Source organism: Cnephaeus nilssonii (genome assembly GCF_951640355.1).
Source record: "Cnephaeus nilssonii genome assembly, chromosome: 13".
Lineage (NCBI taxonomy): Eukaryota > Metazoa > Chordata > Mammalia > Chiroptera > Vespertilionidae > Cnephaeus > Cnephaeus nilssonii.
This window is the reverse complement of record NC_137084.1, coordinates 18653673-18797851: the sequence shown is the minus strand read 5'-3', so window position 1 is coordinate 18797851 and position 144179 is coordinate 18653673. Positions and strand designations below refer to the sequence as shown.

Sequence of the window (144179 nt, the reverse complement as noted above, 5' to 3'; positions counted from 1 at the left end):
ATGCAGATTTTGATTGTGTGGAACTAGAGTGGGGCTTCAGAGTCTGCATTTGTGATAAGCTCCTGGATGATGCTGTTGCTGTTGATTCATGGACCACACATTGAATAGAGTGTTTAGATGACTGTTCCACAGTGTCCCACACCATGACTTTTTATGGGTCAATTAAAATAGTCTGCTCCCTCCTTCTTATTTATATTTTATGAGCAATATTAATTTATCAGTAATAGTGATCAGGAACTTATTAATATTAGGCCTATGCATTTAGTATAATATCCTGAATTATGTTCATGTGGAACATAAGAAAATATAATTTCATTACTCTGAATTGGGACAATGTACTTAACTTAATACGATGACAGGACTCAGATGTACAAATGTTTTACTGATGAATTGCTTAACTCCTTAACTTCATTTGTTTTGCAATATTCTGTGTGATCACTGTCTGAGGGTGTTCCCTAAATTGATTTGTTGTGTCTCCAAAATAAATTATTCACTCTTGGAATTTTCTAAATTTTGAAATTTTTCTTACCCTTTTGAGCTTAAATTTGTGATTTTATAATTGAAATCCCTCAGGACAGCATTTGTCATCTGGGGCTACTCAGAGAACAAAGTGAAACTGCCATTGTTCATAATAGCCCTTGTCAGAATAGCTATTTCAGTATTTGAAGACAAGAAGGCAGTTTCCTTTTTTATCTCCAGCCTAAATTTAGCTCATATTTCCACATAAGAGGACAACATCACCCGAGATGGTCACGGTTTTTGTTTGGGTTTGTTATTATAGCTTCTTTCTCCATGTTTCTTTGCTGAGAATCAGACTGATATATATGTTGTTTTCATAACTGTAATATGATACTGCCCTGGGATGTGTAGTTGAATGTGCAGTTGAAGAAAATATGATTGAAATTATGGTGATAATTTTCTTTCTCTGGTATTTGTTTATTCAATTACCTAATTCCCTCCATGTACTCTGATAAGCATAGGGAATATAAATATTAATAAAGCAGATTTTCTTTGCTCAGGTAGCTCTATGTTGGGAAATAATGTAATATATTTGATAAGTGCTACTTAAAGGGATGTTATGGTGATACAGAATCATGATGAGGGAGAAACTAATAGTGACCTGAGGTTTTAGAAAAATTTAGTAAAAGAGAGAAAAAAGGAGCATAGAATTAGGTTTTCAAAACTAATTATTGAAAATTTTATGAGCACTTATTATGTTACAGGTGTTTGGTAAGCTTCATTTAGTCCACTCTTTCAAGTAGCCCTGTGAGCTAAGTAGTTTTCATTTATTTTAAACATACACTAATGAGACAAAGCCATTTACGCAGAAAGACGCAGAGCCAATGTTTGATTCTAAGTTCACTTGGTTCCAGCTTGTGCTGATTCTTGTCTCCTGTGCTCCACATACAGTGGCATTTGAGCTGAAATTCTTTCTTATCTTCATAGCTTTTCTTGCTCTCTATATGTTTACACCTTGAATGGTGTCCCCCAAATATTCATGTCCACCCAGATCCTCGCAATATGACCTTATTTGGAAATATACCTTTTGCAGCTCTAGTTGAGATGAGGCCATATTGAATTAGGGTGAAATTACACATCGCAGATACTTAAGAATCCTATGAAGATACATTAGGATTTAAATGAATTTCCACCATATTTTTAAAAGAGTAATTGGAAAAAGTAGTTAAAATTTATAATGTTCTTCTGTCTTACATTAGTTAACAAAAAAAGATGCTTTTCATGGTGACATAGAACAATGTTTTAAGTCAACCACAAACTGCATCTCCATTTAGATTTTCTTCATACATTGTTCTTACAATGTCCTTAATCTTCCATGAAAAAGTAGATATGAGTTAACCTACTTAATCTACAGAACTCCAGATTTTAAGGCAGCAACAATCACCCCTATAATTTTACATATACACTAGGAATAAAAACATAATAACGTCAACAGATATGAGAGTTGAATCACATTAATATTTTCTTTTCAAAATATCTCAAATACTATCAATATAAAATAGAATACACTGTAAGTAATTATACACATCCAAACCTCAATCCTCTTGACATTTTGAAGCACACTAAAAAGTAATTATCTGGCCACGACTGAGTAGCTCAGTTGCTTAGAATATTGTCCTGACATGCCAAGGTTGTGAGCTCAATCCCAGGTCAAGGCACATACAAGAATCAACCAATGAATGCATCAATTAGTGGATCTACAAAATGATGCTTCTCTCTCTCCAAAATCAACAAACAAAAAAGGTAATTTTCTGTTTTTAAACTTTGGATTCTTCTCTATAATAAGTATTCTGATTTTTAGTAATACCTGAAAACTATTATTGACTAAATTTCCAGTATGAATTCTACGATACTTTAAAATTTATTTTCAGTTACATTGCAATTTTTTTTTACATCTTTAAAGTCACTTTCAAGCATAAATTCTTTGGCTTTAGTGAAATGTATATTTTGAACAAAAGTCTTTCCTTCTATATTACGAATATAGTATTTCTTCCCAGTATGCATTCCCTAACATTGAGTGGGGCTGCAGGTTCATATATATGGTTTCTAACACTCTTCAGTTTCAAGGTTTTTCCTACTCTGAATTCTCATGTGTTGTTTAAGCTGTGAAAGCTGAATAAAGGCTTTGCCACATTAGTTACATTTGCATTGTTTCTCTCTGAATTCTCTGATATTCTGAATTCTCTGATATTGAGCAAGTTTCATGTACTGGGTAAGGCTTTACCACATTTTTTATCTTTGTTAAGCTTTGATCCAGTATGAATTATCAGATGTTGAGTCAGATATGAATGCAGAATAAAGACTTTGCCACATATGATACATCTGTAAAGATTCTCTTCAATATAAACTCTCTGATGCTGAATGAAGCTTATACAATAGTTAAAAGTTTTGGCACATTCTTTATATGTTTACTGTTTTTCTCCAGCATAAATTCTCAGATATTGAGTAAGCTTTGAGCATAGGTTAAAGGCTTTGCCACATACCCTAATTTTGAAAAACTTCACTCCAGTATGACTTCTCAGATGTTTGGTAAGCCTTGAACACCAATTATAGGCTTTACTACATTCCTCACATCTGTAAGGCTAGTCATCAGTATGAATGTTCAGATGTTGAGCAAGATATCAATGCTGCTTAAAGGCTTTGTCACATTGTCTACATTTGTAAGACTTCTGTCCACCATGAGTTCCCTGATGGTGAGTAAGCTTTGAGTGCTCATTTAAGGCTTTGCCACATTATACTTGTAAGGTTTCTCTCAAGTATGAATAGTCTGTAGAGTAAGACATGAATGTTATTTAAAGGCCTGGACACAGTCTTTACATTTGTAAGTTTTCTCTCCAGTATGCATTATCTGATGTAGTAGTAAAACCTGAAGGCCAATTAAATGTTTTTCCACATTTTTTACATTTATAAGGGTTTTTTTTAGTAAGATTTTCTTACTTCTATTTAGATTAAATATTAGATTGCAAATTCTCCCACACAGATTACACTTGTAAGCTTCCTTCCCAATATGAATATTATTTTGTTCAGTATGACTTGATGATTGATGAAAATATTTTTATCATATTTACTTCATTTGTTTGTCTACTCCAAAATATGAATAATTTGATGTATGTTGTACTTTGACTTTTTGGTCTAAGAATTTTCCACATTATAATAGTTCTCTGGGAGCTGAGTTCTCTGGTGTTTATTAGGATTTAGCTGTTGGTTAAAGTTTTCCCAATGTTCATTGCATTGATAACTTCTGTCTCAATTATATGCACTCAGTATTATTTTATGGAATGAATTTTCTATTCCTGGCTTTTGCAACACGACCTGGTTGTCCTCAGAGGACATAGCTGGGTGGATGGATATGTTCTTTTTTTCTCTTCATATCCCAGGGCTCCTTCATTGGCTCCAAAAAGGTGACCACAACTGGCGTAAAGACAGCAAGACCCAGGAGACCAGGTTCCTGTAGATCCTCAAAATCACACCCATGTACAATTTTCACTGAGCTGGGTCCAGGCATTCCTACTCCTCCTAAAAGAAATCCATAGCCACATCCATGATGGTCAACAGTCCCTGAGAAGCAGCCATGTCATCCTGTTCCTGGCCCTGCTCCTGTTTCTGGTTGTTTTTTCAGTTGATGAGTTATTGAGGAGTTATTTCTGCATCATGAGAATGTGTCTTCAAAGGCATCAACACAACCCATTCATCTGCTTCCATCACACTCATAGGCAGAAGGACTTGGAAATGCTGAAAGGGCCACCCTCTCCTGTCCTTTGTTACAGGATTGTTGGGAACAATGAGCTTCCACATGGAGACCAAGCTGTGAGTTTTTTCTCTCCTGTCTTCATGCACTCTCTCCTCTCATAGATGATCATAAACTCTACAGGGATTTCAACGCCCACAGTGACCCTCAGGCTCCATGTTCTAGGAATGTGGACTGATACACTCAGGTTTAAACCAGAAAGAATGACACCAGGAAGGCCAGCATGATCATTGAGATTCCATAGCCACTTCTGGGTCTGCAAGAAACTCCATATTTTTACTTCAGATTTTTCTTCTCTATTAAGGTCTGTATCCCTCTGTGTATGTTGCATATAATGACAAATAGCAGATCAAGAATTTTATTAGCATGTTGTTAGGATGGAGAAGTAACTGATAATAGGATTGAAGTAGAAGGATTTTTCTATTTCAGTTATGTGAGTTACCAGATCAAGCTGAATGCATGAAGGATTTATGGGTTTTATTCATTTTCACAGTTTTTTTGAAATGTGGCTTCTGAGCTAATCAACATTCTTTCACTCAACTGAAAGGAAATGGAAACAAATGTCCATGCTTAAAATAATGACATTAAAGAGTTAGAAGGCAACAGTTCATCCATATACGTTAAATAGGTAAAATCCATACACATTAATATAAATGGCCCAGACTGCACAGATAACTAGCACAATAGCCATACCTAGAACCCAGAAGTTAGACTAGTTCTATGAATGCTTGTTGTACTTCTCATGAGTTTTGAAAACATTATTTATAGCGTATTATGATTTGATAAATGTGAGTAGCAAATGCAAAGGTGGTATATATACATCTCCATAACATTTAACATGTTTGAACTATTTGGTATCAGAAGAAAAGTACAATTCAACTGTAAAATTAAATATTTACACTATCTAAAGAACATAGATATTGACAGCTAATGGATTCAAAGGCTATATAGCTTTTTAAATTATTGATCTATAAAAAAGATTTTGTTTTGCTCTCATTGAAGATTGCCACCCAACAATGGATAAGAATCAAACAGCAGTGACTGAATTTTATTTTGTGGGCTTGACAGACCATTTCCCAGACAAGATGATATTCTTCTTGATATTTCTCTTTGTGTATCTTGTCACACTGGGGGGGAACTTGGGGATGGTTGCCCTTATCTGGACAGATTCCCGACTCCACACACCCATGTACTTTTTCCTCAGCCACTTGTCCCTTGTGGATATTGGCTCATCTTCTTCCATTGCTCCAAAGTTGTTGTGGGACATCTTTCTGAAGAGAAAAGTCATCTCCTTCATGGGTTGTGCTGTACAGATGTGGTTTATTGGTCAATTTGCAGTTACTGAGTGTTTCCTTTTGGCCGCCATGGCATATGATCGGTACATAGCCATCTGCAACCCTTTGTTGTACCCAGTCATCATGTCCCAGCAGGTCTGTGTGCAGTTGGTGGCAGCTCCTTATGCCATGGGCATTTTAAATGCCATTGTTCAAGAGACCTTCACTTTTTGCTTACCTTTCTGTGGTCCAAATGTGGTCAACCACTTTTTCTGTGACATTCTCCCTGTTCTCTCTCTGGCTTGTGCGGACACCCAGAACAATAGGTTGGTTCTTTTCATCATGGCTGGAGCTATTGTGTTGTTCAGTGGCATGATCATCACCATCTCATATGTGTGCATCCTGGTGGCCATCCTGAAGATCCAGACTGCTGATGGGAGGCAGAAAGCTTTCTCCACTTGTTCTTCTCACCTGGCAGCCATCTGCATCCTGTATGGGACTCTTTTCTATATCTATGTTCTTCCTGAGTCAGGTTCCTCCCTAGATATCAATAAAGTGATTTCTCTATTTTATACTGTGGTCATCCCCATGCTAAACCCTCTCATCTACAGTCTGAGGAACAAGGAGGTAAAAAGTGCATTCAGGAGCAAGTTTGAAAGAAAAATGCAGTAATAGGATTTAGTAATGGGTGGTAATTAGAGAGTTAGAAAATTCCTCAGTAATTATTGTTTCAAACATTTCTTTGCTTCCTTTCTTTCCCCTTTCTTCTTATAGTTCCATTTTGCACCTGTTATACCATTGGCAGCTGTCCCACAGTCCTTATGTGGTAGGTAGTCAGATAGGCATGAGAAGAGCAGGACAATAGGCCAAATATGGAATGTCACCAGGGCAGAAAGTCCTGAACACCTAGCAATGTGTATCCAGCAATGGGAAGAAATGGGAGAGCAGGTACTAGAGATAAGTATTGTTAATCAGGACTTCACCCCTAAGGTACCATTTCATCCCAGGTCACTAGGGTTTGATCCTCCATCTGACCTTTATCTGGTGGCATGCAGCTAGCTAGTAGTAGAACCTGTACTCTGTCCTCCATTAGAGAAGAACAAGAGGTCTGGATAAAAGCCCTATCTGACTTTCATTCAAGGACAGGAGAAGACCAGACAGGCCCCAATAGGTCAGTTCCAAGAAGAAAGCAGTGAACCACATCCAAGGATTTGAAACAAGCCCTAGCCCACACAATGGGGCAATATTTTGAGGCACCACTCAAAACTTTCTTTGAGTGTACTTTTGCTTTGTTGCTGAATAAACTTTTTCTTGCAAGTTTGAGTCTTGGCTCTAAATTTTTTCTTAGTCAGAACTCAAGTACCATGGTCTACTTTTGCCTTTTATAATTAGTCTAGAGGCCCGGTGCATGGGATTCGTGCACTGGGGGGGGCGTGGCCTGAAGGGATTGGTTGGCTGTGGGAGCGCCACTCATCCCGGTCAGCCGGGTGGCACTCTGCCTGTAGGAGCACACTGACCACCAGGGGGCAGCTCCTGTGTTGAGTGTCTGCCCCCTAGTGGTCAGTGTGCATCATAGCGTCTGGCCAACTGGTCGTTCTGGTCATTCAACCATTCGGTTGCTGGGCTTTTATTATATAGGATATTCTGATCTTTTTGTTTCCACTCTTTGTTCTCTATATTTTTCATTTATTGAAGTTTCTATTGATATATCCTTAAGCACACTGATTGTATTCCTCAGTCATGTCCAGTCTACTAATAAGCCAATCGAAGGCATTTTCTGTTTTTATTTATAATTTTGATCTTAAGGATTTTAATTATAGTTGATTAAAATTCATGGACTGGGAACTAGAAATCAAAGAGAACCAAGATGGCGGCATAGGTAAATGCCTGTACTTTCTGCCTCCCACAACCACATCAAAATTACAACTAAAATATAGAAAACCATCATCCAGAACCACTGCAAAGCTGGCTGAGTGGAAGTACTACAACGAGAGAAGTATAAAAGAAAGCACACTGAGACTGGTAGGAGGTGCAGAGGTGCAGAATGGGCTGGTCCAGCACCCTGGTATGCCGCTTTTTTATTCTGGAGGGAGATTGCCTCTGTGGAGGCCACTTGGAGAAGCAAGGAGTCCCAGGCCCACACCAGAACCCCAGCCCAGGGTTCCAGAGCTAGGGAAAGAAGTCCCTATGGGCAGCAAGAACTGTGGATTGTAAAAACCAGTGTGGATTGGGGCTGAGTGACATAGGCTGCTGGATACCCAGCTGTTCTTCTTAAAAGGCAGGCACCACAAACTGAATTTATAAGCTCCCACTTCCTCTGAGCTCTAGTGCTGGGTGAGGCTCTGGGGAACCCAGACACATATGGAGAGAAACTGGACTGTCTGGCATCAGGGCAGGAACTCATGGCGGTTTTCTTCCAGACAGCGGTGCTCGCAGTGGTCATTGTTCCCATGCTGGGACCTCTCTGGTGCAGGGCTGACCGGCAGCCATTTCTGTTGGCTCCATCCTGGTGATTCCATGAGACCCCGCCCCACCCAATTTACAACCCTACCAGTGGCTTTTCCATATAAATGGTCTGTCCTTTCTCAGGCTAAAACTCTGTCAAACAAGCTGCAGCTGGGTCAAGGAGCCCTAAACCTATCAATAAAAGGCCCAAGGCCAGGCACCAGCACCAGCCTACCTTGCTTTACAGCTGGGCCTCATCTGGGCACTTTCAAACCCTATACAAAGAGGAGGAATCTGCAGATCTTTCTGTAGCTCCTGCTGGATAGCCTCAGGCAGTGGCTGACTTTGTACCTCCCTGGAGACCCAAAAGCCAGGGTACCATACAAGATTACAACTTTTCACATCCATAAGTGACACACTGAAGGGGCAGACTCAGTGAGCATCAAAGCCCCACTGTAGCAAGTCCTGCTCCATAAGGGTATCTCCTGCACAGCAGCTCTCCCCCTGTAGTCACAACTGGTCCTCACAGCCAATTGACCTGGAGGTTAATTCCTCACAGTGACACCAACAGCAATCAAGGATCAACTTTAACAAAACTGTGCACACAGCCCACAAAGGGGTGTACCAAGAGTGTCCACCTCAGGTGAATGGGGAGGCTGAGCCACTGGGCCCTAAAGGACACCTACTACACAAGGCCACTCTATCAACTTCAGGAGACTTAGCAGTTACCTAATACATAGAAACAAACACAGGAAGCAGCCAAAATGTGGAGACAAAGAAAAATGTCACAAATGAAAGAAATGGAAGAAAGCAAAATACTGGATATAGAGTTCAAAACCACAGTTATAAGGATACTCAAGAATCTTCTAGAAACCTCTGAGGAACTTAGTGAGACTTTCAAGGATCTTAGTGAGAATGCCAAAAATAAATAAATAAATAAAAAATAAATGGAAAAGGACTAGTCAGAAATTAAGCATATACTGACTGAAATAAAGAATAATATACAGGGATTCAACAGTAGACTAGAGGATCCCGAGAATTAAATCAATGATTTGAAATATAAGGAAGCAAAAAAAACACTCAACCAGAAGAATTCAAAAACATGAAGATAGTGTAAGGAGCCTCTGGGACAACTTCAAGCATACCAACATCCAAATTATGGGGGTGCCAGAAGAAGAGAGAGAGCAAGATACTGAAAACCTATTTGAAGAAATAATGACAGAAAACTTTCCCTACCTGGTGAAAGAAATAGACTTACAAGTCCAGGAAGTACAGAGAACCCCAAACAAGATGAATCCAAAGAGGACCACCAAGACACATCATAATTAAAATGCCAAGGGCTAAAGAGAGAATCTTAAAAGTACCAAGAGAAAAACAGTTAGTTACCTACAAGGGAGTGCCCATACAACTGTCAGCTGATTTCTCAATAGAAATTATGTAGGCCAGAAGGGAATGGCAAGAAATATTCAAAGTGATGAATAGCAACAACCTGCAACCAAGATTTCTCTATCCAGCAAAGATATCATTTAGAATGGAAGGTCAGATTAAGAGCTTCACAGACAAGAAAAAGCTAAAGTAGTTCATCATCACCAAACCAGTATTATATGAAATGCTGAAGGGTATTTTTTTAAGAAGAGGAAGAAGAAGAAAAAGGTAACGGTAAAAAATATGAACAACAAAATGACAACAAATACATATCTATTAACAAGTGAATCTACAAATCAAATGAATAAAAAATCTGATGAACAGAATAAACTGGTGAATGGAATATAATTAGGGGCATGGAAATGGAACAAACTGACGATTCTCAGAGGGAAGAGGGTGTGGGGGAGTGCAGGAATAGATTAGACAAAGATCTTATATGCATGTATGCATTACCTTTAGACACAGACAATAGGGTAGCAAGGGCCTGGAGTGAGGTGGGAACCGGGTGAAGGGACGCTATGGGGGGAAAAAGATGGAATCTGTAATAATCTCAACAACAAAGATTAATTTTAAGATATTCCTGGCCTGATAACTTTACATCCCTGCCACGTCTGGTTCTGATACTTGCTGAGTCTCTTCAAATTGCATCTTTTGCATGTTTGAATGCTTTGTAATTTCTTATTGGTAGGCCTACATGATGTACTGAGTGAAAGGAACCGATGCCAATGAGCCTTGAGTGCTGTGGTGACCAGGCAGAGGGGGAGGGGAGTGTTTTGTAGACCATGGTTAGATCTCAGTCTTTCAGTGAAGTGCTGCTTCTGCTTTGTGAACTTCACAAATGTTTCTTTTTTTTCTTTTCTTTTCTTTTTTCCCCCCTCCCCATAAATTGGGACAGGATGCCTAGAGTGGGCAGAAGTTAGGTGTCTCCCTTCTCCCATGTGGATGGTTGGAGGGGTCTGAAATTGGTCATTTCCCTGCCCTTGGGTCAATTAGGCTCTGATAATACAACCCAGTGTAGGCTCTGGTTAACTAGTTTCTCCTGAGGATGAGCAAAGTTACATAGAGAGTGCTGTGGTGTATTTAAAAATGGTCCTTTTTGTTCTCCTCCTGCTGGAAGCATAAGGGGATTTCTTAAAACGAGCTCTTCTTAAAATCTCATAAAACCTGTCCTGTAACACTTAGAATCATGGGTGTGGTGAAATTTTCCAGGTAAAGCCCTGTTCTTGGGCATAAAGTAACATGAGTGATTTAAAAGTTAAGAATATAGTATATTTTACTGATAAACAGAAATGCTAGTATGGGATTTTTTAACCTCTAAACAAATGTTATTGTGTAGAAGTGAACCTAGAAGTGGACTTTGGTAGTCCTTAACCCAATTGAGGACTTTCCCCAGTTGTAAATAAACCTAAAACCAGTTATTCCCAAGTTTATGTGCAGTTTTTATTTCAACTTTCAGATACAGTATTTGAATTGTGAGTTTCTGTCTCTTAGCACTAAGTGTTTCTTGTTCAAAGGCACTTGACTCCATTTTTTCAAAGATGGCCCCTAGATATGAATACTGTTTCTTCAGGTCCCTCCTTTGAGAAAAAAATTCCATTGTGAAGTACTATTGGCTCAGACTCCATACTATTTATTTTGCTTTAATTTATTCTATGTGGATGTAGACTCTTGAGGTTCAGATTCTTCTGGGATTAGATGCCAATTGATTCAATCTTGCAAGAGAAATATGCACTTTATATTGTGCAATATATGAGAGTCAGAAAAGGCAAGGAATTATTTAATACATGTTAGTAAATGCCAAGTTAATTAGGATAGAGATAATCCATCTTCATGTATGAAAGTAAGAGTAAAGTAAGAATTCATGATGCTTCAAGAACATCACATTGGAGATACTCAGTTCTTCCAATCTGAGACCATAAATTCACAAAATTTGAAGTAATTAAAAGAGGAAATTAGGGATTTTTATGAAAGAGGTAAGTCTGCTCAATTTTGGTTAAGCCAAAATAAAAAAAATTATATAGTTATTATTATATGGCCAATTTAGTGTTTTAAGTTTTCCAAATAGAATATCTTGGTTCAAATATTCTTATGCATTTGTCACCCTAAACAGAAAATTTTCATGATTCTTAAACCTAAATAGCAGGTATTTAGGTATTTTTGAGTGAACCAATGTTTATTTAATATCTCCATTTTAATCAGAATTCGGTGATGTAGGATGACCAGTATTCCATTGCTGGCAGGTTTTGGACATATATGTTTTCAAAACTAATTATTTGTGAATTCTATTTCATTATATTTTCTGTAATTACATGAGCCCATTCATAAATAAATAAAACTATTACCTGAAATAGAGTAGAATTCTGTTGAAAACTTAGATTTGTATAAGAAATAACATTAAGTAATATTCACTTATATGACTAAAGCAAACACAATCCATAGGGATCTTACATAAATAATTTATTGGGGAGGTAAATATGTGACCACTTTTGCCAACTATAGTTGTGCCATAATGACAATTCAATTTTATATTTAATGTTACTAGATATCATAGGACAAATATTATTCTTGTTTACACAGGTGATTCACTGGGAAGTTCATATGTATAGAAATGTGTGTGACTCTGATAGTGCTTAGAAGCTTTAGTGTATATGTGTATAATCTGGGGATTTTGTGAAAATGCAGATTAAAAAATATTTATTTAAGAGAGGAAGGGAGAGGGGGCGAGAAATAGAAACTTCAATGATGAGAGAGAACCATTGGTCGGCTGCTTCCTGCATGCCCCACACTGGGGACTGAGCCCACAACCTGGGCATATGCTCTGACCAGGAATCAAACCAGTGACCTCTTGGTTCATAGGTGGCTCAACCACTGAACCACACCAGCTGGGCTGAAAATACAGATTTTGATTGAGTTGAATTGGAATGGGGCTTCAGAGTTTACATTTGTGATCTGCTCCTGGGAGATGCTGTTGCTGTTGGTTCATAGACCACACACTGAATAGAATGTTCAGATGACTTTAACACAGTGTCCTGCATGTGACTTTTTGTAGGTCAATTGTTGGACAGCATCACCTGAGATTATCACTATTTTTGTTTGTGTTATTATACCTGCTCCCTTCACTTTTCTTTGCTGAGAATCAAACTGATATGTAGGTTGTTTTCATAATTGTAACATGATACTGTCGTGGGATAATGTGCAGTTGAAGAAACATACAGTTGAAAATATAGTCATAATTTTCTTTTGCTAGCATTAGTTTGTTCAGTTATCTAACACCCCTCCCTCCATGAACTTTGATAAGCACAGGGGATACAAATATTAATAAAGCAGATGTTCTTTGCTCAAGTTGTTCTATGTTGTGAAATAATGTAATATTTTTTATAAGTGCTGTTTTAAAGGGATGGTATGGTGCTATGGAATTATGATGAAGGAGAAACTAATATTGACCCAAGGTTCTAGAAAAGCATAGTAAAAGAGAGAAAAAAGGAAGTAGGGAATTAAGTTTTCTGAGCATTTACTATGTAACAGCTATTTGGCTATTGTATTTAGTCTACTTTTAAATTGCTCTGTGAGCTAAGTATTCTTCATTCATTTTAAACATATGCTAGAAAGACAAAGCTATACAGTATATGCAGAAAGATGCAGTGTTTGATTCTAGGTTCACTTGGCTCCAGCTTGTACTGATTCTTGTCTACTGTGCTCCACATACAGTGGCTTTTGAGCTATGATTCTTTCTTGTCTTCATAGCAGTTCTTGCTCTCTGTGATATGTTTACACATTCTAGTAGTGGGTAGAAAAGTGTCCCCCAAATATTAACATTCACCCAGATCTTCAGAATATGACTTTACTAGAGGCCCAGTGCATGATTGAATCATGCACGTGTAGGGTCCCCTACACGATTTCGCTTTTCGCGGTGGAGCTGGGTGCCTGCACCCAGCTCCCCCACTTTTGATGGTCCACGGCCGCTGAGGGGGGCTACCCTGCTGTTGAGAGGTGCAGGGGGTGGGACTCCCGCCCCCTGTGCCTCTCAACGGCAGCTGAGGGGGGCTGCCTTGGACACCTGGCTACCCTGCCGTTGAGAGGCGCAGCTGGGTGTCCGCAGCAGGCCCCCTCAGCGGCCGCGGATCTGGCCGTTGAGAGGCACAGGGGGCCGGAGTCCCGCCCCCTGCACCTCTCAACAGCAGGGTAGCCCCCCTCAGTGGCAGCAGATCCGTGCCTCTCAATGGCCGGATAGGCCACCCCGAGTCCCGCCCCCCAGCCTCCTGCCGCCCAATCGTGGGCATAGCGGAGTGATGGTAATTTACATGTTACTCTATTATTAGATAGGATTTGGAAATAGACTTTTTTCAGTTGTAATTAGTTTGAGTTGAGGTCTTATTGAAATAGAGTGAGCCCCAAATCCAATAACTGTGACCTTATAAAAAGAGGAGAGGACATAGAGATACACAGAGAGGAAGGCAATGGGAAGACAGGGTCAGACAATGGAGTTGATCTGTCATAAACGATGGATCACCACGAAGCACCAGACCATGGAGGAGACAAGGAAAAATTCTCCCTTGGAGCCTTCGGAAGGAGTGAGGCCCCGCTGACAGCTTTATTTCACACTTCTGGTCTCCAGAACTGTGAGAGATACATTTCTGTTGTTTTAAGCCACCACGTTTGTGGTTACTTGGTGTGGCAGCCTTAGAGTACTAATAGACAAGTATTCATTATGTATTTTATGTGTTTGTTTATAGTCTTGTGTCTGACTTGAATGTAAGCTCCACTTATTTCACAAATTGTCTTTTGCACAGATGTAGGGCTTTGCCCAGGGTCCAGAGGGTAATCACAAATGTTTGCTGAATACACTTCAAACCTATATAATTTTATTACCAATGTCACCTCACTAAATTTAATTAAAATAAAAAGGAAATAAGTGAACAAATATATGAATTCAGATTTTTATTATTTTTTATTTTATAATTTCATTCTGCTTTATTAATGAAAACAATATTAAGTTCACACATAGACTAATTAAAGCATGATGAAACCAACTGTGTGACCATTTGTCAAATTACACATTACAAATATTTAAGAAGAGTAACTGTTCTGACCTAATGATATGATAGCTGTGCTTTCTTTGGTTTTCAGAATGGGGTTAATTATTTTATAAATATATATATATATATATATATATATATATATATATATATATATATATATATATAGTTTTATGCACTTAGAGATGAGTTGTCCATACTTTCTCAGATATCCCTGATTATTTTTTTATTTAAATCTCATAAACTCATGGTCATCACTTCTATCTATTGCTTCTTTGAAGATACATTAGGATTTTAATGAATTGACACCATATTTTCCTTAAAGAGTAATTGGAAAAAGTAGCTAAAATTTATAATGTTCCTCTATCTTACATTAATGAAAAAATGCCCTTCATAGTAACATATAACAACATTCTAAGTTAACCACAAACAGCATCTCCATTTAGATTTTCTTAGTACATTGTGTAATACAATACCCTTAATCTCCCATGGGAAAATAGATATGAGTGAAACCCACCTTTTATATAGAAGCTCACAGACTTTAATACAGCAACAATCTCCCCCATAATTCCACATATACATCAGGAATAGAAACATAGTGGCATCAATTGATATGTGTTGAGTCACATTAATATTTTCTCTTCAAAATACCTCAAATAATGTCAGTATAAAATAGAATACACTGTAAATAATTATACACATCCAAACATCAATCCTCTTGATATTTTGAAGCACACTAAAAAGCAATTATCTGGCTGTGACTGAATAGGTCAGTTGCTTAGAGCATTGTCCTGACATGCCAAGGTTGCAGGCTCAATCCCAGGTCAAGGCACATACAAGAATCAACCAATGAATGCATAAATAAGTGTGGAACAACAAATCAGTATTTCCCTCCTTTCCCTCTCCTCTCTCTCCAAAATAAAAAACAAAGTAATTATATCAAAATTTTAACTTTGAATTATTCTCTATAATTAGTATTCTGATTTAGAGTAATACCTGAAAAGTATTATTGACTGACTTTCTACTGTGAATTTTCTGATGATTTAAAATTCATTTTCAATTGGATACTTTCCTAAATTTTTTTACATCTTTAAAGTCACTTTCAAGCATAAATTCTTTGGGCTTTTGTGAAGTGTATATTTTGAACAAAAATCTTTCCTCCTAAGTAGTATTCCTTCCCAGTGTACATTCCCTGATATTGAGTGATGCTGCAGGTATGCCCATGTGGTTTTCCATATTCTTTAGTTTCAGTTTCACGGTTTCTCATACTATTAATTCTCATACTATAAATTTTCACAGTGTTGATAAAGCTGTGAAAACTGAATAAAGGCTTTGCCACATTCTTTATATTTGTGTTGTTTTTGTCCAGTATGAATTCTCTGATATAGAGCAAGGTTTGTGTACTGAATAAGGCTTTACCACATTCTTTGAGATTGTTAGGCTTTGATTCAATATGAATGATCAAATGTTGAGTAAGATATGAATGAAAATGAAAGACTTTGCCACATATGGTACATCTGTAAGCCTTTTCTTCAATATAAATCCCACATGGATTATACTTTTAAAGATTTATTCCAAGTATGAATATTCTTTTGTTCAGTACGATTTGAAGATTGGTTAGAAGATTTGTCATATTTGCTTCATTTGTTTGTCTTCTACACAATATGAATAATTTGATGTATATTCTGATTTGACTTTTGGTCAAAGAGTGTTCCTCATTCATAATTATTGTCTGAAAACTGAGTTCTCTGATGTTTATTAGAATTTGGCTCTTGGTTTAAAATTTTCCAATGTTCATTGCATTGATAATTCTGTCTCCATTATATGCACTCAGTATTATTTTATGGAATGAATATTCTATTCCTGGCTTTTGCAACAAGACCTAGTTAACTTCAGAAGACATAGCTGGGTGGATAGATATGATCTTTTCCCCTTCACATCCTTCATTGGCTCCAAAAAGATGACCACAACTGGCTTAGAGACAGCAAGATCCAGGGAGACCAGATTCCTGTAGTTCTTCAAAATCATATCCATGTACAATTTTCACTAAGCTGGGTATAGGTATTTAAGTCCTCCTGAAATAAATTTCTGGACATGTTCCTGAAGGTCAGTGTTCCCCAAGAAGCAGCCGTGTCATCCTGTTCCTGGTCTTGCTCCTGTTTCCAGTTGTTTTCTCAGGTGGTGTGATATTGAGGAGTTATTTCTGCATCATGAGAATGTGTCTTCAAAGACATCAGTGCAACCCATTCATCTGCTTCCATCACACTCACAGGCAGAAGGAGCTGGAAATGCTAAAAGAGCCACCCTCTCCTGTCCTTTGTTACAGGAGACTCAGGAACAGTGAGCTCCCGTGAGTTTTTTCTCTCCTGTCTTCATGTGCTCGCCTCCCATAGATGTCCACAAACTCTGCAGTAGGAGGGGCAGGTGCTGGGATTTCAATGCCCTTGGTGACCCTCAGGCTTCATGTGTGTAGGAATATGGACTGAGACACTCAGGATTAAACTAGAAAGAACAAAATCAGGATGACCTTTGATACTCTGCAGCTGCTTCTGGGTCTGCAAGAAACTTCAGATTTTTAATACATTCTTTTCTTCTCTATTAAGGTCTGTTTCCCTCTATGTGTGTTGCATACAATGACAAATAGCAGATCAAGAGTTTTTATTAGCAAGAAGTAATTGATAAAAGGAGTGAAGTAGAAGGACTTTTCCATTTCAGTTATGAGAGTTACTAGGTAAAGTTGAATGCAAGCAAGCTTTGTGCATTTTATTCATTTTTAGAGTTTTTCTGAGGTGTGAATTCAGAACTAATCAGTATCCTTCCACTCAACTGAAAGGAAATGGAAACTAATGCCAATGTTTAAAACCATGACATTAAAGAGATGGAAGGCAATAGTAGATCATCCATATAAATTAAATAAACAAGTAAAATCCATAGACATTAAGTATACATTGCTCAGGTTGCACAGATAACTAGCAAAATAGCCATACATAGAACCTAGGCATTTGACCAATTCCATGAATGCTTGTTGTACTTCGCATAATTTTTTAAAAGTTATTTATAGCATATTATGACTTGATAAAAGTGAGTAGCAAATGCAAGGGTATTATATACATATCTCCATAACTCTTTACATGTTTGAACTATTTGGTATAAGAAAAAAAGTACAACTAAGCTGTAAAATTAAATATTTACTAAAGAACATAGATATTAATGGCAACTAATAGATTCAAAGCCTTTGTTAATTATTGATCTATAAAAAAGGGTTTTTTTTTGCTCTCATTCCAGATTACCACCCAACAATGGATGATAAGAATCAAACAGCAGTGACTGAATTTCATTTTGTGGGCTTAACAGATAATTTTCCACAGAAGATGATTCTCTTCTTGATCTTCCTGCTTGTGTATCTTGTCACAGTGGGAGCGAACTTGGGGATGGTTGCCCTTATCTGGACAGATTCCCGACTCCACACACCCATGTACTTTTTTCTCAGCCACTTGTCCCTTGTGGATGTCTGCTGCTCTTCTTCTGTTGCCCCAAAGATGTTGTGTGATACCTTTCCGGAGAGAAAAGTCATCTCCTTCATGGGCTGTGCTGTACAAATGTGGTTTTTTGGTCAGTTTGTAGTGACTGAGTGTTTCCTTCTGGCTGCCATGGCATATGATCGGTACATAGCCATCTGTAACCCTCTGTTGTACCCGGTCATCATGTCCCAGCGGGTTTGTGTGCAGCTGGTGGTAGGGCCTTATGCCATGGGCATTCTAAATGCCGTTACTCAAGAGACTTTTACTTTTTGCTTACCTTTCTGTGGTCCAAATGTGGTCAACCACTTTTTCTGTGACATTCTCCCTGTACTCTCTCTGGCTTGTGCGGACACCCAGAATAATAGGTTGGTTCTTTTCATCATGGCTGGAGCTATTGTGTTGTGCAGTGGCATGATCATCACCATCTCATATGTGTGCATCCTCGTGGCCATCCTGAAGATCCAGACTGCTGATGGGAGGCAGAAAGCTTTCTCCACTTGTTCTTCTCACCTGACAGCCATCTGCATCCTGTATGGAGCTCTTTTCTTTAGCTACGTTCTTCCTCAGTCAGGTTCCTCCCTAGATATCAATAAAGTGATTTCTCTATTTTATACTATGGTCATCCCCATGCTGAACCCCCTCATCTACAGTGTGAGGAACAAGGAGGTGAAAAGTGCATTCAGGAGCAAGTTTGAAAGAAAAATAGAATAATGTGATTCAGCAATGGGTGGTAAATTAGAGAACTGGAAAATTCCTGCCCATTACCAGGTTACTTGTATACTAAAGTACTATTTATATTGCTTTCACATCAGTCTTCTCCTTTGTGAAATGATGCAGAATAAAAAAGAAAATGTAATTTATGCCAGAAGAAAATTCAGGAGAACTTTTATATATTCTTATATGTGGGAAGATATTTTATTCCACACCAGAAAAGTAAATGTTATAAGGGAAAGATCAACAGAGTTCATTAAGAAATGTTTCATAGACCTTATTAAATGTTGAACAATAGAAAGTAAGAGAGCAGTTGTAACACAAGTGACTCACAATGAGTTAATGTCTCAATAGGAAAGTGTTGGAATCCTATATAATAAAAGGCTAATATGTAAATTGACCTAATGGAGGAACAACCAGTTGCTATGATGTGCACTGACCACCAGAGGGCATACACTCAATGCAGGAGCTTCCACCTGGTGGTCAGTGCGTTCCCACAGGTGGAGCACCGCTCAGCCAGAAGCTGGGCTCGTGGCAGGTGAGCTCAGCAGCAGTGGCGGGAGCCTCTCTCACCTCCACATCAGTCGGACTTCCCCTGAAGGCTCTCAGACTGTGAGAGGGCACAGGCTGGGCTGAGGCCCCTCCCCGCAAGTGCACAAATTTTGTGCACTGGGACTCTAGTATATATATGAAACACAATAGTAAAATGAAATACAGCTGAGAAATAAACCAAGAAATGAATGGTTATTTGATAGAATTGGAAATGCAAATGATTTTAAATTAAATACATACTGTATATATATATGTATATATATATATAATTATATGTTAAATTATAAATATATATATAATTTTATATATATATAACTCAACTTCACAATTGCTTAAGTAAATGAATTCAAAATGACAAGGCAACGCTATCCTCTCCCTCTCCCCATCTGTTAGATTGGCAAACATGAATATGATTATATTCAAGGCTTAGTAAGGTTACCATTTGGATATAAACTACAATTTTATCCATATCTAGTGTAACTAGGTATAACTAGCTACATTTCCATAACACAATTTGTAATTTGATGATTTATATTAAAATGCACATTATCTTTGACTTATCTGCCTTAAATTTGGCAATCTATACCATGAAAATATTAATACCAGCATATTTTGTAGAGGAAATAAAAAGAAACAACATGAATCTGCATTATTAGGAGAAACATGTATTCTTTCATGTAATGTTGTGCGGCTAATTATAAAAAGAGTGTTAGATGTTTATGCTTTGTTTTGGAGGGAACTCTTTGGAGATAATAATAGAATTCTGCTTTACTTTTTCCAAGATTAGAAAGGCGACTGAGTCCAGAAGTTGGAGAATCTGGTTCTTTTTTATTAATCCACTTATTGGGCTCATATGAGATTTCAAATGAGTTAATGCTCTCATAGCACCTTGAAAAATAAACATGTCCAGTGGTAAGATTAATGTCCTGTGGCAACATTTATATGAATAGATATCATCTGCTTTCTGAAATACTTTGAAAGAGTCATTTTTGTTTACAGAAATAAATAAAAACTTCTTTGTATGATATTAAAATATTTATGAACTTTGAGCCCAAATTATTTTTTCCCCTTTTATATTTGAAATTTGCATGCAGCCAATGTGGATTATTTTGTCTCTCAAAGAATCTGTCCATATTTAGAGCTCTCCATTGTTTCATAGACACCCTTATTTTTCTAGTCCACCTTATTTTTAACTTTATCTTAATTTCCATTTGAGATTCATCTTGTCCCAGACCCTATTTCCAAACCCCCTGGTTATAATGATCCAACCTTCCCAGTAGCTCATGAGCCAATCAGAGGGTCTTAAGTACTTTTGTGTCCCCAGAGTCACCTTCTGACTGTACTCTCTCTGGAGCAGGACTTTATTTTATTTTATTTTTTTAAATATATTTTTAATGATTACAGAGAAGAAGGGAGAGGGAGAGAGAGATGGAAACATCAATGATGAGAGGGAATCATTGATTGGCTGCTTCCTGGGGATCAAGCCCACAACCAGGGCATGTACCCTGACTGGGAATTAAACCAGTGATCTTGATTCTGGGGTTGATGTTCAACTGCTGAGCCACACCTGGCTGGGCTGCAGGGCTCTGTTTTAGATTCTCAAATCTACACATTGCTCATTACGCAGCAGCTAAAGGCTCAACACTGGAATTTCAAAGTGTGTGTGTGTGGGGGGGGGTGGTGGTAGTCTCAAAGGAGGATACAGTTTTGTTTTGTGCAATTACACTTGACTCAAAGTCCCCAAATTATTTCCTCATTAAATACTTTAAGATCTTCTCTCTAAGACTGATCTCCTGAGCTTCCAGCTCCTTGAGGGACTTAGCTCCAATTCACATACAGTCCTTTAGAAAAACTCTGTTGTGTGTTCAGAATGGAGTCAATGAACACTTTTTTAAAGTGCTGTTGGAAGGCCAAGGTTTCAAGATGGTATTATTGTATTGTTTATCTTCCTAGACACCTGAAGAAACTGAGAAGAATGACAAGTGTACATTTGCATGGTAATTCATTTTCATATCATAAAATGTTAATTTTGTCATTCACTTTGACATAAGCAGGCAAAGTCCAGGGCATGTTTCTTCAGACAGGTGAGTTAAATGATTTTCTAAATTCTTCAGGAGGCTAGATATGAAAAATAAATTTAGAAGCCCAAGAAAACATAATTTCTGAGCCTACCAAGAAGGAAATGTTGGTATAAATAGAATATTTAGTCTGTGTCATTTGCTTTAAATGACTTAACTTGAACGTATATTTTGGTTGAATTTTGCCTTTGGCATAAACATACTGAAATGTGTTGCAAGATTTATGGGCTCATTGAATGTTATTGTTAAAAAACTTTGACTTCTCTGGGTCTTAATTTTTTTACCTAGATTGGGTATTATAAGTCGGAAATAAACCTATCAAACAGCTGACTTGAATTCTCTGCTGCTCATGCCCAGAGTCACATGCATACCTAGAATCATGATTTTTTTTATATTAGACTCTTTGGATTGGGTAAGATTAGGAAAAATAAAGCAGTATACATTTTGACAGTCAGAAATGATTGGTTTCACACGATAGTTTGAGTTGATTGAGACCATGGATGGATATACTCTAGTTTCATCCTCATAATTTTTTTCATAACCTAAATTTATTGTGACACTCAAAATGCTTTGTTTCCATCTTCCATGAGTCATCATGAATAAAATATAAAGGACCTGAAATGAGTTTCTATGTTTAGAAAATTTTGAAGTCTTGAAACATTTCACTATTAAAGTATAGTTTCTGACAAATCTTACACTTCACCCCATTGAAGCTGTTTCTTTCTAAGCTCCATCGCCTGAGACCACAGGAGGTCAGCAAATTTTTACTTAATTAATTTTTTTGTTAACCAAAGTCCTTTCAAGCTTTCTTAGAAGGGAATTTTGTTAGACTTCTGTCAATAGTTCTGCTGCTGAACATCCTGCTAATATTTTGTGTGATTATGCCATTGGAATAGTTATGGTTATTTCAAGGTCCGAAATGTATGCCTCCCTTCCTCAATTTTCCTTTTTTTGTACTATTGTCAGTTTCTCTTTTCTCACATCTCATCTATTCTTTCTCACAATTTTTTTTATTTTTAATAAATAAAAATTTCTGGGTCCCTTGTACTCTTCATCTAGTTTCCCCCAATTGTTACATCTTCCCAACAATTGTACAACATGAAAAATAAGAAATTGACATCAATATGATGTATGTGTATAGCTCTATATAATTTTATTATATGTGTAGAGTTGTATTATCACCACCACATTCAGGATACAATTTCATCTCCACAGAGATCTCCCTTGTGCTACCCTGTTATAGTCACACCACTACCCCCTTTCCCACCATTCCTAATCCCAGGCAACAAATAACCTGTTTTCCATCTCTACAATTTATATATATAATGGAAAGCATCACAGGGGGATACTGTTGAGAATTTTTATCATTTTCCAAAGCCAACTTCTCTTGTGTTCCATTTTTAGACACCAGAAGTTATGTTTTTACAACACAACTGATCATTTTTCTAGAATCTAAACGAGTTAATGAGGAAGTTATATTCCTAACACCTTTTATCTAGAGTGAGAGTATTAGTCTGAATTAATCAAATTCACACAATACTTTTTTTCTATGAAATGTTTTTAAGATAACTTTGGTTCAAAGTCAGGAATTTTTAGAACTATAACCTCATACATTTAGAGGATTTACCTTAGATAATCTCCAAAGATCACTTCTAGGTCTAAAATTTTATAATTCTCCTCCAAAATCCTGCTTTGATCAAGAAGAAAACTGAGGAGCCCAGTAAAATTCAGTGACTTAGTATCATACAAATAATTGGGAGGTATGACAACCACTAGGGTAGAACATGAATATTATTTGTCAATCTAACCTATGAAATGTAGAAAAATAGAAGTTAAATTCAGATTAAAAAATGAGAAGTCCTCAATTACCAAATGACTGTAAAAATTTTTTTTCTATTTCTTATTCCAGATTAAGTCAAAGAAATGGAAGATGGAAATCAAACTTGGGTGATCGAGTTTTTTTTCATGGGCTTAACAAATCATTTCCAGCACCAGGTTGTACTCTTTGTGATATTTCTCTTGGTTTATCTTGTCACTTTTCTGGGGAACTTGGGGATGATCACCCTCATTTGGATAGATTCCCGACTCCACACCCCTATGTACTTTTTTCTCAGCCACTTGTCCTTTGTGGATGTGTGCTCCTCTTCTATCATCAGTCCCAAGATGTTGACTGACATCTTTGCGGAGACAAAAGTAATCTCTTTCTTTGGTTGTGCTGCCCAGTTATGGTTTTTTTGTCAGTTTGTAGTGACTGAGTGTTTCCTCCTGGCTTCCATGGGATATGATCGATATGTGGCTATTTGTAAACCCTTGTTGTATACACTCATTATGTCCCAGCAGGTCTGTGTGCAGCTGGTGGTAGGGCCATATACCATGGGTCTTATAAGTGCCATGACCCATACCACATTTGCCTTTCGCCTACCTTATTGTGGTCCAAACACCATCAATCACTTCTTCTGTGATCTCCTCCCGATTCTTTCTCTGGCATGTGCAGACACCCAGGTCAATAAATTTTTGCTTTTCATCTTGGCTGGAGCCCTAGGAGTACTCAGTGGCATGATCATCTTGGTCTCCTACATTTACATTATCATCGCTATCCTGAAGATCCGCTCTGCTGATGGGAGGTTCAAAGCCTTCTCTACCTGCTCTTCTCACCTGACAGCCGTCTCCATTCTTTATGGGACACTCTTCTTTATCTATGTATGTCCGAGTTCTGGCTTCTCCCTGGACATCAATAAAGTAGTGTCTGTGTTTTATACAGCTATGATTCCCATGTTAAATCCACTTATCTACAGCCTGAGAAACAAGGAAGTCAAGGATTCATTCAGAAAGATGTTTGAAAGGAAGAAATTTCTGATGAGCAGATAAACTAGAATACCATTTGTACTACAGATTGACAACTAATCTACATGCAATAAGGAAAAACATGGTCTGGGTGTTGGGAGTCCTACTTTTGTGTTGAGAATCACTCTGTATTATTCTGTGCAATTGACAAGTCATCTAATGTCTTTAGGTTATATATATGTTTTCAGTTTGATTTTCTCATTCAGCAGGAATGAATAGGGAGCTTTAAAATGAGGATTATTGAACTCCAAAATTTTAAAACTATTCTCAAGTTTTGTGAGTAGGAAAGGAGACGTTCTTTGTTAAATCCCACATGCTGTAGTCATAACCAGTGACTTAATAATACTTCCGTTTTGCTTTATAAGTTGTTGAGATCCATCAATTGTCTGTAAACTTGACCCTGACTTTTAAAAGTAAACTTAAAAAGTGTATTATGCTAAAAGGTAAAGACTTCCACTACATGGTATATAAGCTCTGGGGATGTAATGTACAGCATGGTGACTATATTTAACAATACTGTATTGCATATTCATAAGTTGCTAAGAGATTAGATCTTAACATTTCTCATCACAAGAAAAAATTGTAACTATGTGAGGTAACGGGTGTTAACTACACATGTTTTGGTAATCATTTCACAATCCATACATATATAAAATCATTATGTTGTGTGGGAACCCCTTTCACGTTCCGCGTGGTTCAGGGTTCTGGTTCAGGATTCTGGTTCTGGAGAAGGCTGCACACAAATGAAAAAAGACTAGAAAAGTATTAATTTGGGAATATTGGGGGCCAGGCGGGAGCCCACCTCTAGTGGGAGGACTACACACCGCTCTGGCCTTGCTATCCCTTTTATTGAGACTATGGGATACACCCATAGCCCTTAGGCTAAGGTGACCAGATTGTCCCGCTTTTGGCGGGACAAATTGTTAAAAATAGGGACTGTCCCGCCAAAAGCAGGACGATCTGGTCACCTTACCTTAGGCAGGAAACTCTAATAACAGAAATTTACATAAGACAAACAGAGGTGGAGGCTGCTTCAGCTAACAATGTCTCAACTAAACAGTGAGTGATTAGCTCTGACCTTTCAGAGCAATTAAGGATGTTGACCAGCATTCCTGGTTTCCTGTCCACATCTTTCTATTAGTGAGACAATGATCGTTTCCGGCAATGTTGTATGCTGTGGATTAACACAATGCTACATGTCAATTATATATCAATAATAATGAAAAATAGTGAATTATTCAGGAAGTGTGTAATGATTGCATTCTCTAATACTGCCTCTGTGTTTGGAGTAGACATTTTACAAAGACCTTTTATATCCCCTACTAGGTTCATGCACCCATGGGGTCCCTAGGTGTGGCCTGCAGGGATCTGGGGAGGAGCTGTTCCACTCATCCTGGCCCACTCATCCTGGTCAGCTGAGTGGTGCTCCTGCTGTGGGAGCACACTGACCACCAGGGGGCATCTCCTGTGTTGAGTGTTTCCCCCCCTGGTGGTCAGTGCGTGTCATAGTGACCGGTCGTTTGGTTGACCAGTCTAGGCTTTTATATATACTATTGGCCTGGTGCACAAAATTTGTGCATGGGGGGGTGTCCCTCAGCCCAGCCTGCACCCTCTCCAATCTGGGACCCCTTGGGGGATGTCCGACTGCCCGTAGGGATCAGGCCTAAACCGGCAATCAGACATCCCTCTCACAATCCAGGACCACTGGCTCCTAACCGCTCACCTGCCTGCCTACCTAATCGCTCCTAACCACTCTGCCTGCTGGCCTGCTAGCCCCCAACTGCCCTCCCCCCGACTTTCTCACCCCTAACTGCCCCCCTGCAGGCCTGCTCACCCCCAATGGCACCACCCTGTCAGCCTGCTCGCCCCCAACTGCCCCCACTGCCATCCTGCTTGCCCCCAATTGCCCCCGCCCCCTGCTGGCCTGATCACCCCCAACTGCCCTTTCCTCCTGGCCTGATCACTTCTAACCACCTCTGCGTTGGCCCTGCCACCATGGCTTTGTCCAAAAGGATGTCTGGAAGGTCTCCTGGTCTAATTAGCATATTACCTTTTTATCAGTATAGATAGATACTCTCTGCTCATAGTAATAACTAATTGGCATTTTGCCACTGTAATTACATACATAGTGTATGTTAAGTGAAGAATGGATTATAAATCTTTAATAAAAAGCTAGTTATTACTATTATTATTTATTAATTTTTGTGTCATAGGCAGGGCACTAATTCCTTTTTCATGGAAGATGAGCTGGACAGCCACAAAGAGTCAATGGGTTGTCCAGGACCTCATAATTTATCTCACAGTTTAACTTTTCCAGGCACAATATTCTTTCAACCATAACTCTGTGCTTCCCCCCCCCCCCCCCCCCTTGAATATAGCAACAAATCTAGGAAATGAGGATATGGGCCATATTTCTTTACAATTGTAAAACTCTCTGAGATCTACACTCTACCTTCTCTTTGAAGTTCTTCCTTAAAAGACATTTCCTATTATTTCACTGACTTTGAAGTTTGTAAATAATCTCTAATGCTCTAAACTTTTTTTGGTCTGTTTTGTTTATTTCACCATGCCTTTTGCCAGTTTTGGTGTCTGTGTTGGGTAATGACTTGGGTTCAAGATGCTAATCATTAATTTTTAAAGATAATACTGTTTCTTCAACTTTGTGTTAATAAAGATTTCTTCAAAATGGCCTTATATTCCCAATTCTTAAAAATTTAGTTTTGCCCTGGCCAGTGCAGCTCAGTTGGTTTGAGAATTGTTCTACGTACCAAATAGTTGCAAGTTTGATTCCTGTCCAGGGCACATAGCCAAGTGGTGGGTTTGATCCCCAGTCAGAGTGTGTAGGGGAAGCCACTGATCGATGTTTCTCTCTAGCATAGGTGTTTCTTTGTCTGTCTCTCTCTCCCTCTCCTTTCTTCTTTCTCTAAAAAAAAAAATAAAAAAAAATATAAATAAATAAATAAATAAATAAATAAATAAAATAAATCAATAAAAACATTTCCTCAGGTGAGGATTAAAACAATATTCTTGCTCTATAAAAAATTAGTTTTAAATATTTAATGTTATTTTAGAACATGAGGGCCAAAGTACGTTTTACAATATGTGCTTTCAGTACCTGTGACATACACACCTTCACATTCTTCATGAAACATATTTTTCTCCTCATTTTACTCTTTAGTCATCATCTGTTAATATGGTCTCAGCAAATATAGAATGTGTTCAAATAAAAGCTAGGCAGTAATCCTAGTGAAAAAAACACTGTAATAGTTCTTTCTTAAAAATGATTTTAAACTTTGCCACTAGATGGCAGCATCAGCTTCTCAATCACAATGAACGTTTACTTTAATAATTGAAAGCATTATAAAGAGTAGGCTTGAAAAAATAGCTTTCAAAGTCTAATTATTAATTTTTGAGGGCTGTGAAATCATACACAAGTTTTGTGTGTTTGGGCCACACATTTACATATATTCATTCCACAAGAAAGGACTGGATCTTTCATCAGGATTTTTAAAGTGCATGGCACATAAAAATTTAAAGTTTCTGATATAATCTGACATTCTTACCTTTCAAATTGTAAAACTAATGTATAAAAGGTGAGGAATGATTTTCCCATGATATGTAACAGAATTTATTAATGCACACCTGTTCTAGAAACACATAATTCAGAGATCTTTACTCTATCCAATACTTATAAGTTCTTCTATTATCATAATAATAAATAAAAGACTTTCATAATGATAATAAATAAAAAGGCTTTGTAACATTAGCTGTAAATATTTTTCCTAGTCTTGTTTGCTACTTTAAAAATAAATAAAATTATGTAATTAAAATTATTATTATTTCTATATTTTTCATTTTAAAAAATGTATCTTTATTATTGAAAGTATTATAGGTGTCCCCCTTTTCCCCCACATTGACCCCCTCCACCCCACTCCCGTGCTCTCCTCCCAGGCCTTCAGGGTACTATTGTCTGTGTCCATGGGTTATGCATTTATGCATATAAATTCTTTGGTTAATCTCTTCCCTCTTCCTCTCCCACCTTCCCTCTGAGATTCATCAGTCTGTTTCATGCTTCTATGTATCTATTTTGTTCATCAGTTTATTTTGTTCATTAGATTCCAGATATAAGTGAGATCATGTGATACTGTCTTTCTCTGATGCCTGGGTTCCTCCCCTGCATCAGCACCTGACTCTATGTATAAAGGTGACTAATATGGACTACTGCAGAATCCAGAGAGCTGAGTGCCCTCCCCTCCCCATCCAAGAGGGATTACATAATTAAATTGAATGCACATTTTGAACAGCTATATTCACTAAACCACACGCTCATTTCTTTCCTTACTTCCTTCTGGGATAAGTCAGAGCAATCAAAACAGGGCCTCAGAGGGAGGGTAGGGGAGGGTGTGGGTAAAGGGGAGAGATCAACCAAAGGACTTGTGTGCAAGCATATGAGCCTATCCAGCGGTTAAGGACAACAGGGGGGTGGGGGCATGTGTGGGGAGGGGTGTGGGGTGGGAATGGGGGGATGAGAACAAATATGTGATACCTTAATCAATAAAGAAATTAAAAAAAAAACAGAGGGATTATCAAAGCTATAAAATATTTTTCACAGCAACAAAACCTCAAATGTTTAGATTTAAAACTTTCACTGTGTTTTAGACAAAAATAGATAAAAATAAGTCCCCAGACCCAAGAGGAAATATTTCATTTGTAAGGTTAATAAAATAATCATTTTTGCATTTTAATTTCTTTATTGATTAAGGTGTTACATATTTGTCCTCATCCCCCATTACCTTCCCCAACCCCCGCCCCCTCACTCACCCCCCTGTTGTCTATGTCCATTGATCTCTCCTCCTTACCCCCACCCTCCCCTACCTTCCCTCTGAGGTTTGACAGTCTGATCGATGCTTCCCTGTCTCTGGGTATGTTTTTGTTCATCAGTTTATGTTGTTCATTATATTCCACAAATGAGTGAGATCATGTGATATTTATCTTTCTCTGACCGACTTATTTCATTTAGCATAATGTTCTCCAGTTCCATCTATGTTGTTGCAAATGGTAGAAATTCCTTCTTTTTTACCAAATAAAATAATTTTAAGTATGAAGGTAATCATAACTCGCTACTCAAAAAAATGGGAAAAATCAAACAACTCCCAGTCCTCTTAACAATATTAATAATAAAGAATAAATAACTAAAGTACAGCATCTAAAGAGTTTTAAGGGGTGAAATAAATGACTACAGTTAATAATATTGTATTACATATTTTAAAGTGGCTGAGTAAATCTTAAAAGTCCTTATCACAAGAAAAAATATTTTGTAATTATGCATAAGGATAGATGTTAATTAGACTTATTGTGGTAATCATTTTGCAATATATACAAATATGGAATTATTATGTTGTACACCTGAAACTAATATAATGTTATATGTCCATTATACCTCAGTAAAAAGTTCTTTCATATTGAATCAACAGAAAGTTATAGAAACTTAAGCTTTTATAGAAAAAATTGCTTTAAATTATTACAGCACATATCTTTGTGAATAAATGTTTCCAAACTTTCAGGTAGAAACCCCAAATAGGATTTTTTTTAATGAGCCTCTATACTGTTCTCCATAGTGGTTGTACCAATTTACATTCACGCCAGGAGTGAATGAGAGGTTTCTCCACAACCTTTCTTACACTTGTTATTACTTGTTTAGTTGATAATAGCCATTCTGACATGTGGTATCTCATCAAAGTTTTGATGAGCATTTCTTTAATAGCTAGTGAAGTTGAGCATCTTATATATCTGTTGGCCATTTGGGTGTCTTCTTAAAAAAAATGTCTATTCACATCCTCTGTCCCCCTCCTTTGTTTTTGTTAATCTTCATCCAAGGATATTTTTTCCACTGATTTTTAGAGAGAATGAAAGGGAGGGAGGTGGAGAGTGAGAGTGAGAGAAATGTGGATGTGAGAGAGACACATTGATTGGTTGCCCTTGCACACACCCTGACTAGAGCCACGGATGGAACCTGCAGTCCAGGAATATGTCACTGATGGGGAATTTAATGGGCTGATGCTTTAACTACTGGGAAACACAGGACCAGACACCCTGCCCATTTTTCATTGGACTGTTTGTTTCTTTGGTGTTAAGTTGTATGAGTTCTTTATATATATTTGTCAGAACTATTGTTTGCAAATAATCTTCTCCAATTCAGTTTGTTCTCCAATTTTGTATTGTTGGTGGTTTCTATTGCTGTGCAGAAGCTTTTTGATTTGATATATTCCCTTCATTTATTTTTGCCTTTATTTTCCTTACCTTTGGGGTCAAATTCATAAAATCCTCTCTAAGACCAAGGTCCATAAATTTAGTACCTATATTTTCTTCTATGTAATTTATTGTTTCAGGTATTATATTTAATTCTTTGATCCATTTTGAGTTAACTTTTGTATTTGGAAACTAATAGTAGTCTAGCTTCATTCTTTTGCATGTGGCTTTCCAGTTTTCTCAGTTCCACTTATTGAAGAAGCTTTCTTTTCTCCATTGTTTTTGTCTCCTTTGTTAAAAATTATTTGTCCATATACATACATGTGGGCTTATTTTTTTTGGCTCTCAGTGGCTAAAACATGGAAACAACCAAAGTGTCCTTTGATAGATGATTGGATAAAGAAGATGTGGTACATATATACAATGGAATACTACTCAGCCATAAGAAAAGATGAAATATTGTCATTTGTGACAACATGGATGGGTCTTGAGAATCTCATGCTAAGCAAAATAAGTCAGACAGAAAAAGTTAAGAACCATATGATTTAACTCATATGTGGGATATAAAACTGAAAGCAACAAATGAACAAATAAGAAAAACAAAAAATCACAGATGTAGACAACAGTCTGGTGGTTATCAGAGGGAAGGGGATGGGGAGTAGTAGTAAAAGGTAAAGGGGGTTAAATATATGGTGATGGAAGGCAATTTGACTTTGGGTGGTGGGCACACCATCTAATATACAGAGGATGTATCATAGAATTCTACACTTGAAATCTATATAATCTTATTAACCAATGCCACCCCAATTAATTTAATAAAAGAGATTACAGCAGCATGTTAAGAAATTAAAAAGTAAACAAAACAAACCAACAAAACCTCTAGAGCAGTGATTGGGCAACCTTTTGAGCTTGGTGTGTCAAACTTCGCCAAAAAACTGAGCATAACTCGGATAGTGTGTCACTTTGAGAAAAAAAAAACACATTATTTCGCAAATGTTTCATCCTCAGGAGCAGCAAATGTTTCATCCTCGGCATGCGGCCACCTCAGCGGCCGCGTGTCATCAGAAATGGCTACGCGTGTTAGTGCTGACACGTGTGTCATAGGTTCGCCATCACTGCTCTAGAGTAAGGAATTGTATTTCATGCTGAAAGACTTGTGTGTGTTTTTTTCTTTCTTACCCAGGCTAGAACCAAAATTCAAATGTCCATATTGACTCTGTTTTGACTTGGAGGTGAAGCATATTTCTTGGAAATAAAAAATGTATTTTCTTTTGCCATAGGCTAACAGTTCAGATGTAATTGCTAAAGTCTAAAGACAAATTAATACATTACCACAAGTTTTTCTTTTCTAGTTCTAGCTTGCAATAGTTAAACTCTTTACATATTTTGGACAAAATCCTGAAAAATTATTTCTTTGGCAACATGCAGTAGGTGGTACATATGAAGAAAGTCCATTTTCTTCATTCTTAGCACTTGTTTCCAAGACATTAATGCAGAAGAGAGAGGGGTATTACCCTCTCTGTACTTAAATTTGCAAAGGATTCCATAGTTTCCTTGCTTAGCCCACCCATAACTCGAGGTAGTAGAAAGTCTATATCCAGTTAGAAACAAACTTTAAATGATCAGAAAACAGATCTCTTTGGACTCACTTAGGATATGAAGCAAAACTTTAATTGCACTTTCCCTTAGTGGCCTCATTCCCAAGATATGGCATGCTTTGGGGACAGAGCATTTTCAAGAACAATAACGCAGAAAGAAATGATGCAACTTTTCAAGGAACTTTTATCTAACCAATGAAGACTGAATATATTTTATACTGAAGTCATCCATATTTTCTTTTTGGAAGAAGAGAAAGAATAAAATCAAACGACCATTGACAACTTTGCCCCATTCCCATGTTAAGGGAAGGGTTGAAACCAGGGAAAATGGGCTCATTTTTACTTTAGTTCTGCTTGTCATCTTGAAAGAAGAGGGAGGGAACTTATTAGAATGTAAGTTGAGATCTTCTAAATCATCTTCTGTTCTTCATTCTACTTGATTTTTAACAAGTTCAAAAGAACATAAATTATTTTAAGTAAACTTAAAAATAAATTATATATTTGGTTCATGGCCAGGGTCAGCATGATCCTCATCTTTGTTGGATGTTGAGCAAGACCTAAGATGAGAGCATTTATGTAGAGATAAATTTAAGTTCTGAAACTAGATCAAACTAAGTATGACATTAGACAGATATTTTAGCTACAGGGTAAGGGGAAAAGATAGTCCTGAATTTACTCCATCTCTGTCTAAAAAAACTGGGTAATTTCTTTGCTAAAGGAAGACTAACATAGAATGTGTTGGTATTGTCCAAGTGCTCTGAACATGAGAGCCAATTGTGGTTTGACCCAACTCTGTGATTTGACCTGTATGGAGAACTGTATTCTATTCTAAACACCAAATAAAAAAAGAGAAACTGAGAAACTAAAATGTGCATAGAGGGGTAGAAGGCTTGGGCAGGTGTAGAAACCAAGATTGATAGAAAAGATTTGAGGAGCTTCAGGCAATTGTCAAGTGAAAGACAGATATAGGGTGTGACTGATCCTGGAGGAGCTAATAGACTCTTGAAGAGGTTTAAGCAAGAGGTGAATGTGATGAGTAAAGAGTTTGCCTGGCCATTTCATCTTTCTCTTTAATTCTCCCAAAGCCAAAGATATAATATAAACTGTATTTTGGGCATCAGAGGAGGTCTTGCTAGTCAAATAATAAATTCCAAATTGGAAAACTGAAGGAAAAGTGTCTAGCATAAGTCTAATGTTGGACTCTGATATTCCTGGGCTCATAAATTTTTTAAAAAGTAAAGTATAAGTAGCTTTCTGAGCACCTGTACATTTATTCTCTTATTCTACGTGGGTGAGAATTCTCAGCGATCAAAAACAATAATAGTTTTAACTACATTGAATGAATGAAGCATTCAAGGCTTATAGAGATTAGCTGACTTAATCAAGGTGACCCTTATAGTAGGTGACATAAGAATCTTAGGAGATACAGAAGTGGGAAAATGTAGGCTCTGTTTCAAATTTCTTCCCTGTACGGTTGCCATAAAGGTGATACCTAAACTCAACACTTTCTATGATCTTATGGGCTTCCCATTAGTGGCCACTGGCTATAAACTCAACACCAGAAATAGGAAACCAGAATGCATTATCCTGTATTCATATTGGAATGATTTTTAGATCCTTTTTAAATGAAAGGAATTGTGAAGACATAAAAAATTAGCACAGACCATTTTGACAGGTGTTTCAAAGCCCACCTCTCCCAGTCGCTAGCATTATAAATGTGGATTGAGCTTTGATTTTCCTCTTATATAACATGAGATAATGATATTTAGCTTGCAGGTTTATTAAAAAGAGTATGCAAGGTAAAAATACTAATAATTATTGTGTACTTCTTTAGATGCTCAATAAAACTGTTAAGTGCCTTGGGTGTGTTGTCTCATTTAATCCTCACAACCATTTACAAGGTTGGTTTACTATTATTATTCTTGCTTCACAGAAGAAGAAAAATAACTCTCCTGGGATGAGAGGAAGTGGATGCCAGAGTAGTTGGATAAAATGCATTTAATCTTAGGTTATAATCACAAACTGCAAAGAAAATGGCCTTAATATGAGTGGCTGCTCATTCCTTCTCCAGGTTGCCTCACTTCCACTCTCCTGTATCATTTCACCAGGTGTGTGGCCATATGGTAAACTCAGTTGATGTTCACTAAAGTGGGAGTTAATAGATATCTATTCTGAAACCACCTACGCTCAGTCAACTGAGAGGACCTTGAGCAAGCTGCTCTTATTTATAGGCTTTTATTTTTTCTCCTTTGTATTGATGGCTTCTACAGAGTCTTCAATATTATAGCTGCAGGCCTGATCTTTTGCTCTGGTCTATATTTCATTTTGCATTCCCAGCAGCAGCATGTAACTAATTCATGTCACTCCTAACACTCTTTCAGTTTCTGGGTCTTATTTTTGAAGATATGTTTACCAAATCTGCTGTGAGTTCTCTGCTCTTCTAGTGGAAACAACGACCATTCAATGGCCAATGAAAACTACACGAGGATCACCGAGTTCATTTTCACAGGTTTGAATTACAAACCCCAATTGCAGATCTTTCTCTTCCTGCTCTTCCTGAGTTTCTACATCATTAACCTCACAGGAAACTTGGGTATGATTATTCTGGTACGGATTGATAACCGCCTTCACACACCTATGTACTTTTTCCTCAGCCACTTGTCCTTTGTGGACATCTGCTTCTCCTCAGTCGTGAGCCCTAAGATGCTCACTGACTTCTTTGTGAAAAGGAAAGTCATCTCTTTCTTGGGATGTGCTTTGCAGCAGTGGTTCTTTGGGTTCTTTGTAGCAGCAGAGTGTTTTCTCTTGGCGTCCATGGCCTATGACCGCTATGTAGCTATCTGCAACCCACTATTGTACTCAGTTGCCATGTCTCAGCGACTCTGTATCCAGCTGGTGGTTGGTCCCTATGTCATCGGGTTTATGAACACCATGACTCATACGACAAACACATTTCGTCTCCCTTTTTGTGGCCCCAATGTCATCAATCATTTTTTCTGTGATGTGTCTCCTCTGCTTTCCCTTGCATGTGCGGATACTGAGTTCACTAAGTTGGTAGTTTTCGTCGTGGCTGGAGCTGTGGGAGTCTTCAGTGGTCTGACTATCGTGGTCTCCTACATTTACATCCTCACTGCCATCCTGAAGATCCACTCTGCCGATGGGAGGCGCAAAGCCTTTTCCACCTGCTCTTCTCACCTGATAGCCGTCTCTATCCTGTATGGTACTCTTTTCTTTATCTATGTACGACCTAGTGCAAGTTTCTCCCTGGATATCAATAAAGTGGTGTCCGTGTTTTACACTGCAGTGATTCCTATGTTAAACCCACTTATCTACAGCTTGAGGAACAAGGAGGTCAAAGATGCCATCCACAGGACTATCGCTAAGAGGAAGACTTGTTGGGCCTAAATTCTTATCTAGAAAGGAAATTAGGGGAGGATTCTAAATGGACAGACTAATTGTGTAGATTTCCAAGATTCTAGGCCACTTGCAAATGTTTGGGGGCTGGTTGACATTCCTTTCTTTGTTCATCTATCCTATCATTCATTCATTTAGTCAATTAGTATAGATTCATTAAGCCCTGTATGTGATCTTTTCTATGCAATATTCCAATATTATAGTTCAAACTCACAGCCCATTTAATTTTGCTTCTCTTGGACATCTCAGTCTGATTATTTCCCAAAAAGCTTTATTTAATGTCAGTTTTTATTATAATTTTTTATCATTCTGCTAATGTTTTCTCTTCCTGGTGACTCCTTGGTACTGGAATTTTAAAATGCAGTACTTTAGGTTTTACACTCACATCTAGTTCCCATCAATAGGAATCTGAAAAAAAAAGAAAAAAGAAAGAAATGAGATCTCATGTTTAACCTCATTAGTGGAATGAAATCCTTGGCTGTAAACACCAGTTTTGGGGGTGACCTTAGCACAGAAAACTATATACATCTCAGGGACTGAAGACCGATCTGTGTTCCACTCTGACAGATGGGGTGGTCCACATAGCCTGTTGAAGTAATGAAGAGACTTGTGCTCATTCTAGTGCATTTTATACCTGAAAAAGCTTCTTATAGAAGGGGGGAAGCTTATCTTTTCTTAGAATTCAACTTTTCTGGTAGATGCTCAGAAGATTACCTAAACTTCTCTATGTGGGGCTTGGTTGTGCATGTGATAGTGCCTGTTAATAAATTAAGTTCATTACCCACTCAGTACAGAGAAATGTTGTGGTTGTATTTAGACTCTTCATCCAGATCTCCCTGTTCCTAGTAAGGTCAGTAGATTTGTAGCATCACAGGGCAGTATATACACGTAACTCAACTTGATGGTTATGACTCCTGGGCAATGTAAGTGCTGGGCAGCCCTGATCTGAGACCCAGGAATGTGCCTAATTTTATATTATCTTTCTTGATCTATCCTTATCTCTTGATGTTGACATAAAGACACGAAAAGGAGATAGTTTCACTGAGGAAACAGGTCAGCTTTCCTAGATGACATTATAATGTCATGGCTAAATTGTTATAGAAATGTCCTCAGAATTTTAAGGAACTCTTAAGTCTGCTTTTTCTCCCAAAATGAGTTTAGCAAACCTGATTAAGAAGCATTCTCTAAAAGTCACAGTCTATCTATTATTTAGATTCAGAAATAAATTTTCTAAACATTTGAACACTTTCTACATACAAACTATTGTGAGCTATTTTCTATTGATTTTCGTACAAGGCATGATCTCTGAAAATGGACAATCAACCAGCGAGTACTCACACAATCATAGCATGCTTTCTACCTATAGGGGCCTTAAAAACCAGTTTCTCCTGACCAGATGACTGTCTCATAATTGAAGCTTGGGGTGGGGTGGGGTGCGGGGATGTTTTATTATCTTATGCATTATAAAGCCCAAAATATGACTTGCCATAAAATGTATTTATGGCAGGTTCATTTAAACTTCAGGAACCTTGTTTTAGAGTGGGTTTCCTAGATGGGATAAAATTTATTCCAGAATATTTATTGGAGATATCAGAAAAGAAAAATGAGCACAGCCAGCATGGCTCAGGGGTTGAGCATCTACCTAGGAACCAGGAGGTCACGGTTCAATTCCTGGTCAGGACACATGCTTGGGTTGCGGGTTCAATCCCCAGGGTGGGGCATGCAGGAGGCAATTGATCAATGATTCTGTCTCATCATTGATGTTTCTATCTCTCTCTCTCTCTCCCTTTCCCCTTCTCTCTGAAATCAATACAAAAAAAAAAAAGAAAGAAAAGCAAAATGATATAACAAAAAGAAACAAAATTTAGAGTTGGAAGACCTCATACATTTATATATTCAACAAATAATGATCAAATATCTTCTGTGTGCCAGGCACTGAGCTTGGTGTTGTAAACAACAGTGAAGAAAATGAACAGCATTCCTGTATCCACAGAGTTGATAGGATAGCATATCTAAGATGTACTTCTGTTTATTACCCTTTGGGTGTATCAGTCAAGCCCATATAAGATAAATGGAAGTAATGATAGTATCTACTGTATCATAGGACTACTGTGAAGATTAATTAGAGGATGCAGGTGGAATCACTTCATATACTTCATAAACATATTTTCTGCTCCCTAATAAAAACTATTAATTGAAAATAACAACACTTTGGAACCACGATTTTATCCTAAGTGTGCCAGATTCTTCAATACAGGTTCATTTGCAGGATCTTAAATGCAACAATGGGAGGGAGAGTGGAGGCAGCATGGTACAGCCACTTGAATTCTAATCCTGGATCCATCACTGGAATTTTGTGATTTTTAGGGTTTTCTTTTAATCCCAACTATAAACTAACAAGAACAATGCCCAATTTACTGAGGATTTGCAACCAATTGCTTGAAGGAGCTGAAGTTCACAGGGTATAAGTAGGAGGCATTTTCATTATTATTTTTTTTTTTGTCCATTGCCCTTTCAAAATGCTGGCTGATGTGTCATCTCAAACCTCCTGATCACTCACATTGTTGACAGATCTAATAGATTTTTCTTTCACTCGGAAGTAAGAAACAAATGTTTTCCATTTCCAACTATTAAAAGTCAAGTTCAGACCAGATCAAGATGGCAGAGCAGGTAAACACTGTGCTCTTCTCCTCCCACGACCATATCAAAATTGCAAATACAGTGCAGAATGACCATCATTAAGTATAGCTGAAAAGAATTGCTATAGCTAAGAATATACAGAAGCCACATTGAGACTTTGAAGGTATTAGTTAAATAAATTGGGTTACATCCATGAAATTTCAAATAAGCCAAGTCCATAGTGATGTCAAACTTCACAACATTTTTCAAATTAAAACATCCTTCCTCCCCCTTCTTAGGCTCTCGAGTGGTAATGAAAGGGGCAGGTCTGAATCTCTATTATTGCTGCCCCTTCTTTCTCACTTTGCAGCTGCTGGGATGGAAAGAAGAGGGGAAAGAGAGCAGAAAAACACTGACTGGGATAGTTGGAATCTAATGTCAACATCTTTTAATGACAGAGGCATGATTACTGGCTCTTTCCCTTGGGGATTGTCCTAAAGAAATAATCCAAAATGCAAGGTTGAATGGTGGTGGCACCTTTATCCAGGGATGTGTTTTTCATTGTGTATGTACAAAACCCAAGTAACTCCTGGTTTCATTAGCTAGTAGGTAAAACTGGCATTCTCTTTCCTTTAATGCTAAATTATGATGAGCTCAAGTTGTTGATGCAAGATGCAGAGTGTGATGTCTCTTCTCCATGTAGTTCAGAGCAATCCAGGGAGAGAAACAATTTATACTGTTGCTCTCCTGCCTTCTCAGCTGCCTCTGGCTGCTTCTACTTCACCCACAGGTTCTTATTCCCATTGCTCCAAGTCTTCTCTTATACTTCTCAGTAGTGGCTATTCTTCAAAGATTCCATCATTTTCTCCCAAACCTGCCAACAGTCCCACTTTATTTTAAGTCACCCATAGCATATTTGAGGCCGGGCTGCAACTTCTATTGGGACTTTATTAGAGGTTGGAGATAATGAGAGAGATGTGAAATTCTGAGGATAACTTGGAGGTACAACATAGATTCCTCTGAGTCTATGAGTGGCTTGCTTTGTGGACTACAGCAAGACAGTCCCATCAGGACAAAGTGTCCATTCATAGAACATTTGCTTAAGGCTTGGAATTATCATGGGACAACACCACATGAAATTCCTCATGGCTAGGTCATGATTGAATTCAGCCAAAATGAGTTCTGTTCTTTGTACAGTCTTGTCTTCATCTAAAGGTGCTTCCTGTAGAGTCTCAACCCACAATTCCTTAAGAGAATCTAATTAAGGAGAACATACTGAGTCAACCACAATTCAGAGGGATTTCATAACCCAATTCATACTTAGAAAAGAATTATAGGTTTTAAACACATCCTACAGTAATATATATATATATATATATATATATATATATATATATATATATATATATTTATTTATTTATTTTTTTACAAAGAAATAATCAGTAGAGACATACTGGTGCATAACTGGAAAGAAAAGTTCCACAAAATATACTTAGTTTTACTACCTGCAACATCTGTTTATTACTAAATTTCAGGGATTGACAAACTACAGGCTGTGGGCCAAATCCAGGCCAGCACCCTGGATTTTAACCATTTGTAAGAATGGTTAAAAAAAATGAAAAGCAGAATAATATTGCATGACCCATGAAAATAACTTGGAGTTCAAATTTCAGTGTTCATAAATAAATTCTTATTGGAATACAGCCATCTTCACATCAGAGTTTCTCCACAGCAATGCTGTGGACAATTTGGACAGGATGACACTTTGTTGTGGGCACTGTCCTTTGTATTAGAGAATGTTTAGTCTCATCCTATACTCATTAGATGCCTGTAGCATCCCACCCCAGTCATTACAACAAAATGTATCCAGATATTTTCTGTGGTGAAAATATATGTAAGACAGAACTACAGCTCTATGGCTTGTCCCTGCTGCTTTGGGGGTTCAAGAGCAGAGTGGGGTGGTTGTCAGGGGGACAGTATGCCAGCAAATTTTAAAATATTTACTATATGGCCCTTTATAAAAAAGTTTGATGATTCCTACTTTATCATTTTTGTTTTCTAAACAATGCTGGTCATGACCTACTAAACTGATTTAATTTCCCACTAATAAGATTCCAACTGCCGTTTGAGAAACCCTATTCCCGTGCAGCTCCAGAGAGGCAGTATATTGAATATTGGATAAGAGCATAAGACTTAGAACCAAACGTGGGTTCATATTGCAACTATATTATTTAATAGATGTGTGAACCTGAGCAAGTTACATAACCTCTCTGAGCTTTTGTGACCACATATAGAGTGGGAATGATAACAATAGCAGTTACACAATTGTTTGCTATTATTATTGGTGTTTGTATTAGTCAGGGTCCTCAGAGAAACAAAACCAATAGAATGTGTGTGTATATATACAATGTGATTTATGTTAAGGAATTGACTCATACGATTATGAAGGACAGCAAGTCCAAAACCTGCACGGGGAGCTGGCAGGCTGGAGACTCAAGGGAGAGTTGATGTTACAATTCAAATCCAAACACCATCGAGCTGAAGACCCAGCCAAAGCCAATGCTGTAGTTGCTACAGAATTCTCTCTTGTTCAGGGAAGATCAGCCTTTATTCTCTTCAAACCTTCAACGGATTTAAGGCCCACCCACATTATGAAGGGTAATTGTACTAAGTATCAGGAGGACCAGGTTCTTGCCAGGGTTGTGGTGCCTCTAACTCCATGACCTTGAGTAGATAAATTCTCCATTCCACTTCTTTGTTCCCTCACTTGACAAAGAAAGGGTTCATCCCAGATCATCTCTAAGGTAGTTTTTGCTTCTAACATTTCTGTAACGCAAAAAAATAAAAAAAATAAATAAAAAAAATGCTGTAGGAATTTGAAGCCTGAGGAATCAGCCTTTAACTCTTCAGAGAAATCATTACAGCAAAATGCCAACAAACTACGTTTGCCAGTGTGAGACTGGACTGCAAGGCCCAACATTGTTACTGATCCCCTTTCTAATAAGATGCCTTAAGCATCATTAAGATTGAGTAAGGCACTCAGATTCCAGCAATTACTAAACTTGAAAGAAATTATTTGCCTCATTCCTAAACAAGTTTCAGAGGAACTAATTAATCAAGGCAACTTTAAATAAGAAAATTTCCTGGGTTATAATTGTTGTTCATCTCTGAAAGTAAGTTCTTGGGCCCTGACATAGGTCAGGCAGCAAAGAAGGATGGACCTTTCTAAAATGATCTAAGGCAGGAAGGCCATATTCCAGCCTTATTGATTCATTGGTTGCTAACCTGTAATCTTGAGATTTGTTGTTTTGTAAACTTTGTGTATACACACACACGCACACACATAATAGAGCAAATACATGACAGAGAAAACTTTATACTAGCTTAGGGAAAGGTTTCAAAATGATGAAGTAAGTTTAATAGTTACATATTAAAGTACCAAAAATTAAGATAAAAATAAGAGGGTTGTAATGAAAATGCATGTGAAATTATGCAAAAGAGTGATAGACTCTCTGGAAATAGAACACAAACAAGATATCCTGTGACAGACAATAGTGTGGTGAAGGCCTGGGAGGGGCCTGTGTGGAGTGGAAGGGGTCATTGGGGAAAAAAAGGACATTTGTAGTACCTTCAACAATAAAGATAAATTAAAAAATAAATATAAATAAATCTCAAAAAAAAAAAAGGTATCCTGTGCACATCTTCAGCGGAAATCTTTGATCTCTTGGAATCCGTATACTAGTATATTCTCCCTAATGAACAATGGACCTTAATTTAGAACTGCTCTCATGGAGGTAGAGCAAGCCATTCAGGGGGCAAAGTGGGGTAGAGAGCTAAGTGCTAGAGCGCCTGAGACATACAAAGTGCATTTTGAAGACTTCTGATGATATTAAACCTGTCATTAATTCTCTTCCTGGTCTGGGCCAAGTCATGTAACCGCTCACAATCACACTAGGCAATTGCTTTGCTCTGTAGTCGTGACAATCTGAACTATAAACCCCATGAGAACAAGGACTCTTTCTACTTTGTTTATGATGTATCTCTGGTAATTTAGTACATTATATGTTTTGGAGTTGTGAAGACCTGCATTGGAAATTTGTCTGTATCTGCACATCACTAGCTGTATGACCTAGCACAATTTATTCAGCACCATTACTATTCTTCAGCTACCTCAACTGAAAGTATTACTGGGGCTTATTATAGTAACTATACCCAATTTATTTGTGATGATTTTATGCTCTCTTTTAGCTGAAACCCCAAGATTTTATTATTCTTGGGGTTTCAGCTAAAAGAGAGAAACTTGAAATTAAGAAAACTGATGTTGTAGCAGCATCTCACTGTCATTTCCAGACTACTAAGGACAGTGTCAAAGATTTTCAATTATTTCACTAATGCATTTCCTTATGCCTGATTAAAATGTCCTTTGGTACGCTCAAGGGATATGTTTAGAGCAGTAGTTCTCAGAGTATAGTCTAGGAAACTTTGCGGGTTCTTGAGGCAATTTCATGCAGTCCATACTCAGTGTTTTCATAACAATCTAAGATATTACAGATACTGGCTTCACATATCACATTGAAATTAACTTAAAAATATGAATGTTTTGTTATATTATCAAAGAAGAGTATCACAATTATCTGAAGACTAAGTAGTCTTCCCTTTTCTAATTGCATATCTGTTTAAGAATAAATTTTCTTTATATATTTTAATCAAAACAAAATGCTCAGTATGTTGAATTTAGAAATACTTGTAAGAATTCAATGATCTTGTGTAGCCAGACATTTTTAAAAATCGCAAAAATATAAAACTGTCACTTCTCACTATATACTTTTTGGTATTGAAATAAACTTATCCATATTTATTAATCTATTATTTATGTTAACATGTAATGGGCTTATTAACTCTTTTAAATGAATTAATAAAACATTTCAAATTTCTCAGTCTTTATTTCTGAAATGGTAAATATTGATAGATATAACCCATCTTCAGAAAATCTGTTTGGGGTTCTCCAATACTTTTTAAGAGTATAAAGGGTTGCTGAGATCAAGAGATTTGAGAACCTCACATTTAGCTGATGGTTGAGTCGTTTAGACAATCATAATTAATCTACACCAGCATTTCTATTCCTCTAACTTTTTTGATTCCCTCCATAATGATGGTCTGTAGTTTAGTTGTACTAATTATAGGCCTTAGTTGATGTTATTTCTTAGTTTATCTGCTTTATAAAACTCCCTTACTATTCTTTCTTAGCACCCTGCTTGTGACAATTAGCACAGTCCCACCACTCCTCAGGGGTATCCATGTGTCCTCACAGAGTATTCCCTGCATTCCCCATCTGGGTTATGCTTGGATGTAACCCTCTCTTGGACCTGGAAGCAAAGAGGTGTATTGAGGATAGAGACTGAAAAGATACTGACATCTCTAAACTTTCTTCACTTCCTGGAATTCACAATGCTTTTCCTCAGAACCTGCAACACTATTCTTTTTACACCCCCAATAACCTCCCACCTTTGTCACCCACTTTGATTAGTGAACTTTTATTATTATCCTTCAGTTTTCAGGTCAAATATAACCTCCTCAGAGAAATCTTCCCTAAGATCCAACATTATGTCAATTGTTGTGTACAATCACCTGACACCTGTTGTTACGGCTCCACACACTAGACATAATTTGTAAGTATAAATTTATATTATTATTTGATGACTTTTCTTATGAGGTCATAAGTTCCACAAGGGAAGGCACTATATATTTCTCACTATTTTATTTTTGTTTGTTTTTCCCCCCATTGATATTTCTTAATATGTTATTATGTGTTATGTCATGTAATCTTTATAACAACTTTGTGAAGACAAATTATTTCCATTTTATAGATAGGAAAATTGAGGCTTGACACTTAACCATTATAAAGCTCACTCAATACTTTACTTTGCCCAACAGTTGTATTGCCCTCAACATTCAATGTTGGGTACCTAAAAGTTGCTCAGTAAGATATATTTTAAATGAATAAATATAATCATGGTCTGATGTAGAGGTAAAAATGTGCTCTGACCACATGAATTTTATTCTGTTTTTCAATTTCAAAGTCTCCAAACTCTGTCTCTTGATTTCATTGTTTGTAAATGAGATCATTTTATTAAGTGACAGTCGAATATGTTTCAGAACTAAAATTGTATGTTTTTTCATTATCATTATTATTATCATTGACTGCAAATAATTCTTAAGTATCTACTATATGAATACTATTCTGTTGGTTATTCCTTTCTGCTGAATTCTCTTTTATCTCAAATGTATGAATAAAACTCACAAAGTTTTAGAGGTTAATTGGATCAATTATATTAATGGTGAATCATTTCTCTCTACTTCATCTGGAAAGGTAATTGAGCTTTATAATTTGTCACTTGGCTCCAGAATAGCACACAAAGGTACACTTTGCTGTTTGCAGCATATCCCAAAGGGTTGCTCAGGCTTATATTTTCTCCTGGTATTATTAGCATTGGAGAGAGGATTTCTGCAGGTGAATAGAAGGCACTTTTAAGGTAATGTGAGAAATTCTGGACTTGAGTTGAAATTCAAATGAAGTAGTAATTTATGTTCATGTAGTAAGTATTATGTTTAATTAACCTGGGGAAAAGGTCAGTAAGTCACAATATGAACAAAAGACAAAATAATTCTTAATATAATGAAACTATATAATAATTTGACTTTGTGGAATAGAATAAAGTTTTCTTTCCTATAATTACATTTCATGAAGGAAGCTGAAATATCTTTTCTTTAGGCCTTATTTTCTCTTTTGGTGAAACAAGCAATTAGATGTGTACTTGATGGGTGTTTTTATTCTCATAAACTCTCTGCAGCTGTGTGTGACCTACCATTATCTTTTGTGTGATCTCACAGGAAATTTATTGGCCCTTTATAGTAGGTCAACCTAATGGTACATGTGAATATTTTAATGAATTAAACATATTTCTTTTTCTACATTAGGCAGTGCATGGGGTAGGAGCTCCTTAAGAAGAGTCAAATATATATATATTAGAGATAAAGCTATATCTTCAATATACTGTACATTTATAATTAATATATAAGTCAAGATGCATCTGATTAATGTAGAAAATTGAATGATAGGGATGGCAGGTGCACTAAGTCTGGAGAGGACTGAGAGATCACTAAGGGATCAGTTCCTTTTGGGTGATCACTCTCAGAGCTGTTTGCCTTTTAAAGAGACCTCCTGGTGAAGGGAGATTAGAGAAGACACGGAGGAGAGATGTTTGGTGGGGAGATGATGTCTGAGTATCCCTTGACTTAACAAGGCATGTAACCACATTTAAGTCTACAAATTAATGGCAAGTAAATGTAGCACAAAAAACTCTATTTTCAATTTTTATTTATTTAAATATTGAGAGTATTACAGATGTCCCCCTTTCCCCTCATTTTAAAATGCCAAGGGTTAAAAGAAACTCTCTTTAGTGTCTACCTATATAATACTATAATTCAATATACTATGCCTTAAATTTCTCTCATTCTCTTTACAAAGAAATTTGGGAGAAATGATTTCAAAGTTAATATCAAGAATGGTAATGTGATGCCCAATATCTATATATTAATGCTTTTACAAATAAAAAAGGGTTGAAGTTGGCATAGCATGAGTCATAAGGCACAGGTAAATAGTGTAAATTAAGAAAATGTAAAAAGGAAAAGCAAGGCCTGGACATAAAATGAGGCAGGGATAAACCTGTTGACATCAACGAGTCCTATCTACTGCTCTGTGCAAATCACAAACTTGACTTGAAACTCTCTAGGAACCCATATATATAATTTGTAATGTCCAAAAGATAAGTCACCATCCAAAAAAATTGGGCATCACATTACCATTCTTGATATTAACTTTGATTAATATTAAAAAATTGGGCATCACATTACCATTCTGGATATTAACTTTGATAAACATACATGTCAATATATATATATATATATATATATATATATATATATATATATATATTGACATGTATGTTTATTTTATATTTTAATAGCTGTAAAAGAAAACAAGAGAGATTAGGGAAGAAATGTCTCTTGAAATGTTCAAACCCAATTGTAATTTTGCAAGCAAGCCCTGCAATTTCCCAGCTCATGGGAAGGCCTCATAATAAAGAAGGGAAGTTTCTACATGAGGACATACCAACTCTAGGGACATCTCTGTGAGACAAAGCAAATAGCATATCTGAAGGACTGAATACAGAGATGAAGAAATCATAGAGAATGTACTACGTAGTTTTGACTCTTAGTTTTCAAAGTGCTTTCTCATAAATGTGGACTTTAAAACTCCCACTAATCTGAGAAAGGTAGATAAGAAAATAGAATTTGGAAATTATGTTTATTTAAAATTGGCAGCAGCTAACCCAGACCAGAACCCAGTTCTTTTGATTTTTGCTCTTAAGCTGCTTCCAGAAATAGGCTTTGTTAAAAATGACCTTAGCAGCTGACAGCCATGAAATACTAAGGGAATCGAAATGTCACTCATTCCAATCCCCCTTTGCTTAGTATGAAGAATTTCTACTTTGACTATGACTACACCATTAATATTTACCAGTATTGTAAAGTTAAAAATTATAAATTCTTGCCATCAAATAGATTCAGTTACAAGAGAGAATTTTTTTTAATTTTTCTAGCTCAATTTTAAGTCCATAGCTGAGTATATGACCAAGATTAAGTTACCACCCCCCCCCCCCCCCCCGCCCCGCAGCAGAAGAGATTTTTAAAGATTTGGATTGAACAGCAGAAATACATTTCAGAGCCCTGACAATCACAGTTTAGCCATTTTTTTTTTTTTTTACTGTGGTGTGTACTGGGTTGTAACATAGACTAACAGAGATGGTGCTTTTCCCATTGCTGGCAACAGTCCACTACTAGTTTCTACCTCTGAAAGCAAGAAGACTGCTAGAGGTCAAGTTCCAGAACTTCCTGTGTTAATACATTACCACAAACTTGGTGGCTTAAAACAACAAAAATTTACTCTCTCATAGTTCTGGAGGTCAGAAGTCCAAACTTAATATCACTGAGACAAAAATAAGGTATTGGCAGGGCCACACCCACCCAGAGACTCTAGTTGGGAATCCATTCCATGCCTCTTCAGGCTACTTATGACTGTTGGCATCCTTGTGGTTGTATCTCTCCTCCTTCTGCTTCAGTGGTCCCATTGCTTCCTCCTCTTGTATCTGTAGTCAGATCTTCCTGGGCCTCCCTCATATAAGGATGTTTGTAATTGTATTTAGGGCTCACCATTATAATCTACTAGTATGCATCTCAAGATTCTTCACTTAACTCTTTCCCCATATAAAGCAACATTCACAGGTTTCAGGAATTAGAATTTGGATATCTTTATGGGCCATTATTCAGCCTACCATATTCCCCCAAATCATTCAATTTGGCCAGCTTAGTTGTTTGTTTGTGCATTTGTTTTGTTTTGTTCTTTTTTTGCTCTTGATTCTATAGGACAGTGATTGTTAACCTTTTTCATCTTATGGTACACATAAACTAATTACTAAAATTCTGTCGTACACCAAAAATATATATTTTTGCTGATCTGACAAAAAATAGGTATAATTTTGATTAATTCACACCAGACAGCTATTGCTGTGTTGACTATTGTCATTTTAAATTTGACAACCAATGGGAAAAGAAATCAGTGCCCTTGACTAAATAGTATTGCATGTTTTAAAAATTCTGTAGCATACCAGTTGAAAATTGCTGCTATAGGAAATTTAAACACATTGTGATCACAATTATCAATTTATTAATATTTTTACTTCCTTTCAGAGTATATTTGAAATTCAGACAGGAGCTATGGCCTCAGATTCCTATTATCTAAGGAAATCTATTATTTTGTTCAAGTTACACATTTTCTATTTATGAAAATTCATGTTCTTGGTTTTGTGAATAGAAAGTTGGATAAAATATAATCACATTAAAAAAAATTCACACAAAATGAACTTCCAAGGATACTCAACATAATATTAGAATAATAAAGCTGTTCTTCATGGAATTCTCTGGAAAACGACAAAAGGATTCAAAGACCCAAAGAGAAACCAGCACATCCTTTCTAACTCCTTTTTTTTAATATCTTCCACATGGTCCCCAATTACCCTAAGTGCAAATAGAAGACAAGAATACAAATCACCCTCTCTAACAAGAAGAAAAATAAGGTGATACATGTTATACTATTTTCATAATAACTTATCTCTTAAGCTAGCATAGAACAATCTTTTTAGTTATTCAACAAGAATAACTAACCTAGTTCAGCATAAACATGTCTCACAATGAACAACATATATGCATCTGTTGGGTTTTTCAATGATCTAAAATGGCCAATGATGGGGGAACTTAAATATATCTTAATTCATCTTTTCACAGAAACTCAGAAATCAATGGATGAGAAAAATTTCACCCAAATTAAAGAGTTCATACTTTTAGGGTTCACAGCTGACTTATGGTTACAGCACGTGCTCTTTTTCATCTTCCTCATCATTTATATCATCAGTCTCTTAGGGAACATCACCCTGATTTCTCTGATCTGTGCTGATTCGCGGCTCCACACACCCATGTATTTCTTCATTGGAAACCTTTCATTCCTGGATCTCTGGTATTCCTCTGTCTATAATCCAAAAATCCTTATGACCTGCATCTCTGAAGACAAAAGCATCTCCTTTGCTGCCTGTTTGGCTCAGTTCTTTTTCTCAGCTGGACTGGCCTATAGTGAATGTTACCTGTTGGCTGCCATGGCTTATGACCGCTACGTGGCCATCTCCACTCCGCTGCTTTATTCCCAGGTGATGTCCTCAAAGTTATGCAGCAGTCTTGTTGCAGCTTCATACCTTGGTGGCTTTCTTAACTCAATCATCATTACCAGTGAGACATTTACCCTGAACTTCTGTGGGAACAATGTCATTGATGACTTCTTCTGTGACCTGCCCCCCCTTGTAAAGCTGGCCTGTGATGTGAAGGAGAGCTACCAGGCTATGCTCTATTTCATACTTGCCTCCAACATCATTACTCCCACTGTGCTTATTTTTGCCTCCTACCTCTTCATCATCGCTGCCATCTTGAGGATCCGCTCCACCCAAGGCCGCCTCAAGGCTTTCTCCACTTGTGCCTCTCACTTGACAGCTGTCACCTTGTACTATGGTTCAATACTTTTCATTTACTCCCGACCAAGTACTAGCTATGCCCTGGGAAGGGATAAAGTGGTGTCAGTTTTCTATACTGTGGTGATTCCAATGTTGAATCCTTTGATCTATAGCTTAAGAAATAAAGATGTTAAAAATGCACTGAGAAAAACAATAGACAGAGTGCTCAGGCCTGGTTGACTAGTTGGTTGGAGCATTATGCCATATGGCAAAAGATTGTGGCACATACTTAGGTTGCAGGTTTGATCCTTTTGTTCAGGGTGCATATGGAAGACAACTGATCCATGTTTCTCTCTTACATCAATGACTCTCTCTCTCTCTCTGAAATCAATAAACATATCCTCAGGTGAGGGGGAAAATGAAAATGGTGGACAGAGCAAAGTGTTTTTTAATGAAAATACTTGGTAAATAATGGGTGTATTTTATTTCACAGATTATCTTCATGTCATTGTTATCAAATATACTTTAAAAAATAAAACAAACAAATAAAATCATTGGATAATGTGGAAATATCAGTCTGCATTTTTGTCTTTTGAATACATTTTTAAATAAGCGAGGCTGGTGTATTTGGAAAAACTGCAATGCCTGTTGGCTTGGAAGAGAGTCCATGAAATTATTGTGATTCTGTGAAGGTTATAAGAGAAAAAATTTTTTTTAAATTTTCACTTCAGAGTTTATAAGTTGCTTGTATATAAATATTTTAATCTATATATGGGAATAATAAAATTGGTTATGGAATCATTGCCAGGATTAGATGGGATAAATGACTTGCTTCAAATCATTGTAGTTCATAGGTAAAAAATAAAATAAAAGTAAAACAGGAACTCAAACCCAGAACTTCTGAGTCCAAAGGTTCTTGCCCCATTTGTTGGGAGAGAGTCAGGAGTTCGTAAGTAAATTTCTACTGTGAAATGCCCTTAGAAACAAGTTTATTATTTTCTTTTCTTATTCTCATTTTTTTTTTGGTTGCCATGATACAAAATTTCTTTGGTAATAGGTATAAGAAAGAACAAATTAGTGTCACTGAGCTTCCAATAAAAATATTTTCCCCAACAAGTAAAACATCAAGGACAAAAGAATAGCAGCTGTATAAAATAGCCAAAAATAGAAATGTAGAGAGAAATAGAGAAATGAGTAGAGAGATATATACATTTCAAAAAGCTTTATATCCAAGATTCATAGTGAAACTCTGCTAGGTAGAATTTCCACATCTTGGGGAAAAAAAAGAGAAAGAAACTCTCTGGTACTTTAAGCAATTATTGATAACAATGAAATTATTGATAACAATGGAATTACATCAAACTAAAAAGGTTTTGCATAGGGAAGGAAACCAACAAACCCAAACCCCCTAAATGAAGACTCTGCATTAATCCTTTGGGATTCCAGATGTAATATATACACTTCTATTTTACATTAAACCACCATGCTATTTTAAAAACTATATTAATTGAATTTATATTTTATAGTACAGATTACAGTCTGATCACTAAAGCAAAATAAGCTAATATAAAATAAAACCTTTCTCATTGGATTTGTTTGAATATAAAAAGAGGTACTCTTTAATACATCCTCCAACCTTACCCCAAAGCAGTTCATTTTCCTTGAGCACTAGTTTGAGAAATTTATATCAATTTAAACTTCAGATAATATGAACCTAAAGAGCTTTTTCATAGCTTCTTTCACATCTTTATTTCTTAGACTATAGATCATGGGGTTCAACATGGGGAACAGCACAGTATAAAATGTAGACACCATTTTGTCCTCTCAAAGGAATAGCTGGAACTTGGGCGAGCGTAGATGTAGAGAATGGAGCCATAGTATAAGGTGACAGAGATCAGGTGGGAGGAGCATGTGGAGAAGGCTTTGAGGCGGCTCTGGGTGGAGCGGATCCCCAAGATGGCAGCGATGATGAAGAGATAGGAGGTGAGTATGAGCACAGTGTGGGTAATGACATTGGAGGCCAGGAAAAAGTACAGCACATTCTGGTAGCTCTCTTTCACATCATATGCCAACTTCACCAGGGGTGGGACATCACAGAAAAAGTAGTCAATGACATGTTGCCACAAAAATCCAATGTGAATGTGTTGCTGCTGAGTATTACTGTGTTGACAAAATCTCCAGTATAGGAATATATAACCAAACAGATGCCCAATCTCCTTGACATGGCCTGTGTATAAAGAAGGGGTTTGGATATGGCTACATAGCAGTCATAAGCCATGGTGGCCAATAGATAACACTCACTATAGGCCAGTCCAGCAGAGAAGAACTGGGCTACACAGCCAGCAAAAGAGATGCTTTTGTCTTCAGAGAAGAAAGAAAAGAACTTGCCCTTAGAGGAAATATACATTAAAAAAGTTATGGGATCTCACCAATCTGTATTAGTGGGATTTGGGGAAGCATGTTTGGGATTGGATTCTAAAAGTACTAACTCAATGAAAATGAAATGTAAGGATTAATCAAGTAAATTTTATCAGTACCAGGAGGCAAGAGAATACAAGGGAGTAAAGACAGTCTATTCAATAAATAGTGCTGGAAAAATTGGACAGATATGTGCAAAACATGAAATTAGACCACCTTCTTACACCCTACACAAGAATAAACTCAAAATGGGTTAAAGACTTCAATGCAAGACTTGAACGATAAAAGTCCTAGAAGAAAATACAAGTAGTAAAATCTCTGGCATTTTTTTTAGCAATATTTTTTCTAATTATATCTCCTCAGGCAAGGAAACAAAAGAGAAAAAGAAACAAATGGAATTACATCAAACTAAAAAGGTTTTGCATAGGAAAGGAAACCAACAAACCCAAAACCCCCAAATGAAGACTCTTTATGTTGGTTCTTTTTGTCCCTGCTCTATCATTTGTAAAAGCATCCATGTTTTCTAGACACAACAGGAACCTGTATTTTCTCACTAGAAAACATAGATTGAGCTATGCTTTGGGAAGTACTGATTATTTCTGGTTGGCAGTAGCAATAGAGATACAAATTTATGTCTGAAATATGTACAAGCAGAATATCATGGGGTACAATAAGTTATCTTCTTTTGGTATGGAAACAGGGGTGATCTGAGGTGTGTCTCTACATCGTTTCATGAGCTGTAACTAATAGATGGGCTGACTGAACAGGGACTTAGAATAAGACTAGAAATTAGTGACTGGGAAGTCTGGGAGAGGTGTGTGAATAGATCGCTTGGAGAGGATAGTGTGAAGATATTCATGTTCCATTATAAATGTCCACCAGAGGGCACTGGTTGCAGAAAAGACATTCAGTAATCAAGTGGACAAATGATCCACACTGAAAATGTTGGTAAGTTTCTTTCCCTGGAAAGCCCTCTACTTAAACAGTGAGAACATTGCAAATGAGCCATGGCAGCAAAGATAGAGGCTACACATGAAGCAAACAGAATTGGTTTCCCTTTTTTGCTTCTACTTTTTTATTAAGACAATTCTTTGTCCTAATCTCTGTTAAGACAATTCTAACCAGAGGCACCACCAACAATCGGTTAAGAAATAATCTTGTAGTCTTCAACAAGGTCACTGATTAGAGACATAAAGATGAGATTCAAAGCTCTTCCTGATTCTAAAGCACTCCTCTGAATTAGAACAAGTACTCGTTATACATATAGTTGGTTTGCAGGTGTTAAAGAGCAAAATTCAACTGAGTTAATTTGAAGATCTAATTGGCTTTATTAAGTGATTCATAAATCAGGAAGTATTCTATCTAGCAAGTAGTAGAGTGAACACAGGGGCTGTAGAAAATGGAAGGTTTTGATAGGAAGGAGGATGAGGTCAGGGAATTATTAAAAAAAGATGAGAAAGGATCATTTTTAGTCCAGGTCATCTTTTTTTGGGGAGGAGGGGAATCAAGGGAACTGCAAAGAGTTTTATTGAACAGATACCGCTTCTTTTTTTTGGTGGATGGAGAGGGCCAAAGTGAGATTACCTCATTGGTATTGACCAGAAAATTCCATAGTGGTTTCTCAAGTTTTTATCTCTGGGACAGGTTAAAACTGCAACCAGGTTAGGCATTACTCTAGGTTTGGTATCAAGGGCTTTACCACAAGTGATGCCATTTTGGGCCTGGGCCTGTGGTGCTCTCTTTGATATAGTTAGTGGAAGAGGAACACCCTTTTTCCTTACTTTTCACACAGCATATAGACTTACACATTGGATTATAAAAAAAAATCTGAAGGCTAAATCTCTGGACTTCCAATTCTACTCTTGTCTATTAGCCACTGTCCTTTCCCCATAAGGTAACATCAAGAATGTGCTTTTGGATATTCATGATATGACTGGATAATTTTGAAGCAGGCAATTGTCACTCCTATATAATTACAACCACTAGAAAACTTGATAAATACTGGGTATTTTATTCCTAAAACTCGTTGATGTCTTTCATGATGAATGGGGCTGCTCTGCACTTTAGGACAAGCATTGTGCTTCCCTGATATTTGACTATATTGTACTAGAGGAAGGATTGGGGTAGAAAGATTATTGATTGTAAGTATTCAAAATAGATGGTGTGATGGACTTTCAGCATATCTGAGAAAAACATATTTCCCCAGCTCTCAGTCTTTCACCTTTACCTACTATTGATACCTGACATTCTTGTTTCTTAATTAAAAATTTGTAGTTTTGAGAACATTCAAAAAGGAGTTATATCATTTTCTATTGCCAGTCATTGATATATCAGGGTTAATGAGACTATCCTATATAATAAAAGCCTTGGTGGTGTCACGCCCTCACGCAATGCCCTCATACGACATCATCACAAGATAGCCACCACAAGATGGCTGTCACAAGCTGTCGGCCCTCACATAGTCACAAGATGGCCGGCAGGTGAAGGCAGTTGAGGGCGATTGGGCTGGCAGGGGAGGGCAGTTGGGGGCAATTGGGCTGGCAGGGGAGCAGTTAGACATCAATCAGGCTGGCAGGGGAGCAGTTAGGGGGCAATCAGGTTGGCAGGCAGAAGCAGTTAGGGGCAATCAGGCAGGCAGGCAGGTGAGTGGTTAGGAGCTAGCAGTCCTGGATTGTGAGAGGGATGTCTGACAGCCATCGGACATCCCCCAAGGGGTCCCATATTGGAGAGGGTGCAGGCTGGACTGAGGAACACCCCCCTCCCCTCGTGCACAAATTTCGTGCACCGGGCCTCTAGTTCTCTATTAAGGGCCTGGGGATGATGGTGGAAAGCATGGAGACTCTTGGCACACAAGGAAAGGTGAGGGTCTAATTAAAATCAGAAGAGAAGGAGAAAAAGGCATGGGAACATTTTAGAGGGAAGCAGGAAAACAAACCTGTAAACATTATGATCTTGATAACATTAGGCTTAGCAATTGATCCAAAACTGTGTCTTTCACAGGATCCCAGAGTCCTATGGCTTCCTTGAGGCCTGAAAGGATGTCAATATGTGAAACTTACATGCCAACCACTTCAAAATATTAGGCAGAGGAGATCAAAGGGATCCAGCAATTATTTTGTAAAACCAACCATTTGCCAAAGGGAAAGACTCAGGATAGAAAAGAAAAGGGTCTTGGTTATTGGTGGCAGCAGTTTCAGAGAGATAATACAGTAATTGGAAGCACACCAAATTCCTTGTTGGCAAATGTGTGCCTTGTATTTGTACCCTCCAGAACCTGGCATGTACCTAGCACTTCCAAGTTTTTGCTAAATATGAGTGGATGGATGCTGGGCTGAGTTAGTCATTTCTCACACAAGCCCCATTCCCCATGTATTTAACTAAATTTTCTCTGACTTCCTTTCAGAATAGAGAAATATTCAACATTTAGACCTGTAATTCCTCATGACCATGAAAAAAATATGTTTAAGAATCATGGGCTATTAATTTGCCCTATCAAATCCTGTCTTCATTTATAATCAATATTTGAATAAATTTTAAATAAAAAAGTAATGAATCTTGCTCAGCACATCTTTCAAAAATATTAATTTATTTTTACTTCAGATAACAGAGTTAAGGGCTACATAAAACTCTTCCAAAATTAAGATTCACTCATCAAATAGATGGTACATTGGGTAGTGTTTATTGGAAAAATATTTGCATTTTTAAATTTTTCTGCCACCATTCCTCTATCACTATCATTTATCTGTGATAATACGCATTTTCATTTTTTTGTTATTTTTGAGGGTTTTTTCCAATTAGTTTTTTGAAAGCAGCTTTTACATCCTTGTTCCGTAAACTGTAGATCAAGGGATTCAACATGGGGATGATGATAGTGTAGAATACAGAGGCCCACTTATCTTGGTTCAGGGAGTAGCTGGATGTTGGCCTTAGGTACATAAACATGACTGTGCCATAGAAAAGTGTAACACCAGTGAGGTGAGATCCACAAGTGGAGAAAGCCTTAAGGCGGCCCTCAGCTGAGCGCATCCTGATGATTGCAACGAGGATGTAGGCATAGGAGATGAAGATGATGAGAATGGTGCTGAATTCAATGAAGCCACACAGACTAAAGAGCAAGATCTCACTGACGTAGGTGTCTGAGCAAGAGAGGGCCAAGAGTGGTGGGATTTCACAGAAGAAGTGGTTGATGATATTGGAACCACAATAACTCAAACTGAAGGTGAGAGAAGTGTGAGCTACTAAACTCACCAGACCAGCCAGGTAAGAACCCAGCATGAGAACCAAGCAGACTCGCTTAGACATGAGAGTGCTATAGTGGAGGGGTCGACAGATGGCCACAAAACGATCATAGGCCATGGCAGCCAGGACATAGCACTCAGCATCCACAAAACCCACAAAGAAAGCAAACTGGGTGGCACAGCTGGAGAAGGAGATGACTTTGTGCTTTGTTAGGAAGTCAGCCAGCATCCTGGGAGCAATGGCTGAGGAGTAGCCCAGGTCCACGAAGGAGAGATTGCAGAGGAAAAAGTACATGGGTGTATGAAGCTGAGTGTCTGTTATGATCAGGATAATCATACCAACATTCCCCACTACATTGACCAGGTAGATTAAGAGGAAGACCACAAAGAAGATAATCTGCAGCTGAGGGTCCTGTGTGATACCCATAAAGATAAACTCAGTCACCATTGAGTGGTTTTCTTTATCCATCTTTTCCATTTTTGTGTATGCCTGGATTTGGTTTATTGTTTGGAGTGATCCTTAAAAATATTCCCAGTGATTAGATTCTATGACTTATAGGGTGAAGGTGATGGCTGTGTGTTCTCTCCAGGTGTCCAGTCAAAGTAGAAGTAGATGTCAGTGTCTCGGGGATTGTAAATTCTGTTTCTCCAAAGACCTTAGTGCTCTGAGGTCACTTGTCATATGGTACCAATGCATGACCTGACCTATGTATTCATCTGCCTTACTAATCAGTAAAGAAGAACAGTTTTGAGTGTCCCTTCCTTCTTCCTAAAACAAAGCAGATATTTATGAATAAATATGAACTCTCATTGCATATAGGCACCAAAATTAAATAAATGAAATATCCAAGGATCTCAAAGTATAACACATGACATCACATACATACACACATTTACAGAAAGTAAAATACTTGGAGCAGAGGGTGAAAAATATTAGAAAAGGTAAAGGATAATAATTTTAAAAAAGCAGAAGTTACTGAGTATTAACTGTAGGCCAGAACTTTGAATGTTTTATATATATTACCTAATATCATCCTCACAACACTGAAAAGAATAAGACTGGATATTAAGTAACTTCAACAAAGTGAACAACCAATAAATAGCAGAGCTGATTCCGAGTCAAGTCTCGAGTTCACTTCACTTCACTTTATTTTTCTCTGTCTATATGTGATTTAATGAAGGTGAAATCTATTTTTGTTCCTGCCTTTTCCCCCTGTCTTGCCTATCATGCATGGGCATAGACTTAGTCTTTTAGTTTCCCTAATCTTTAGAGTATCTAGGGGTTTGGCATAGGGTATAATGAAGGTGAAGACACAGCTATGTCTTTGAACAATTCTATTGCCTAGCCAACAGATTGTTGCATAGCTCAGTTCAAAGTTACAAGTCAAGGATTCCTCACTCTGAGGGAAGAGAAAAAGCATTATCTGACTCTGCAGTCACATAGGAGAATACATTTGTTATTTTCTCTTTAATTGGATGAATAGCTGGTCCATTGAAGAATTCTAAAAAGGAAGTGGGTAAAACCAAACCAAATGAAAACAAAGTAAATGCAGTAATTAAGAAATAAGTAACATCTTTTATCTAAATCTGAAGGCAGAAATCAGAGAATATCTACTTTAATTGGTTTATTGCGTAGGACAGATAAGAAAGCAGATAGTATTATCTGTCTTTCATATATATATATACACATATATATATGTAGTGCATATATATCTACCTACATGAGACTAACATTAGCTAAAGTTCAACCCAAACTGACACTTGAAGAAATAGTAGAATAGTGAGTAAATAAGCATATTTTATAGTTAATAATAATTCAAATGTTTAAAATAAGCCCAGCAAAATATTACAAGTATAGACCATCTATATTTTAAATTTTGATATATCACTTGCTTTTGCATATTTAAATGTAAAGAATACTGAAGTAAGAGTTTAGAATCCTAGTCATAGTACTGTTTTTTCCATTAATTATTTTTTGGACTTTGTGAATTCCTGTATTAAATGCAGCTTCCTTAACTGTGAAATGAATGGGGTGGAGATACAAACTCTATGGAGCTTTCCAAATCTAGAATTGTTTGAATTCAGACTTATTATGATATACCTAAAAGCCAAACCCCCAGACTGTGTCTCTTCTTGAAATTTTAAAATGACATGGACCTGGTGCCAAGCAAATACACTCTTGAAGAAGCCCTGGGCAGTATAACCTACTAGGTCACAACACTTTCTCTTTTGTCCCAAATACTGACCTGTGACCTGACCTGTTTTCTACCTGTTGGTGAGGGTTTGAATATCTCATCTTCTCTTGAAGAGTGGTACTGAACAGATATTCTGAGAAGTTTTCAAAGACAGTGAGTCACTCTGGTATTTGTCTGAGCTGCTTGCTCATCCCACCTTTGCTCCTGTGTGCAGGAGGTATTTAATCCCCAGAATCACAAATAATCCCCAGAAGAAATATGATGAAATGCTTTCTGTATTCATAGGAGACCCAAAGATTTGATGAACTGTCATCCCCTAAAGATTTCACTGTCTTCCTTAAGCCCTAATAATAAAAGAAGGAAACACAAGGGAATTCTTATCACCACTCTAGTTGTGAATATTGAGTTCACCATAAGGGCTATATGGACTCCTGTATCAGCCGTAAGCTGCCTATATGGTGTGATTTTTATGGTAATTTAGAAAGTTCTGTTTGCTGATGCCTGAAAATCCTTTCAAAGAGGATGATACTTTTCGTGCTATATGGAGTGGTTCATATTTAAATGTACATGTGACAGCCAGCAGTATATGGGATACCCAGTGGTGCTTACTTTTCATAAAGGTTGGCCAGCACTCCCACAAGTATTATTGGGACAGTATTAAATTTATAAATTAACTAAGCAGAATTGCCACCTTTATGTCATTAAGTGTTGCTATCAAAGAGCGTGTATGTCTTCATACTTCTTCAAATCTACTTTGGTACCTCTCTAAAATTTTTCTTTATAGAGGTTTTGAGCATATTTTCATCTGGTTTTACTTAAGGCTTTTATGTTTGACAATCATGAATGAGAGCTCCTCTTCCACATAAATTTCCTAACTGGAGGTGTTTGTGTTTACAAGGTAATTAGATAAGTTAACATTTTGTTAATTTACTGAATTTTCTCTCTTCTTGATTTTGTCAGCTATAAAATTTATTTAAGTAAACTTTATGTATGGCTAGTGACTACCATGTAAGTGTATATGTTTATACCCTTTCAGACCCAAATGGTGTCTTTTTATAGCAAGTTCCCTCTGCTTTTTATATTGTCCTCTCTAATTCTGAAATGATATTCATAGATTATTTAATTTACCTACATATATAATTAAAGAGAAGAAACAAATTTAAATAATTTTATAATAATATAATATATATTTTAGTAACTAACTGGTTAGGCATAACTACATAATGAAAAAGACAAATGCTTGCCTGTATATTGAAAATCTCCATAAATGTGACAGTTAAAAATACAGGCTGATACTAGTTTGTTATATAGGCACCTCAAACAATTTTACAACTTTCTAGCTCATGGCATCAATTTCTGAAATGATGAACAGCTCTTTGTAAATAAAGTCCCAACCCAGTTTTTGTTCTCTTTGAGTTACTTAATAAATGAATTTGTGGCAAATTTATATATAACATGTGTTTACAGGTAAAATGGAGGTTGATTCAAAGCTCTTTGAGATTTCTAGTTTTGCAGCCTGGGGCTGACTAGGACCTGTCATATATCCTGTCCATGATTAATTACTCCTTTGTTACCCTGTGGTCTCATTCTACCACTGTTATCACCTAGGGTCTTACATCTTGTGTTCCTTACCTCTTAATGCCATGTGACCTTTCTTCTAATTACACAAAGCTTAATGTCATTTAATTTATCACTGTTTGTTTCTATGTAAAACTAATTCACACTTAATTGACAGAGTTATTTATTTAATTGTTAAATAAATCTTCATTGTTTGCCAGTTATGTTTCAGATTTTATATTGACAGAAGCCTACTGCATTTTCCCTCCAAGATGCCAATAAATTTAAATTTTGCCTAATTGTTAGAGATAAAGTAGCATGACACATCTTTTACATCTTTGTGTTCCCCCAGCATTTAGTAAAAATTGCATCAATTAAATAGTACTTAGAGATAAATTAATTAGAATGTCTTCTCAAAGTGGCAAAGACATGTAAATAATCATCAGATATTGATCAATTTGTTTCAGACTCCATGTCCTTTTTTTTTTTTTTTTTGATTGTTAATCCTCATTGGATGATATATATTTTTTCCCATTGATTTTTTTTAGAGAGAATGGAAGTGAGGGGGAGAGACAGAGAGAGACATATTGACTGGTTGCCATGCATGCACCCCAACTGGGGCCAGGGATCAGCCTGCAACTGAGATATGTGCTCTTGACCTGGAAGCAAACCCATGACCCTTCAGTTCACAGGCCGATGCTTTAACCACTGAACCAAACCAACTAGGGCAGACTTTGTGTCTTTTATATGCAAGTTATAGTGGGACAAATGGGAAACCTGGTAAGTCTTGATATAGGGTACATAGGCTGAAACAATTTCTTACTCTGGACAGTAGTGAATAGTGTCAAAGTAGAAGAAACTTTATTTATTAACTAGAGGCCCGGTGCAAGAAATTCATGCATGGGGTGATTGTGTGTGTGTGTGTCCCTCAGCCCAGCCTGTACCTTCTCCAATCTGGGACCCCTCTCCAATGCTGGCTCCCAACCGCTCACCTGCCTGCCTGCCTGATTGCCCCTAACCACTTCTGCCTGCCTGCCTTATCACCCCCTAACCACTCCCCTGCCAGCCTGATCAATGCCTAAGTGTCCTCCCCTGCAGGTCTGGTCGCCCCTAACTGCCCTCCCCTGCAGGCCTGGTGACCCTAAACTGCCCTCCCCTGCAGGCCTGGTTGCCCCCAACTGCCCTCCCCTGCAGGCCCAGTAACCCTAAATTCCCTCCCTGCAGGCCTGGTCAACCCCAACTGCCCTCCGCTGCTGACCTGATCGCCCATAACTGCCCTCCCCTGCTGGCCATCTTGTGGTGGCCATCTGTGTCCATATGAGGGCAGACATCTTTGACCACATGAGGGGGGCATCTTGTGTGTTGGAGTGATGGTCAATTTGCACATTACTCTTTTATTAGATAGGTTATCATCTATCCATATGCATTTGATGTGACAACTCACAGGCATTCATTTATTTTGTCAGAGTCATCCTAGGCATTAGCATTTTCAATTAGAAATGAAAAAGCTAAGGCACAATGAGGTTTAGTGAAATATCCAAAATCACACAATCAGTGAGACACTGAGCCAGAACTGAAAGCCAAGACAGCCCTTGTTTTCACTACCTCCCTGCACTTTAATCAGCTCCTCTCCATGATCCAGGTAGGCAAGAACAGAGGTAGAGCCAACCTGCTGTCTTTGTGGATTCTTTCAATGCTTCTAAGGGGACCAGAACACCAAATATCAAGGGAGACAGAAAAAAGGATGCTTAATAATTGTTAGGAATATGGGACTGAAAATTTGCTTTCCACTGGGCCCAGGTGTCCTGAGGGTAAAGGACAGAAATATAAAAGAAACATTTGTTTTCCTTAGTTTCAGAGAGGACAAACAAGTAGATTAAAATGAGGTGACATGAGAGATACAATCTCCAGAGACTAAAGAAAGGGAAATACATTCTATTTAAAATAAGTCAGGATGCCTACTCCACAGTCTGGTCTGGAGACTCTGTGATTGTAAATAACTTTGAAAAATATTACAGTTGCTCTGCAAAGATATATTCTATATTTTTGAGTGTATTTTACCATAATATAACAAACTGGGATACTTATCTTTAAGGAAAAGTAAGAGAAAGAATGACTCAACCTCTGCTGAATGAAGAAGAACTTTTTTATGATAGGGAAGGTTTCAGTTTTCCTATTTCTGTAACGGATGGTATCTAAAGTCCATTCCAACTGTACCTTCTGCTTAATATGGAGTGAGTGCCATCTCTAAGAAGAAAGATTTATTTTTTCCTGCTTTTTTGGTGTGAATTTAGGCATTGACTAGGTACAAGCAAAGTGATCAAATAGAAGTCCAGCAGTTAAGAAAGGTAAGGAAAATATATAAAATGTTTTGTTCATGTAACTCACTGAACTTGAAGGAAAATTTACAATGCTGTTAATTTCTCCAACTGTTACAGGTTCAAAGTCCATGTGCTCAATGTTTTAAAAGTCTAAAACTCAAAATATCAGTTTGGAGTAGATCCTTTCTATCCAATGGTAGCACAGGTATTGGGTTACTTTGGACCCATGTTTTAAATTTGGACAATAGATAATAAATTCTTGTGAGTGAGAAAGGAATTGATACTTTGACAGCTCAACTAGTGCAGTTTTATCTACCATTCAATATTCTGAGGTCAAGGAAGGAAGAGGAAGTTGGAGGGGAAGTGGAGAAGAATTCCACTGGAGCTGTTGCCTAAACTTTTACTGTAATTTAGTTCCTGTAATTGTCCAATAAATGGTTAATGCCAGAAGTGACTTTAGTCAATAGGTATGAAGCCACTCTTCTCGAGGTCATTAGTAAGTAGGCAGCACACTCATAACTCAGATTTAGTCTTTTGATATCTTTTGACTAGACATCAAGTCCAACACACTTTTTAGTATATTTTTCTTTTTGCACTCTTCTGTTAGACATATGTATATATGTCAGCAAAAAGATGTTTATAGCTCTATCATGTATTCATCTGACCAAATGCCATATTCTGTCTTCTCTCTTATTGCAGCTCAAATGATCAGATATATGAAAGAGGTTCAAGGCAGGAATCAAACTGAAGTGACAGAGTTTATCCTCTTAGGACTCTCGGACAATCCAGATCTACAAGTTGTCCTCTTTGGCTTGTTTCTGTTAATCTATATGACAACTATGGTGGGTAATTTGGGGATGATCGCGTTGATTAAGGTTGATCCTCATCTCCACACCCCCATGTACTTCTTTCTCAGCAGCCTCTCTTTTGTTGATGCCTCCTACTCTTCTTCTGTTACTCCTAAGATGCTGGTGAACCTGGTGGCTGAGAATAAGGCCATTTCTTTTAATGGATGTGCTGCCCAGTTCTACTTCTTTGGCTCCTTCCTGGGGACTGAATGCTTCCTGTTGGCCATGATGGCTTATGACCGCTATGCAGCCATTTGGAATCCTCTGTTATACCCAGTTCTCATGTCTGGGAGAATATGCTTCTTGCTAGTAGCTACCTCATTCCTAGCAGGCTTTGGGAATGCAGCCATACACACAGGAATGACCTTCAGGTTGTCCTTCTGTGGCTCTAATCGGATCAATCATTTCTACTGTGACACCCCACCCCTGCTCAAACTCTCTTGCTCTGACACCCATGTCAATGGCATCGTGATCATGGCTTTCTCCAGTTTTAATGTCATCAGCTGTGTTATGATTGTCCTCATTTCCTACCTGTGTATCCTCATTGCCATCTTGGGAATGCCCTCATTAGAGGGTAGGCATAAAGCCTTTTCTACTTGTGCCTCCCACCTCATGGCTGTCACCATATTCTTTGGAACAATTCTCTTCATGTACTTGCGCCCAACGTCTAGCTACTCAATGGAGCAGGACAAGATTGTTTCTGTATTTTATACTGTAGTGATCCCTATGCTGAATCCCCTCATCTACAGTTTGAAAAATAAGGATGTAAAAGGGGCCCTAAAGAAAATCTTAGAGAAACACACACTGTAAAGCCATGTGACCATAGCCTGTTATGTAGAAGTAAATGTGTTTTCATATTAATGTTGTCTGATTGGTTAAGCATTTTTTTTGCGTGTACTAAAGTATATTTTTAAAAATAAGGTATAGTTCTTAATCCGGTGTCTTACTTGAGTATCCTAGGGCCTAAATGATGAATCAATACAGTGGGGATGGCATTGTCAGGTAAAGTATAAAATATTAGAGGTGTCTGGCTTAAATTTAAGTTACAATTTCCATATTTAACTTTGCTAAATATCAGTTTTCTTATATATACATATTATAAAAATTGTGAAAAAAGGATCAGGCATTGTACTTCCACAATGATCTGTTTTGGATATGGGTTATCCACTGGGAGGGAGGGGATGAATGTGAGCATAGCATTCCTTTTAACAGGGACAATCCTCAGCTCTGAAGTGTCAGTTTCCAATAAACTTGGAAGCTGAAGAACTAAATACTTAAATCCTGAAAGGCAAATCAGGTTGGTGTACCATAGAATCACTTTAAATAATAACACTATTCTGCTCACAAGAATGTCAAGAGTACCAAATAAGATACAAGAAAGTATCTTAAAGTATCTTAACAGGTGTTATAATAATACCAGAGGCCTCGTGCACGAAATTCATGCATGGGTGGGGTCCCTAGGCCTGGCCAGTTATCAGGGCTGATCAGGTTCCCCACCTTCCCACCTCCTTCTTCCCTCACTGCCCAGCCCTGATTGGGTGATCAGGACCTGCCAGCCGGGGGGAGGGACTGTGTTCTTGGGCTTAAAATATCCTTCTCCATGTTAAGTTATAAATGGTATTTTATGTTATATTCCCTTAGTTTGTGCATAGAACAAGAAAATGGACACCTTTTATATCTTTATTTACTCATAATATAAACAAAAGCTATTTGTTGATATACCAAAAAGCTTCACATATTTAATGTATACAATTGGATGAATTTGAACATATGCATATATCAATAAAATTGTTTAAAAAATCTATTAATGAAAAAACTGGAATGGAACATACTGTATAATGGCAATAAAGCAGGTAAGAAAACACGAAGTTCCTGATCTTATGTTCAAATAAGGGAGACTTTATTGTCTATACCAAATGTGTATGTATGTATGTATTTATGCACAGGTATGTGTGTGTGTGTATGTGTGTGTGTGTTTGATATGGATATGAGTGGTACTTTGAAGACAAGTAAAGCAGGCAATAGAATAGAGAACGGTGGAGTCAGAGAAGAGCTTCCTGTGGAAATTACATTTGATCAATTCCTAAATAAGGATAATATCATGGGAATGTCTATAAAAGAGCATTATAGACATGCTACATTAAATACAAAGGCCCTGGGAAAGATTATGCTTGGTTTGCTAAAGGAATAGTAAGGAGACAAATATATGTGGAGCAGAGTGAGCAAATGACAGGAGGGAAATAACTGACACAGAAATGTGTTGTGAAGGAACTGTAGGTCACATTATAGGCCATATATAGGCTTTCAACTTCATTATTTTCATATCACCCTGTAATAGCTGTTCTCCCCCAACTCTAACTGCAAGATATGAGGAAGTGACAAGATTGGTTTTGCTGGGTACTCTACTAGTACCAAAGACATTGTCTGCTCCATTAAACACAAAATACATATATTTTATTGAATGAATCAATTAATGAATGCAATAAGAACCATATCCCAGTATAAATAAGTAGAGATCATATCTTGAGTGGAATTCTGAGGTTTTGAGACAAGCTAAGGTCAGTTATTTACCATTTAATTCATTGTTGTGCTCAATGGAATCTCAGGATCATGACATCACTTTTTGCATTTCTCTAAATACCTAACTTACCCCCCAGGGTATACATGATTCACTGGGGAAGATGTAGTTCAATTATTTCAGGGAAAAATAAATGCAAGCTTTCATTTTGGATCAGCACATTGCTAGCCTTAGACTTTTGTAGAGACTAAATCTCATGAGACTGATCATACATAGCTTTTATAAAGGTGACTCTCTGTCTCGAATTCAGTAGTGGCATTTTCTAATCTTTGTTGAATTCATGACTTAATTCTATCAAAGCTATAAACATCACATTAGGAAACAGAAAACGTGTATTCATCCAACAAACAACAACAACAAAAAAGGTAAACTAACAAGCACCACTACTTCCAGTGAATATTTCTTTAGGACAAAAGTTAAGATGATTTCATTTATCTCAAAGTGTTCACATATAGAAAGTTTCCAAGAGGACTCAAAAAATATTCAAGTAACTAAAAATAAACATCTCTTTTGTAATATGTCTGAAACACTGAATTTATTGTTACCAACTAAATTAGTGTGATTGTTTTAGAAGAGAGGAATTTAGGATCACTAGTAACAGATGAGAATTTTATAGAATATTTAGTATATGCATACACATACATACACACATGAATGTATGTATACTTGCATATATATGTGTGTGAATGTGTGTGCAAACAAAATTGAATTAAGTTTGTGTAGAAAAAGTGCCAAAATGCCTGACATATTTAATGCCTTCTGAAAGGCATTAAATAAAACAATTTCATGCTCTTATATGTACAAATTGAGAAAATGCTTATAACTTTCAGCCTTCATCATATGTATATACACATATATGTGTGTATGCACACATATAGGATCATATATATTACAGAATATGTAATTTTATTTATGTCAATTTATATGTTTGTTACATATGTAATATATATATGCATAAAGCAGAACTCTACGAAATAGCTGCAAAATTTTAAAAGTGGTTATTTTACAAGAAAGAATTTATTTGATTTTAGGAACAGAAAGATCAGCTAAGAGACTATTGCAATAATCTAGATGAAAGATGATGTTGTCTTGGGCCTTGGTGGTAGGAATGGAGGTGATGGAAAGTAATTGGCTTATTAATATAGTTTGAAAATAGAGGCAACATATTTATTTGATAGAATGGAATGTGTTAGATAGAGAAGAGACCAATATTTCCAATATTTATTTGTAATAGTTTGAGCAAATGGAAGTATAGAGTTGTCATTGATTTGGCATATGGAATGCTGTGTTTAGAGCAAATTAAGAGATAACATAAAGAATTCAGTTTTGGGTGATGTTGAGTTGCTATTCTATATTAACTCAGATATGTAAGAAGTTTATTTTAAGTCTGGAGTTGGGAAAAGAGGTAAGGTCTGGAGATATAAATTTAGGTGTTCTAAATATATAGATGATATTTAAAGCAATGATATTGAATAAGACCATCAAGGTCAAGTATAAATAGGAAAGAAAGGAGAATGAGGTCTGAGCTCTGAAGTATTTCAACCTTAAGAGTCAGAGGAAAGAAGTGGAATAAGCAAAGAAGACTGAGAAGGAACAACCCATATGGTAAGAGGAAAACTCCCAGTCCAGTGTTCTGGAAGATTAGAAAAGAAACTCTTTCAAGGAGTAATAAACAATAAACTCCACCAAATGTTACTGATAGATAAAAAAGGTGAGGACTAATTGACCACTGGGTTTGGCAAAATAAAGATTCCTGATGACTTAGGCAAGATCAGTTTCCATGGGTAATATGGTCAAAACATGATTTGAGTGGGCTTAACAGAAAATAGAAAAGGATACAGCAAGTACAGTTAACTGTATCATATTTTAAATTGCCAATGAGAGTGCAAAGGAATTGGATGGTAGCTGGTGAAGACAGAAGGATCAAGGGAAGAAGAGAGAAAGTTAGGAGGTAAGGTAGGACATAGACTAATAGGGGTCAATCATTGAAAACTTTACACACACACACATGTTAAATATTAAATAAAATAGGTTACTGAGTTTCCTTAAGGAAACTTTTTCTTAGTGCAATAAGAATATAAAGAGGTTTAATACACATGTTCTTAAGACATCTTAGAAGCAATTTTACTTATAGCAGAGAATAAGCTATTTGATTTTCCTGGTGTTTTTCTGTACAACTGATTTCCTTGATTTCTTTCTTATCCCAGCAAACGAAGTATCCATTTTGAGACTAAGGTATGAGCAACCATTCAACAGTGACTGAATTTATACTCCTGGGATTCAGCAATCATCCAGAGCTACGTTGTCTTCTTTTTATGGTGTTTCTAGGCATCTACATCATCACTGTGTTTGGAAATCTTGGCATGATCATATTAATCAATATTGACTCACGTCTCCACACTCCAATGTACTTTCTTCTCAGTAACTTGTCCCTTGTTGATGTCTGTTATTCTTCTGTCGTTGCCCCTAATATGCTAGTGAATTTCTGGGTGGAGAATCCAGTCATTTCATTTAGTGAATGTGCCACACAATTCTTCTTTTTTGGTTCTTTTGCTGGTATTGAAGGCTTCCTGTTGGCTGTGATGGCTTATGACCGGTATGTGGCCATCTGCAAGCCTCTTCTTTACACAGTCACTATGTCCCCTCATCTTAATATCATGCTGGTGTTGGCCACATATCTTGCAGGTTTTATAAATGCTTCCATTCACACTGGCTTCACCTTCCAACTGTCTTTCTGCCATTCAAATGTCATCAACCACTTTTTCTGTGACACTCCACCCCTCCTGAAGCTCTCTTGTTCTGATACACGTGTCAACGAGATCGTCATTTTTGCTTTTGCCAGTTTTAATGAACTGAGCTGCCTTCTAACTATTCTCATTTCTTATCTCTACATTCTTGCTGCCATCCTGAGGATCAATTCTGCCACGGGGAGGCACAAAGCCTTCTCCACCTGTGCGTCCCACTTGATGGTGGTTACCATCTTCTTTGGCACAATCCTGTTCATGTACCTGCGCCCCAGCTCCAGTTACTCAATGGACCAGGACAAAGTGGTGTCTGTGTTTTACACAGTGGTCATCCCCATGTTAAATCCTCTCATCTATAGTCTGAGAAACAAGGAGGTCAAAGCTTCTTTAGGTAAAATTTTAAAAACAACCTCTTTTTACTTCTGTGCTTAGAATTGCAAAGCATGGAGTTTTATCACACTGAGGGAATGTAGAAATGAGCAAGTCCACCTTCATTCATTCCTGCTCCATTTCATTCTATAATGAGGCTATATTTTTTTTCTGATTGTGGAGTTGGACCAAATGTCCCAGGCATCCAGGGAGCATGATGACACTGTATAAATCCCACTTATTTCACAGAATCGATATTATTGAAAATAATCCAATATCCATATTCAGAGTTATAAAGCCAAATATAAAAGTAGGTGGGACAGAGAAAGAATGAGTGGAGGGAGGGATGACTCCATATCCTCACCTGTTTGATGACTCTGAGATTGGACAGTGGTGTTTTAACTGCCAGAGGACAGGTGATAAGGAGTAGGCTAAGCCAAAATACATCCAGAACCAGAAAGAAAAATCTGAACTTAATCCCAATAAGGTGCCGAGGTCAAGTGTTTTTAAACTGGGCAAGTAATCTAGATGACTGAGGGAATAATGGGAACAAATTACAGCATAAGTAAAGATAAGAGAGAACCACAGGACAAGAACGAGGCTCATGGAGCAGAAGTTCCTGAGACTTACAAAAGAAGTATTCTTTATAATTTCTGAAGATGAAGTGTCATGTTGTTTGATCTTTGAGTAAGCAGGTTAAACTTAAAAAGCTAGGGCAAGTTCTTTGTCTATTTTGCTGCTGGCTACAGTGTAATTGAGACAAGTTTAAAGCTTTCAGTTGGTTTAACTGGTATTTTCATAATTGGGCTATCTCCCCAGTAGGACTGGATTTTCTTTACTGAAAGTGACCACTGACATGCCAACAGAATATGTTTTAAATTGGCTGGGATTGGGTATAATACTATACTAGGTGTGATTCTATCATATCCCTTTGCCATTGAAAGACTAATAGATCCTAGTACAAAAGTAGACACTTAAAAAAGACTAAGTAATCATTTGAAAACTTTTATTGGTTGTTTATTATGGAATTATGGAACTGTGACAGCAGATATAAAGACGTTCTAAGAATCATTCCAATTAAAGATGCAGGATGATGGAAGACAAACTGTTGCTTCTGGCATCTGAAATGTAAAGTGTCCAATAATGACAATTTCATAAAGGCAGTGTTAGAAAAGTTCTCTTATTCTTGGTTGGATCATCTGTTAGATAATTAAGAAAAAACAACAAGCTGTATTATCTTCTTTGAAACTAAACATTTTAATAAAAAGATGATATTTCAGTGTACTATATCTGTCATTTTACAACAATGTGATTTTAACATGTAATAACAGAGTATTCAGGAGGTTTTTCCATGAAGGAACAAATAGTTCAAATCAACATAGAAACAGACCTGGAAGACTCAGTGGCCCCAGGCCGCCCCCTCCACCGCCCCCTCTGTAGTTCTCATTTTCTGTCTCATATTATGGGTCCGCTTATTCTCTTTCACAGACTTTTCACATTCTGGCCTAAAATTTACATTGCAGGCAAGGCTGCATCTCTTTAGAAAGGACAGCTGTTGCCTGAAATGGATCAAATGTTTATCGTGTTGTCAACTAAGAATATCCAAACCTGTAGAGAATTTTTATGAGTTTATTTTAGCCAGACTGACAACATTGCCAGGAAGCAAGATTTCAAAAGCTCCAGAGAATGACAGTTTTGCTTTATTTATACATTTGGAATTAAGGAGGGAACATAAGGAAGATTACAGGAGAGTGGAGCAAAGGAAGGTTCAAACTCAGTAAGATTATGTGCTCCCTGGAGGGTGGTTACACCTCTCAGGGGTGTGAAAAAGAGGATGACTGGTATTTCAAAGATGTGTTAAACTAGATGCACAAGAACAATGGACAGGGCTTGATTTAGGCAAAGATCAACCTTTCACTAAAGAAGTTTAGCCCTAGCTGGTTTGGCTCAGTGGATAGAGCATCAGCCTGCAGACTGAAGGGTTCTGGGTACCATTCCAGTCAATACATAAATACATACATACTTTAGGACAAATTTTCATCAGAGTGAAAGAAGGCATTCTGCTTAAAGAGGGGTCAAATCTTCAGTCATTTTGTGTAAAATAAGGAAACCTCACATTAAAGAGCCCCAAAAATGAGGACTCTGCAATCCTACATTGAGATGTACAATCCTACTAGAAACATCTTTTTCATGGAATTTAAACAGTAGATTTTCTTCTTTAAATATTATTATTTTACTTGTGTAAGGAATCAGAATAGAACAGAGAAAAATTTCTACTTCAATTTGGAAAAAAAAAAGTGACAAGTGACAATGCTTAAATCTTCTCCAATGTGATAAAGTGATATCAACCTACATTTTTACTAGTATACTAGAGGCCTGGTGCATGAAATTCATGCACGAAGGGGGGTTCTTCAGCCTGGCCTGCACCCTCTCCAATTTGGGACCCTTGGGGGTTGTCCGACTGCTGTCAGACATCCCTCTCACAATCCGGGACGACTGGCTCCTAACCACTCACCTGCCTACCTGCCTAATCGCCCCTAAACCCTCTGCCTGCTGGCCTGATTGCCTCTACCTTGCCCCCTGCCAGCATGATCGTCCCTAACCTCTCTGCCTGCCTACCTGATTGCCTCTAACTGCCCTCCCCTGCTGGCCTGATTGCCCCTAACTGCCCTCCCCTGCCAGCATCATTGCCCCTGATTGCCCCTAACTGCCTCTGCCTTGGCCCCTACCACCATGGCTTTGTCTGGAAGGAAGTCAGATGTCTGGAAGATGGCCAGTCGACCTCGTCTAATTAGCATATTACCATTTTATTAGTATAGATAGATTATATAGGATAGGATTGCTTAAATTGGGGAGGGGGGAGAGCCTTTTTCAGCTGGAGGAGATGCTCTTGGCAGACAAGAACATACAATCCCTATATCTGGACTGATAGCCAGCCATATACACTATACTGCCAAACCGGTCATTAAAAAATTGAATCACTTTCTTACACCTTACATCAAACAGCTGTTGCTCTTAAAACCTCTCTTCAGCCCCCACCTTAGGTTCTGCCTTCACAGTTCACCCAGATTTGGTTCTGACTGGTTGGTTTCTATGCCAGTCAGCATCAAAAGTCCTGCCTCCTAGGCAGCCATTGGATCCTCGCAATTCACCCAGATTTGGTTCTGATTGGTCGGTTTCTATGCCAGTCAGCATCTCCAGGCCTATCTCTGGGCCTGATCATAGAGGTGGGGCTGATCAGCAGCCTCCCCAGGCTGCTGGCCAGAGGGCTGAACTGCTGACCTCTGGGGGAGAGAGAGGGGCTTCGTTGCTGGCAAGGCCGGGAGAGAGAAGCAGGGTCTGATCACCCTGCTTCTCTCTCCGGGCTCACCAGCAGGTGCTGCTGCTGCTGATCAGCTCCGCCTCTCTCTCTCTTCGAGAGGTCAGCAGTTCAACCCGCTCACCTGCTGCGCACACAGCCTGGCATTCGGTCCAGGCTGCTGGTGAGGGGGCTGAACTGCTGACCTCTGGGAGAGAGAGAGAGGCTTGGCTGCTGGCGAGGCCCAGAGAGAGAAGCAGGGTCTGATTGCCCTGCTTCTCTCTCTGGGCCTCACCAGAAGGCGCTGCTGTTGCTGATTGGCCCCGGTTCTCTCTCTCTCTGAGAAGTCAGCAGTTCAGCCTGCTCGCCTGCTGTGCACGCAGCCTGGCATTCAGTTGAGCCTCCAGTCATTGTGCGTGTTATGACCCTGACTCTTTATATATCTAGATTGATAAAAAGGTTAGATAGCTTAATTAGGAAGTTTTAGATAATGAGGAGGGTCCATGGAGAGGAATACATAGATGGGAACTTGAAGATGACAGGGTGTTTATCTTACTTGTACAGGGGATAGAGAAGTGCTTCGGGCAGATGGGAACATTTCTGGCCTGAGCAATTAAAACAGCCGTAAACCAAGGACAGACAGGGTATCTCTTGCCTGAGCAATTAAAGTGACCATAGTTAGATCAAAAGTATCCCTGACCTGAGCTGCTGGGAGAGCTATAAGATAGGATATCTCCAACCAGCACAACTGGAAGAAAACCATAAGATAAATCAAAACTGACTCCAACCTAAACACATAAGATGACCAAATGAGGAAAATTTCGGAGGTGGGGGTTGTGGGAGCTGATTACAGGGCTAAGGCCCCACGTAGAAAAGGAGGGTCTCCAGCCTATTTAATGCCTCAAGTCAAAGAAAGCAGTGGTCACCCTTCTTAGGGGGCCCTCTGTCCCTCCAGAAGGGACAGAGTCTTAGGATTAGGAACTTAGAGGACACCTTTCTTAGGTGGTCCCTCTGCACCAAGAGTACAGAGTTTTAGGCTTAGAATTTAGAATTAAGGTTTTAGAGGTAGTATTTGCTTGCAGTTAAGTTTCTGTACCTTTTAACTACCACCTTTTGTCTGTGGCTTCATTCTTTGAATCCAAGAACCCAGGAAAGAAATCAATCTTGCATCCTGCTCAATAAAACAACCCAAATCAGTGATATATAGCTTTATCTCATTGACTGATTTCTCATCCTGTAATCCATTATTTGGAGATGTAACAAAACCAGAGACACCTCTCTTATCTTAGTCAGACTGCATTTGAACTCCTCTTTACTGACCTGGAACCATCAGTGCTCTGGAAGATACAGACCAGGGAAAAAATCTGAAGAGCCCTTTATTCTCCAGAAAATGCAGCTCCAAATAATGTTCAAATAGTCTTTATTCTACTTTCAACCTTCCTCCTAAAATGTCAATTTTATGAATGATCCTGGCTCTCAGACCCACTTTAATTCCTAGCATGTTGATGAAATTAGCTCAATGGAACAAACTGGTTTCAGTATAAATCCATAATGTTCAACTTTCAAAGGGTTCTCACCCCTGACCAGTACCTCTACTTCCTTCCATTGGTTATGTGACTCTTCTGCTCTCAACATTCTTTCTGTTCCCCAAATTTCTCACGGACTTCACCTTCCTTTTCCTCACTCTCATGAGATGACCTCACCTCAGTGTTTAGAAATATTGAAGACTTCTGATGAGCATCTTTTCATCAGAATCCTCTCAGGATGGTGGGGGTGGGCCAGAAGAGGTCAATGGGGGAAGAGGGGGGACATATGGAATACTTTCAACAATAAAGATAAAAAAAATACAAAACTTATCTACCCACATTTTCCACCTTTTATAGTATTACCTGTGACGGCTAATTATTCTATTTGTGCTAAAGATTTTCATGCGCTCAGTCCCAAGCAGTGTACATAGATGTTAGAGACTTTGGCCTCAAAAGAGAAACTAGGATCTCAAAGCCCCAAATTAAGGTTGTGCCCTTGAGGAAAAAAAAATGATGACTTTAATTGGCTCTTTAGAATTATTTTATAAATACTCTAGGGAATGTACCCAAGAAATATATTATAAATCTTCCCATCTTGTTTTTATAAAATATGGTAAATCAACTTTTAGAGGTAGGTCATTTTCTATGTTTGTTCACTAAAAATATGTTTGCTTTTCAGTGTGGAAATTAGTACCTCACTAAAATAGAAAACTATTTTCAGCAATTACACTTGATTTTTTATTGATATAACAATATTTCATAACATGTCTAAAATTCCATTATTATATGCAAGGTCTTTTGATGTGTATGTAAAAGCTAAATAAAATAACTGTATGGTGTAATTTTTAAAGCACATTTTTTTCTAGTTATATCTTATTTTTACAAAGAATTGATAGATAGTGGTTTCAGGAGTGAGTGAAACCCTGTTAACTGCGCTTTCCTAGACAAATATTTTCATATGTGTGTTAGTTGTGCGAAAACTGGGGATACTCCTCATTCTTCTCCAGATATTTGTACTCTGTTCAAATTTTTACCTTCTCAGAATAGTCATCTAAAAGCAACCCACCTTTATTTTTCTTCATAGTACTTGCTTCTGACATTATTTACATATTTTTCTCTTTGTTTTTACATTTTCCTACAATATATGCTACATGAGGATGGGGAATTTGGTCACTGCTGTAACCCCAGAACCTTAACCAGAAAAAAAATTAATCTTTGTAATGTACATGAATAAATGGGTGATTTCACAAAGCAGAGAGAACAATTCTTCATTCTGTATCCTCTTAGCTATACAGGGTGTGGCAAAAGTAGATTTACAGTTGCTCAGATGGAAAATAATACAATTAATAAAGAGTAATACAAGAATAAACTTTATGCTTTGCATACTCACATCTGTAACCCACTTTTGCCACAACCTGTATATTAAGAGATAGATTTACTAATTCAATGTTTCCTAAAGAAAATTAAGTTAAACAACTAGGGGTATCAAGGGAAAATAATGTGCTGAAGATTTATTTTCTATATTATATCTGAAAAATAAGATATCAATTTGAAGGAACCCTAGAAATCTAACTTCATTAATTTTTCCTTTGAATGATGCCTATGACCTGCTGCTTTTTCTATCAGTTTTTAATTCCTGTGCTTTTTCTTCCCCCAAATTAGAAAAACAATACTAAACATGGACTTCTCCAAGAAGAGAGGTATAAATGTGTACATGTTTGTCTGAAATAAAGAGAAAAGAGTTTGAGATATGGAGAGAAAGAAACAGAAAACACAGAGACACAGAGAAAAATATTTGTGTAGAAATTCTGATGTGTTATTGAAAAGAAAAGAGTAAGTTTCTATTAGATGAATCAATCAAAGAGATCAAAGTGTAAGTGATAAAATGGCTGGGATAAATAATAAAATGGATGAGATAAATGCCGAATCTTGATCAGACAGAATTTTTCACTTTATTTTTTTTGTCACTTTCAGTTTTCAAAGCATAAGAAAATGTCTTCCCAAAACCACACTCTAGTGACAGAATTCATTCTCTTAGGACTCACAGATGATCCAGTACTAGAGAAGATCCTGTTTGGGGTGTTTCTGGTGATATATCTAATCACCCTGGCAGGGAATATGTGCATGATTGTGCTGATCAGGGCCAATTCCCACCTTCAAACCCCCATGTATTTCTTCCTTAGCCACCTCTCCTTTGTAGACATTTGCTATTCCTCCAACATTACTCCAAATATGCTGTACAATTTCCTCTCAGACCAGAAGACCATCTCCTATGCTGGATGCTTCTCACAGTGTTTTCTCTTCATCGGTCTGGTGATCACTGAGTTTTACATCCTGGCTTCCATGGCATTGGATCGCTATGTAGCCATTTGCAGCCCTTTACATTACAGTATCAGAATGTCCAAGGACATCTGTATCTCTCTAGTCATGGTCCCTTATGCTTTTGGTTTTCTTAATGGACTTTCTCAGACACTGCTGACTTTTCACTTGTCCTTCTGTGGCTCTCTTGAGATCAATCATTTCTACTGTGCCGATCCTCCTCTTATAATGTTGGCCTGCTCTGACACCTATGTCAAAACGATGGCGATGCTGATAGTTGCTGGGTTTACTCTCTCAAGCTCTCTCTTCATCATTCTCCTGTCCTACCTCTTCATTCTTACAGCCATCCTGAAGATCCATTCCGCCGAAGGCAGGCACAAAGCCTTCTCTACTTGTGCTTCCCACCTGACATCAGTCACTATATTTTACGGAACCCTTTTCTGCATGTACGTAAGGACTCCATCGGAAAGGTCTGTAGAGGAGTCCAAAATAATTGCAGTCTTTTATACTTTTTTGAGTCCAATGCTGAACCCATTGATCTACAGTCTAAGGAATAAACATGTGATCCATGCCATGAAGCAAATGACTAAAGGAAATCTCTTCCATAAAAATGAAGTTTAGGCATCAGTTAATTTGAAATTACCAGTGTCTGTGATAAAATAATGATTAGAGCCTAGAAATGATTAAGAGAGGGATTCTAAATATAATAGAGTTCCCAGTTCCAATTTCTTTTTTAAAATAATTTTTATTGAATTTATTAGGTTAACATTGGTTGATATAATTATATAGGTTTCAGATGGTAAAATTGTATAATACATCATCTGTATATTGTATTGTGTGTTCACCACCCAAAGTCAAGACTCCTTCAGTCACCATTTATCCCCCCTATATCCTTCTCCACACCCCGTACCCCCACTTCACTCTGGCAATCACCACACTGTTGTCCTGTGTCCATGAGTTCTTTCTCTCTTTTGTACTCAATCCCTCCACCACCACCCCACCCAGCCCACCACCCCTGCACCTCCGACAACTGTCAGCCTGCTCTCTATCTATGAGTCTGTCTCTATTCTGCTTGTTATCTTACTTTGTTAATTAGATTCCACATATGAGTGAAATAAGATGTACTTGTCTTTCTCTGAGTGGCTTATTTCACTTAACATAATCCTCTCCAGGTCCATCCATGCTGTCACAAAGGGTAAGATTTTCTTCTTTTTGACATTTGAGTAGTACGCCATTGTATAAATGTACCACAGCTTTCTTATCCACTCATCTATTGATGGACACATGGGCTGCTTTTAAATCTTGGCTACTGTAACACCGCAATGAACTCTTTCCATTGTCTAAATCTTTCATTGAACGCTACCTCAAAATTTTGTTAGAGATAAATAGAGCATAAATTAACAAGCATAATATGATACTCTATTTTAGTTTAATGTTAACTTTTATATCACTACCTTTTAATTTTCACAAATGAACTAGTAGGAAATTATCTTCGTTTTATAACATTTGGAGTCTTCTGCACAGAAAGATTAAGTGGCCAACCCAAAGTCACTTAGCCACTAAGTAGCACACAGATAAATCCATTGATTTCCCATTCTTTCTCTTTCCAACTCATAGTGCAGTGGTTAAACTCCTCAACACACTGCAAATGCTGGATGGCATGTTGGGGACAGTAAACTGACGAGGTTATTGCTATACACTAATGTAGATTCCCTCTGATATTTCAGGTAAATGTGATAACTTGTGTGCAATATAAGTAGAATTGTCTTACTGTTCCATGTAAAGAAGGCAATTTTGCTATATGGTAGACATATGTATTTTATGAATATATTGTCTAAATTGTAAAAGCACACAGGTTTGTTATAGATAATTTAGAAATACAGACAGAAAAAAAGAAGCAATATTTATCAGCAGATAATTTCTGCTTGCTTTTTGTGCATTCCTTCTCAATATTAATAAAACAAAATTGCCATCATTTACCATATACAAGTATGGACATTGATTTTCACTTGATAATATATTATTTGTACATCATACAGACTAAATATTTTGATAGACACCATTTTTAATGTAGTATAATACTTAATAGCTAGTTCATATTGACCTTAGTTATAAAAATAATACATATTGATGTTAGAAAAACAAAGTGAAAAATACCAAAAGATATAAGACATGAAAGAAAAATTTATTTGTAATTTCCTACTTAAGGAGAACTCTTTTCAACATTTTGGTGTATTTTTTCTACTTGATTTATCTTGCAAAATATTATTCCAACATGTTGATGTATCCTATTATTTTTAAGACTAGTATCTATGTACATATTTCTTTGATAGTTCCTTTAGAATAGATTTCTAGAAGTGTAATTGCTTAATTAAATGTTTTGTACATTGTCAAAGCTCTTGCTAGATTTTTCTGTGGGTAAACTTTTCTCCAGTAAGTTTTTAACAGCTTATACCTATAACTAGTAATAGTTGATAATAATCATTTAACTGTATCATCATTTAAGGTTATTTGCTTCTTTGTTGTCTCAACTGAAATTCTTAGGAAGGGATTCTATTTTATTTTGACAGAAGAATTTTTGAAATGTATATTTGACAAATAAAGAAAATAATTGTTTGATGAGTGCTTTTCATATTATTTCTGATAACTCCTCACATAAAAATATTTACAGTTTTATTTAGAAAATTTTTATCAATTATTTTTTGCTTTGTAGTTTTCTCAATCTTCAATTTAACTAAGCAAGTATCTACATTGTGTTACTAATTTTTCAGGACCATATTTTATAGGACAATCTTAAATTATTCTCGATACAATCTTGTATTTTATAATGTTTGTAAATTCTTTACTCACATTTTTAACCCATTTCTTTCTATTATTTATTAAGCAACACTTTGTTTACCCACTGATATGTTATCTTCATTGTATACTAAATAAATCTATTTCTGGCCTAACTCTTCTATTCCTTTGACTCATCTATATATGTGCTTTAAGCCAAATTATTGCAAATAATGTAGACTTAAGATGTGCTAACTTCGATTAGAGAAATTCCATTTTCATTATTTTTTCTTTCAAATTTATCTTAGAGAATGCAAATTTGATGCTTCTAGGTATCCAATATTTTTAACCCAGAAATTATGCATATAATGGTTTCATCTAGGAAGTATATGAACACATACACATGAAAATCAAATGTGGCTATATATATAACTAGAAGCCCATTGCACGATATTCATGCAAGAATAGGCCTTCCTTCCCCTTGGCTTTACTCCCAGCCTTCTGGGAGCCGGCACATCCCCGCTCCTGGCCCGCCCAGGAGCCAGTAAGTCCTCTTTTCCAGAGCACTGCTCCTGTAGCTCCCTCTGCCACCCCCCCTCCTCCTCATAGCCGGCTTCCCGCCCCTCCCGGCCACTCCACGCCTACATATGCAAATTAACCCACCATTTTTGTTGGGTTGATTTGCATACTCACTCTGATTGTCTGTGGGCATAACAGAGATATGGTCAATTTACCTTTGTCTATTATTAGGTAAGATATCCATTGTAAATTATTTGGAAAATATATAAAAATATTTTAATTTTAGTAGTATTGTTATAACTTAGTCCCCAGATTTGATGGATATATGTATGGAATGGAGGTCATAATGAGATCTGCCTAAGAATGAAAGTTTACAGGTAATTTTTTAAATTTTTATTTTTTGCTAGAAAAGCAGATAGGTGCTTGTGACATAACTAATGATAACATGTAACCTTGGCACCTTAATATTGTGTATTGATTAATACTTTTACACAAATATTTATTTTTGCACCATTCTATTATCCATAATGCAATATTATTTTTCAACAAAGATATCTAAATACAGAATCTTATACCTAACTAGATTGTCCTTTTTAAAAAAATATATTTTATTGATTTTTTACAGAGAGGAAGGGAGAGGGATAAAGAGTTAGAAACATCGATAAGAGAGAAACATTGATCAGCTGCCTCCTGCACACCTCCTACCAGGGATGTGCCTGCAACCAAGGTACATGCCCTTGACTGGAATCGAACCTGGGAGCTTTCAGTCCACAGGCCAATGTTCTTCCACTGAGCCAAATCAGTTTGGCCTTAACTAGATTGTCCTTTGTTAGCAACTGTCCCCCCAAAGAATTGACATGTCCACACGTACGCCTTAGCTGTGAGTTGAGAAACACTGAAAAAACTTTATGTTGATCTACATTAAGATAAATATTAAATTTTTAAATAATCAAGAGCACATATTTTTGAAGTTAGTTGCAGTGGAGAAATTTACAGTTGAAGAGTCACTCAAATTTAATTATAAAGCTACTTAAAATTAAGAGGCATATAATGTTTTAAGATAGGATAAGATCAAAGAAATCAATCAAATTACTAGAACACTGTGATATAAATAAATGTCAAAAGTTATGTATAGAAAATGGATACAAATACAAAAATGCTAAAATTAATTAGTCAAAAGATTAGTAATAAAAATATGAAATAAGATACCCTTTTGTGTATTTATCTTCAAGAGAGTTCAGGAAGACTGGCACTTTTTCCATTAAGGGTATCAGGGAAAAACAATTACATACAGATTTTCTGGAAATCAATTAAACATTGTGTTTTAAGGAGTCTTAAAAAATATTTGTATACTTTCACTCAGCTATTCTAATTTTAAGAATGTGAAGAAGGCATAATAAAGCCCTTGGAGAAGATTTTCATTGTAATGTTTGTGTTATAAATGAGAAAAAGCAAGGCAGTGATGCATTAAATATAGGCAGCCCTCTTTTGGCAAGGTACCATGTTAACGTTAATGAAGCTTGTGAAGACTGGAAGTGTCTCCTTGCTTTGTATGGGTCTCAGTTACCACAGTGCTGTGCAAAATGAGGACAGCCTGCATTGAATATTTGGCTGGACACAGGCAGATGGCAGATGGAGCAGAGGCTGGTAGTACACAACTGGATCCATTATAAGGGTGTGCTGGCTAGGATCATAAAGAAGAGTGACTGTCACATGATGGACTTTTCCATTTAAATTTAGCCAGACATTAAAATGAAGAAGCTCCCAGTTAAGGCAAGGGCAAATAATTTTTTATAGCTTTTTATAAAAAAGAAGGGTACAACAATGTATACATTATGATAACTTGTAAAATACTAGAATTAAAGAAAAGTAAGACTTTTTCTTTATATCTATGCATCAAATTTCTAAGATGGACAATTATTAATTTTATGAGTAAAAAAACAAGCAAACAAAAACTGCATATTTCCAGGATCACCCAGATCCCATCATTTAAAATAAAAGAATTTTATATACTGATGTGAGAATTTAAATACGAATGTAGGAAAAAGCAGGGGTACAACACTGTTCCATATGAGCACTGAACTGGATGGTTATCCAGATTCCTTCTAATCCAAGATGCTATTATTTTCTCCCTTAAAAATATTATGTTTGTTTGTGTTTAAACAAACAAATGAACAAAACAGCAAGGGACTGGCATGTAAAACTGACACATAGATCAATGGAACAGAATAGAGAGCCCAGAAATAAATCTCCACTTACATGTTCAATCATATAAGAAAGTAAACAAGAACAAATAATGTTGTATAGTTAATCTATTCAATAAATGGTGTTGAGCAAATTGAACAGATACATGCAAAAAATAAAATTTCTCTCATCATTGATGTTTCTATCTTTCTCTCCCTCTTCCCTCCTCTCTGAAATCAATAAAAATATATTTAAAAATAAAAACATATTAAAACAAATAATGAATCTCATCACTTCATGTTTCTTGGGGGCTTTGATTCTCTGATGATATAAGATGTGCAAAACAATAAAACCATAGTGGCTGTTTATAGTCTGAATGACTTTCTACTAGAAATAATTGAACCATAGGGATTTGGTCCCTATATAACAATTCTGTTATAAACTCTTCAGATTTTCTTATGTCCATCCTGTCATTGGCAAATCACTCTTCTTTCACAGTAAGATTACCTTTTGTAAGATATATTTTGGGATCTAGAAATATTTTATTCAATAAAATAAAATTATGAGCTGAAACATATTCTGATGAATTAGTAATTATCTTGAATTAAATTCTACTATATCAGACTATTCTCAGAGTACAAGCATTTTAAATGTACAATGGAATAGTATTTACAATGAGAAGATAACTAGACCAAAGAGAACATTCATTCAATCAATAATAATCAGTTGCCTTCATTTGGGAAAGCACTGGTTTAGGTGCCATTGAGGCTGTAGCTACAGTTTAGATAAACTCGTTGTTCCTAAGGAGCTCATACTTTGATGTTGAGTCTTGTTTTAGACTAGATTTGGATTTTTTTCACCAAAAATTATAGTAGCTACAATTTATTAAGTGCTTACTACACGTCAGACATTTTTTAAAGTTTTGCCTTGTTGAACTCTCTGACATGGAGGAAGTTGCTATTAGTAACCAAATTTTATGCATGAGGAATCATACGCACTGAGAGATGAATAATCTGCCCAAGCCTCACTAGGAATTAGACAAAAATGAACATGCATTGCAAGGTGAGGATACAACTTGAAAACAAACTTGAATTTAGAGGGTCAGGTAGACAGATTCTAATTCTACTTTTCATTTGTATTTTTTAATCCTCACCAGGTGATATTTTTCCATTGATTTTTAGAGTGAGTGGATGTGAGAGAAACACTTCAATTGGTTGCCTCCTGCATGTGCCCCCACCAGGGCCCTGGTCAGGGAGGAGCCTGCAACCAAGGTATGTGTCCTTGACTGGAATTGAACCTGGGACACTTCGGTCTGCAGGCTGACACTCTACACTGAGCCAAACCGGCTAGGGCCAGATTCTAATTTTATAAAAATGTGTGCTATACATCAGTTCCACTTCCCTAAGTTCATTCAGCTGTGAAAAACAAATGAGTTTTAATATTGATACTTTAGATACTACAAAAACAGGTATATCAGAAAAAAATGGGATTACAATTTCCAAGAAAAGCAATGCTGAAAAATATTGTTTAAGAAAGGAAACTGTAAGCGAACAAATGTGATAAAGACTTGCAGCAAAGATAAAGGATTTTCAAACATGAATAGAACTGCAGAAAGCATTTAACAATATACTGCCCTATGTTAACGCAAAAAAACATTCAAACCTGTAAAGAATTTTTGTGAGTTTATTTGAGCCAAACTGTCGACAATTGCCAGGAAGCAGAATCTCAAAGTATTGGGATAATGCTCCAGAGAACGGCAGTTTTTCACCTTGTTTTATACATTGCAATCTAAGGAGGAGAGGTAAGTGGGTTACATGAAGTCCATTGGTGGTAGGTTAGGAAGGTGGGAGAAAGCAAAGGGGGGTGTGTGTGCCAGACCTCTGGGATTGGATAAAAAGTAAAATGATAGACACAGACTTCTTTACTTAGGTGAGTACAGAATAGTTAACAGTCAACAATTAACATGATAACAATAACAATGAAGGGATTTATGATCTCAGTCCCTGGTTGTGCCCTGAGGGGTCCGGAAAAAGGCAAGTTACAAGTTACCCTGACATTTCACAGGTATATTATCTTAGATGCAAAAAGACAATAGGCTCAGTTAAGGTAAAGATTGACCTTTGTCAGGGAAGATTCTGGCCTACACATGACTACCCACCAGAAACTGCTTTTAGTTAAAGTTTTAATTTCAAACCATCTTTTGTGGTTGCCTTAGGTCTTTTGAGTTTGCAAGGCTGCCATGCAGGCCTTCTCTGAGCTTATCAGGTTAGCATGTGGCCCCTTTTTCATCCACACTTAATAGAAAAGAGCTCTGTATTAATTTGGATGGTGAAAACATCAATTGCATGCTTATGAGGCTACTTTTTATGCCACAGGTATTTACAAGTGTGAGAGAAGAGGGAGAAGTATCAGATGACATGATGAATGACAAAAGACACGAATCTCTGTTTCCTTTATTTAGATCTCACTTGAAGCCAACCAAACGCAATGTCCAGGAAGAACCACACGGTGGTGACTGAGTTCATTCTCCTGGGTCTGACAGACAGAGCAGAGCTGCAGCCTGTCTTTTTTGTGGTGTTCCTGGCCATCTACCTGATCACAGTGACTGGCAATGTGAGCATGATCGTGTTAATCAGGACTGACTCCAGACTTCACACTCCCATGTACTTCTTCCTCAGTCACCTCTCCTTTGTGGACCTCTGCTATGCCACCGATGTCGCTCCTCAGATGCTGGTTAATTTCTTATCCAAGAGAAAAACCATCTCCGTCATTGGTTGCTTTATACAATTCCACTTCTTCATTGCCTTGGTGATCACAGATTATTATATGCTCACAGTGATGGCTTATGACCGCTACATGGCCATCTGCAAACCCTTGTTATATGGTAGCAAAATGTCCAGAGGTGTCTGCCTCTCCCTCGTTGTGATTCCGTATACTTATGGCTTTGCAAATGGTCTGGTCCAGACCATCCTGATGCTTCGTCTCTCCTTCTGTGGACCCAATGAAATCAACCACTTTTACTGTGCGGACCCACCTCTGTTAGTCCTTGCCTGCTCAGATACTTATGTCAAAGAAACTGCCATGTTTGTGGTGGCTGGTGCCAACCTCACCTGCTCTCTCACCATGATTTTTATCTCCTACATTTTCATTTTCGCAGCCATTTTGCGTATTCGCTCTGCTGAGGGGAGGCGCAAAGCCTTCTCTACCTGTGGGTCCCATCTGACAGCTGTGACTATCTTTTATGGGACGCTGTTTTGTATGTACCTGAGGCCCCCTTCCAAGACATCTGTAGAACAGGGGAAAATTGTAGCTGTGTTTTATATCTTTGTGAGTCCTATGTTAAATCCTTTGATCTATAGTCTGAGGAACAAAGATGTTAAAAAAGCAATCAGGAAAGCTATCCAAAAGAAATTGTTTGTTAAATAAAGCAGACATTTCGGTCACAGGTGTGCAATAAATCATTATTATTGGACCAATTAATGAGCATTTTAAATGAACGAATCACTTTCTATCACTGAATATGTTTTATCTCCCACAATTAGAATATGGAACTTGGCAGAATGTGTCAAATTATTTATTAGCATTTACAGTATCATGTCAGTGAATTAAAAAAAATAGTTCATTGGAACTCAAGGCATTACCAGAAGGCATTGCTATTTGTTAAAGTCGATAAAGAACAGATGATTGCATCCATGATACTCATATTGATACAAAGTTATAAGAGACAGAATTACCAACTGATGCTATGGCAATAACTATCAGATTTTTATAGTGCTTAATAATTTTAAAACTATTTTCCAGAAACTCTTTAACCATGGCAGATGAGTTTTGTTTTCTTCTTCATTTTATACAAATTATATAGCAATGAAGATCTTTGGGTATCTTAGACTAAAAATCTAAGATGAAAATGCCACATTTTCTTTAGAAAGGGTTTTATTTTTTATTTTTATTATATTTTTAACAATAAGCATCCCCACCTAAAAACCAGTTTAGTATCTTAATTTATTAATTTTTTTATTGTATACTATTTCCAACATAAAGTCAAAAATAAATAATAGAAAGACCACTGTGTAAGCCCTAATGATCATTACCAGGTGTTTTCATAATGCCATTTTTGTTTCAAATATTTCAGAGACTCAGATATTTCTAAAAGTGAGTCTTCCCTGACTGATTCTTTTTTCTTCCCATTTCTTGCATTAAATTCTTCTATTAATTTAATGTTTCTTATTCTTATGTAGAGTTTTGTCATTTGATAGTGTTTCTGTATACACAAAATTATATTATTTTCTATATTTAAAACTTGATATACATAACATCACTCTATATAGTTCTCTGTAATTTATTTCATTTTTTACTACATATACATTGTTAGACATACATGCTGAATCATGCATTATACTTATTCATGCCGAATCAGCAGCATTTTCAATGATATACAGGGTGGGGCAAAAGTAGGTTTACAGCTGTAAGTATGGTAAACACAGAGTCAATAAAGCTATTTATAATATTCATAAATTGCATGTATTTGTCCATATGAACAACTGTTGACCTACTTTTGTCCCACCCTGTATTCTATGTCAATATATATTGTCACAATGTATTTAACTATTCTATTATTGATGGGCAATTACATTTTTCTATTTCATGATAATATGAAAATCCAGCAATAAATTTTCTTGTGAAATTCTGAATGTATTGCAGTACAAGAATTATTTTCATATATGTATTCAAGATACTAATTTCTAAGTCATGAGACATGAGCATCTGTAAATTTACTAGATATAGTCAAATTATTTTATCAAATTACACTCGTGCCAATACTATGTGAGAGTATCCTTAACTCCATATTCTTGTCAACACAATATACTGCCAAACTTTAAAAATGTTTCCAATTTGTTGGTGCGAAATATAGTCTCAGTTCTTGTTTAAGGTTTTGAAAAAAAATTTTTAATGCAATTAAAAAAAATGTTTTTATTGATTTCAGAGAGGAAAGGAGAGGGAGAGAGAGATAGAACATTAGTGATGAGAGAGAATCATTGATCGGCTGCCTCCTGCACACCCCCTACTGGGAATTGAGTCTGCAACCCAGGCATATGCCCTTGACTGGAATAAAACCCGGGGCCCTTCAGTCCACAGGCCAACTCTCTATCCACTGAGCCAAATCAGCTAGGGCTAAGTTTTTGAATTATGATTACAAGAGAATTTAAGTATTTGTAAATGCTTGATGCTAATTGGGAATTTTTCTTTTTTAAAAAAGTTGTAGGCCCACATTCTTGTTCACTTTTCAGCTGGGTTATTTTATCTTTATTTTTCACATTTGTTATAGCTCCTTATGTATTTTGTACTAGGTACTAATTTTTTAATGATCTAAGCAATGCAGATATCTTCAACCTTTTTGTAGTTTGAATTATATTTTTGTGTATGATATATTTGGTGGTGTAGAAATTTTTCATTTTCAGGTAGTTCAAATTTATCAATCTTTTTATAGTTGTGTTTTGAATGTTGTTTAAACAATGCTTTCCTATTACAAAGATACTAGAGGCCTGGTGCATGAATTCGTGCATGGGTGGGGTCTGGCCCGCCCTCCCCCAATGGGGCAGATTGGGCTGGGCTGGCCAGGGGGAGGGGATGTGGGAGGTTGGCCGGCCAGCCCCACCCCCTGGTTGAACTCCCAGTAGAACTCCTGGTGGAACTTCCGGTCCAGGGGACAATTTACATATTAGCCTTTTATTATATAGAATTCTTCTACCCTTTCGTTTTTTAAAGTTTTGCTTTTGCATATTTAAGTATTCTTTCTGCTATCATAAATATTGCAAAACTAGAGGCCCAATGCACAAAGATTCATGCAAGAATAGGCCTTCCTTCCCCTGGCTGCCGGCACCATCTTTGCTCCGGCCAGAGCCACCTTCCACCTCTCGCCTTGTTGTGTCAAGTTGCATATTCCCTCCTTATTGGCTGTGGGCGCCGCCATCTTTGTTGCAGAGTTATGGCAATTTGCATATTTTGTCTTTATTAGATAGGATAGACTCTAATCTTATTTTTAAGAAAAATAATTAATTTTCTCTTTTTTTTAATACTTCATACCTTTCTCATTACATTTTTAGTATAAACTCTGTCATGTATCAAGTTTTCATGTATGTATCAGTCTGTTTTTGGGTTCTTTATTCTGGGACCAATTCATCAATCCCTTCATTACTACAAACTACTTTATAAGAATAGCTTTACCAATCCTCATCTGAAAGCTTAGAACATTATTTTCTTGAATGATCTATGACAGGAGATATCTTTAAAATGAACAGAAGTACCTATAATCTCTCCAGAGTCTACTTCCATCATTTCTCAGAAGACAGGTGAAACCAACTTCATTGACCCAATAATGATGTCTATGAGAATAAGAAATAAAACTATTTATGGTCTCTATTTAGTCCTGTATTTACCCTCTTATTTTGGTAATCACCTTCACAAATATTCCTTACCTATGGTTTAATCTATTTTGGAAGGCATCATCAGTTGTAAATGTGTTGATTATTCTTTCTTTCCTATCCAAACTGGGCCAATTTCCTCACTGGAAGGTACCATATCCTGATTTAAGAGCTCACAGGGCAAATAGCCACAAAAGTGAGGCGGTGTGGTGCTATTTTACTCTTTATGCATCACAAGTGGTACATTTCCTGCTGGGCAATTTGCACACCTACCCATGTCATGGCATCCTTCTGATCATCTTTGGCATTTCCTTCCAAGATATACAAAATTGCCATTTGTAAAACTAATATAATAATTCTAATAACCCATGGAGTTATGTGAGTTAGCTAAGTGAGTACTTGTAAAGTACTAAGCCTAATGCATAGTACATGTTAAGTATTGAATGCTTACTACTTATAATAATTACCCACATTCTGTTTTCTTTGTTGTAGTTTCTTAAACAAATTAGTTACTCATTCCATCCATCTTCTTAATTTTTGAGAGGTAAGGGAATGAGCTCAATAAAATGCAAAGTTACCTGGGAGGAGATAACCAATATTTATTTTTTATTCACTGAATTAAGTACATATTGAACACTCCTTAAGTTATTCAGAAAGTGTTTATTGATCAACTATTATCTTCCAGGGCCTGTGCTAAGTGTGAAGATTACAGTTATTGCCCATAGGGTTTACAGTCTAGTGGACAATAGAAATATTACTGGATTATTAAAACAGAGTGTTCGAGGAGGACAGGGGAAGAATGCTACAATGCATGGAGGGAGGTCAAGTTCAGGGCTGTGGAGCAGAGAAAGCATTGGAGAAGAATTCGATCTGAGCCTTTCCTACTGCCCAAACCAACTTGATTCTGATGAGAATAAGGAAAGCACCGACTGGGGGATATCTAAGGGAATATTTAAAAAATGATGCAGGAAGGAAGGATAAATTGTGACTATAGCTTGAAGAATGGTAGTCACCTACAATTATAAAGTACTCAACTTGGTATGTGAAGACCCTGTTTGCTTCACAATCCTGTTCATAGCAGACCCTACTCAAGGCATCAATGTTTATGATAGAGGACATTGATCTGGATTTTCAGAAGAGATAGGAAAAAAAACCACCCAAGATAAAAAACCACACGTAAAATCAGACCATCATCAAAATGTCGAAATGACACCTATTTGTGTCTTCCACAGAGCTCTCAGGACAAATGGTGGATTTAAAATTATAGAAAATATGACTGAGGCATATGATTAGCGTTCTGTTCCTAGAGTGCTCCAATTAAACCCAAGAGGGTGATTCCCAAAGTAGCACTCATTGCTGATACTTTTAAGCCCTTTTGAAATTTCCTTTAAGAGCAGGTCTATCCTACATCCAGATATAAATACAGCTATGTTTACCAGCTGAGAGAGGCATCAAGAAACTTCCTTAATCAGAGGTTGACAAACAGGTGCTTATCAGAACCAGAAGTAAGTCTTCTTACTTTCCTTATTTTGAGTCAAAAGGAAATTGTATTAAAGTCTCAAACCGAGATTCACAGATTATATGCATTTTTCATCCTCAAAAATCAGATTTTTTTTTCATTACTTTGCAAATCAGTGGGCTCATGAATTTTGAGTTTCAGCTGTGAATGAGGACATGCCTTTCTCTCAAGGGCTGTGGGAAAAGAATTAGAAAGGGAAGCTCAACTATAAAAAGTCTTAACTCTATTTCTTGCCCTACTCATTCTTTGTCTACTTTATTTAAATACTTTTTCTAAGTACTTTAAAAGAGTTAACTATTTTATTACTCTTGACAATTGCATTTCCCATTTTACAGCTAGGAAAACCACAAAGACAGGTTAAGTACTCTGACACTGGCATGGAATTCATAACTGATGGAGCCAGAATCAGAATCACTAAGTGGAATTAGGCTCATGAAATTCTGACTTTCTAAGTACTAAAGTATTGACTGTTTAGACATGTTAGAGCAGGCCTGGCATAATCTAATTAGATTTATTTATTGTGAAAAAGTTGCAACTGAGCTAAATGTCACTCAAGTTCACAGAGTAAGTTAGTCACAAAGCGGGAAAAAGGTTCCAGACCCACCTAAAACCTTTGTTTGATTGATGGAATTATTCTGCAAACAAAGATAAAACTCAATGAGTGGCTTAGTGCTCTCCTTTTCATGAGCATCTGATCATAAGGGCTGCTTGCTGACGAGCTAGGCATTAGTGTACACATGTAATGTGGGTTGATCCATTCAGGTTGCATGTGCCAAGTTAACACAAGACGATGTGCTGGTCCTTAGATCCACCTCTCACCCCGGAATACTATTGTACACTCTTCTTTCCTTGGAGGTGCTCTCCTGAATTGATATTACTTGCTGACTACTTGTCTCTAAACATTTTATAATTTGAATTTCAATATTTCTTTGCCTTAATTATTTGTTAGAACATTTCTAAGATATCATGAGAGGGAGAAGGAGGAGAGGGCAATGAGGAAGAAATGGAGGTAATCCCATTCACTCTCCCTCCTGTAAACAGAAAAATCATTTTGAAAACAGATTAGGAGTAGACAACTTTTCTTCATCTGTAGTTTCCAATGGCATAGAATTGGAAGACAAAACATAAATCTATTTCAGTGTCACACACACACACACACACACACACACACACACACACACACCACTAGCAATTCCAAAGGAAGACCACATATGGTATCTTAGCACCTGCTCTTTATCTTCCTAGAACACCTTCTTTTTTTAAAAAAAATTTTTTTATTGATTTCAGAGAGGAAGGAAGAGGGAGAGAGAGATAGAAACATCAATGATGAGAGAGAATCATTGATCGGCTGCCTCCTGCAAACCCCCCACTGGGGATCAAGCCCACATCCCAGGCATGTGCCCTTGACCAGAATTGAACCTGGGACCTTTCAGTTTGTAGGCCAACGCTTTATCCACTGAGCCAAACCAGCTAGGGCAGAACACCTTCTTAAAATCACTTTATTGCTTGTTCTCCTCCTCCTTCAGTTTGTTGCTAAGTCACCTTTTCCTGAGGTGTTTTTTTTTTTTTTTTCTGATGCTACTTTTTAAAATTTGATTACCATTTCCCCAAACATTATTTTCTTTGTTTTTTTTCCTCCATAACAGTGCTGTTTAAAACACCATGTACTTACTTACAATAATATCTGTCTCTGTCCACTAGAATATAATGCCAGAAAGGCAGGGGTTTTTGAATTTTTTGTTCGTTTTGTATCTACAGTGACTAATCATATGCTATGTTAGGTACCCATAATTACTTGTTTCATGAATATTTAATTTGATGTCCATGATGGCTTGAGAAGGAGACAAAATAGATATCATCCTCCTCCTTACATTGGGAAAATCAAGTGACTCATGGTGAAGGATAATTATATGTTCCCAATAACTAGTATTATAGTATTAGTGTGTTTATTAAATACTTAATATTTTAGGTAGAGGAGATATTTTTGTCACCATCTTTCTCAAATTTTTACTAAAGAAACTTTTAGTGACATTTTAAAATCAGGCAAGAATTGGGCAGGTTTAAAAAACTTAAGTATGAAAGAAAAGGCAAAAAATAAAAGCATCTTAAGAGAAAGGAAGAGGGAATTCAGCACTATTTGTGATGCAAAGGAGAGATAAAAAGCCATATAAATTGTAACACTTCTAGGTAAATACAAGTTTTTATTAATTAAATATTAACCATCTAAAACATTTCTTTTATTTATAAACACACTAGAGGTCTGATGCACAAAATTCATGCAAGGGGATCAGCCCTCGCAGCCCCTCACAGCCTCGGCCGGCCCTCGCAGCCCCGGCTTCATCAGGAAGGCCATCTGGACAGTCCTCCAGATGGTCATTCTGCTGTTTGGTCTAATTAGCATATTAGCTCTTTATTATATAGGATATAGGATTATGCCATTGCTTTAAACCACCCTCAAAATACTGTGTGAGTGTTCATTTGATTTGACTATTCATTGTTCACTTATTTATCATATGTTTATGGGACCATTGTGACCATGCTTTTCTAAATTGTGATTCTGGGAATTTAATCTGCATTAGAATCTTCACATCAGACTTTCTGAAACAAACTTTTTTTGTAATTTGCTTGATTAACAAATTTTCAAGCAATTCCTTAAAAATCCCTTAATTCTTCTGAGGATATGACATCATGAAAAGTTCATGGAGATATAGAGATGAGTAAAACATTGCATGCAATTTATTCTTTCATGGTTATACTATTTTTTCTTTTCTTCTTAAATACAGTATATAAGTATGTGCTTAGAAGTAACAGTACAACAATGGACTGGAATAAATTAGTGGTATGTGGGGTACACTGGAAATGGAACACAGAAAGGGATGAGTTCAATCTCATGTAAGAGAGTAGAGTGAGAAGTGTTTCACAAAGAACTGGCCTTGAATTTGACCTTTATAGGATATGTAGAGTTTGAGAGGCAAAAATAGTTCATGGAGAAAGGGGATATGTATGGATATATGAATGTAAGCTGTATATATCAACTTAAGGATGTGTATAAGTATACATATCTATAGATATAACTGTAGATATAAGTGTAGATAAGTATAATAGTAATTCAATATAAAGGCAAAAAATATAAATGGTTTAGTAGAAGCACAAAGTTGGTTTATGATAGTATTCATTTTGAATTATATGGATTTTGGGGGAAAAACATTTCAATAATCAGTAACATTATGTGTACCTTCATGTCTGACCTTATTATCCATTTGTTTCAAGTTCAGGCACAGATTCTCAGAAAATGCCCATCACAAATGGCAGTGCAATAAGAGAATTCATTCTCCTGGGGCTCACAGATCGCCCCGAACTCCAGCCTCTCCTCTTTGTGCTGTTTCTGGTTGTGTACCTTGCTACTCTCTTTGGCAACCTGGGCATGATAGTGTTGATCAGACTGGATTCTCACCTTCACACCCCCATGTACTTCTTCCTCACCAATTTAGCCTTTGTGGACTTGTGCTACACCTCCAACGCCACCCCACAGATGTTGGCTAACTTCCTTTCAGAGAAGAAGACCATCACCTTTGCTGGCTGCTTTACACAGTGTTACATTTTCATTGCGCTCCTTCTCACAGAGTTTTACATACTGTCAGCCATGGCCTATGACCGCTATGTGGCCATATGCAACCCGCTGCACTATAATGTGAAAATGTCCAGGCAGGTCTGCACCTGCCTGGCCACATTTCCTTATGTCTATGGCTTCTCAGATGGCCTGTTACAGTCCATCCTGACCTTCCGCTTGACCTTCTGTGGATCCAATGTCATCAACCACTTCTACTGTGCTGACCCACCACTCATTAAGCTTTCTTGTTCTGACACTTATATCAAAGAGCTTGCCATGCTCATATCAGCTGGCTTCAATCTCTCCAGCTCCCTCACCATCATCCTGGTGTCCTATGCCTTCATTATTGCCGCTATCCTCCGGATCAAATCAGCAGAGGGAAGGCACAAAGCATTCTCCACCTGTGGTTCCCACATAATGTCTGTTACTCTATTTTATGGGTCACTCTTCTGTATGTATGTAAGACCACCGACAGAAAAGACTGTTGAGGAATCCAAAATAATAGCTGTCTTCTACACCTTTGTAAATCCAGTGCTGAATCCATTAATCTACAGTCTGCGGAACAAAGATGTGAAGCAGGCATTGAAAAATGTCCTCAGAAGAAACGTGGTCACTAGGATGGCAATGCTTCCATTTCCCAATAAACCATAACTCTAAACCTTGGGCTCAAATGTCTTTGTATACTGATGATAAGTTTGGGTATTCTTTATGGGTATGTCTCAAGGTAATCTGTTAAGCTCAGTTCTGGGCAAAAATAAATGAGTTATACCGTTGCCCCTCAATGTGTGGTCCTGGAACCAGCAGCAACAACATTACCTTGGAGATTTTAGAAACATGGCATCACATTCTGTACCTCAGACCTACGATATCCAAATCTGTGTTTCAGCCTGATCCTATGTGATTTGTAAATACATTAAATTTGAGCAGAAGTGCTCTCAGTGGAAACTTCCTCTTGGAGTGACCTGGGGCACTGATGTGCTCTTATTGTTTATGACAGTAGACAGGATAAACATGCTTTCAGCCCAGTTTCTTGAATTTACTCTGTTCTTATTGCTATCTATTTTAAAGAAATATGTCTTCTACCCCAACTTACTAAGTAAAACCATAAACCATGGGTCAGAATAATGGTTTCCTGTTTATGTGCTTGAGAAATGTTCAGTATGTGACTGGGTAGAGAGAGGACTAGAATAAGCATTCTTTCATAAACATGAGTTTGTGGATCTAGTTTGTGGCCTCTGAGCTATAGGGTTCTACCTTCTTCCTCTGAATTGCAACCCTGGATCCATAAATTCAGTTCTAGGAAAAGAATGAATGCTTTCTGTAGCACCTGGATTTGAAAAAATTAATACTTAACTGGAGTTATCTTTTCTTTTTTTTTTTTTTAAAATAAATGTTAGGTTATTGATTTCAGTCTCACATTTTTGTCATATAAGTTTTTGTACATTTTACCTAAACACTGTTTTAGCTGAAAGCTACTATTTTTTAATAGTTTAGTTTTCTATATTTTCTTATCTTCTTGGTGACTTTTTCTTTAATCTATGAATTATTTACCAGAGAGTGGTTAATGACAATACATTTGGGACTTTAAAAGAAATTTTATTGTTACATGTTTGTATGTTCTCTGGTCAAAGACCTTGTCTTATAATTTTATTCTTGAAAATTTATTGACTAATATTTTTCCAGCTTTTTTTTAGATAAAATTGACATATAACATTGTTTAAGGTTATAAATGTATATATTGGAAAATGATTATTACATTAAGTTTGGTTAAGACATCTATCATCAATAATTACATTTTTGTTGTTGTAGATAACTGGATACTTGGTAAATGGAAAGAAAAGGTAGATATATCATTTCCTTTTACTCTGTTCTCATCTCTGGGCAAATGAATCACATATTGATAAAGTAATTGCTCACCAGGTTTTGAACAATATATTACTTTCCAAGTCCTAGACCTCACTCACACCTTGAACTAACTACATTATAATTCAAGTCATTATGTTTTCTTTTCCAAATGATTTTACTTACTGGATTTTGTAATTTAACCACTTTATTCTAGATATGAAAGTATTTTTAGCAAATAGTAGTCATTTTGTGGAAGGGACTGTATAATACACAAATTCAACTGGGGAAACATCAAAGTCCATGAATTAAGTCATTATTTTATATCTTAAATTATTACTGATTTGATTGGAATAAATGGTGATCCACAAGGCAAAAATTCTATGAGAAACTCCTAAAGCGATCAGCTCAAAACAATTACAATCTGATGTAATCCATTGTGCATAATCCAACACTCTAATGACAATGAGTTGACATAAATTACTATTCCCCTGGAGTTTTCTCTTACAGTAGTAACATGATAATTATTTTTTCAGGGTGTGTTAAAAAATACTTCAGGGATATAAGTTCCAAGTTGCAAGTGTATAAATCATTCCCAGCAACTCATTCCTTGGACCATTAGTGTCTCTGAGAAAATCTTTCCTGGGTCAGGTAGGTATGAAAGTTCTGACTTCCATGCTTGCATTTTCTCTTTATTTATTTAATTAAAAAAAATAAGAAATTGATTTTAGAGAGAGGAAGGGAGAGAGAGAGAATGAGAAACATTAATGGATTGCCTTCCATAAGCACTCTGATGAGGGATTGAACCCACAAACTGGGTATGTGCCCTGACCAGGAATCAAACCTACCACCTTTTGGTGCATAGGACAATGCTCCAACCAACTGAGCCACATAGGTTAGGCCTATACTTTCTCTTTTTGTTTCAGTTTTGAATCTTCATGAGTAGGAGTCAGGTGACAACAAAAGCAGTTTTGAATGTTAGCATAATTTCTCAGTATATATTATTTAGATTGGTCACTAAACAAGATAAAATTTTATTGGAATTATGTGTTTACTGTAATAATTTTACTTTATAAATAGCATTCTTGCCATTCATTTAATAATTTAGTACACAATAAATAACTATATTAGAGTAAGCAGTTGACAATCTAATAAATTATTTTAGAGTAAGCAGTTGACAATGTAATAAATTATTTTTAGAATAATATCTATCAAAAAAAAAACAGTTCCCCCACAAAAAACAAAAACAAAAAAACACACAAAAAAACCTTGACAAAATAATTTTGAAGAAGGACAAATTCAAGCACAATTATACTCATTCCAGCTAAAGTAAAACTCTCATAGAACTTTATATTATATTATTGGAGAGATAAACTTTTGGGGAAAATTTACTATTCACTAAAAATTATATGACTAGTAATAAGTGTGGGATTTGTAACTACCTAAATGATGAGTCAGAATTTCCAAGTGATGGCAATTATAGAAATTATTTAGTCAAAGTCTGATACTGAATAAATGAGGACTCCGTAGAAAGAAAGTCACTATGTTAAGGTAAAAGGAATGTTTTCTAATACTCTTTTACTGTTGTATGATTGACTAGTATGAAGTCACAATGTACAACATGATCTATAATTTAGGTTCATACATTGTATTCAGGATATCCATCTTGCCCTTATATTTGTGAGACACTGGAATAAAAAACTAAGAGCGTGAGAAGGTGCTAGAGTTCACATGGCAGAGTGCTCTAATCTGGGAAATTTATATTCACATGACATGCATGGCTCCATCACCTATATGACTCATGTACTTTTTATTTTCTACCTTAAAATATCATTTTTCTCAGCTATTCTTGCAAATTTAAGTCTTAATGACTTATTGTGATAGTTTCTAGACTAAATTACTAAAACTAAATGTCAATAACTCATTTCTATTTTCTGTGCTTCTTTCTTTGGCTTCAATAGCTAGCCCCTAGTCTCTCACTCAATCTACCTTATGGGACTACAAAAATGGTGACCTTATGTATATGAAACAGTACATGTGACAGAGTCCAATGTGATCCTGCTACCTTAGACATTTGGATTTTAACTGGAGCCTGAAGAGATAAAACTTCCCCCCAATGAGATTTTCTTAGCCCAAAGAGAGCATTTAAGCTCCAGGCTCTTTGAACAAGTGAGTTTAGGAAAGGCAGCATATCTTGCCCCGCTCCTGTAGATTCCAGTGCATATCTGTATATAAAAGGTTCTGAGACTTCCTGCAACCCTTAACCCAACTCCCTTTCTCCCTCCAAACTCAGCATTTTAAAATTTATTTTTATCATAGACCAGTTTTTGTTACTCGATATGCATTTGTTTCGCTGAACACAGTTATGGAAATACTAATCTAAAAACTCAGGTGACAGAACTGTGCTCAGTGGATAGAGTATTGGCCTATGCACTGAAGTGTTCTGGGTTCTATTCTGATCAAGGGTACATGCCCAGGTTGCGGGCTTAATCCCTGGTTGGGGGCATGCAGGAAGCAGCTTATCAATGATTCTTTCTCATTATTGATTTTTTTTTTAAATCTCTCCCTCTGCCTTCCTCTCTGAAATCAATAAAAATATATTTTAAAAAATAAAAACTCAGGTGACAGCAAGCTTAATTTTTATTTGTGCCCTATTTTCCCCATTCCTAATTGTACTTGTTCTGTCAGTTGCAGGATTCTCCTAAAGGTAAAATAGATTAGAATAGCATAATTGCTTTGTAAAACTGAAGTGCCTGTGTGCATGAGAAAAAATACTATTATCAAAATACAGCCTTTCCTTCCATAACTGTAGAATGTGGTTGCTGAGCCTATTTACAGGAAAGGGTAGAAAATAGGCAGATTAAATTCCAACCTATTTTTTTTACATTTTTATTTTCTTTATTTTTGTCTTTATTCGTTGTTTCATGTAATATGATGATCCACCAGGTGCTACTATTTGGGACATGGTTGTACAGATTTAAAGATTAGATGAGTATCTGCATGTCACAAAAATAGAAGATTTACATTACTAAGGCGCACATTTCCCCCTGCCTTTCCTCTGAGGTTTGACTGTCTGATCGATGCTTCTCTGTCTCTGGATCTGTATTTGTTCATCAGTTTATGTTGTTCATTATATTCCACAAATGAGCGAGATCATGTGATATTTCTTGCTCTGTCTTCTTAAATGTTTCATTTGACACAACAGAAAATTCATGCCTGCCTCTAGGTGGAGTATCTTTGATTTCTCTTGAAAGCCTGCTGTCTCTGCATAGACCAACCTCACTAACTGAAAGTCCTCCCTACACTCGTCCTAGAAAATTCTTAGTTACCTCTAAGCCCCAGCTGAAGCTTATCATTCTTTGATACCTATCCTGATGCCTGAATGCAATTAGTGTTAAATGAAAAAAAATAAGCAAACAAAACTATGATCTAAGTTTTGACTATTTCTCTTTTCCTCATCTATGTCTCTCTTGCTCTTATTCATATAAACTCTTCTGAATGAAAATTTCTCCATCAGTAATATATCTAGGGATTTATTTCCAGTTTCAAGGTTCTTATCTCTGATCTATTCATTTAGGGATAGATACCACAATCTCCTATATTTCATGGATAATGGGTCAAACAGGTCCCAGGGAATTTGCTTCAAACCTCTATAATTTTAAGCTGTCTAATTCAGTAGGGAGTGCAGTACTCAGAGGTTGAACTTCTAAATATGCACAACTGCTAATGACCGAAAAACATTTTCAAACACATTACCATTTTGTCCAGAAACAAATACTGAGCTCAGTGACGAAGCCTGTGATTTTACGGTGTACTGCAAATGGCACTTTGTGGTTCGGTCCATTTTTAGACAAACTGTGTCATCATTCCCACATTACAAAACAACTTGGTGTCACAAGGGTCATTTTATTTGGGAATCATCTGAATATTATATACCTAGGTAATAGGGTCCTTGACCTTCTTTTATTTATTTATTTTTTAAATTTTATTGATTTTTTACAGAGAGGAAGAGAGAGAGGGATAGAGAGTTAGAAACATCGATGAGAGAGAAACATCCATCAGCTGCCTCCTGCACACTCCCCACTGGGGATGTGCCCGCAACCAAGGTACTTGCCCTTGACCGGAATTGAACCTGGGACCCTTCAGTCCGCAGGCAGACGCTCTATCCGCTGAGCCAAACCGGTTAGGGCTGACCTTCTTTTAGAAGTACCCACTGCTACAGTCTCAGATTCCAATAATAGCTATGTGTGAGGGCGACTGAGAGTGGAAGAAGAAGAGAGAAGGAAAATGAGAGAAAAAGAAAAGAATCATATGACGGACTTCTCATTCACTTCTTAATTTATTTTCATTCATCTAAGTGAGCAATGCTGGCCCCTAAGAAAATGGTCAGAGGAAACTCTACCTCGGTGACTGAATTTATTCTTTTAGGATTAACGGATCGTCCAGAGCTTCAGCCCATCCTCTTTGTGCTGTTCCTAGTGATCTACCTGATCACTGTTGGAGGGAACCTGGGCATGTTGGTATTGATCAGGATAGATTCAAGACTCCACACCCCCATGTACTTCTTTCTTGCCAGTTTGTCCTGCTTGGATCTGTGCTATTCCACGAACGTGACTCCTAAGATGTTGGTGAACTTCTTATCAGAAAAGAAAACCATTTCTTATGCTGCATGTTTAGTCCAGTGTTACTTTTTCATTGCCATGGTGATAACTGAATATTACATGCTAGCTGTAATGGCTTATGATAGGTACATGGCCATCTGTAGCCCTTTGCTTTACAGCAGCAAGATGTCCAAAGGTGTCTGTATTCGCCTGATTGCTGGTCCATATGTCTATGGGTTCCTTAGTGGCCTGATGGAAACCATGTGGACATACCGCTTGACATTCTGTGGCTCCAACATCATCAACCACTTCTATTGTGCTGACCCACCCCTCATCCGACTCTCTTGCTCTGACACTTTCATTAAGGAGACATCCATGTTCGTGGTAGCAGGATTTAACCTCTCCAACTCCCTCCTTATTATCCTCATCTCCTACATCTTCATTCTCATTGCCATCCTGAGAATACGTTCTGCTGAAGGCAGGCAGAAAGCTTTTTCCACCTGTGGGTCCCACCTGGTGGCAGTGACTGTGTTTTATGGGACCCTCTTCTGCATGTACGTTAGACCTCCCACGGACAAGTCAGTGGAGGAGTCCAAAATTATTGCTGTGTTCTACACTTTTGTAAGCCCTATGTTGAACCCCATCATTTATAGTCTGAGGAATAAGGATGTGAAACAAGCTTTGTGGAAATTGGTTAGAAGAAATGTACTTTTGAAGTAAAATCATAGTGTATCTTTCTTTAAAAATTAAATAAAAGTTATATTTATAACAGCTGGATCTGACTTTAACTGCATTTATAGTAAAATAAGTTTTAAATTGTTGATGAAAGCTCTAATATAACTACAAAACATAAAAGACGTGTATAGAGGATGCATGGTTTTCTATGAGACGTGTGAATGCATTGTGTATCTAAAGAGGTGGGAGTTATATATGCATATGGATATACTTTCTCTTCCTATATACATTTTTACATTTATAATTTTATATATTACTTTTAGATTACAAAACATTCATAGAGTAAAACATCAACACTCTAGAAGAGTATAAAGTAAAAAAATAAAATATATTTTTTCTCTATCCTGATCTTCTATTCTCATTTCTCAAAATCCTCACTATTAATAGTTTCTTATGTCTTAAGAAAATTTTTATATATCTACAAATCAATATATGGTATGATCATATATATACACATATACATGCAATTTTAATACACATGTTGCATACATGAGCTAATTTTTAGTGTTTTATAATTCTGTAGCATTTGCAATATAGGGATTTTGATCCCATGGTTTCTGTAAAAATGAAATCATGGGATCATGCTGTTGAGGCTTGCTGTCACCTCTAGAAAAGAGGATTTACTATGACACCCCCATGTCCTTGCCTGACATCCATTTATTTATCTCTACTTATGAAAGTTACTTTCAATAAAACACTTCCTTCTTCTGCCATAACAGGAAACAAGAACCTCCAGACTATTATTTGTTTTAGATATAACTCCTGAAACAGGCTAAGAATGGCCCTTACAAAAATATATGGCTTGTCTTAGAACGAATTGTAATTTCTGTCATTCTAGCCTTCTGGGGCCAGGGGTTGTATGTCTTCCCTTATCTCTCATATTTATCTAATTTTTTTTTAAATTTCTTTATTGATTAAGGTGTCACATATTTGTCCTCATCCCCCCATTCCCATCCCACACCCCTCCCCATGGATGCCCCAACCCCTGTTGAACTTAACCATTGGTTAGACTCATATGCATGCACACAAGACCTTTGGTTGATCTCTCCCCCCTCCCCCCACCATCCCCTATCCTCCCTCTGAGGCTCGATAGTCCGATCGATGCCTCCTTGTTTCTGGTTCTGTTCTTGTTCATAAGTCTATGTTGTTCATCATTTCCCCTAGATGAGCGAAATCATGTGTCACTAGAGATATACTTATAAGAATTGAATGTGAGACGAGCAATAATAGTTATGCTGACAGGCAAATGAATCAGTCTGTAGTGAGTTTCTTTCTGGACCAACAGTTCTTTTGAGACCCAATATCAATGTCCACCAGTTCCTTATGAGTACATGTCGGCACTGACCCCTCAGCTCTGGATGGTGGACAAATGGTGGTAATGCAGGTCCGACTCCCTCTGGTTTGGTCTCGGCCGGACCCAGGGGCACGGCTTCACCCGGATCCAGGGGCCCACGGCCTCACCCGGACCCGGGACCCAGCCTCACCCGGATCCAGGGGCACATGGCCTCGCCCAGACCCAGGATTCAGCTTCATCTGGACCCAGGGGCGCATGGCCTCACCCGGACCCAGGGGCGCGTGGCCTCTCCCGGGCCCGGGACCCAGCCTCACCCGGATCCAGGGGCACACGGCCTCGCCCGGACCCGGGATCTAGCTTCCCCTGGACCCAGGGGCACGTGGCCTCACCCGGACCCAGGGGCGCGTGGCCTCTCCCAGACCCAGGGTCGCGTGGCCTCACCCGGATCCAGGGGCCCACGGCCTCACCCGGACCTGGGACTATTTATCTAATTTTTAAGAGACAGATATTTGCTATTTGTACCACTGTTCAAATTTTACCTACAATTATCCTTTGATAAGTTAATTCTTTGGCGATGTTAACATTCCAGGTGACTTTGCAACTACATAACATAAGCAATGAACGTGTACTGGGCATTTACATTAAGCCAAATACTGCTCCAAGTACGAAGGAACCTTTAGGAGTTCTAAGATTGTATAGGTTCTTGAGTTCATGAAGCTGTAAAGAGAAAGATCATTACAACTTTTTAAGTGCTTAATATAAAAAGATGGAAGTGCTAATGCAAAAGAGGAAGGAAGCAATTTATTCCCAGTAAACTGAAGATAGTCTTGTGGTTGTGTGAGACAAAAACTTAATCATTCCTTGTGCTCCTGTTCCAACATACTCATAGCTTCCAGTAAAATGTTATTTCAGAACATGCAGGTCTGAACAAAGTAAGTGTTAGAACTGATTGGTGGTCACATATGTGAATCTTGCTTCCAGTGACAGAGGAAAAGTCACAGAACTGTAATGAGTCATCCTCCAATTGAGACATTTTTTCTTGGCTTATTTCAAAAGTTTCTTTTCCACCTTAGAGCTTATTTTTGCTCAATATTTTCTTTAGGATAACATTTTAATGTTAATTAATTATATATTATCCCATATAATTATTTCAAGCTCTCTATGACCAGATGCTATTTAAATAACTTTATACTGAAAGTCAGTATAATCCTGTTGAGAAATTAATCTGTTTGATCTAGTCCTAACTTAGACCTAAGAATTTCTCATTATAGGTTACATGGGTGTATGCATTTACTAAAAAACACACAAAGTGTGTGAATTTCACGTATGAAAATTTATCTCAAAAGGACAGTAAACAAACAACCAGAAGAAAAAAGTGAAAGAATTTGGCATATAACAATGGAGGAGAGTGCATCACTACTATGATTAAACAGAAGTAAACTCGGTGTCATGTAAATCACTAAACTGTGGGGCCCCATTCATATTCAAAGAGTAGCTTTGAACAGGATGTTCTCAGCGAATATAGATGAGCTTTACATAGAAAAATAAACATGTATATTTTAGTGAACATTAGTATGAATTTTTTCTTTGCAAGCCACAGAAGTCAACTCTATCTCAGGCAGAAAGAAATTGTTCTAAAAGGATATGTGGTTTTTCTAAGTCAGTGTGCAGACAGAATACCAGGCTCAGAGACGGAGAGCCACCCAGGGAGCTCTGGAGGTTAGGCAGCTCCAACGTCACAGTGTTCCTTTGGAAGATCAGTCTTGTCCTTAGGCTCTGCTGCTATCAATTTGATGCAAAATATTTTGCCCACCTTGAATCACTAACTTACTAACATTAGATAAAAGGGACAAGCATCTGATGCCTGCCTCACCTTTCACAGTGGAAAATAAAAGGAGAGAATTTCTGTCCCTCTACACTCTAAGCAATTCTCTCTAAGATAATTCTAAGGGGGTGCTAATGGCTGGAGAATTTAAAGATTGGGCAATTGTCAAATGCAATTATGTATGTATTTTCAAAAAGAAGAAGAAGAAGAAAAATTCCTTTGTCCCACCTAAAAGTCCTTATTCTATGGAGTCTGAAAGGGGAGAAAGCATTGAACTAGACCAACTTAAGTTCTAGGGATTCTCCTGCAGGGAATCAATAGTGTCAAAGTTATTAAAAACAACATTTAAAAATATTGCTCTTTCATAGAAGGTCCTTTTCTCTCTCTTAACTCATCCTCTGTTCTTATGATAATCCTGGGTAAAGGAATTTTTTAGTCCTGAAGATTATATTTGGGGTGGGTATACTCATAAGTATTTTTGTCAAATAAAAAGCAGGGGCACAGGAAGAGAAGGAGAAAGGAGAGAGAGAGAAAAAGAGAGAGAGAGAGAGAGAGAGAGAGAGAGAGAGAGAGAGAGAGAGGAATCATTAGAAGGAAGTGAAAAGCAAGAGAGGGAAAAACAAAACAAAACAAAACAAAGAAAGAATGGTGGTCCATATCACAAAAGTCAAGAGAGCTGCTTTCAGTACCCCTAGTTTGCAATCCTTGACTGAGACTGAGTTTACCAAGAAAAAGTAGAAATAGGGTGAAAACAAATGCTGAGAAGGAAAACCAAGATCATTATTGTGTGGTAATATATAATTTTTTATTTTGCTGTAATCCAATATACGTGTCCAGTTCCCTTCTCTCACTGAAGGAGACCATGAGAAGAAACTTCACCTCGGTGACTGAGTTTATTCTCCTTGGAATGACCAATCGCCTGGAATTGCAGATTCTCCTCTTCCTGCTGTTTCTGGTCATTTACATGGTCACCATGGCAGGGAATCTGGTGATGATTGTACTCATCCAGGTCAATGCCAGGCTCCACATGCCCATGTACTTTTTCCTGAGCTACTTATCCTTGGTGGATCTGTGCTTCTCTTCCAACATAACCCCGAAGATGCTGGCGCTTTTCTTGTCAGAGAAGAAAACCATTTCCTACCCTGCTTGTCTGGTGCAGTGTTACCTTTATATTGCTTTGGTTCATGTGGAGCTCTATAGTCTGGCTGTGATGGCCTTTGATCGATACATGGCCATCTGCAACCCTCTGCTTTATGGTGTCAAAATGTCCAAGAGTGTGTGTGTGACCCTCATCATGGTGCGTTATGTGTATGGAGCGCTCACTGGACTGATGGAGACCATGTGGACCTACAGATTAGTCTTCTGTGGCCCCAATGAAATTAATCGCTTCTACTGTGCTGACCCACCACTGCTTAAACTGGCTTGTTCTGACACCAAGATAAAAGAAACGTCAATGTTGGTTTGTACTGGAAGTAACCTTACCTTTTCTCTCCTCATCATCCTGGTTTCTTACCTTTATATTTTTTCTGCTATCCTGAGGATGCATTCCACAGAAGGCAGGCGCAAAGCTTTCTCTCCCTGTGGCTCCCATCTAACAGCTGTCACTGTATTCTATGTAACTCTCTTCATCATGTATCTTAGACCCCCCTCAAAGGAATCTGTGGAACAGGGGGAAAAAGTTGCTGTATTTTATACCACAGTAATTCCCATGTTGAACCCCATGATTTATAGCCTTAGAAATAAAGATGTGAAAGAAGCATTAACCAGAGAGCTGTTCAGGAAAAAATTATTTCCCTAAAATATATCACTACTAGAGGCCCGGTGCATGAATTCGTGCACAGGTGGGGTCCCTCAGGGTGGCCTTTGGGGATTGGGCCCCAGCTCGTGCCCCCAGCCTCACAGCCCCAGCTCATGCCCCCAACCTTGCAGCCCCGCAGCCCTGCCTGGCACCCCACCTTGGCCTGGCGCCACCCACTCACCTGCTCCACCATCCCGCCACACTCCTGCTCTTGTCGGGGCCCATTGGGGCCTGCAGCGCCTCCACTGCCGCCCGCTGCCAGTGCTGCATTGCCGATGCCCACCATGGTCTGCACTGCCCCCTGGTGGTCAGCATACATCATAGCGAGCGGTCGAACTCCCAGTCGAACTCCTGGGACAATTAGGCTTTTATTATATAGGATTCTTTTGGTTCTAAAACACTTTTTAGACCTTTCTCCTAAGTTATGGTAAAATAAGAAATATGGCATACCAATGGAAAACACTGCATTTTTAAAAAGTTTAATGGTTTTTTAAAATCAAAACATAGTAAATAAAGTTTTTATTATAAAAGTTTACATTTTTATAATTGTCAGTCATTTTGTTCACCAGTTACTGTAATTTCTTTGCCTTTTATGCACATGATAGAATTATGTTTCTCTTTTGGGTTTAGGTGAAAGTGTGTTGCTATTTCTGGACAATGAATTAGATTAGAGTTCATATGTGTCAATTCTCAGTTCAGCATATAATTGTTGGTAAGAAAACCCTTCAGTGGGTTTTTTATTTCTATGATGAGCATCATGGGTTCTTGAGTGAGGAGATGTGAAACAGAGCTCACTGTCAATTCATAATAGAAACATAGAATGAATGAGAAATGCCCTTTGTTTTATAAACTACTGCAATATGTTGAGTTACTTATTTCTAGGAAATAGCCTCTCCTGCCTCATACAATATTAATCATATAAAATTTAAACAGGTGGGATGCATACCATATAGAAATTAAACACCACAACCCCCTCAAAAAAATCACAATTGGGATTTTATATTCTTCCAGTCTTTTTTTTCTATGTTTTTACATATATGCACGTGTTTAGTTAAAATCATTTATTGTAATTATTGTTTTAATTGCTAATGTAAACTATGTATATTGTTTCAAAAGTCAATTCATATTATAAGACTTATATGAACCTTTGTCTCACTTCTTACTCACTCTTGTCTTCCCATAGATATCATCTTCTTATTATTTCCTTTGGTAATTAACTCATTTTAAATTATATCATGATATGTCTAGTTGTTGATTTTTCAATCATGCACATGATTGATTGACATCTTTTTTTATTGAAAATAAAATATTACAATTCTTCCACAAATTCCTGAATTCCTATCCAAGAACCACCACTTCTTTCTTCTCATCTTCACAATCTGGCCACATTTGAATTTTTTCTTAAATAAATATTTGTTTTTTAAAATACTATGAATATATCATTAGTGATACCTTAATAATACTATGAGTAACACTGAGAGCATTACCAATACTAATTACTAAGATCATTAGTAATACTATGAATGTAGTTCTCTGTTTGCACAATTGTTTGATTTTCATAGAGTTGAGAGTTGTCTTTACTTTTGCTTTTATTTTTATATCTACTTTCCCCAAAACTGTCACTGAACTATACAGGACCTTCTATAGAGACAAAGTGATAGATGACCTATAATATGCACACTTTCTCCCTAGAGGCTTCTATCTTACTCTTGGATTTTGCAAGGTTGCTTTCTAGATCTGTTGCTGAGCTGTTAAGACAGTGATTGCTATCATTGGTTTAAAGTGTTCATTCACTGAACTTATGTTGATCACTGGACAATATATTAGAAACTGGAGATTCAACAATAAACAAGACAAAAAAGTCCTCTATTAAGCTTTAGGAGGGAGGGGAGTCAGATAGCAAACAAACAGATAGAATACCTCCTCTGTAATACTTTTAACAATAAAGATAAATTAAAAAAGGAATATCTCAAGTATGGGTAAATGCTGTGGAGAGAGTAAGACAAGTCAATATGGAAGATGGTAACTGGCAACATCAGAAGTGAAGGTCATGCTAATGGGTTAGCTTCAATGGATGGGAAAGGACTCTTGGAGAAGTGACATTTGAGTTGCAGTCTAGATATACAGCATAAGGCAATCATAACCAAAGTCTTTGGGAATTGTAACCAGGAGAATCAAAGTTTTAGGCATGAAGCCTGGCATGTTAGAATAACAAAAAGAAAGGCCATGTGTCTGGAGCTTAATAAATGGGAGAAACAACAGGTGATGTTGATGCCAGGAAACCAAACATGGGAGGCATGGTAGAAACAACAAATTAAATATAGTCTTTCATATATTTAACATACACTGAGTGGCCAGATTATTATGATCTCTGAACGCATAATAATACGGCTACTCAGTGTACTTATGTACAAGGAAAAGCTTGCAAATCTTGTTATGTCAAGGGACCAGGAGGTAGTGGCCCCCAGCCTCTGGCTAGTAAGTCCTCTGCTTCTTTCTAACTACCCACAATGCAGTTCTTATACATGGAAAAGCCTTATTTTAAAATCCCAACTCTGTGTTCAGTCTACACTGAGTGGCCAGATTATTATGAGTTCAGAGATCATAATAATCTGGCCACTCAGTGTATATTTGTTGATTATTGTCTATATGAAGCACTGTTGTTGTCATTGGTAGTTACCAGTGTCTCACATTCCATGTGTTTTTGTTCTGGAAACTAATCATTTGTACCTAGTATTATTTATTTAAGTATCTCATCAATGTGCAAACTTCTTTTAGGGAACAGATATTCTATTCATATTTGTATTCTGGGGAGTAAACAGCACTGAACTTTTCACTGAGAACATATTTTGTGTGAATTAGTTAAAGGACAAACAAAGTAGGAAATAAGTTAGAGAACTTGAAATGATGAAGACAATGACCTGAATTCGGTTTCATGAATTGTGTCCCCAAAGTATTTTTTTTTTTTTAAATTTCTTTATTGATTAAGGTGTCACATATTTGTCCTCATCCCCCCATTCCCATCCCACACCCCTCCCCTTGGATGCCCCAACCCTCTGTTGAACTTAAGCATTGGTTAGGCTCATATGCATGCACACAAGACCTTTGGTTGATCTCTCCCCCCTCCCCCCACCCTCCCCTATCCTCCCTCTGAGGCCTGATAGTCCGATCGATGCCTCCTTGTTTCTGGTTCTGTTCTTGTTCATCAGTCTATGTTGTTCATCATTTCCCCTAGATGAGCGAAATCATGTGTCACTATAGATATACTTATAAGAATTGAATGTGCGACGAGCAATAATAGTTATGCTGACAGGCCAATGAATCAGTCTGTAGTGAGTTTCTTTCTGGACCAACAGTTCTTTTGAGACCCAATATCAATGTCCACCGGTTCCCTATGAGTACATGTCGGCACTGACCCCTCAGCTCTGGATGGTGGACAAATGGTGGTAATGCAGGTCCGACTCCCTCTGGTTTGGTCTCGGCTGGACCCAGGGGCACTGCTTCACCCGGATCCAGGGGCCAACGGCCTCGCCCGGACCCGGGGCCAGGCTCACCCGGATCCAGGGGCCCGCGGCCTCGCCCCGACCCGGGGCCCAGGGCTCACCCGGCTCCAGGGGCCCGCGGCCACGCCCGGACCCGGGGCCCAGGGCTCACCCGGCTCCAGGGGCCCGCGGCCTCGCCCGGACCCGGGGCCCAGGGCTCACCCGGCTCCAGGGGCCCGCGGCCTCGCCCGGACCCGGGGCCCAGGGCTCACCCGGCTCCAGGGGCCCGCGGCCTCGCCCCGACCCGGGGCCCAGGGCTCACCCGGCTCCAGGGGCCCGCGGCCTCGCCCCGACCCGGGGCCCAGGGCTCACCCGGCTCCAGGGGCCCGCGGCCTCGCCCCGACCCGGGGCCCAGGGCTCACCCGGCTCCAGGGGCCCGCGGCCTCGCCCCGACCCGGGGCCCAGGGCTCACCCGGCTCCAGGGGCCCGCGGCCTCGCCCCGACCCGGGGCCCAGGGCTCACGCGGCTCCAGGGGCCCGCGGCCTCGCCCCGACCCGGGGCCCAGGGCTCACCCGGCTCCAGGGGCCCGCGGCCACGCCCCGACCCGGGGCCCAGGGCTCACCCGGCTCCAGGGGCCCGCGGCCTCGCCCCGACCCGGGGCCCAGGGCTCACCCGGCTCCAGGGGCCCGCGGCCACGCCCCGACCCGGGGCCCAGGGCTCACCCGGCTCCAGGGGCCCGCGGCCACGCCCCGACCCGGGGCCCAGGGCTCACCCGGCTCCAGGGGCCCGCGGCCTCGCCCCGACCCGGGGCCCAGGGCTCACCCGGCTCCAGGGGCCCCGCGGCCACGCCCGGACCCGGGGCCCAGGGCTCACCCGGCTCCAGGGGCCCGCGGCCTCGCCCGGACCCGGGGCCCAGGGCTCACCCGGCTCCAGGGGCCCGCGGCCTCGCCCGGACCCGGGGCCCAGGGCTCACCCGGCTCCAGGGGCCCGCGGCCTCGCCCGGACCCGGGGCCCAGGGCTCACCCGGCTCCAGGGGCCCGCGGCCTCGCCCGGACCCGGGGCCCAGGGCTCACCCGGCTCCAGGGGCCCGCGGCCTCGCCCGGACCCGGGGCCCAGGGCTCACCCGGCTCCAGGGGCCCGCGGCCTCGCCCCGACCCGGGGCCCAGGGCTCACCCGGCTCCAGGGGCCCGCGGCCTCGCCCGGACCCGGGGCCCAGGGCTCACCCGGCTCCAGGGGCCCGCGGCCTCGCCCGGACCCGGGGGCCCAGGGCTCACCCGGCTCCAGGGGCCCGCGGCCTCGCCCGGACCCGGGGCCCAGGGCTCACCCGGCTCCAGGGGCCCGCGGCCTCGCCCGGACCCGGGGGCCCAGGGCTCACCCGGCTCCAGGGGCCCGCGGCCTCGCCCGGACCCGGGGCCCAGGGCTCACCCGGCTCCAGGGGCCCGCGGCCTCGCCCGGACCCGGGGCCCAGGGCTCACCCGGCTCCAGGGGCCCGCGGCCTCGCCCGGACCCGGGGCCCAGGCTCACCCGGCTCCAGGGGCCCGCGGCCTCGCCCGGACCCGGGGCCCAGGGCTCACCCGGCTCCAGGGGCCCGCGGCCTCGCCCGGACCCGGGGCCCAGGGCTCACCCGGCTCCAGGGGCCCGCGGCCTCGCCCGGACCCGGGGCCCAGGGCTCACCCGGCTCCAGGGGCCCGCGGCCTCGCCCCGACCCGGGGCCCAGGGCTCACCCGGCTCCAGGGGCCCGCGGCCTCGCCCCGACCCGGGGCCCAGGGCTCACCCGGCTCCAGGGGCCCGCGGCCTCGCCCCGACCCGGGGCCCAGGGCTCACCCGGCTCCAGGGGCCCGCGGCCTCGCCCCGACCCGGGGCCCAGGGCTCACCCGGCTCCAGGGGCCCGCGGCCACGCCCCGACCCGGGGCCCAGGGCTCACCCGGCTCCAGGGGCCCGCGGCCTCGCCCCGACCCGGGGCCCAGGGCTCACCCGGCTCCAGGGGCCCGCGGCCTCGCCCCGACCCGGGGCCCAGGGCTCACCCGGCTCCAGGGGCCCGCGGCCTCGCCCCGACCCGGGGCCCAGGGCTCACCCGGCTCCAGGGGCCCGCGGCCTCGCCCGGACCCGGGGCCCAGGGCTCACCCGGCTCCAGGGGCCCGCGGCCTCGCCCGGACCCGGGGCCCAGGGCTCACCCGGCTCCAGGGGCCCGCGGCCTCGCCCAGACCCAGGATTCAGCCTCACCCGGACCCAGGGGCGCACGGCCTCGCCCGGACCCAGGATTCAGCTTCACCCGGACCCAGGGGCACGTGGCCTCACCCGGACCCGGGGCCCAGCCTCACCCTGACCCAGTTCCCAGCCTCACCCATACCCAGGGGCACGCGGCTTCACCCGGATCCGGGACCCAGCGGGGTTTCGTCTTCTTGATCCCAATTCCTGTTGGTCAATTCCCTCTCAGCAATTCCTTCGGCCATTTTCTCAGAGTTCCAGGGCAGCCACCGCAGAACTCGTTGGGCGGCGGGCTCGGCGAAGCTCCGGTGTGCCCGGTGCGCGGCGGCGGGCTGGTCCGGGGTGGCTGCGTCGGCCCTTGGGTCTGCAGCGGTGGCCGGTCGCCGAGCGTGCGCACCTGGCCGCTTCCGGGGTGTTGAGATTCTTGAAGGACTCGGAGGTCAGCAAGCGCGTAGTCTCCCGCCCCATGTCTCCCAGGGGCTCGTCTGTCCGTGCTCGGCAGCGAGTGAAGCCTTCCCCTCAGCCGGAGACTGCTGGGGGAACTGCACCGAGCACGTTCCAGGCCGCCATTGTGTCGCCTGAGCCGTAGTTTTTAAAGTGTGGTCTTTGGGTCACCGGCATCAGCTTCATCCCGCGTACCCCTCTCTTTTATTCTAGTTGTATAGCTTCCGCTCAGTTAGCCCTCCGGTGGTTCTGGATGGTGTCTGCTCTGCTCTCCCGTTGTAGTCTCAAAACCGTTGTGGTAGGCAGCAATCAGGCTTCTGCCCTATGCCTCCATCTTGGTCCTTGTTTGTATAGTTAAGTCTTGATTGTTGTTGGTGTCACTGGGAGGAATTGTCCTCCAGGCCTATTGGCCGTGCGGACCCTCTGTGTCTATAAAGGAAGAGTTGCTGTGCGGAAGACACGCCTATGTGCCGGGTCTTGGTGCAGCAAGGCTTCGGCGCTCACTGCGTCTGCCTCTTGAATGTGTCCCTTATGGGAGTGGTCGAAGTCTGGTGTCATCTCACACCGACCACTAGATGCCCTCATTTCTGGGTCTCCAATGTAGTGTAGGTCAGCTACTGCCTGTGGCCCCTCAGCAGGAATTACAGCATCCCTTATATTCGTGACCTGTTTCGGTGCCTTCCCCTTTTGGCTGCCTCCCTATCGCTCAGCTTCCCCAATCTCCCTAGGTGGTCGCTCTTGATATCCCCCTTTGTGGGCTGAGTGCAAAGTCTTGGTGTTGTTAAGCCTTGATTGCTGTTGGTACACTGGGAGTATGTGACCTCCGGCCCAATTGGCTGTGAGGATCAGCTGTGTCTATGCCGGGAGACAGCCCCATTCAACTAGACTTGCAAAATTGTAAAAGCCTCTGTGTTCAGCTTGGATGGGGCGGAGTTACAGGGCGGAGCCTACCGCCTTGGCTTCCTGTCAGCCCCGCCCTATGAGGTTCCTGTGTCCCTCTGTACTCCCAGCAAACACCTCTGAGAGAAAAGTGCCCTGGAGTTTCGCGCGCTGCCAAACAGTCTAGTCTCTCCCCCAATGAATCTGGATTCCCAGATTCTCTCCCGGAACTGGGTTTCCGTGTAGTCAGAATTGGGGCTCACCTCAGTCTGGCGCTTTTGTCTCCTTCCCTCCAGGGCGACTCAGCGGCACAGTCAACAGCCCATCCTCCGCGCACAATCCCCTGCGCGCCTCCGGTGCTCTGCTCTTCGCCGCCTCTCTGCACCTCTGTCCCACAGCTCAGCTTTCCCCAGTATGAGCCTGGCATCCCCGGGACTTTCCCGGAACTGGGGTTCAGTGCAGTTGGAACTAGGGATTCAGCACAGTCCGGAGCTTTTGTCTCCTTCCCGCTAGGGCAATCCAGCGGCACAGACAACAGACCCTCCTCTGCGCGCATTCCCGTGCGCGGCTCCGGCGCAGCTCCTCTGTGTCTCCGTCCCACAGCTCAGACTCCCCCAGCATGAGCCCGGCTTCCCAGGGTTTCGCCGGGAAATGGGGTTCAGTGCAGTCGGAGCTGGGGTTCAGCACAATCTGGCGCTTTTATCTCCTTCCCGCCAGAGAACGCCAGCCAGGCCGTCAGCCGCCCCTTCCTCTCCGGCTCCGTCTTCCCCGCACGCTCGCGGGCTCGTGTCTCCGCCTGTGTCTCCATACCTCAAGCTTTTACGGCTTCTCTGATTTTCCTTGTGGTTTTCTTTTTCCTTCTAATTGTGCGCATTTCAGTCAGCCAGCTTTCCTGTGGTTCTGGATGATGTCCGTTTTGACTTTTAGTTGTGTTTTTGATATTGTTGTGCCCGGCTGTAGGTTAGGTGTTTAACCTATGCCGCCATCTTGGTTTCTCCCATATTGGTGCTCCTCGTCCCCAAAGTATTGTAAATTCGTTTTTCATTATCGTCTTAAATATTGCCCTACTACTCATAGCAGACAAATGATCTAAACATCAATGAATTATAAAATATAGAATTAAAAAATCTTGAATTGAGAAAGTGTAGTACTACCAATTAGTATTTCTCCCCATGAGAATGCTCTCCATTGGGATTTCATTTTTAATTGTTTCTTGAAACAGTTGGGGATTCTCCTGAGATAAATGCTGATGTCAATAAGTTGGGTATAAATCCTATAGCACCAGTAAGAATTTGACCTTTGTGGTCACTAAGAAGATACTCACATTTTTACAGGTAGGAGAGGAAAAGTGTTTACATATTAGTTTTCAATATCTAGCAATTTATGTATTTGCTTCACTAGGTTGCATACTTTTTAGATATTGATGTGTTGAAATAGGGGCAATTTCACAGGAAATTTGCACAGACAATGCATATTCTATGAGAAAAAATCTATAGGGTGGTTGCTCGACTCTGTCTTTCTCTATGTTACCAGTGTTTTTGAATTGAAATCCTGGTAGAATTTCATACTATGGCTCTCCAACAGATGTTTCAATAAGATTAGTTTCAAATAACATTCTTTTTCTGTTTTTCATTTACCTAATTTCTGGGTATCTTCTGCCATCAATTTCCATAAGAAAAAAAAATTAGAAAATTTAGATCCATGAAGTTTATTAATAGTTTAAAAATTTTCTGACTTCTCAGAATTAAAGTCTATGCTCATATAGGCATTTTCTTGTGAGCATTAAACATATGGAGAAGTTAGCTTCAGTATATGAAGCTTTGAGGTTTAGACTAGAAGCTCTCTAAGTCCTTTATGGTTCTCTTATTTATAAGGTCCTGGATTCTTTCCCAATGTCCTGTTTCTTTCTAAGATCTGTTTTTTGTTTTGTTTTGTTTTTACAAGCCATGCTTGTACTCCAGAGAAACATCCCCGCCCGCCCCCTGAATTTCTTTTTCAACCAAGATACTTGAACTATGAATCAGTCTGATAATAATAAAAAACTAAATTAGATAAAAGATCTTACAACAATAAGTTGATGAAGAGTATTCTGATCCTTCTTTTGCCAGGTGCCACATGCAGCTATGTGACTCATCCAGGTTTCTAACTGCATATGAGTGTCTGCTGTGAGTGTTTCTTGATGCTTAGGGCCAGTCTGACAGATCTCCCATGGGCTATATCTTATATTAGTTGTCTCTGCCATAGCCCCAGAATTCTAAAATTAAAATATGGTTAGTGATGATGTTTTCTACTAAAAAATGACGTTTGCCTATAGCCAGTGAGATCTAAGCAAAATTGCAAAGATCTTAGACACAAGTCAGCACTATAATCTAGATAATGAACTGGAAAAGTTGCTCATTGGGCATAGAGTTCAAAGAAGAGCTCTTGGCTTCCTTTTTGCCAATTGAATCACAATACCTAGATTCCTGGAGCAAATTTCCTTTTAGTTTTAAGTTAGGGCACTGATACCTTGGCTGCCTGTCTTTCTTCCTTTCTTCTCACTCTTCCATCTCTTACCTTTGTTAGAATGTCTGGTCTGTCCCTATCATCTATACCTAAGAAAAGAAAGAAAGAAAGAAAGAAAGAAAGAAAGAAAGAAAGAAAGAAAGAAAGAAAGAAAGAAAGGAAGGAAGGAAGGAAGGAAGGAAGGAAGGAAGGAAGGAAGGAAGGAAGGAAGAGGCCAGTTCTACTTCAAGATCCTATTTTATTCATATTTATTTTTCCTGGTAGCTTACAGTGCAATCATTGGTGCAGAATAAGAAGCAATAAAGTTTGTTAACTTTGTATCCCCACCTGTTACCTGTGGAAGTGGGGTTCTTGCATGGGAGGATGAGTGATCTCTATTTTGTGGAATTAAACCCCTGCGATTCCACTGTCCCATTTCCCTCTGTTCCGCCATAGAAAAAGTTCAATCTTGTCTTCAGCAGGGCAAGAATTCAGGCCACGCACAGAGTCTCCACTCCATAATAAAGCACAGGGCAGTCCAGCAGCCTGTGTGTGGAGTCTGCCTGGCCCTGGGCCAAGCAGCTACTGAAGACCACATGGCAGGCAAATGCAAGGGGCGACTGCAGGTCACAAAGCGAGGGAATGCCAGGGCAAGAACAAAACAAGAGAGAGAGAACACTTTGCCTTGGGGATTTTACCCTTTCAAGAATATGCGTGCTTGCAGTGGCTCCACCCTTCTGGCCAATTCATTGTTTTCCAGGCTAGACTGACAGGCACGCACTTCCCTATGTGACCCCAACTTCCTTGTGCCTACTAGTATATCCCTCTTTGTTTGATCCCTTCCCCCAGCGATCTGCAGGGAATGGATTGGTGGTTCCCTGGGAGCCTGAAGCTGTAGCTTCCTGGTGAAGCTGTCCTGATGACCATGCCTACAATGCTGGCTTCCCTTTTGCTCTGTTCCTATTATTAATATTAATAAATTAACTAATTATAATGATAAAAATTGAATTTAACATTTTTGGCAAAAGTTATTCTCTTTCCCCAAGCAGTCCATTCAACTGAGAGGAAGTGATGAGCTTTCCTGAGGAATACCATGTTACAGAGGAAGAACACTAAACTGGGAACTATATCTTATTCCTCTTCTAGTTCTTCCATTTCTGAGCTGCAAGCCAGAATTACTTGCTATAAGCATGCATACATGAATGGCTTACCAGGTTTTATAAAGTGTCTTAAAGTGTTTTATGAACTATAAAATTTAAGGTTAATAAAATGGGTATAGTTATTGAAATACCTCATAATATTCAATAGCTATGAGGATAAGATTTGAAACCGAAAGGTCCAAGAAAGCATCTGTGTTTCTTGAATGCAAAATGGCATGATATAGTAACTATTTCATAGGACATGTAGATTAAAATAAAATAATAAATGGAAAGTACTTTAATATGGTGCGTGGAATATAAGAACCCAACAATTATTATGATTGTTGTTGCATTGTTACAACTTTAAGCAGCAAATTAATCACATTTGTTAGTTTCACTTATATTCTAGGGCAGGTAAAAAATGAAGAACTGTCACATCAATATTCTAAATCTGTTCAGAGAATATCAAAAGTTTTACACAGCCTTTGACAAATTATCTGATAATGACATTTGCTAATGTCAAAACTGCCCCACAGAATATAATATTTAGAAATAAACTTCAATTTATGCAATTGCTAGCATTTAAAAAATTTTTTTTTGGTAAATTTGTACTCGGTGAGATAGATAATACATCGGTAAATCACCAAACTGGGAAATATGAGATGAAGGTCTGATGGGTTATGTCATCTCATCTCTGTACAATTCAATTTCTCAGTGTTCAGAATGATCTTTACCTGTGTTATCTTCAAAGTGATTGCTAACCTTCTATGTATCTATGTGTATATATGAAAGAAGGCAGACAGGAACTCTAAGCATTTCTAAATTTATATTATAATATTTTCTTTGACAGATAACTTATTTAGATTTAAAAAATTTTTCAAAGTATTGAGATACTTAAATTTATAATTTTATCTTTAGGCTCCAACTTAATTGCACAGTGTGATTACAAATACAACCTGAATGAAAATCATTCTGTTGAAAACTTTCAGACTTGCTTTATCATACATCTGTTCATCTCTAATTATGGAAATGCTACTGAGATAACATAACTAAGGCCTTTTGGATCTTTTTACAATATTTAACCTGATAGCCCTAGCTGGCTTCGCTCAGTGGACAGAGCATTGGCCTGCGGACCAAAGGGTCCCAGGTTTGATTCCTGTCAAGGGCACAGACCTCAGTTGCAGGTTTCTCCCAGCCTGGGCCCTGAATGGGGCGCGTACAGGAGGCCACCAATTGATGTGTTTCTCTCACATTGATATTTCTCTCTGTCTTTGCCTCTCTCTTTCACTATCTCTAAAAATCAATGGAAAAATATCATTGGGTGAGGATTAAAGAAACAAAACAAACAATATTTAACCTGATACAATACTCAATGATTAAAAAATTTCTTTATATCTCTCCTTAGATAAACTAATGCCTCTCCTATGAGACATAGAAATGTCCAGAAGAAACTACACTGAAGTGACAGAATTTATTCTCTTGGGCCTAACAAGTCGTCCAGGGTTGCAAGTTGCTTTTTTTGTGCTGTTCCTCATGGTCTACATAGTCACTGTGATAGGAAATGTGGGCATGATTGTTTTAATCAAAATTGATTCTCGACTCCACACTCCCATGTACTTCTTCCTCTCAAGTCTGTCTGTTCTAGATCTGTGTTTCTCCACAAATGTCACCCCCAAAATGCTAGAAAATTTCTTATCAGAGAAGAAGACCATCTCATATGCAGGCTGCTTGGTGCAGTGTTATATCGTCATTGCTGTGGTCCTCACAGAGCACTGCATGTTGGCTGTCATGGCATATGACCGCTACATGGCTATCTGTAATCCACTGCTCTACAGTAGCAGGATGTCTAAGAGTGTCTGTGTCCGCCTGGTCATTGTTCCTTATGTCTATGGCTTCCTCCTTAGTGTGATGGAGACCTTGAGGACCTACAACCTCTATTTCTGTGGTGCTAATGAAATTAATCATTTCTACTGTGCTGATCCTCCTCTTATCAAACTAGCATGTTCTGACACCTACAGCAAAGAGCTATCGATGTACATAGTCGCTGGCTACAGCAACGTCCAGTCCCTCCTGATCATTCTCACATCCTACATGTTCATCCTGGTTGCCATCCTTAGAAGCCGTTCTGCAGAAGGAAGAAAGAAAGCTTTCTCCACATGTGGCTCCCACCTGACAGTGGTCACAATCTTCTATGGAACCCTCTTCTGCATGCATTTGAGACGTCCCACAGAGGAGTCCGTGGAACAGGGCAAAATGGTGGCTGTGTTTTACACCACAGTGATCCCCATGCTGAACCCCATGATCTATGGCCTCAGGAACAAGGATGTGAAAGAGGCATTGAGAAAAACAATCTGGAGACAAAAATTGGGGAAATAAAAGTGCTCAACTGTCATTAAAAATATTTCTAGACATAGCAAGATATGATATTATTGGGTTAGACATCTCTTTTTAAGCAAGTTTTACACAATACATTTTCTCACATTTTGTGTCAGGTAGCTGATGAGGTTAAAATTCTCTGAACAAGTGCTTGAAAAATGGGAAGAATAAGAGGTAACATTTAGGCAATTCATACACATTCCTATATCGACTAGTGTCATTTCTTACAGAAAAAAAAATAGTGGTTTAAACAAATTTAAATTTTCACTTTGTTTTGTTTTTCTGACAGGTAAAAAAAGAATCTGAAGTAAGCAGTCTCCAATTTGCATGCCAGCTTTATTAGATTTGGTCTCTGAGTCCTTTACAGCTTGCTTGTTGTTGTTGTTTGTTTGTTTGTTTTGTTTTGTTTTAAGATGGCTTGCATTCCTACAGTCACTTTAAGATGCACGACTGCTCTGAAGGCAGCCCACATGTGCAAATGGTTTAGATGTTCTAAATGTTCTATGCAACATGTTTTCTCAGATCTTTGGGGCCATATCATAATCTCAAACCTCCCTGCAAGAGAGTTTAGGAAACTTTTATTCTAGGACACCGTGTCAGGCTAAAACATAGGGTTCTACCATCTCCTCTTTGATGAATAGCAATCTACACCCCACTTTTTAAAAATAAGCTCCATTTCAAATTTTACTCATTTAAGTAATGACTACCTAACCCACTTCCAATGATTCCCAATACTTGAATTGAGTTAACACTTTATTTCATAGGTGATGGGAGAATCTTAGATACCTGATAACATCTCCACAAATGTCCTTGAGTGAAATCTCTTTTAAAATATTTTGTCACATAAAACTTTTTTCTCAGAGTCTCAATATTACAACTAAGTAAGCTTTTGTTTTCTTTTTGAAGAATCATAAAAATGCCTTCATGGATGTGCTTTCTAAATGCATTTGGATGTTTTAGAAATCAAGATTTCATAAAAGATTGTGTTTTCTTTATGTAGGCTAATGATACTAATTAATTCAATAAACTTTATATGTGAACATACTTAATATCCTATGGTATCCATTTAAGATCCTATTTGTTTCTTACCTTATGATGACTATTAGAAGGTAATCACACAATCTTGTTGATGTTTTGGAATTAGAGTGTGTTTCCATAAATATTTATAATCAAGTTATTTTTAGAAAATTTGGGGGAGATGTGGAGATATATTTACTCTTTTTCCCTCCTCAAGTCCATAAAGACTATGATATAATATAACATATACACCAGTCATATAGTGAAAATGAAACTCCTTTTGGGTCAGAAATTGAGATTTTTGGTCTGCTCTGTTAATAGTTGTTGGACAATAGAATTAGGTAATTAACTATAACTGGAATCAAATTCTGGAATCAGGAATCTATTTTTTGATTTATTGAGTGTGACCTTGAGTAAGGCACCACTTTCTAAGACTTGTTTTGGGTTTTTGTGTTTTGTTTTGTTTTTTTTTTCCTATAAAAAAGGCAGTAATACAATTACCTAAGAAGGTAATTATGAGAATTAGATTAAATTAAATTAGCAGTGTCTGGCATGTGTTAACTTTAATAAATGCTGTAATGTTGCTATGATTAAGTTTCTAGTTTTCCTTGCTTATAAACTGAATAAGTTGAAGCATATATAATTTTCCTGCTTCCAGAAGCTACAATTTTAATTATAAGGGATAATATTATTTCCTCTTTCTCTGGAAAAGCCAAGTGGCATAGACTCTGAGTACAGAACATAAGATAACCTTATTCAAGTTGAGTAACATCATCACCAAATTCAGTGTGATGCAAACTCAAAACAAATATTGTTATTTGATCCTAGACACATCCAAAACAACTTGAGTTTGAGGGGAAATAAAATTGTGCAAATCTGTTATTGAAAAAACAAAACTCAACGGTCAATTCTTCCTCTAGAGATGTACTTCCCCCAGGGTCATTTCTAGGAGAAGCTTCTTAATTGCTTCTTTTTTTTTTTTTTTTTTTACTAAGGCAAAGATTTAAAGGAAATGTCTCTATGGACCTCCAGTTTCTCTTTTGCCTGGTATATATAAGTTGTTTTCCATCTCTTACACAGCGTTCACTTTTCAACTCTGTATCCTTCCTGGAGATATTTCTCTTCATTCTCAGGTTGGTATAAAAATGAATCTGCCTAGAACTGTCAGATGAAGGTTGTATATTGGATTTTTTTATTAATTAACATTAATTATTCCATATATGTTATCTGTGTGTATAGGTGTGCTATTTGTTTATGTGAAAGAGACAGAGAAATGAGGGAGAGAATTTTTCTATAGAGATTTGATTATTTGATTATTACAAACTATTAATGGAAGCTATAATTTTCAGGAGTTTATTTAATAACAATTGTCCTTTGTATATTTATTGTGTGTTAATGTATAATATCTTTTTCATGCTCATAAGTACACTATGAAATGAATACTATTATTGCTGTTACATCATATGAAGGCATAGAGAAACTAAAAACAAACAAAAAATAAAACCTTCCCAAGTGCATAAAATGTCATGGAGCTAGAATTCAACCAGACAATAGAAACATAATTTTTTAACTTTATACTTAATATTTTTCTCATTCCTAGTCCTTTGGGGGAAAATCTATATCTATTGGAAACTTAATTTGAAAAAGAGTGTTACAATACAGAAAATTTATGTATATATTTTTCCTTCAAATGGTGAAGAAAATACTGTAAGTGCTTCTAAGATCCCCAAATTCTCTATTTCTTTCCAGACTTCATATCCCCTAAGATCAGACCTAACCACTACATTTTCCCTGTCAGTTCATCATAGCTGTTACCTAGTTAACCACCACTCAGGTTTTCATGTATTTAGCTTTTGCAAAATACCAACATCACCATCTTTTTATACTTCCTTTTGTGATGAATCATCTGTGATACTGTGCAATCAGATCTGACTTTCCAAATAAGAATTTCTCTCTTGCTAATCTTTAAAAAATGCATAAGGGTGAGCAGCTCCTTATCTTACTTACTTTTGAGTCTCTAGAACAACAGTGGATGACACCTAGTAGATTATAATTACATGTTAGATATGCCAAAGAGTCCGTATGCAGGGAATATGTATAATGTATGAATATGTATGAATGTGTATAAGTGGTTCACCCTTTTCACTTGGTTTTGATGATGAATGTGATTAGTTTGTCCAACTTCAGTTTAAGTTCAGTACAAGTATGAGGTTAGATTCAAAATATATTTTTATCTGACATTTAGGGATCAGTTATTTGATTAAATGGCTTTCATTTCTAATCCTGGAGAATATACTTATAATAAGAAAAGATGAAATAAAATTTATTTTTGACTTGTGGTTAAAACAGAAGTATAACTCTCTATAAATATCTTAAAAATATGAAACTACCAAACATACCAACATTAGAAATGAAGGATGTCTAAAAGGTAGTCTTGGAAATTTGGCTACTCACAATATTTAGTGCTAGCTTGTTTCAATCACAATATTTTGTATAACTGTTATGTAATGGGCCTGAGAATTTATTATTCTTAGTGACCTTTAGAGAGCCTGTTGCATAGCAACTGCTTATAGAAGATGTACTGAAAATAATGACAAAAGGCAGTCATAGCTATGTATTAAAGAAAATAATGAAAGCAGACATGATAAAAGTATAAATTAATAAATAATCAATACCTGGTTTTTAAATTTATTTTCTTTTTGTTATCACAGAGATTTGTAACTAACATTGACCTAGAACTGAGAAAATGCTCAATTTCACTGATGTGAAAGAGTTTATTCTTTTGGGACTAACTAGTCATTGGGAATGGCAAGTTCTCTTCATCATTTTTCTTGTGGTCTATATTATCACCATAGTAAGCAGACATGATAAAAGTATAAATTAATAAATAATCAATACCTGGTTTTTAAATTTATTTTCTTTTTGTTATCACAGAGATTTGTAACTAACATTGACCTAGAACTGAGAAAATGCTCAATTTCACTGATGTGAAAGAGTTTATTCTTTTGGGACTAACTAGTCATCGGGAATGGCAAGTTCTCTTCTTCATCATTTTTCTTGTGGTCTATATTATCACCATAGTGGGCAATATTAGCATGATCATGTTAATTAAGGTCAGTCCACAGCTCGATAGCCCCATGTACTTTTTTCTAAGTCATTTGTCATTTGTTGACGTGTGGTTTTCTTCCAATGTCACCCCTAAAATGTTGGAAAACCTGTTATCAGAGACAAAAACTATTTCTTACACTGGTTGTCTGGTACAGTGCTTCTTCTTCATCGCCCTTGTCCACGTAGAAATTTTTATCCTTGCTGTGATGGCCTTTGATAGATACATGGCAATTGGGAAACCTCTGCTCTATGGCAGCAGAATGTCAAGGGTTGTCTGTATTAGACTGATCTCTTTCCCTTACATATATGGTTTTCTGACTAGTCTGGCGGCAACATTATGGACTTATGGCTTGTACTTCTGTGGAAAAATTGAGATCAACCACTTCTACTGTGCAGACCCACCTCTTATCAAAATGGCTTGTGCTGGGACCTTCGTCAAAGAATATACCATGATCATTCTTGCAGGCATTAATTTCACCTATTCCCTGACTGTGGTTATCATTTCCTATCTGTTCATTCTCATTGCTATTCTACGGATGCACTCAGCAGAAGGGAGACGGAAGGCATTTTCCACCTGTGGGTCCCACTTGACAGTGGTCATCATATTTTACGGGACTCTTATTTTCATGTATCTCAGACGTCCCACAGAGGAGTCCGTGGAGCAGGGGAAAATGGTGGCTGTGTTTTACACCACAGTGATCCCCATGTTGAACCCCATGATCTACAGTTTGAGGAACAAGGATGTTAAAGAAGCCACGAGCAAAGTGATGAGCAGAATATGTGTAACCGAATAAAATAAAATTGAGTTAATCTTGTCTTCTATGTTTCATAAGTATTTGTTTGTCAGCAGGTAATGGCTCAGGACATAGCTAAAGACCTTTTACAAAAGCTACAGACTGTGCATTGAAAAGAAAAAATAGAAAAAGACTCAAAATCAAAGAAAATAAAGTAGATTGACACATTCATTCCTGTTGATGTAAGTAGAGAAGATAACTAAAATTTTATAAATTAACTAGTCAAAAGGTTATTTGAGCCAAAGTTCAGAAGTACACGAACTGAAATTGTTCAAATACTTAGCTAGAATGAAAAGATTTCTTCTAATTTAAATTGCAGTAGATGAATTTTGGGAAATATCAATTTGCTTTCTTGGAGAGTAAATTGGGACAGAAAAATATTTTATTTAATGTTCTAGAATGAGATCGTAAAATGGTCTCGCTAGAAGTTGTGAGATTATGTGATATTTCATGCCTTTTTTTAAAAAAAAAGTGAGGCAGGTCTGTTCAACAACAACTACTTTGAAAATAGCAATCCTATTGCATTTAATCCCTTTTCAATTTTTATTTTTCATTTTTAAGAGACACAGCATGATTCCAATAACTGCTATAATTTAACCAAAAGTTGCCAGACACCAGACTGCACTTTCATGTGCCTCTGCCAACAGTTTTCAGTCTGAATAAAATGGGTAGAATTAGTGGATGGATGTGCCATTTTGAAAGCACAATGCTCCAGATTCTTCTTAACAAATTAAAATGATATTCATGTGTAATATTTTGCACATCTGTGATTATATAGTACTTAAATATGTAAAAATAATTTTTGTATCTGCAAGAAATAAAATATTTACAGTTGTTTTTTTCTTGGTCACAATACCGTGTCCTGCCATGATAATATTAACATAATTTGGTATCTCTCTTGTACCTAATGTCACGAAGTACAAGCATGAGGCAAAGACTTTGCAAATTGACTTCCTTAAAGATTCTTTGTCTTCAGATAAATAAATAAATAAATAAATAAATAAATAAATAAATAATTGGATGTTTTGATGTGGACAATACATAACTACAGAAATGTAAGTCACAGATTTAAACTACACATTTAAGTAGCTATAAATTTATCTGCAAATATGTAAATATAAAATGAGATCCATGCAATATGAGAACAAATGTTTTTCCTTGTATGTTTTTGAGTTTTCTTATCCCTAAGCAAAATAAAAAATGTGTATGAATTCATTTCCAGATAAACACACACATATCACGGGCAACAAGTTAAAACTATTCGCATATAAACAAATTGCTATTTTAGATTAAATTGTAGTATTACTGTGTCTCTAATGACAAAACTTAAACTCCCTAAAGAATTTAAGATCTAACTTACCTTACTTAATGTTACTTGGCAGTGAGATTAAAACCATTTATTGGAGAACTCTTGATAGACTATGTTATGATATATTTCATAATAGCATTTTAATACTTTGTAATCTGTTAGCATGTGGTTATGAATGAGCTTTGTAACCTCTTTTCTTTTTCCAAAGGTGAAATGCTTTGTCAATTGATTTTTGGAGAGTTATTTTGTTTTACATGAAGAATGATGAGGCCAAGGTCAATGGTTAAATCATGTTCCTGGTCTGAGTTTCCAAATTTTAAATTAATTTGTGGGTAACCTTGGAAAATTCAACCCTTATTATTCCTCTAGTTAATTTTTAGGATGTAGTCTTTGAACTCCAAGGCCTATTCTGGTTCATAATTTCCATGAGTTGGCAGCACTTAATTTTGCCATTAGTTGAAAATTCAGGATATTCCTGTAAAATACTTTTTGAAATAGATTTTTATTGTTACACTAGAGGCCTGTTGCATGAAAATTCGTGCAAGAATAGGCCTTCCTTCCTCTGGCTTCGCTCCCGGCTGCCTGGGAGCCTGCAAGTCCTCGCTCTGGGCCGCAGCACTGCTCCTGTAGCTCCCTCCGCCCCCGCCCCCCCATAGCAGGCATCCTGCCCCACCTGGCTGCTCTGCGCCTGCATATGCAAATTAACCCACCATCTTTGTTGGGTTAATTTGCATACTCACTCCTGATTGGCTGATGGGCGATTCAGAGGTACAGTCAAATTGCATAATTCTCTTTTATTAGTATAGATGTATTTCTACATCTATCCACTTCATTATATTTAATCATCTCCTACACAAAGTGTATTTGTCTCTGCCACTCTTCTTTCTTTCTATAACACACACCCACACACACACACACACACACACACATTTCCTTCTTTTCAAAGCTACATTTTCATGAAAGAGTGTATATCCTATCTAATAATAGAGTAACATGTAAATTACCATCACTCCGCTACGCCCACGATTGGGCGGCGGGAGGCTGGGGGGCGGGACTCGGGGTGGCCTATCCGGCCATTGAGAGGCACGGATCCACTGCCACTGAGGGGGGCTACCCTGCTGTTGAGAGGCGCAGGGAGTGGGACTCCCGCCCCCTGTGCCTCTCAACGGCCAGATCCGCGGCCGCTGAGGGGGCCTGCCGTGGACACCCAGCTGCGCCTCTCAATGGCAGGGTAGCCAGGTGTCCGCGGCAGCCCCCCTCAGTGGCCGTTGAGAGGTGCAGGGGGCGGGAGTCCCGCCCCCTGTGCCTCTCAACAGCAGGGTAGCCCCCGTCAGCGGCCGTGGACCATCAAAAGTGGGGGAGCTGGGTGCCTGTCTGCTCAGGCACCCAGCTCCACCGCAAAAAGGGGACCCTACACGTGCATGATTCAATCATGCACTGGGCCTCTAGTTGTATCATAATAGCCTGGTGCCCAAAAGTTCATCGATGTATTTTATCCATAATAAATTAGAAATAATTCAGGAATTCTGGGTACTTGGGCACTGAAGAATTCAGAATAAAACTTTGCCTGAGCACAATTATGTCGGTAACTGTTCAGAGGGAAAACTGCATAAATAATTAAAAAAAAAATTTTAGTGTGTCATATGAGGTAGGCATTATGCTGAGAATTATCCCTATGTCATCTGAGATCATTAAGTCACTCTGTAATATAGTAGTTACCCCATTGTACAGGTGAGTACTGAGGCTGAGAATTGTTACTTTTCCAAGGTCACATAGTTATAGTGGTTGGAGCCAAGGTTTGATTCCTGACCTGTCTGACTTCAAAGTTGATGCTCTGACTCTCAGAATAGTTTAAACTCCATGAGTCAAATTGCTCTACTATAATTGATTACTTCACCAAGACCATTACTTGCACCCATTCTCCCTAAACATTTCCAAGTGATCTATAGTTTTGATGAATCTGGTATCTATAAAAAACACCATGAGATACAAGATGTTATGACCATATATCCTGACAGATGGTGTCTGTTAGACATGTACACAACAGAAAAGAAAGTGACTGACTGAAATTTTACATGACGCAAACCAAGAATATTTTTCTGACATGCATAATTGCTAAGTGTGGATAAAAGAGGGCAGAACACATGGGAAGGTGAGACAGATTATACCATGATATCAAAAATTTTGATTTCTTGATTTAACTAAAAGAATTATTCTTCCAATTAACACCCATTAGCTTCTCCTACTCTTGAGATGTTTCTAGAATTGGAACCATTATTCCTTCCATAATTACCTGGATAGTTCCTTGGGGAGATGCTCTCATTGTTCCAACTTCTCTTATAAATAGTAAAAAAGTATCATCTGTTGTTCTCCTCTGCTGAAGGTAGGTCTGCAAATTGTATTTTATACAATACAGATGAATGCAGTAAAATCTATTATTTTTATTTTTATTTTGAAGAGAAAACTAAAACCTTATTTGTAGACTTATTTGTTATTACAGTGTTTAATTTTGTGAAATTATATTACTGGCAAATATTTTTATTTCTATTCAGATTTTATTCATAACTTTGTAAGAATGACCTTGTTACAATGGGGATTTTCAACTTTTTATTGCTCATTTAAAAATATTGGTTTTTAAAGAGAAAGGGAGAGGGAGTGTGAGATAGAAACTTCAATGATGAGATAGAATCATTGACCAGTTGCCTCCCTTCATGCCCCAACTAGGGATCTAGCCAACAACCTGGGTATGTGCCCTGACAAGGAATTGAAACATGATCTCCTAGTTCAGAGGTCGAACCTAAACCATTGAGCCACAATGGCCAGGATATTCCTCACTTTTTCACCCATTCATTCTTCTCTACAAATTTCATTGATTTGTACATTGTTGTCTTAAAATATATGTAAGTGAAGTTTGAGAATATTGTGCCCTTGAGGATGATTGCACCAGTAATTTTTCTTCATGAAAAATTCCTAAAAGGTTAATAAAATATAATTTGCTTTTTTTATTTATAAATTGCACATTCTATACTCAAAATTGTTTTTATAGATGATGCACACTTGTGTAATAAGTTGACTCTATCTCAGAAGTGACAGGTCATCTGCTCCTAGGTCTATGGAATCTCCTAATGAGGGAAAGGTAGAGAGAAGCAGTGGTGGTCTATCTTTGTAGCTCAGCCTGCTCTAGGGTCATACAAAGCTCTGTCCATCAAGTATAAGTTATTAAAAGGATAAATTTGTTCATGCTTGGAGGGTAATCAAACTAAATTTTAAATATGTAGAAATAGAATAATAAGTTATCAAAGAGGTGACAATATAAGGTTGTTAAGGGTACCATGCTGCAGTTAAATTAATTGGTTTGTACCCCAAGTTTGGTCAATTAGCAGATGTCTGACTCATGAAGACTTTCCTAGCCTGTCAGTGCACCAGTTTCCTCATTTGTAAAGTGAGAATTCTAATGTTTCATAACATTTGCATGCAAAAGGTTTCATAAGCATTTAATAAAAGTTGATTATTCTTATTAATATTCTAAAGTTGAGATGATTGTCACTAGAAAAAATATCTTAGAGAGTTTTAATATTATTAGACTATAGTAATATATGAAGCTGATTTGGAGATCGGGATGCTTTCTAAATAAATTATATATGTAAATATTTCTGAATATCTGTTCTATGTAACATCCAACCTAAGCATTTTAAAGAGTTCCAAGATGAATGAGACAAATGCTACTACCACAGAGCTATTGATTATGTGTAGAGGAAGAGAAATATATACATCGCACAGGGACTGGAACAAAATTAGAGAAGTAGCATTCGTTTATGATTTTAGATACTTTGATGCTTTTCATATGTTTTATACTTAAAACAATATAGTGGTAGCATTAACTCAAGTGAAAATCTGTTAGAGAATTTGGGTTCATTGAGTGGGGTCAGGAGTCTTTAAATAAGAAAATCCCTGACCTTAGCTCTATTTCCCAAACACAGTCTGCAGCTCTCATCTGGGTATTTCCATACTTAAAAGGAGCCAAACAGCTGAGCTGATGTAGTGGAGCTCTCTAGTAAAAGGAAACTTAGATCAGAACTAAAACTGCAGTGCCTTTATGTTATGTGCCTAATTCATTTTAAAGATGATATATTTAATTTGTGTATTAAACATTTTAGGGGTAAGAAAATAGCTCATAGAGATTAATTAACTTCTCAAATGTGCCCTGCTACTAATTAGAGGGGCTATGTTCTATATATATATAAAAGCCAAGCGATTAGAATGCCAGAACAACCGATTGCTTTGTTGTGCACTGTGGCCCCGATTAGCCCCACTCACCCTGATTGGGGCAGAGCCAGCCGGCCAATCACCCGTGGCTCCTCCTCCTGGTTGGCCCCGCCCCCAATCACCCCTGCCACCCCAATTGGGGTGGGCTGGCTGGACCACAGCTGTGTATAAATTCATGCACTGGGCCTCTAGTATAATCATAAAGTTCATGCACTTTTTCATATAGAAAGGAAGGCTTCTAGTAACACTCTTTTTCAACATGCCAAGCTACTATTTCCTCTTCTGAGCTTTTGAATTTGCACTTACTTCTTCATATTTCTACACAGCTGGCTACTTCTCACTGACTCAGAAGTCACTTCCTCGGAGAGGTCATTTTGATCACTCTATCTGCACTCTGCCTCCCCTTATTTCTTATTTATTAGTGTGCTGTACTTTTGTCACAGCAATTACACTACTTAACCTTTTGCACTCGGATGTCGAGATTAAAATTACTCTTTGAATGTATCAATAATTTGAAATATAAAAAAATCCAAATAAATAAGTTTGTATGGAAAGAAACTCCAGTTTTTTATTCTACTGCCACGCTTTGTAAAATCTGGGGTATTTAAAAAATTAAATCCCGAGTAGAATAAAGGAATCGAGAAAAAAGCAAGCGAGTGCAAAGGGTTAAATGATCTCATTTGCATATTTATCTATTGCTAATTCATTTATTATTAATTCCTTTTCAACAACAATAAAGGATAATGCAAGCCAGAATCTTGTATATTTTGCTCACCCTCAGATTTTCAGAATTTAGATTACTTCTAGATATAACAAACACATCTGACATGTAATTGGCTTTGATATTTGTAAAATTAATTAATGTAAGCAATTACAAAGACCCATTTATAATTCAGTAATATATCCTTTAAATATTATTATTATAGACTTTAAATTCCCAAGTTTGTGCTAATCCTACAATTAGATCTTTGAAAACTCATCGCAAGTTTTTAGTTCTTGGAAGAAGTCAACTGGAGAAGTGCAGTAAAACAGGAAAATTTTGTTTGGGAACCTTTCCCTTGCAGTGATGCCAAGTTTTAATAGGAATCATAAGCATGGAATTGATAGGTTCTGAAAAGCAGTGGAATCTGAAATGAGACATATTCGTTATTAAAGTTCAGTTAACTGAACTTTACATCTTGGTATTTATCAATTGACATAATTTTGATAGTGGGTGCTAGGTGATTAAACCACTTGCAGTTTACTCTTCTGAAATAATTGTTCAACTGATAGAGTTTATGCTGTTAAGTTTCTCTCACTTCACCCCTGCAAGTAGTGGCAGCCAAACAAGTATAATGTTAGCTAAACAAAATAAAATACAACCAGAAATTTTGTATGTTGAAAGCATATTTCATATGCTGACAAAAAATAGGACATATATGTAAATAACTAGATTGTAATACCAATGTGTTGAGACACTAGTTGAAGGTTCTGAATACAATTTCATTTTTAAAAATCCATATACATATGAAGAATATAGAACATTTTTTGGTAAATCAGTCCATGTGGGATAGGATTTAACCATTCTTTGACAACTCTCAGTCTAACTTTAGTCACATTTATTCCCTATGATTTTAACTTTAGTGTCATAATCTAGTAAAATATAAGTGTCTAATTTTAATAATATGTATTAACAATGACTGTAATTTCCTCTCTTACAGATAAGAAACTGATAAATATTGATGGTAACTACTTATAAGATCTATTAAACAATTATGCCCATATATTTTTGGACATTGTGAAAAATCCTCATTGATTTTTAAATTATTTTAATTGACTCAAAAATTTAAGAATAAAACAAATCCATAATAGGCCATACAGACTGAGTCTGTAAAGACAATGCCAAATTTCACAGATGTGACAGAATTTATCCTTCTAGGGTTGACCAGTCACCAGGATCTTCGAGTTCTCTTTTTTGGGGTGTTCCTAGTAGTTTACATAATAACTCTATTAGGGAATATTGGTATGATCATATTGATCAGTGTCACCCCCCAGCTTCAGAGCCCTATGTACTTTTTCTTGAGTCATTTGTCTTTTGTGGATGTGTGGTTCTCTTCCAATGTCACCCCCAAAATGCTGGAAAACTTGTTATCAGAGACAAAAACCATTTCCTATGTGGGGTGTTTGGTGCAGTGTTACTTTTTCATTGCCCTTGTCCATGTGGAAGTTTATATCTTGGCGGTGATGGCCTTTGATCGCTACATGGCCATCTGCAACCCTTTGCTTTATGGCAGTAAAATGTCCAGGACTGTCTGTGTTCGGCTCATTTCTGTGCCTTATGTCTATGGATTCTCTGTTAGTCTAATATGCACACTGTGGACATACGGCTTGTACTTCTGTGGAAACTTTAAAATCAACCACTTCTATTGTGCAGACCCTCCTCTCATCAAGATTGCCTGCGGCGGGGTCTACATCAAAGAATACACGATGATTGTGATTGCTGGAATTAACTTCACATATTCCCTCTCAGTGGTCCTCATCTCCTATACCCTCATTGTAGTAGCTGTGCTACGCATGCGCTCTGCTGACGGGAGGAAGAAGGCCTTCTCCACATGTGGGTCCCACTTGACAGCTGTTACCATGTTTTATGGGACTCTCATATTCATGTATCTCAGGCGGCCCACTGAAGAGTCCGTGGAGCAGGGGAAAATGGTGGCTGTGTTTTATACCACCGTGATCCCCATGCTGAACCCCATGATCTACAGCTTGAGGAACAAGGATGTGAAAGAGGCAGTCAATAAAGCAATCATCAAGGCCAACTTGGGTCAGTGAAACTACCACAGATATTTTTGTGGTGTGTTGCTATCATAATAATTAAATGCCAAGAGGCGTCACGACCAAAACAACCAAACAACAGGCTACCATGAGATGCATGGAGCACCTCTCAGGCCCTCCCCCATGGCCCACAGGCTTTGATCACAGCAAGGCTGGCAGCCGGTGGGCAGATGGGCGGGTCAGCGGGAGGGTGGGGGCAGTGAGGTGGGCAGGGCTGCAAGCACAGCTGCGAGTGCAGCAGGCGGGTGGGTGGGGCGTGTGCAGGTGGGTGGGGCCTCATGATATCATATGCTGAGCCTCTAGTCTATATATATATAAAACCCTAATATGCAAATAGACCGAACGGCGGAACAACTGAACAACCGAACAACTGGTCACTATGATGTGTGCTGACCACCAGCGGGTGCACGTGGTACATGCACTTGTAGTTTACTCAGGTAGCAGAGCACGGAACATGGCAGGCATCGGCCATGGCTGGATGGTAGAGCAGGTGAGCGGGGGTGCCAGACCTAGGTGGGGCGCCGGTCGCTGTCATTGAGGCAAGCCTCTGGTGGTTACTGAAAATTCTTTGCTCCTGCACGCTGCAGTCCTGCCCGGAGTTTGCACCTGCTGCCGGTGCCAGCCCCTCTCACAACCACCACTGGCACTGGAGCCACCACCCGCACCTGCTGCCAGCGCCCGGCCCCGGCCCCGATCGCTCGGCTCTGTCAGCAGGTGCAAGCAACGGCTGCTGGTCCCAATCACCCCTGAGGGCTTCTCCATCTCCCCCTGCTCCTGAGGGGCAATTGGGGCAGCAGCTACTACTCACACCTGCTGACGGCGCCAGCCCCGCTCGCACCCACTGCTGGAGCCAGCCCCAATTGCTCCGCACCATCAGCGGGTGCAATCGGGGCCAGCACCATCAGCAGGTGGGAGCAGTGGTGGCAGGAGCGAGGCTGCTGGCAGACAGGGGACTGGGAGCCATGGCAGGAGGGGCCAGGTGGGGGCGCGGAGGATAGGCCCCAATAGTTTATGTGGTTACAGCATAAGGTCTAGTGGTTTTGACCTGGCCACTCAAACCTGTTGTCACTGAAATGGTTGGCCTAGACCCAAACATGAAAGCTACATACTGAAGATCTAACAGCCGTACCCTAGCCCCCAAGTCATACTGTTGCCTGAGAAAGAAATACTATCCTATTTTATTGAGGGACTCTCTGTATTTTAGGGGATCACTAGTTATAGCACTTAGCCAATTCCTAATCTTCCTTTCAAGTGTTCTTGAAAGGAATACATTCCAGAAATACGATCCCTGTCATCTCACCTCTACTTCCTAGGGAAAATTTTGCTTTGAGGATGTTTAAATCTCCTCAGATATTTGCCTATTTCACTGGTATTGAATAAAGTAAGTCTGGTCCTCTGTGTTAACCAGAAGGGGTTAAAAACCCAACCCTCAGGTCTTAGATTTGCGTTATACCCCTTTTGTCTCCCTGCATGATGAGTCCTTAACTTGTCATGGCCTCCGATTGTCCCAACTTCTAGGCCACTTCTCTCCACTAGCATGTTCAGATACTTATAAGCTTCTTTCTTGGCCTCAGGAATTCTCAGCTATTTTTTCCACACTGTTTGTAGGTATGGACTAAGTGAGCTTCCAACACACATGTTAGCCAACACACATTTTTAGCTATTGTTACGATAGGTTGAATTGTGTCCTTCAAAAAGATGTGTTGAAGTTTTAAACCCAATTAATTCAGAATGACATGATTTGGAAATAGTGTCATTGCAGATACAATTAGTTAAGATGAGGTCATAGTGGACCAGCCCTGCCCGTTTTACTTCTCACTGGTCCTCACGATGTGGTGGACAGAACACCTGGAAAGGTGATCTTGTCTTTGAGCGTACCACTAGCATTTGTCTCCATTGTCCAAGCCTCCATATTCCTCTGAGCCTCCAGGTCCTGATCTCTTAAGTAGGATAGTAGTAATAGTTTTGAAGTGTCAAAAAGGCATGCAGTGTAGGATTAAGAATTATTAGAAACATTTTTACCAGGAACTATGAGAAGCATTTTTATGTTATGCCTAACCTTGTAAACCCACCCCAAAGGAGACAGACAGCAGACTAGCCATCATAGCTCCACAGAGATTCATGCTTCTAAAAGATCTTGGTTGGTCTCATCATCAAACATATCCCACATTCTCTATTGCCTTACAAACACAAAGCCTTATGAGTTTCCATGGGTTATAAAAACAAATTGGTGAAAACAAAATCTGTTTATTTACATTGAACAGAAAGAAAATAAAATGGGAAAATTGTGACATGATGGAGAACAAGTGTTGATTTCCACTTCACAGCCAGGTCTGATGAGTTGTAGCTCCCTGAGACCTGGCTATTAATTGTATAGTCTTCAGGTCATCCTATCTAATAAAAGAGTAATATGCAAATTGACCATCACTCCAAGACACAAGATGGCCGCCCCCATGTATTCAAAGATGGCTGCCCCCATGTGGACACAAGATGGCTGCCACAAGATGCCCTGCAGGGGAGGGCAGTTGTGGGCAGTTAGGAGTGACCAGGCCAGCAGAGGAGGGCAGTTTGGGGAGACCAGGCCTGCAGGAGTAGGCAGTTGGGGGCGACCTGGCTGGCAGGGGAGGGCAGTTAGGGGCGACCAGGCTGGCAAGGGAGGGCAGTTAGGGGTGACCGGGCCAGCAGGGGAGGGCAGTTAGGGGTGACCAGGCCTGTAGGGGAGGACAGTTAGGGGCAACCAGACTGGCAGGGGAGGGCAGTTATGAGTGACCAGGATGGCAGGGGAGGGCAGTTAGGGGCAATTGGGCCAGCCGGGGAGCAGTTAGGCATCAATCAGGCTGGCAGGGGAGTGGTTAGGGGGTGATCATGCTGGCAGGCAGAAGTGGTTAGGGGCAATCAGGCAGAGGCAGGCGAGTAGTTGGGAGCCATCAGTCCTGGATTGTGAGAGGGATGTCCAACTGCCCGTTGGACATCCCTCAAGGGGTCCCAGATTGGAGAGGGTGCAGGCTGGGCTGAGGGACACCCCCCCACCCCCGTGCATGAATTTCGTGCACCAGGCCTCTATTTATTAAAGAAAATCGATTTATAACACATTACTTAAATAAACTACTTTTAAGTCCAAGTGTTTCATACTTAATGATGATTTCCATTTTAAGGAGTTTTCAACTTCTGATTTAATTCCTTTTCTCAAAGAGGGGGGAATGCTCATTTGCCACAGTTCCTAGATGAAAGGGTGACTATGAGTGTGGATGAGAAAATCTGTGAGAAAAGGCTTTTGAATACCTGGACCTGCTATAACTGAGACACCTTGGACCCTGGACCATGGGTTCTGACAGGTGCTGAATATGTCAGTACCACTGGTGTACTTTTAGTAGCTTTGTCACTTTGCAGCAACCTCATTTGAATCCAGTATGGTACTCAGAGGAAGGCCACAAATTCCTTTATGACACACCAATCTATAAATCCTACTCACATTGTCAATCTCAGGTTGAGCCCTTACTGCTTGTGGTCAGCAACATGGCTCTTTCGTCATTATGAGTTCTTGCCCACTCTCCACTTTACTGCATTAGCTTTACACAATTCTCTTAGCTTTTTAATATTATGCTTTGTTTTATTAATATTTGTTTTATTATTACAAAACAAGCAAAAAACAAAACAAAACAAAACAAAAAACCCACAAACAAACACAGCAAAGATATTCTCCTTCCTTGAGTGCTTGTCCTTGACAACTGATAGTAATGACCTTCATGGCTATCTTTGATGGTGCACCCCCCCCCAAAGGAAATCAATTTAAGAGCTTAAAAATCATAATTGTAATCATAATTCAATGTTTTCTCTCTAAAATTTGCATTCATTTAGAACACCTTATTGCTGATTTAATAATGCTGTTGCAGTTGAGTGAGACAGATGTAAAAATAATTTAAAAAATACATAGTTTGACATGACAGTATTTATATCTTCCCATAAATCTAACATCTAAACTTAACCATTAAATCTAATATAACTTAGGATGATTTAATTTATTATGAACTTCTGAGTAGCTCCTATACTGTAATTTCTTTTGTTAGTATTTCCCAAAATACAGTATTATGAGATAATTTTATATACACACAGACCTTTGGTTATTTTAAATGTTCAAGTATTCATAATTTTTGTTACTTTTATTTATGGTGATTGGCACAAATCTTTCTCATTTGTAGTGATTATATACAGTTTCATGTCCAGATTTATTTAAATAAAGTATGAGTTAACTTAAAAAAATACATTAAGCAAAAAATAAATGTAATATTCAAATGTAGGAGAAATCATAATAAAGGCATGACAATAACCAAAAGTCAGAAAACAACATAACTTTATGACAAGTCACAAAAAACACAGACACACACACACACACACACACACACACACACACAATCTGCCTATCATATCTATACTAATAAAAGAGTAATGTGCTAATTAGACTGGGAGACCTTCTGGACGACCTTCTGGATGTCCCTCTGGACAAAGCCATGGTGGTGGAGCCAAGGCAGAGGCAGTTAGGGGCAATCAGGCCAGGAGGGGAGGGAAGTTGTGGGTGATCAGGCTTGAGGGGGGGCAGTTGGGGGTGAGCAGGCCAGCAGGGGGAGCAGTTGGGGGGGAGCAGGCTGACAGAGGGGGGCAGTCTGGGGCAAGCAGGCCAGTGGGGGGGGGGGAGTCTGGGGTGAGCAGGCCTGTCAGGGGGACAGTTGGGGCGAGCAGGCTGGCAGGGGGTGCAGTTGGGGGTGAGCAGGCTAGCAGGGTGGAGCAGTTGGGGGTGAGCAGGCCGGCAGGGGGGGCAGTTGAGGGTGAGCAGGCTGGCAGGGGGGGCAGTCTGGGGCGAGCAGGCCAGTGGGGAGGCAGGTGGAGGTGAGCAGGCCGGCAGGGGGGCAGTTGGGGGTGAGCAGGCTGGCAGGGGGCGGTTGTTGAGGGCATGCAGGCTGGCAGGGGAAGAAGTTGGGGGTGATCAGGCTGGCATGGGGGTCAGTTGAGGTTGAGCAGGCAGGTAAGGTGGCTGTTGGGGGCAAGCAGGCTGGCTGGGGTGGCAGTTGGGGGCGAGCAGGCTAACAGAGGGGGGCAGTTTGGGGTGAGCAGCCAGTGGGGGGCAGTTGGGGGTAAGCAGGCAAGCAGGGAGGGCAGTTGGGAGAGAGCAGGTCGGCAGGTTGGGGCAGTTGGGGATGAGCAGGGCGACAGAGGGGGGAAGACTGGGGTGAGCAGGCCCATGGGGGGGCAGTTGGGGCAAGCAGGCCAGCAGGGAGGGCTGTTGAGGTTGAGTAGGCAGGCAGGGTGGCTATTGGGGGCAAGCAGGCCAGCAGGGGGGGGCAGTTGGGGGTGAGCAGGCCAACAGAGGGGGTAAGTCTGGGGTGAGCAGGCCAGTGGGGGTAGTTGGGGGTGAGCAGGCTGGCAGGGGGGGGGCAGTTGGGGGAGAGCAGGCTGGCAGGGTGGGGCAGTTGGGGCAAGCAGGCCAGCAGGGGGGGGGCAGTTGGGGGTGAGCAGGCTGGCAGGGGTAGCTGTTGTGGGCGAGCAGGCCGGCAGGGGGTGGTAGTTGGGGGTGAGCAGGCCGGCAGTGGGTGCCTGTTGGGGGCAAGCAGGCTAGCAGGGGGCAGCTATTGGGGGCGAGCAGGCCGTCAGGGGGCACAGTTGGGGGTGATCAGACCGGTTGGGGGGGACAGTTGGGGGTGAACAGGCCCACAGGTGAGGGCAGTTGGGGGCAATCAGAACAGAAGGGGTGGCATTTGGGGGTGATCAGGCTGGCAGGCATAGTGGTTAGGGGCAATCAGACAGGCAGGCAGGTGAGTGATTAGGTGCCAGTATGGCAGTTGGTGGCGAGCAGGCAGGCAGGGTGGCAGTTGGGGGTAAGTAGGCCAGCAGGGGGACATTTGGGGGCAAGCAGGCCAGCAGGGGGCATTTGGGGGCAAGCAGGCTGGCAAGGGGCGGCTGTTGGGGGTCCCAGATTATGAGAGGGATGTCCGACTGCTGGTTTAGGCCTGATCCCATTCCCTGAGGTGTCTCAGATTGGAGAGGGTGCAGGCCGGGTTGAAGGACGCCCCTGCCCCCTCCCCCTGTGCACAAATTTTGTGCACCAGGCCACTAGTATATGCCTAAATAGTTTATGTGGTTACTGTATATATTACACAGTGTTATATAGGTACAGTGACTCTGAATATCAGGAACTACTTCCAATGGGTTTTACACATACCTCACTACTTTAATTTTTTAAGTTCAATAATTTCTGCAATGTTTAAGACTGAAGTGGTTCTAGCAAGACAAAATCCAGTAGGTCTGTTGTGAAAGTCTCTGTTGTTACAGCATTGGTTGCTTTTAGTCACATAATACTGAAAACAGAATTGGAGGAAACTTGGATATCCAAGTGCTTCCCACATAGTTTAATGAAATGTAACTCTAGGACAGAGCCAGCTTTGCATTCCTGAGCTTTATAAGCACCACTTACTCAGAACTCAATAATGTTAAAGCAACTTTTCATCTTTTCCTACCACTAAGACTTGGTTTTGAGGAGCCTGCTTGATAGAAGCCAGAGATGTCAGCCAGTGTCACTGAGCTAGAAGTGGTAAAATTTAGGTTTGAACCCAAGACCACGAGATTCCAAGAGCAAACTTCCTATTTTACCGAGATGCCATAGCTCGAATGCAGAAAGATTTTGATTCCTGTTCATGCCTGGTTTTGAATCATGAGCCTTTGGAGAGACGAAGGCAGGAATGACAGAATAAAAAGGGGAATAGTTTTTGTTTTTTGTTTTTAGATATCTCACTCCCTCAGCCCTGGACACTTTCACAGAGGTGACCTGTGAGAACACAGGAGATAGATTATCTGGGCCCAAGTTCTGACTCTGCCATTATGTGCCATCACAGTACTTGGTCACATAACATCCAGTGTCTTGTTTCCATGATCCTTAAAACAAAAATAGGCACAGTAACTGCCTCGAGTGCTTCTTTGAAAATTAAATGAATTGAAGTGTGCAAAGATCTGGAATCATGACTGGACTATCATAAGTGCTATCAAGCATTAATTACTGTCATTACTGCCTCCTTTTTTTGATTTCCCCTTTTTCCACTCAGTATCATTTACATTTATATTTTACTAGCTTAGTTTGTTTGATGTCTCTGTTTGTTATTATGTGGGCAGAGGTTTTAGTCTCTTTATAGCAGCTTTATCTGTTGACAATCCGGACACAAATCGGGGCCTCAGTAAATCATTGTTGAGTAATCAATGAATCTTTCAAGCAGCTTTTGGCAATTTAACTTCAAACAGTGCTGCATGAGCTTGCATTTTTCTGCACTAACCTTAATAATTATATATATTTTACTTGGCCTAGCTCATTCTTTAAAATTGGTGTTTTCTTTTATATGCATACTAGAGGCCTAGTGCATGAAAATTCGTGCACTCGGGGGGAGGGGTCTCTCAGCCCGGCCTGCACCCTCTTGTAGTCTGGGACCCCTCAGGGGATGTCCACCTGCTGGCTTAGGCCCGCTCCTGGGAGATTGGGCCTAAGCTGACAGTCAGACATCCCTCTGGCAGCCCAGGAGCCCTCAGGGGATTTCCTCCTGCTGGCTTGGGGAGCAGTCCTAAGCTGTTAGTCGGACATCCTTAGCGCTGCCACAGAGGCGGGAGAGGCTCCCGCCATTGCGGCTGCACTGGCCAGCCATGAGGTGGCTTCTGGCTGAGTGGTGCTCCCCCTGTGGAAATACTCTGACCACCGGGGAGCAGCTCCTGCATTGAGTGTCTGCCTGCTGGTGGACAGTGCGCATCATGGCAACCAGTCATTCCCGGTCATTCTGGTTGTTCCACTGTTAGGGTCAATTCGCTTATTACTCTTTTATTATACAAGATTTATATAGTCATTAGTAAAATGTATATTATTAGTAAAATGTATATTTACTACTGATTAAAATATACATAAATTTATGTATATATACTTGCATGTAATATATATATATACACATATATATGTATATATATGTGTGTGTATATATATATATGTATATATATATGTATATATATATATTTACATGCATAAAAGAGAAAACCATTCTAAAATAAAGAACTTGGCACTGTTGGGAGTCAAATTGCCAAAAGTGAGATTCATTTATTGTTCAATAATGATTTGCTGAGTCCCCAGTTTGTGTCAGGAACCACAGATAAAGTGGCTAAAAAGAAACTTCTATTTAGTTATTTTTCCTTTTATTTTGCAGTTCTGACTCAATTTACATAAGGCTTTTTTTTTCTTTATTTAATTTTAGGTGTTTAATTCCTATGTCTATGAATGAAAAATGTTCTGCATATATGCCTTCATTTGTATTCCTTTAAATACACACACATACACAATTATTTTCTTGATACTTTTAAATTGCAAATTTGATTTATTCCTTCAAGCATTTATTTTGTTTTTTGTGGAGTGAATTAAGATGATATCTTTTAATATAATTTTGTATTGTGATGAGATTTTTGTGTTCTATCCTATTTCTAGAAAATGAGCAAACCACAGTCAGAAGCATTTTATCATAGTTCAATTCATAATCTGTATTCTGAAGGTTTGCAGAAACCAATACTTTGCCTAATTATTTCAAATCACAAACCATCACCTCCATGAAAACTGCACACATGCCACCTTTTATTGTTAGGATGCATAACTGGCATTTGATACTTCTATTCTATTTGCATTTGAGTAGGACTTATACCTAGTTGACTCCTTAGAATTTCTATGTTCAGGGAAGAATTAAACATGCATTAGAATTCTAGCAAGGCCTTAGGGTCATAGCATATGTAAAAACTAGCAGTTTGACACTGTATTTGAAAAAAAAATTTAGTCAGTGTTTGTATTCCCAAAGCATTTAGTACTAGGTAATATGCAGTATCTTGTCACAGAATTTAGAAGTTCCTGCCAACTGCTTTCCTATACTATATAATATGAAATCCATTCCATCACTGTTTCCCTTTCTAGTCAGGCTGCAAAAGTTGAGTATCTGGGAAAGTTAAGAAAACTGTCATTTCCAGTAGCCACCATTCTTCATCTGATGATTTTAATTAAATCAAATGCTGATCATTAAGTAAAGAGAAACTGAAGTCATAGTTTGCTAAGTATTGATGATGAAACTGTCTCTCTGGGTCTTATTACAAAACTTTGTGTTGCAAACAAAATTACCTACTGTAATTGCTAAAAGTGGGTTTACTTGCTAATCAGTTTCAAGGGGCCTTATTAAAATGACGTTTCTCAGTTTCATCATGGGGACATATTAACTGAAACCAATTTCAACAGACATAAAGTTTCAACTTAAGATTAATGAACTTGCAGTTTAGTTTGAGTATATTGAGATAATTATCTGATTCCTCAGGGATGGCTGTTTCCACTGCTTCGAAGCACCTTCCTCTGGGAGACAAGATAGTGTAGTGTGAAGAGAAAAAGTTTTGAAGCCAGATCTAGGTTTGTACTCTGGCTCTTCTACCCTCCACCCATGTCTTCCTTGGAAAGTCATAAACTCTGAGCCCCAATTAATAAATAAAAATACTACTTACAGCCCAGGGCAACTTTGAGTAAATCTATAATGGATGTTACATCATTTTGCAAACTGAAAATTGATGATACTGTAATAATTATGAGTAGAATGATAATGAAAACAATAATAATAACAGTAACTCAAATTTATTGGGTGATTATTATGTGCCAGGCAAGGTACTAAAAAGGTTTATGTACCTAAGATCATTATTCTTTACAAAACACTATGGTGTAAAATAATTGTTTTCACCTTTTATATAAGAGAGGCTCAGAGAATTTAAATAATTTGCCTCAAGTCACAGCTGATAAATGTGCTAGCTAAAATGGAGATTCAAGGAGAATATATATGTAAGAAATTATGTATATGTATTTGAATACAAGAAATGATATTGAGATTGGAGTGTGGCAGCAGAGATTCAAGAAAAATGACAATATCTAAAATGTAAAATAGATACAAAACTTGGAAATGAATATAAAAAGCTTAAGGATGAATATTATTATTTGACCTACATAGCAGAAAGGATAGTAGTAATATTCACCAAGATAAAGCACACAGGATGAAAATCAAATTTGAGAATATATTCTTTGGCATGCAGAAACTGAGGCACTTTAGGACATCCAACTTAAATCAATTATAGACATTTGGATATAAAACTCAAGCTTTAAGGAGATGTCTAAGATATAAAAATAAATTTGAGTTTCCTTGATAACTGATGTTGTGAGCATGAAAAAGAGTTTAATAGAGGAGGAACTAGAAGAAATAACAGCAAAAAAGTAGAGGCAAAAAAGTGAAATCAGTGTGGTAAGAGAAAAACAAAGAAAATGTGATCTCTACCAAAATCCCAATGGCATTTTTTACAATCTTGAAATTCACATGGAATCATGAAAGACCACAAATGGTTAAAGAAATCTTGAGAAAGAATAAAGCTCAAGGCATCAAAATTCTTCATTTCAAAATTTATTACAAAGATTTAGTAATTAAAACAGTATAGTATTGGCATCAAAACTGACATAAAGATCAATAAAACAGAATAGAGCACCCAGAAGTCAACCCATAAATATATAGTCAAGTGATTTTAGACAAGGATGTCTAGATAAATAATGAGAAAGGGATAGTATCTTTAACAAATGGTGCTGGGAAAACTGGATATCCACATGCAAAAGAATGAAATTGAATCCTTATCTAACTCCATACACAGAAATCAACTCAAAGTGAATTAAATGTAAATCTTGGAACTGTACCCTGGAAAAGTATACAGAGGGAAATCATGGTTTTTTGGGTTTGGCAGTTATTTCTTGGATATAGTACAAGAAACAAAAGCAAGTTAGACATGTGGAACTACATTAAACTACAAAGCTTCTGCAACTATCAACAGAGTGAAAGATAACCTACAGAATGGAAAAATATATTTTTAAACTATACATCTGATACATGGTTAACATCTAAAATACTAGTATATGAGACTACTATAACTGAGCAATAAAAGAACCCCTGTAAACAATTAAGGACATTTCTCCAAAGACTGGAAAGGGCAATTAGTTATATGAAAATATGGTCAATATCACTAATTATGAGGTAAATGCAAGTCAAAACCACAGTGAGATACCTCCTTACACCAGTTAGTGTGGCTGTTATTTAAAAATGTTAAATGATGGTGAGGATGTGGAAAAATTTAAATTCTTACACAGTGTCAGTGGGACTATAAGTTGGCACAGCCACTATGGAAAACAGTATGGAGGTTTCTCAAAACTTTAAAAATAGAACTATCATATTATTCATCATTCTACTATCCACTTCTGAATATATATCCAAAGAATTGAAATCAGGACCTAAAAGAGATATCTGCACTCCCATGTTCATTGCATCATTATTCACAACAGCCATGATGTGGAAACAACTTAAATGTCTATGGATAGGTGACACAGAGGAGAATGGTGGTTGCCAGGGACTGGGGGAGGGGAAAGTGAGAGTTGTTCAATGGACAAAAAGAGTCAGTTATACAAGATGAATTAGTTCTAGAGATATGCTATACAACATGTTGTCAATAGTTAACAATACCTTATTGTGTACTTAACATTTTGTTAAGAAGATATATCTCATGTTAAAGGTTCTTACCACCATTAAAAAACAACAATAAAGAAAACGTAATAGCACAACAGGGGAGACAAGGTGCATTTCCAAATTTCAGAGGAAATCTAAAATTTCTTAAAAATATATTTGTATTGATATTAGAAAGGAAGGGAGAGGAAGAGAGAGGTAGAAGCATCAATTATGAGATAAAATCATTAATTGGCTGCCTCCTGCATGACCCTCACTGGGAATTGAGCCTGCAACCCCAGCATGTGCCCCGACTAGGAATCAAACTGTGACTTCCTAGTTCATCTGTCGATGCTCAACCACTGAACCACACCAGCCGGGCTAAAATTTTTTAAATGTTCATTGTATTTATCAATAGTGAAATAGTCAGACAAACTATACTGAACTGGAGGAAAAAGCAGGATTGGAAAGAGCAAAAGATTGTGAAATATTGGAAACAGTAGACAATTTTTAAAAAATGTTGGTTACCGCTATGAATTTTATTCAATACACATGTATCTACTATATGTGCTATATGTTATATTTTAAAATGGTTTTCTAGTCTGAAATTTAATGAGAAACTGAATTTTACCATTGATAAACACACAGTTCATTTTTTATATAGTTCACCCAAACAGAGTCTAAAACTATGGTAGAAGGCAGGTTTATTTTTTAGGTAGGTTTTTGGAATACCTTGGCTTTATTTATGTTTCTGATTTAGCTTACTTTTAAAAGCAAATGTGTATCTTTTGAACACTTACTATTTACCATGGAGTTTACAGAGTTCTTCACATCTACTAATTCATTCAATATTTACAAAAAACATAAAAGATGCACCATTTTTACTTGATTTTACAGTTGAGGAAATTGAGGCCTTAACAGAGTGTGGGTGTTGCCATAAGTAAGTTGCTCAGGATTTAAGTGCTAATCTTATTCTTTCACAAAACTTGAGTTCTTATTTAAATGAATGTGGCCTTTTTTATGTTGTTTTCACTAGTATAGTCTACCTTTGCCTTCATGAAAATAGTCTTATTGATATCCTTGAAGTATGGTTCCTTCACAAATACAGATAATTAAAATTTTTTTTTAAATCCTCAATATAATTTGTCTAGCTCATCAAACTTTGAGAAACACAGGAAAGAAAACATTACAACTTTCAGATATCTCTAGAGGTTCAATTTTAGACCCAAAGGAAGCCAGGAACTAATATATCACCCAGACAACTACAGAATGAGCTCACAGGGAGCCAGAATCATGGCGAAGCAGGTGAGTCTAAGCAGTTCGCCTGAAAAGTTTGTACACTGAATGAATTGCCAACCTTCCACCCTATCCTAGCTGAGCTGCGGTATTAAATGGAATCAGTCTGCTTTAGAGATAATACCACTAATATCTTAACTGCATTTTTCACTCTCATACTCTCTGCTTTTTAGTACTTTATAAAGGATATCTATTTGTACTTTTACTACTTCATCAACCTTCAGTTCTCTCAATTTCTGATGAACTGTTTTAGCTTATAGACCATAAAGTACTTAATCTATATAAGTGGGAATGGGATATAGGAAAATGAATAA

At 38.6% G+C, this 144179-nt stretch overlaps 12 protein-coding genes across 12 annotated transcripts; 11 read left to right on the top strand and 1 right to left on the bottom strand.

Moving 5' to 3' along the window:
• Positions 1 to 5283: 5283 nt before the first annotated feature.
• On the top strand, positions 5284 to 6213 carry LOC307109355 (olfactory receptor 5G3-like; the record flags this gene model as incomplete). Its single annotated transcript, XM_079788041.1, has 1 exon — positions 5284 to 6213. The coding sequence occupies one exon, from the start codon at positions 5284 to 5286 to the stop codon at positions 6211 to 6213; it is 930 nt and encodes a 309-aa protein (XP_079644167.1).
• An 11533-nt stretch (positions 6214 to 17746) lies between these two features.
• Positions 17747 to 18679, top strand: LOC307109354 (olfactory receptor 5G3-like; the record flags this gene model as incomplete). Its single annotated transcript, XM_079788040.1, has 1 exon — positions 17747 to 18679. One exon carries the CDS (start codon positions 17747 to 17749, stop codon positions 18677 to 18679), a length of 933 nt encoding a protein of 310 aa, XP_079644166.1.
• A 4553-nt stretch (positions 18680 to 23232) lies between these two features.
• Positions 23233 to 24177, top strand: LOC307109701 (olfactory receptor 5G25-like; the record flags this gene model as incomplete). The annotated part of the gene is made up of 1 exon (XM_079788567.1): positions 23233 to 24177. The coding sequence occupies one exon, from the start codon at positions 23233 to 23235 to the stop codon at positions 24175 to 24177; it is 945 nt and encodes a 314-aa protein (XP_079644693.1).
• Positions 24178 to 34463: 10286 nt separating this feature from the next.
• LOC307109353 (uncharacterized protein) lies at positions 34464 to 84465 on the top strand (the record flags this gene model as incomplete). Its single annotated transcript, XM_079788039.1, has 7 exons — positions 34464 to 35394; positions 38333 to 38359; positions 40458 to 40691; positions 48438 to 49238; positions 67634 to 68440; positions 79263 to 79302; positions 83514 to 84465. 7 exons carry the CDS (start codon positions 34464 to 34466, stop codon positions 84463 to 84465), a joined length of 3792 nt encoding a protein of 1263 aa, XP_079644165.1.
• Positions 55340 to 56275, bottom strand: LOC307109717 (olfactory receptor 5AR1; the record flags this gene model as incomplete). The annotated part of the gene is made up of 1 exon (XM_079788585.1): positions 55340 to 56275. The coding sequence occupies one exon, from the start codon at positions 56273 to 56275 to the stop codon at positions 55340 to 55342; it is 936 nt and encodes a 311-aa protein (XP_079644711.1).
• LOC307109693 (olfactory receptor 5AP2) lies at positions 62584 to 63537 on the top strand (the record flags this gene model as incomplete). The annotated part of the gene is made up of 1 exon (XM_079788559.1): positions 62584 to 63537. The coding sequence occupies one exon, from the start codon at positions 62584 to 62586 to the stop codon at positions 63535 to 63537; it is 954 nt and encodes a 317-aa protein (XP_079644685.1).
• Positions 75235 to 76182, top strand: LOC307109699 (olfactory receptor 5M10; the record flags this gene model as incomplete). The annotated part of the gene is made up of 1 exon (XM_079788565.1): positions 75235 to 76182. The coding sequence occupies one exon, from the start codon at positions 75235 to 75237 to the stop codon at positions 76180 to 76182; it is 948 nt and encodes a 315-aa protein (XP_079644691.1).
• A 7807-nt stretch (positions 84466 to 92272) lies between the features above and the next one.
• Positions 92273 to 99753, top strand: LOC307109352 (olfactory receptor 5M5; the record flags this gene model as incomplete). Its single annotated transcript, XM_079788038.1, has 2 exons — positions 92273 to 93224; positions 98795 to 99753. 2 exons carry the CDS (start codon positions 92273 to 92275, stop codon positions 99751 to 99753), a joined length of 1911 nt encoding a protein of 636 aa, XP_079644164.1.
• A 3996-nt stretch (positions 99754 to 103749) lies between these two features.
• Positions 103750 to 104685, top strand: LOC307109351 (olfactory receptor 5M8-like; the record flags this gene model as incomplete). Its single annotated transcript, XM_079788037.1, has 1 exon — positions 103750 to 104685. One exon carries the CDS (start codon positions 103750 to 103752, stop codon positions 104683 to 104685), a length of 936 nt encoding a protein of 311 aa, XP_079644163.1.
• A 12073-nt stretch (positions 104686 to 116758) lies between these two features.
• LOC307109711 (olfactory receptor 5M5-like) lies at positions 116759 to 117697 on the top strand (the record flags this gene model as incomplete). Its single annotated transcript, XM_079788579.1, has 1 exon — positions 116759 to 117697. One exon carries the CDS (start codon positions 116759 to 116761, stop codon positions 117695 to 117697), a length of 939 nt encoding a protein of 312 aa, XP_079644705.1.
• A 3986-nt stretch (positions 117698 to 121683) lies between these two features.
• LOC307109720 (olfactory receptor 5M3) lies at positions 121684 to 122616 on the top strand (the record flags this gene model as incomplete). The annotated part of the gene is made up of 1 exon (XM_079788588.1): positions 121684 to 122616. The coding sequence occupies one exon, from the start codon at positions 121684 to 121686 to the stop codon at positions 122614 to 122616; it is 933 nt and encodes a 310-aa protein (XP_079644714.1).
• A 7453-nt stretch (positions 122617 to 130069) lies between these two features.
• Positions 130070 to 131002, top strand: OR5M9 (olfactory receptor family 5 subfamily M member 9; the record flags this gene model as incomplete). Its single annotated transcript, XM_079788589.1, has 1 exon — positions 130070 to 131002. One exon carries the CDS (start codon positions 130070 to 130072, stop codon positions 131000 to 131002), a length of 933 nt encoding a protein of 310 aa, XP_079644715.1.
• Between the last annotated feature and the right edge of the window lie 13177 nt (positions 131003 to 144179).